This window comes from Uloborus diversus, chromosome 9 (genome assembly GCF_026930045.1).
Source record: "Uloborus diversus isolate 005 chromosome 9, Udiv.v.3.1, whole genome shotgun sequence".
Classification (NCBI taxonomy): domain Eukaryota; kingdom Metazoa; phylum Arthropoda; class Arachnida; order Araneae; family Uloboridae; genus Uloborus; species Uloborus diversus.
The window spans coordinates 59,748,341-59,878,232 of record NC_072739.1 but is presented as its reverse complement, the minus strand read 5'-3'; the positions used below and the strand labels follow the sequence as shown (position 1 = coordinate 59,878,232).

The following is a 129,892-nucleotide window of genomic DNA, read 5'->3' as shown; positions in this document are numbered from 1 at the left end:
AAGGAAAGCCCCAACCCGGTGGTTTTCAGCATTATTATTAAAGATATCTAAAATTTTGTTTTTGAAGATAAAATATCATAAAGCGACTGGGAAGAATTCCTAAATCTCATCCTTTCCTTTCAAGAACAAAAGGACAACAAACGATTGTTTTCTAAAATATACACTTTTTTTTCAAAAAATTTCCGGAAAGGGACCTCCAAACTCCCTTTCTCTTATTAACCACCAAATTGTCTAAAAATGCATTCCTAACAAAAAAAATTCGGGCAAGGGTGTGCAAACACTAGGACTCGACCGATGAATCGGCGCCGATGGTTCAACAATTTAGCCATCGGCATCGGCGGCCGATGTTAAATTGCAGGAAACATCGGCCCATCGGCCTTAAAAACATCGAAAAGCCGATGGAATTGGCCGATGTTTTTTTTTTAAAAAGAACCTTTGATGTTTTACCTTTTAATACAAAGTAAAGGTTGTTTTCATATAAAATTGTTTACTAAATTTCAGTATGAATTTCTGTTTACTGCATTCAGGTACCAAATAAGTTAATTATTGCGTTGTTTCTTGCTGTTGGATGTACGTATGTATCTCTCATAAGTCATAACTCTAAAATGGTAAACTGTAGAAGAATAAGTTTTCGCATGTTGGATATGCGTACGTTCCAGTTGTGCACTTCCCTTTTTTGTTTTCGATTGGGTGTTCTGAAAAGCCTGTTTACTCATTTTTTGTGGCTATTAATTACTTATTCAATGCAAAACTAATATAGCGTCTCAGACTGACGATCATTTGGTGATATATTGCCGCATTGGAGACCATGGAAACTAACATGAGATGGCGAAACCGGTTTTTGTGTCATTTTGTTAGATTCCTGTTGAGCCGACGGTTATTTTTAATTTTTCGATATTTGTAATATAAATCACAGTAATGCAGTCTTTTCTGTATCGCTTCGGCGGAGTTACAAGTTTAGGGCCGTCGAAATACATTTTGGGGCCCTATTTCTTTATCCCAGAAGTTGTAAAACATTTATCATAAGCATTTTTGTAACTCCTACGGTGCCTCTATGGTTATGGGACCTCTCGCGGAATTGCAAAATTTGCTATATTTTAAATCCGCCACTGCACGTGAAAACAAACTCGGGTGCAAGTTTTGAAAAGGTTTTTCTGCTCAATGTTTATGATTATTTTGAACTCTATTTTTTACGACTATTTTTTGAATTTCCGAGAACACTTGCGTGCCCCTCCTCCCACTCCCTTAATTTCTGAAATTAAACTCTAGTTGTACTTCTGAGTTGTTTAAAACTAACACCATTCATAATATTATGAGAATTTTTTTTCAGACTTTATCTATTGTTTAGAAAGAAATTAGAGCATTAATGTAAGAAATTGATTAAAGACGTTTTGAATAGTGACATAATTCAGAAATGGAAGGGACTTCTGAATTTTTTCTTCCTAAGTACTTAAATAGATTCAGAAACTCTTCCGAGGCGTTGGTTTTAGCGGTTCTGTACTAAAAAAAATAGGCCGAGGTTGGGGCCGAAGTGTGAGTTACTGCAAAATCAGAGGGTACCCCCCCCCCCCATTTGGTAATGCGCCATCTTTTTTGTATCATTAATTGCGATCGATTTTTTTTTAAATTGTAACTAACTATTTTATGTATTTATATAAAATCAATGAATAAGTTATTTTCGTTTTTTATAGAAAAGTTTCAAGCATTTTCTATTATGCAATTTTTTAAATTTCAGAAAATCATTTTTAAATTGAAGAATTTAATTTAAACTTGTTTGTAAACCTTCATAAAAGATTAAACAATGAAATTGTTCAATATTATGTGTGCAAACATCAGATCAAGTAGTATATGTGTATTCATTTATTAACTTGGTGTAAGTATTGAGTTTGTTTATTGTACCTGCATTTTAAGAACGTCGTTCTTTTCACGGCTATTTTTTTTCCAGCAAAATTTATGTCACTGTTTTAGTTTTTTGAAAAATGCAAAATTTTCTATTCATAAATTTTAAATAAGTATAAAAATATTCCTATTTTGATTTAGTATTGTAATTTATCCGTTTCCTTTTTTGTTTAATTTGATGACTAAAAAATGTCTACGTGCAATCTTTTCACTTTAATTGCATAATTTTTGTTGACGGTTTCATAGTTTTATTTTTTTGAATGATTTAACAACACAATTTAATGTTTTTTAACTATGTTTAGTGTACCTAAATCCATACATCATTACAATATTACTGAAATCTTAATTATATGTTCAATAATAATAATAAAAAAAATCAATTGGTTATTAAACAGTCTCTTTGTTTTTCTTCCATTTTCTTTCTTTCTTTCTTTATTTTGGCTGTTGTTCTTTCTCTTTCATCATACAGCAGTCAAAAAAGGAGAAGCATAACTACACCCTATACAGATTGTACGTAGTACGATCCAAAAGTTCGGGGACAAGATGTATAAAACCTTACCCAGAACAGTTCACATTACAGAAGCACATCCACCTTCAAAAGGTTACCTTGAGGTACTTCTGCCAGTGTTCATATAACTTTTGGAAACACTCATGGAAGCCATTTTTCGCTACCTTCTATGATGCAGCTTTATCTTCTCCTGACGGGAGAAAGCGGCGTCCGTGCAAATGTTTTCTTTTTTGCTGGGAACAGGTAAAAGTCACACGGAGCTAAGTTCGACGAAACGTTATGTTATTTGTTTGTCATATCAGAGTATTGACCAATCGAACAGTGCATCCTCAATATGTATGTCACCTTGTTCCCCACGATGAAGTTTAAGCAGTAGCGCAAGAGGCCTTACAGGAGGTTGCGAAAAATGTCTTCCAGGAGCGCTTCTAAAAGCTATACAAACGTTGGCAGAAGTGCATAGTCGTTCAAGGTGACTATTTTGTAGATAGATGTGCTTCGGTAATGTGAACTATTGAGGGTAAGGTTTTATACAACTTGTCCTCTAACTTTTAGATCATACTACGTACGTATAAGTTTTCAACTTACTATTTCATAACGTTTTTGAGTGACGTAAGTTCACGCGCGTGAAGACATCAGAAGAGAATTTGCGATAATTAACTGAGGAGGCGTTCAAAATGGATATTTCGGTCATCTACATGTTCTTAGGTGCATATGCATGTGCAGATGTGCCGAAAAAACTTGTGAAGTTTAAATTGGGTGATCGTACAATAGATATTTAGGTCAAAATCAGATTTTTTTTTGTGATTACAATTCCTTATTCGTAGAAGGGAAGTAAAGTGAAATGAATCAATGATCCTTTAAATCCCTGACAATTTTATCAATTTATTTCTGTTTGATTTTTTTTTTCTTTTTGGCATCGGCCAACGCCATCGGCCGTTTGGAGGAAAACAATCGGCCAACAATCGGCATCGGCCCATCGGCCAAAAAATGCCATCGGTCGAGCCCTAGCAAACACTCCTACTTATGCACGAATATTAAACAACTCAATCGACAAACAAATCCATAACTATCTTCAAATTTTATTTACAAATTCAATTTTAGTATTTCATTATGTTTGGTATGGGAACTGGTAAAAAGAGATGGCATCTTAACTGCAACCTTTCTTCTATAAGGAAAAAGTACAATTGAGGACCTGAATAGCTACTGATAAAACTTCACGAGTCCGCAAACGAATAAAAAGTTGAAGGGTTTAATTTAAATAATAAATCCGGAATATTAGTAGAAAACAGGGTTAGGTTTTTTGCTGGCAAAAAGGTATTTTTGCCGGGACAGTGGAAAAAACCATGGCAAAATTAGAAAAAACCATGGGCGGATTTATGGGGGGGCAATGCCCCCCAGTTTTGGGAGGACTTTATGTAGACTTTGAAACACATTTTCAATTTTTTTTTTTTAAATCATTATTTTTTTCTTCTTTGACTAATTCAGAAGGGCATGGGTGAATTTATAGAAAGGGGGCATAGGGGGCAATGCCCCCCAGTTTTGGGAGAACTTAAAATAGTAACAACACATCTTCCGAAATCTTGAAACAAAAAAATCATTATTTTTTTCTTTTTTGAATAGTTCAATGAAAATGAAGAGAATAGGAGGGAGAAGAGAAAAAAAACATTAAATACAAATAGTAAAGCTTTCACTGGGGGGTGCTGAAAATATGCCTATATTCACTATTTTGAACTGAAAACCATTTGGGCAAGTATATAAATGAAAATATAGGCTAAACGAGCTATGCATTCATCTGCAACACTTATAATAATTGATGATTATTTTTAAATTAGAACCTAAAACAAAGGGAACCCTCCTCCCCATTTGCGCTAATAGAATGTTATGATTTGTTTTCTTTCTTTTCAGAATATTTACTTTCAATTTGCGTGATTTCAAAAATTAGATATTTTGTGTTGTTACAGACGAAAGATTTTGAAGAATCTTCTGGTATTCACACGTTCTTATTGGTAAAATTGTAAAAATATTTTAACCGTAAAAACTGACGAATTTTCGTAAAAATTACAAAAATCTGCAGGTAAGAGTGAATTACATATAGGGCCGGATTTGCCTATAAGATAAACAAGCTATAGCTTCGGGCTACTGCTTTGAAGTGGGTACGTAACTCGCAAAAAAACTGCATGATTTGTTCCTTGAAAAATGGTAAGTGCTTGAAAAACCTAATTTTATTTTCAACTGCTTGAAAACCTTGAATATTTGGAAACGTGTGGCTACAAACCTCAAATTTTTAAAATTTCTAACAAATGCTAGGGGGATGAATGCCAAAATATGTTAAATTCAGCTCCTTGCTACATCCTGCATCAAAAGTGTAAAAATCATGGTTCTTTAGTTTGTAACATATTACTTGAAATAAATTTTGGTGACTCACATGTTTCATCTTGCTATTTATTTAATCCCAAATGCAGTATTTTGGAAATTCTTCTGTATTGATTGCTTTTATCTTGCTTCTACTGCATATTGTTAATCTGTTTAACCCAGAAAAAATGATACACTACTTCTATTTCTTTTCGTTTTCTGCACTGCTTATAATTTAAAAAAAGGTTGTTGTAATGAGAGAATTCCTTTGTTTATTTTTTCTTTTAAACTTAAAATAGCTGTTTATATATATATATATATATATATATATATATATATATATATATATATATATATATATATATATATATATATATAGTGTTCACTCTAGGAAAAAAAAGGGCAGGGTGCTGGTCTTTGAAAGGGGCACTATATATTATGAAAAGGGCACTATTTCAACGTGGTCTTCCCCCATCCAAGACCAATGATGCACCTCTCAAAAAGTACTGAGCCCCCCCCCCCAAAAAAATCAAAGAAAAATAACATCTTAAAACACCTTGCGAAAATTTCATCCATTCCTCTGTACCATGAGCACACACCCCCGCAGGGGCGTGCACAGTGGGGAGGGGGAGAAGGGACACCTGTTGGTCGGGGCCTGATCCTCAAGGGGGTCCAATATTTTTTAAACGGGGTGAAATATCGAGGCAAACATGGAGGGGGACACGGAAAAGTCATTTGTGATGGGCCCCAAAATTTCTGTGCACACCCCTGCCCCTCACCCCCCCTCCTGATTGCCACCATTGACTTCAGTATTGAATATCATTCCTTCCAGAAAATGCACTTGTCTTTAGGGTTAGATTGAAACCCCCCCCCCCTCCCCAAATGCCAACTAAGCATTATCCAAACTCCGTAGGAACATTTAGCTAATGCTGAATCATTGCTTTGGGTGTGTTTCCACACGTTTCAGGCCATAATTATGACTACTTTTCCTATAAGAATAAAAAATTCTAGTCACTTCAAAGTCCTTTGAATATCAATGTAAGATGAACAGTATTTAATTACGGATCCCCACTTCCTATCTAAAAATTGCCTAGTAATCTGCATTATGCCATTAAGTATTTTAGTAGACATCGAAATCATGATGAATGTAAATTTAACTTTTTTAAAAATATTATACTTCAAACTGAATAATTATTAAAATACTGTGTGCAGTGCTTCAAAAATACAGTCGTAGCAAGGTGCAAAACAAAAAAGGCTTTATTTGAATGCCTAGTGTTAGACTTGACACAACTTCATGACACAAATGTATTTGCAGATGTATGCGCTACCCAACCAGCCGGGCCAATCCAAGATTTTAATTTCACTGATAATTTTTATGAAAATTTAATACATCAGCATTTTATTTTTGTGATTTTTTTAAAGCAATATTATAGTTTTTTCCATATAAAAAAAAGAAACAGTGAAAGATCATTAGTTGGAAAAAGCACTAGTATGTCCATTTCAAACGTTCTTTTTTTTTGGGGGGGGGGGGGGGCTAAAAATTCAAGATAACAGAAAAATACCCTTGTATTTTGGCTCAGTAGGCTTTGTACAGTGTACTACTTAGAAAACAATTAGAAAGTTCACCAATCAGAAACAGATGCGAAAAGATTGCTTCACAATCACTAGCAATGCGCCAAAATTAACTAAGCCTAATTTCCACGTGCAAACGAAAAACGGACACAAAGGGCTGAAACTCTAAGAAAATGGCCTATTCATACGATGTTTATTGCTCAATTCAACATTCTATTTCAAAAATTTTTTTCATTTTGGTGAAGGTGCCGTTTTTGTTACATTATTTTCGTTAATCTTCCGATTTTGCAAGTGCGATTTCGGGGAAGGGATAGTTATAAATGGGGTAAAAAATCGACCTGTATTGGACCTTAAATTGTTAACTAGAACAGTAAATTAGTTTTGAAACGATAAATTCGCAAACTTTATTTCATTTTTTTTCCCTTTTTTTTCAGAATTTTCGCGGTTAATTCAACAGCCTTCGCGGGTCACGTTTGACCCGCGGTCCATAGGTTGTGCATTCCTTAGACTCTAAGGAATTCAAGCACTATGTTAGCTTTCAAAACTTTATCAATCACTTTAAAATAAACGCTTTTTCCAAACCCTTTACAAGGATTATCAAGAGCATACGAACCCTCCGCTTCTGTTCTCTTTTGCAGGAAAAAAACCGTGTATTTTCAAATCAAGAACCGTTTGCGTTTGCACTCGAACTTTTCGGATAAGAAATGGAGCATTTCATCAGCATCTGTTCTTGTCTGACAAGTAGTACCCCTTCCACTTTTCCTGGAACTGGAGCCCCCCTGGTCCTACAGATGAAAATAATATAGAAAGACTACTGGACTAATAAAATTGCCCCGATATCGCTGCGGGTCCAAACGATGCTTGAGGAATCTTTTTAAAAACACAGGGCGCATTGTTATTTTTGAAAAGGGCGGGGCGCATTTTGCGATCTAAAAGAAGGGCAGGGCGCATTCTGCCGATGTGGAAAAGGGCAGGGCGCTGCGCCCTTCAAAAACGGCCTAGCGGGAACACTATATATATATATATATAAAGTTTGAATAATACTGTACAACTGTATAACCTAGTACTCAATTTCAGAGACTGGAAAGTGCAAATGAGGTGCCTTAAATTATTAAATCTTCTAAAAATCTTGAAAAGAATTGGCGAAGTATAGCCTTCTACGGCTCTTGTGCCAAAATACCCAATCTAACCAACCAAACCTTGAAAATAATTAGACAAGTCTTTGAAACTCCTAAGCAAAGTGTGCTTCTATTTTATTTCTTATCAAGTGTATAAATTATGAATTGTTCTAATAAGTAGTATGTTACTCTCATGTTACATGTTTTCTAAATCTGTACAGCATTTCTTTTAAAATATTAACTTACATCACAAAGCACATTTAAATCATGAAACTTTAAAAAAAAAAATATTTGTCTATTTTTTCCGCGAGATTTTTGTCTGTCCAATTAACCCTTATAAGGCTTCAAAATGCAGAATTTTGTATCCATTTTACAAAATTTCCTCCGGGAGAGACCCCCTGGACCCCCTAAAATTGAAGATATTCTATATTCCACTTAAAAGGGAGCCCTGCGTCGTTCTCTTGATACCAGTCACCTCTCTTAAGGTTAATTAAAAAAGGACAGCATGAAAACACACCATTAATGAAAACCATACAGGAAAAAGGTAAAGCATGGCCTTATGCATCACAGGAGACAAACTAAAACATGGGGGAGGGGGGCAAATTAAAATGCTGCTCACAAAAAGGAAAAAAAAAATCCTGCCCCCCAAGAACTCAGTTCTAAATCCGCCTATGGAAAAAACCGGCAAAAATGGAAAAAAACCTAATTGCAAATAAAGTTGCATTGTATTGTTAATCAAGAAATAGTGACAATATAATATAAATAATGCACTTTAATATTTTAGTTATGTCTCTCCATGTTACTTCTAATTTATAAGGTGAAAAATAAATTAAAAACAAATGTTGGGATTGCAAAACTTAAGATTTTAAATGTTTGCTAAAACAATTTTTTCAGAATGAGCCAACTTTTATTTCTTTTATTTTATAGTTGCATCTTGATTAAGTATACTTTATATAGATATTTAGTATTCTGTAAAAATGCTATAATAAACAAGCTAATTACATTTTCATTGTAAGTTAATTATTTGTCTTAGATGTTAATAACTGAAATGTTATGTTAATGTTTAAAAATTTAAAAGTAAAAATGTTCCATAACTTTAAAAGTAAGTTAAACCTTAAATTTTTTTTTAAACAATAAAAATAATTGAATCAAAATTTTATCAAAATCTTTTCATGCTTTTACTTTTACATAAAAAGGAAAAAGACTGTCCGTAAGTTGTTAACACAAAATCTATTTTTGCCACTTTGGCAAAAACTGGCAAAAACCTATTTTTGCCAGGCGGTAAAAACCGTGGTTTTTTCCGCCACCGGCAAAAACTTGCCAACCCTGGTAGAAAATCTTTTTTTTTTTTTTTTTTTTTCAATTTTTTATTCTTGTGTGTGTGTGTGTATGATACTTAACATACTTATAACTTTCAGTCAAACTCTTTAAACAATCCACATTGTTCAAAAAAATAAAAAAGTAAACGTGCTTCAGTTCTTAAACTTAAACTAAAATTTATCTTAATCTCTCCCCCCCCTCCCTCCAATTTTGCATTACTCAATCGCCCCTTCCAACAGGATCGTCTAGATCTGCCACTGATCTAAATGATTGCCACTTTGTTACCGCCAAACTGTAAGGCCTACCAATTGCGTTGCTATTTCCATTTCTAAATATGCTGAAAAGTAACTTTTCATAGTGTAAATTTGGTATTACTAAATCAAAGGCAAAAAATATTCAACTAAAAAAAAAATAGAAACAATTATATCAAACATAGATAGCAACCGCAGCAAATAGCAAACGCAGGTTTGAAAATTTAAAAATGTGTTTTTAAAAAAACCCTATTTAATTTTAAGTCTTGAAACATAAATCTGAAGTAGTTCATTTTTCCCAAAAAACTTTTTTATGGTGCTGTTTCTCAATTTTTTAGTAATAAAATGCCCTGGGTAAAGGAGCTGATTGCAGTTCCATGTAGGGAAGATGAAACTGAGAAATGATCCTTCTCTCCAGCCCGGATTTATAAATTTTGTGTACCTGCCTCCTGCAGAAATCCAGCAGGGATGCCACTAACAGCTGCCAGCCCATTTAGTTGTCCCCCCCCCCTCCTGGATTGTGTGGTCTTAAAAGTCAAAACTATATTTAATTTTAAAAATATTCTTGATTCTCTTTTTATTGTTGTCTTTAAGGTCTTTAGTTGCTAAGATATTGTGGGCAGACTTAGATAAAATGAAAAGCTTTCTGCAAACACAAATCCTAACTGCAAATAATTATTTTGCCTACCTCACCCTTGAATAAAGAATTAAATTTGTATTCAAATATGAAAGAGACAAAAAAAAGTGCTTTTAATCATATAATTTTTTTTTACAATAACATAAAGTTTGTGCTTATTTTTCACCAATGAAATCTGCCAAAACCATTATTTTTTTCACACATGTGCTTTAAAAGGCTTTTGGAGAAATACTTCAACAGAAATAAAGTGAGATTTTTTGTAAAATTCCCTTAAAAAGAAAAGAAAAATAATTAAATTAACGTTAGCAGTTTGAAAAAAATTCTGCAGAGCCAAAAAATTTTCTGCAAACACGGTTCGCGCATTCGTGTATGATGCAAGACTGATTGTGAGAGCTGTTCTTTATTATCTCCAATTTATTTTTTTCCCATGATGACTCAAACCAGTACTTAATATTTTTGATTGAAGCATTTTATTTCAGGAAGAAAAGGTACAGTATTTAAGCTACTCCAGATTAGTAGGATTTGACTGTATTTCATTTTAGTATTTTACTATTTCGTGTTTTAAACACTTATGTACATTTCTAATGAGAACTTTTAGACACATTGCAAAAGTGTCTAGAGCAGGGCTGCCCTTTGCTTTCTTACTGCCTCATATGAAGCAGTGAGAAGCAAAGGAATGTAAATTAACATTTTCAAGTTTCGAGGAAAACACATTTAAAAATAAGGTTTTCGGTAGGCTTTCATTCAAATTTTTTTTCCTAAATCACGCTGTGTAACAGTACCTACCTGGGTTACTAGGTCTATCTCTTGTCCCAAGATAGAGATTCACCTACCATTTGTATTGATCATCTTCAAATTTTTTATTTTGCCTCTTACATCCCTTTGCTTCTCACTGACTCATATGTTAACCATCTTCTTTTTTTACTTTGCATTTAACATTGTGTCTGAGTGAATTTTGCCACAACTATTTTTAATGCTTAATTTTTCAGCCATGTCACAAGGAGGATATGGGGGTGGCGGAAATCGTGGTGGCGGTGGAGGATATGGAGGCCGAGGTGGTGGTGGATTTAGAGGAGGTCGAGGTGGCGGCTTTGGTGGAGGCGGAAGAGGACGTGGAGGTTTTGGAGGAGGTCGTGGTGGAGGATTTGGACGAGGAAGAGGAGGTGGTGGTTTCAGAGGAGGTTATGATACTGGACCGCCCGAAGAAGTAAAAGGTTTGATATTTTATCATTTTTTAATTTTTATTTATCGGTATTTAACTTCATACAATGGACTGCCAAAAAGGAAATGATTTGAAAATTTATTGTTTTTTTCATTTACATTCATCTGTATTTAACTTTATAGAATGAAACTTTTATTTACCTTAGATAAGAAATTCTGTTATTAAAATAGGTTGTCTTTGCAATAGTTACATACTATAATATTATTTTTAAAAAAAATCTGTATATTTTGGATTTGAGCAAATTAATGAGAATGTTTAGACAGTTTTTTTGACCTGAAAAAAATATTTTGGTCCCCTCAGTTTTGAGATAAATGTTTTTCACTGTATTGTTATCAATGTTTGATTACATAGTATTTCTGCTATACAATTTACCTATTTTCATAAAAATAATTTTTCCAGAAAGAAAATTTTTGATGATTAAGGCATATTTTAAAATCTCCTTCAAACTTATTTTAAAATTAACAGAAGTGTCCTGATTTTTTTCTCACTTGATACAAAGAAAATAGGTTCCATCACATGACCCCAACATCTGCCCAAACAAAAGGAATTTAAGGAAAAAATTTAAGTTGTTTTGGAAAAAAGAAAAAAAATGTACGAATTTTTAATTAAATTAAGATAAAAAGTCATAAATTTTGAAAGTCAATGCAGTCAGCATAAGCATGCTTTCCATTTAATCTTACTACTATTGTATATGCGAAAGTTTGTCTGTATGGATGTGTGAATGTTTGTTACTCTTTCACGCAAAAACTACTGAATGGATTTTGATTAAACTTTACAATAATATAGCTTATGCATCAGAATAACACATAGGGTAGTTTTCGTCCCATTATGGGGGGCAAAACACCCTTAGGGGGGCAATAAAACACAATTTTTGTATAAATTCTCTAATATGGGGATGAAAAAATACTTGCACATATTAACATTATATGTCCATCGAAAGCTCTGATTTTTCTGCTGAAAATGGCACCTGTTCGAAATTTTTAAGTAGAATAAAAAACGAGTTATGAGCTTTTTAGTTCCATGTTTGAAGGCTTTCCTTAACTCAATACAATATTTAGTGTATCATCTCAACTCCCTGTCGATAACGACTATTGTTGTATTGTTGACTATCTTTGCTTTTCGTGACTGTTCAAGGCTTTTCTCAAGTCAAATCTTGAAGTAAGATTTTTGCACAAGATTGGCAAATAATACATGGATTTGGCTGATTTTTTTTTCCATTTTAATGCAACTTTGAGGCACTTCATGGTTTTTTTTTATTTATTTGTATTGACTGGGTATTTAATCGATCAGCTGGAATCTAGCCAAACTTTTTTTGTGGAATCATTTCAATAGCTAAGGCATTTGGCATTTTTTTCATCTGTCGCTGTTTTTGAAGCTAAAGACTACGCAATACTGTTTCTCGGTTTTCACCATGTAACCAAATATCGCCATTTCTTTAATATTTCTTTCTTTAAATTTGTTAACACGTAAAATAATTCGCCAACTAATTCGCAAATTCATAAACAGCGCAAAAACTTCCATTACTTTGTCTTTGCACACAATTTCAAACAATTACCAAATTTTTACTGTTTATTGGAAACATTTCGGGTAGCATCATTGTTGACTCTATTTTGGGACGATTTCTACGGTAAGAAGTTACACATTATACAATAATTTAGATTGCCGGTGTAGCGCTGGATATTATGTATTTGATGGAGATCGGGATTATAAGGGAACTGTTTCACTTTATTTAAGAATAGTTGACCTCACTCAAATTGGATTTTTTGGGAATTACCCAAACTGACTTCTTTACTCCTGAACGTTTTCGTGATTTATTTTTTGTGATTTTTGGGTTTCTTCTCAGTTTTGCCAACATTTCATTTACTCCCTTTCCCCCTATTTTTCAGTTTTAATCATACCTTTTTATACATTTAAGGGGGCAAGTAATTTGAAATGTCGGCGAAACTAGAGACAAACAATGTTTTGGTAACAATTTGACCTCTGCCTGTAATGACCACTAACTTGAATCAATTGAAAAAAAACTACATCAACGTGAGCGAAGCCGCGGGCAAAAGCTAGTGTTTTATAATAGCACAACTGACTATTTAATTTCGGTGATTTGACAGGGAATGATTCTCTACTTAGAAATGAATTTTCGCAGTTCTGTGTACTACACTGTAGACAGTTTTTATAAAAGGATCGTAGAGTTTTTGGTTAGCAATGATTTTTTTTTCTTAACAATATAGGGGATGATAAGTGCTTTGTAATCATCATGTCAAGAAAAGAGTGATTTTGTTGTGTGCTGAGAATCACTTAAAAAGTATTGAAAAATCATAGAAATTTCAACCTATGGCTTTATGAAAATCAAAGAAATGTGTGTTTAGAATTTTGTGAAAAATCTTAAAATATGAATTGTTAAAAAGTTTACAAAATGAAAAGAAAAATGTTTTCCTTTACTATTGAGCATTGGAATAGAATTTTGCATATAATTTAGATATATTTGATATTTGATTCCATAGTTAATTAGCTAAATTCAATTTATAATTGCATCCATTAAATGGGAATAATTTTCAATGAAAATGCTTCTTATGGAAACCTTTTATGCAACTTTGTTGAGAAGGAAATTAAATTTCCATACTTAAAAACCAAATGTATAACATTGACTTATAGAAAAAGTTTCTACCTGCACAATGTAAATAAAGTCATTAAACAGAGGAAGAAATTACATGTTTGGAAATTTAGTATTGCTCCCTCCTGAAAGAATAGATCCTATCCAAACATAAACCTTGGAGTTAACGATCTCCCAACACAACATTAAAGTTTCAGTCCCTGCTTGTGACCCCCCCCCCCTTTCCGATAGTGATACAATGTAGAGATCAACTTGTTAATAATTCATTTTAAATGTTCTTGTTCTATGTACATTAGGGTGTCCCAAGATATAATGGTGAAAAAATAATTTGAGAAATCGAATACGCATACCCTCCAAATTTTTTCCATTTCACCCCAGAAACATGAGAAAAAAGTTTTATTGCTATAAACAGGGTGGCGACAGATCAGGGAGATCAGGGAAAAGTCAGGGAACTTTATTAATCAGGGAAAAATCAGGGAAATATCAGGGAATTTTGAAAAAATAACAAAAAATCAGGGAAAATTGATTTTATGAAGAAAAAAAATTTTTTTTTGCTTTACAAAATTAAGTACTCTAATTCTCTACGCGTTTTCCGCCAATTATCTGTTCAAAAAAAAAAAAAAAAAAGTAAAATTAATGAGGTGCGATTATACACTGCCGCATATTTTTGTGTACCTTTTTTCCTCAACGTCAAAGTATTGAATCTTACTTATTCCCCACAGGATGAACTTCCTAAGATTGCTTCTGTGTTTGTTATGTTGTTTATTTTACCTAGTTTGAAATTGTCTTTTACGCTTTCAATGCTACGTAAAATAAACAACCATACAGGCAAAGAGGAAGCCTTCATTAATGCCTTAGCTCCTTTGCCTTTATTCCGTTGTCTTGAAGTAATTAGCATACTGTAATCACAATTTCAAGAAGAAATCTTAGGTTTTTGAAATAATACTATAAAAGCTTAAAAGTTATTACTTCTTCGCGTTTTTAATTTAATTGCTAAAATTGAACTTTCAATAAAAAAAAAAACTTTGTTTTTTGCCGTTATACTATTTTTTGTCACCGCAGATTATAAAGATTTTCTTTTCTTCAGACGTAAGTGATTCTTTTACTTTCTTTTCCAACTTGTATTCTTCTTTTATATATTTTGAAGTTAAGTAATTGCTTTTATATTTCTTTTATTTTTCTTGCATATCAAAGTTGTTTGTTACAAAAGAAATCTAAGATTTTTTTCCGTTACATACTGAAATCATTTGAAATAAAGTTAACTTGTGTACTTAAATAAATATCTTTATTTTTTATTGTTAAAATGCTGTATTCATTCATTAAAATCTATGTTCTTGATTAGAGAAAAGCTCCCTATGAATGAATGTCAAATGATTTCATCTTTTTTGCATAAATATGTCAATTAGTTATATAAGAATAACTACATTACTTCTATTCTTTCACTATTACTCAGGGTTGGCAAGTTTCTGCCGAGGTGATTAAAACCACTGGTAGAAACCGGTTAAAACCGGCATGGCAAAAACCACTTTCTGCCACTTTGTGGCAGAAACTGGCAAAAACTCACAAAATGAAAAATTAATTCTTTATATACAACAGAAAATGTATGGAAAAAATAATTAATTGTTAAAAAAGTTAAACTTTCATCTATTGTATAAATGGTCCACCATGTAGCAACTGGGGTAGTGGTAAAATTTTGACTGGAAAAATAAGTTTTGAGAAATGGGGTCAGTTTGTTTTGCAAAGCTGTGACATTAGGTACAAAATTTAGGCAAGTAAAATTCTGGCACTTTCTTCTTCAAGCACATGACATGATAATTTTAATCACAAACAATTTAGAGGAAGCATATAAGTGAGCAAATTACAATCAGTAATACCTGTTTAATTCTGTATGTCACTCCTATTTCCTAAGCACCCTTGTATGATTTTTTATCCTTTGTTAAATTAATACAAATACTACGAGCCTTTGTAATTGGAAAATTCCCTTTCTGAACTAAATCAAGGGCACTAGCATGGGATTTTATTTTTTAAATGATGAAATAATGTTTATTTTTTTAGTTTACTTAAACAAATATCATTTACTAATTATTTGAGTTATTAAAGACTTTTTTAAATTTTTGCCAGTTTCTGCCGGTTTTTACCGGTTATAACCAGTTTCTGCTACTGTCACGGCAAAAACTAGTTTCTGCCGGCAGAAAGCCAACCCTGCTATTACTTCTTATTCTTGCAACAATTATTATACTGTTTGAAAATTTAGTTCAAAATAATTTCAATTACTTTTTAGTTCTATCATAAATACGCATATGTTTTTAAGAGTGATTTTAATGGTTTCTTAAAATTCTTATGCTAAGTGGTTTCTGGCAGTGAAGTATTTTTTTTTTAATTTTCTACAGTCTTTCCATGTAGAAAAATTTAATATACTATTTTGTAGATTAAAAAAATGACCCCCAAAAAATGACTTTATATGTTTTTTTTAACCATTTTATTAAAAAAGTAGCATCTTTTAAAAATATATCATTAGTTCAACAACTTTACACAACTTAAAACGTTTAAAATACTGCATTTTATACAAACATACAATGGATTTCAAGTAGAGCAAAGAACGAAAACCATTATCATTGGTAACGTAAATCAGGGAAATTTGGTGCACTTAATCAGGGAAATCAGGGAAAAGTCAGGGAACTTTTTTTCACAGTTCCTGTCGCCACCCTGTATAAAATAACGGGAACCCGTGCCGACTTGAGGTCAAAGTTGGACCTGAAATCCTGTACAGCGACTACAGTGGAAAGATTGCTAACTGTATCATTCCTTACTACACACGACATCAATTTATTTAAAGCAGATATTTACAACAATATTAGACTACTAGAAACATTACTGCACATATTTTTATTTCAATTTTTGCGTTTTGAAGTCAGGATAGAGCTTCCGGTGCTCTTGAACGCAACGTAACACAAATTGTTTTTGTTCCTCATCAGCTGTTAGCAAACCATGAAAGTCCTGCATAATTTTTACCGCTCTTTCAGCTGCATCGTTTACTGCTCTAAGCATTGAGACAGTCTTTTTCACATCAAGGAATGAAATATTATTGACCATACCATAAAAGCTGGATGAATTTTTGTAGAGCAGTTTTAGATTGGGTTAGCAGATTGGGTCCAAATTTTCGTACTTTTTTGAAAAAGCACAAATCTTTTTTGTGTGCTTTGACTGCCAAAATGCATTGAAGTCATGGTTTCACGCATATTGTCACTAAAAACAAGCAGACATCAAACAATGCTTCATTTTCCTTCGTATCTAATTTAGGTTATGAACTAAACAGTAATAGTTTAGGGAGTAAATCGCTCAAACCATCCATCGAGCTTGGTGAATGGCTCCCGGTGGTCTTATTTTAAATTCATTTTCTGTATCTCCAGCTAAAAATATGATAGGCAGTTCTATCAACTCTTCATAGTCATCCCTGACCGTAATGTTAGTAAGTTCAGCACGGTAAAAGTCCAGTAAATTTTCTAAGTTAGTGTACAGTTCGGAACAACTCCGCAGCTCCTCCATAGCACTGTATTTTAGTGGGATAGATCAGTTCATATATATGATGGCGGCAAGCAAATGAAAGCATTTCTCTCTATCTTTTTTTTTTTTGCTCAAGAATAGCGCAAGAACCACTTAAAGGACCTGTTTTGGAAGCTGTAGTATCACAACAGAGAGTTTTAACTTTGTCTTCGAGATTCCAATCTAAAACTGCCTTTCAAACACAGCCCGTGGTTGTTCTTTTCCTGTAGAATTATCCAGTTTAGACTCAACAATGAGTTGTTCGTCACATCCATATGAAATAACTATAGATAAGCGATCTTCTTTTGATTTTTGAGCAGCCAAAGTAGGCAACAGTTTCATATCCCAAGGTAAATTCACTACATATGGTACCTCGTACTGAAAACCAATTTTTATTCTTTCCTCGTGCTCCTTCCGCTTTTCGGTTTGAATTCTTTGAATTGAAGATTTACATATAGGAAATTTATCAATGTTACACCCAAGTACGTCAATAGTAGCTTCAAGAATAAATACATAATCTCGTATACTTGAACACCTGTCCAATGAAACAACTGACTTTAGAGTAGTAAAATCGCTCCTCATTACATATTTACTTCTTCCAGGTTCTGATAATACTTATTCCAGGTTCTGGAATACTTGTTCCAGGTTTTGATATACTTGCTCCAGGTTCTAATATACTTGTTCCAGATACTGATTTATATGTTTCAGGGAAATCTTCTGAATTAATATTTTCACTAGAGCTCGAAGAGGAGTCTTCTTGTACAGGTTCATTCAATTCCGAGGATGTTGAAGCCGGAATCGTATTTAATGCCCCTGTTTTCTTCTTTGACAGCTCAAAGTCGAGCCCTTTCCTCTCTGTCGGCCAGTTTTTTATTCGCTTCACCTAAAGTGACCACGTCGGCCGGACTCTCTTTGGAGTTGCAAGAAAATCCCATCTTTCTCTATTTTGATTAATCGAAGTGCATCAGCATGTGCAATATTGAATAAATTGTTTAAATTACTCTCAAATTCTTGTTGGCGCTGCCTGAATACTTCTTGCAGTTTTTTTGCATTTTTTTGTAAGTTTCTCCAAATTTGATACAGGTTTTTAAGTTTATTCACACAATTTGGCAACGATTTGATGGGAATGCGTGCCTCTTCCCAAAAGATGATGCATTCCCGAATAGCGAGATTTGCACTTTCACTGATAGTTAAATTTACTTCTCGAATGTCATAAAACAAAACAGACAGAACTTGTCCGTTAGAGGGAAGTTTCAAGCCCGTAATTTGGTGTTTTACGTTTAGGTGTACTCCTATTAAAAATATCACTTTTTTCGCGAACTTTGCAATTCCACTACCATGTTTCGCTCCCTATGGAAGGACTATACTGCGCTCGCTGACCAGAATGTATTCGTACTGACAAGTTTGACGTTTTTAAAATTTCCACCGGATAAGCCCTACCCCCCCCCCCCTCCGACATATGTTTTTCTGTTTTCATTTGTTTTCTGTGCACTGTTTACAGCTGCTTTGAGCTTCGCAAATTATCGCGTCGCCAGCGTTCCCTTGCTTTTAAATACACGTGCTATTTACACGTTAAGGCCTTTAGGTGCAAGTCGGCATGGGTTACCGTGCTTCAAATTGCATGACATTTTTTTTACAACGGTTTTGATATAAAAGGAAAAAATTAAGAGGGTATGCGTTTTAAAAAACGACTTTCATTTTTTTGGGACACCCTAATGTACATAGAATTAATTTCAAAATTTGCCTCTGAAAGTATTAATTTTTCTGGAAGTTATACTTTATTAATTTTTGTTTTTCTATTTACAGAGTTTGGTTTTTTTACTCATCCTTGTGAAGATGACCTTGTTTGTAAATCGATTCTGGATGATGTTCCATTTTTTAATGCTCCTATATACTTAGAAAACAAGCAACAAATCGGAAAAGTAGATGAAATTTTTGGACCGATACGTGATTATGTATCCTTTTTATTGATCTGTTCTTAATTATAGGGCACTTTTTTTTTTTTGAAGTTAGATTTGTAAATGAACTAGTGACAAAGTACTTCACTTAGAAACATCTAAGTGAAGAAGGTGTTTGGTAATAAGATGTGTGAAATTCTAAACTGTCTTAAATCCCTAAGCACAAACTGTTATCAAAAGAAAATAAACAATCCATGAATTCACTAAAAGTAGCAAATGATCCTTTGCAGTTGTTTTCATTGAACAAATAACTAAAAATTTACTATAATGATTTCTAAACAACTGAAGTTATAAATCAGGGTACCTAAATGAAAACCTTGAAATTGGGGATTTATTGATTGGGGAAAATACAAGGGAATTTTGAAAAATAAAAAACATTCAGGAAAAATTGTTTAAATGTAGAAAAAAATATATATATACATTTTTTGGTTTGCAAAACTTTTTACACACACACACACACACACACACACACACACACACACATATATATATATATATATATATATATATATATATATATATATATAGACTTTTTCTTTGCCTATAGAACTGTTTATTTTACACAGCCTGAATTTTCCTTTCACATGATTTAGGCTACATAAAATAAACTACTCTACAGGCAAAAAAAAAAAAAAAAAAAAAAAAAAGCAGGTATTTATTTATAGTGAAAGTGAGTATTTATTTAAAGCAAATTCTGAGCTGAATTTTCTCTGATCACAATACTTTTGTAATTTTGCAATTTGTAATATGCTTGGAAAACTTGATTGGAAAAAAAAAAAAGAAAGAAAGCAGCTCCACAAATTGCACAATTTCAACTTTTGGCAGAAAAACTTTTTTTTTTGTTCTTAAGCTGTATGGTAAAGACTACATGTTTTCTGCAATTGTTAACATAAATTTGGTGAAACCAGGAACTGAATAGGTTTCTCATGTGTTGAAGATGCTCTTTATATCTGGTCACTTGATTTTTCAAAGCCTGCCCAAAAGGTTTTCAAAAATAATGAGTCTTCTTGCCAATAATGTTAAAAACCCTTTATGGACTATGGTACATATGTGTCCCCTAAGTTTAAAATATACTTTATAAATTTAAACAGAAATAACTTGAAAAATAAAATATTTTGAATTTGTTTGTGACATCTAAATCTCAATATTTACAAAGTGCTTAATTGCTCTTTACAAAATACACTAATTTTATTTTAAAAACCGCTGAAAATCAATACCTTTCTCATTTAACCCGACAGTATAATTATTATAAATGCAATGTAAACATCACATTTATCATGTTTCTGCTTTAATTCAATTTAACTGTTTTTAATTAAAGATTTAATGTAAGTAACATTGTTGATTATCCAAATATTTCTGAATTGAATGGTAACGTAACTTAACCTAATATTAGAATTGCTGTAGTTTTTTTTTCTTTAATATGAGCCGCGTAGACACAGTTCCATCCACAAAATATGTTCCATACACAAAATCTACTGAATCTATTTTCACAAAACATATACATGTTATTTACATTACCATTCAGGAGTTTCATGGATAAAAAGAAGTTCCATACTCAATCGCACAGACCATGGATCCTAAAAGATTAAGGTTTTTAATATTTTCTTGAATGTGTAGAGTAATGTAATATGTTACCTTCATTCGAATATGCACCTTTCATTTACCACACAAATTACAAATTCTATTTTTTATTCTGAATATATATAAGATGAGATAAATAAATACCTTTGTGCTGAACAGTAAAGTAAGAAAAACAACATTAACAAGCTCATTACTTTTTGCATTGAAAAAGGCGTTCCCTGTAACACCAAAACACGTGTCTGCTGTAATTGGCAAATTTGTGCTTTTTTTAACTTTGTCTTTCTTACTTTACTATATATAAGATGAGACTTTTTGTTGAGTTCTTGACCGATTTCAGGAAATATTTTCATTATTAGTTGATGACCTTAACTCTTATGCAGTATGTTTCTATCAAATTAGCGGAAGATGTCAAAGCAAATTCTTTTGTGAAAGATCAAAAGGTATTACAGAGTTCACTTTTGAATTTTTTAAACTATGAGTAGAAATTTTAAAACCTCTTTCAAAGTTTAGTTTCAAATATTCAGTAATCATCAATTCGCTTTTTAAAGCATAGTGAAAAAGAAAGAATCTAAGATTTATTGTTTCCATAATTTTCATTATGCAGTTGATCTCTCTTAATACAAAATCATGGCTAAAATGAACATCTTGTTCCTTAAGTTTGGTTTGCTTTCTAATTACATTAAAAAGTTCACTCATAATGCGTATATTAAATTAAAAATTTCGGCTAAGACGAACAAAAATTTCTGAAATCTTTACTTAAAATGTTTGTGGTTAAATACTGTACTTTTCTTCTTTGGAAATTATTGATAAATTTGTTAGGTAGTAAAAGTCCTGTGTCAAGAAGAAAATTTAAAATCTTTTGCATATAAAATGAAGCCCATGCATTTATTTGCCTTTGGACATTTCAATTTACTTGGAAAGAAAACTGTCCATCTTCCATCGTAGATTACAACCTACTCTGTACAATTGTCGACTATCATCTTCCTTTTTCAATACTTTCTAAAAACATTCATTTACAAGAAATAAGTTTTTTTTTTCTGAACATACTAATAGTTAGATTATATTGTGTGTATTAGTAAAAATATTTTTTTTATCTATGTAAGCATTTCTTTGTTTTTTTATTCGTTATTGTTGTGAATAACGGCTAATATCAACAAATTTAGGGATTCTTGACATTTTGTATTAACCGAATTCAACTGTATCTATATTCTAAGGTGTGCATTAATAGATTTTAAATATATTGTAAATTTATCCTGTAATATAACTTTCATCAAAGTTTCAAAAGTAAAAAATAAATTTGAATAAATGGATTTTTAAATGTGCAACAAATTTATCCAGTAATAGTTTTTGTCAAGGTTTCGAAAAAAGTATAATAACCAAAATATTCTTGGTTTCTATTTTTTTGTGTTTTTTTTCCTTTTCAATATTTTTTGTCCTCCATAGTTATCATTTTAATTTTCATGTGTTCAGGCCTACGGGATTCACATAAGAACAAGGTGCAGTTGGCGAGCAAAAACAGTTGTACCCTAGTGCAGGGTTCGTTGATTTAAATCAAATTATTTAAAAAAAAAAAAAATCATTGATTTAAATCGATTTGAATTAAGTGATTTTTAAATAAAATCATTAATTAAATCAGTTGATTTTACTTTTATAGATTAATTTTGCATTTTTAGCATTGCTCTAAATTTAACTACACTGCATTATACTATCTTTACTTCAACAGGCAAAACTACATAGATCCCTCTTTCTGTGTGTGTAACAGATTTTCACTCTATTGCTTTTACTCCAAAATTACAATTTAGAACAAAATAAAAATTTGGAGTTTTTCTTATGCACCATGACTAATACAGTTCAGAAAAGTAATTGTTCAACATATTATTTTACACTAAAAATGTACATGATAATGGAAACCTTATCTTTAAGCAAAGCATAAAACAAAATCACATCTTATCTAACCATTTTAACGTATTTATAAATCTTAAAATATTATTGAATAGGTAAAAAACTTATCTTAATTTTAAAAATTAGTTGAATGGATTCATCTATTGTATGAGATATATTGTGTTTATAAATGTAAAGTAATTAATATCTACAAATTTTTGAACATTAAAAAAAAATCTGATTTAAATCAAAAATATCTGACTTTTTCAAAAAAAAAAAATTTTTTAAAAATCACAAACCCTGCCCCAGTGTTATAGAGGTTTGAATGCATACCCAAAACTGACACCCCCCCCCCCTTATTTTTATTTGCATTATACTTATTCTCTTTGAGCAAAATTTTACTCTTAATTTGAAAAATATATTAGCATAGTTGAATAAAAGGCTATGTGTAAGAATGAGGATAAAGGAGTATGGGAGTATGTATGTAAATAGTAAAGGGGAATGGGACTTTAAATGTAAAAGTTTACACTGCAAAAATATCAAAACCGTAAAATAATATTGCTACCTGTACTACCTATCAAAACTGCACCCTTCACTATTGGAGGTAAGTCTCCTCTCTGTCTCAAAATTTGAATAGCTTCTTGATTTATAAATTTCTTCCAAATTAAAAAGATTCAGTTTTCTAAATACAGTGGAAGCCGCTTAATCGGATCAGCCCCTTAATCCAACCAAATTTTAAAGAACTAAATCAAATAACATTATATAAGTCTAATATTATTCCCTTATTGGGACAAAATATCTAGTATAAGGAACCCCAGAGCCAGATAAATACTATGAATCACCCACTTAAATCAGGTTTAAAATGAGTCTGCAAAATTAAAAATTAATAAGGGTTCCTGTAACTTTCTTTGCAACCCAACAATATTTACAGAAATAACAAAACTCTCACAGTATGGCTGCATTGTTCAAACAAAATGCAGACTTCAGTGAAATTTCAAACTTATTCAGTTCACAGGGATGAGATTTTTCCGGCTTTTACCGGAATTCCGGCTTTTCCTGTTGGTTTTTAAAACCTTTCCTCCTTTGTTTTGCCTCTTTCAGGCTTTATTTTTCTCAAAAATCGGGAAAAAAAAATACGATTTTTTGAAATTTTCGGTCTCCGATTTCTTATTTGTTCTATTTTTTCCCTTTGAATCTTCATCCTCCTCGATATCTGCCAAAAACGTACGTTTTGGAATCATGCCAACGACATCAAACACGTGCTGCGCCGAAAGATGCATGCCTCGTTTGAGATCTCAATCTTTTTGCATCCTGAAAGTATTTCAATTGTTTTTAATATTGGGTGGTTTTTTACTATGTACTACCTTATATCTGCTTATTTTAATCGTCATTTCAATAATATTTTCATTTCTTTAATTTATTTTAGAAAAAAATGCAAAACTCAATCAAAAAATGTGGCTTAGCACCCACAGCCTCGATTTTTTTTGTAACTTGGCATGGTTACATTTTTTGTGTATTTAAGAAAGGGTAAAAAAATGTTTATGGTGAATCTCAAATGGTTTAGGCTTTACAACCTGTTAAAAGTTTTGAAATTTCATGATTAAATGAGGCAGCTGCAAGTTGTTCTTTTTATTCCAAAATTGTATTAGGAAGTTTTCAAAAACAAATTTTGGGTTCCAATGCAAGAAAAAAGATAACCAATTGTTTATACACATATATATTTATTTATTTTCAATTCTTACTATGAAAAGTGTTCTACCACATAAAGAAATTTTAGATTTTTCTCTCTGTTGTAAATTTTTACTTTACAAACAGATCAAATTTTAAAATTTATGTTCTCACTCGTTTAACACTATAAACTCAAAGGTTTTAGATGAAAAAAATGTATTTTTCTCTAAAAAATATGAAAAGTTGACACGATTGTGTGATGCAGCCAAGATTGACCTCTGGCTCCCCCAACCCTTTGTTCAAGGATTCAGGGGTTAGAAATTGTTGCCTCTTTTTCAAAATTTAGATTTATTTAGGAATAAACACTCTTGCAAAGAAATGGTACAATGCAGCAAATTGTACAAAATTATCACTTATACTTAACTAAATACGTATTACCTTTGAAACTGGTAAATTAGCCATTTTTTGTTGATTTTCTGAATATCAAGGCTTTCAGGTTCTATTTTGATGCAGTTTCGGATATATTCCCTTTCACGAAATTTTTTTTTGGATGTCATCCCTATTACCAAATTTTTTTGGATTTTTCCTTCTTTTTTCTCTCTGACCACTCTCATCCCTGACTTCAGTGAGGACGCATAATAAAATCATTGATGTGTTGTTCAGTGAATAAAACTGCATCTGTCTGAACATGTGTTAAACAAGTGTAAAAAAGGCTTCATTGCTTTATTTTAACTTACAATGCACAAATTTTTGTGTAGAGCAATATTTCTTTTTTGCATGCTCGCCATACATTTGTATGCCTCACAATAATCATAGCATTTTAATGTATTATGCATAGCATGTTCGATCATGCAACACAGGTTGTGTGCGTTTAATTGGACCAGCCAGTTATCAAGATCTAAATAATCTCGTCCTGATGTGGTCCCATTAACAAGAATCAACTTAGGTTCCAAATGTAGTTCCAATTTTCCCTATTGTCAGAATTAACTGTAGTTCCCATGTGCCCATCGGGCAAAAAGGGGCTATGTCATAACCCCAATCTTTAGTGACCTAATATAGATTTTGGGGGCTTATACATCTATAAATTTACCACAAATCCCCTATTTGGGTCCTTAAATTGCTCCCCCCCCCCCATTACGACATCCTCCAAAACCAGAAGCTGACCTAAGTGTCCATTGTCTATATTTAGTTGCTATGTTAAAAGTTAAAATTTCTTAAAATCCTTTACATTGACAGATTTTTTTTTCCTTCTCTTAAGTCTACTATAAATTCTAAAGTGTCAAATTCCAGGAAATAAAATTATATTTTTCATTCCCATGTTAATGAAGTCAAATTTAGCAATAGAATTTGAATGTTAGGTATCAACAATTGAGGCACTGAGAAGCAAAATGATGAAAGTGCCGAAATTAAAAATTTGGAGATAAACCAGTACAATTGGTAGGTGAACCTCTTCTCTGTCTTGCGCTCTTGGGGCAAAAAATTGTACTAGTAATCCTGGTAGGTGCTACTACACAGCATGATTTAGAAAACAATTTCACTGAAGGCCTACCTAGGATCTGAACTTCAAATGCTCGTCTGACTTGGAACGCAACTTAAAATGCGTTTAACTGAAAACTTAAAAGTGTCCACTTACATCCCTTTGCTTCTCGCTGCCTCAATTGATAAGAACCTTTACAGGAACAGTAAAAATGATGTTAGCATAATCAAAGTAAAATTCTATAACAATATTTTTTTGCAGTGTTTTATTGTTATATTTTTATTAATGCAAATCAATAATTATGTTGTCATCAACTAAGCAATTTTTCTGCTGTATTATTTTTTATCTCTAGCTATACATTGATCCTGCAAAGTTATTGCCACTGACTCGATTTCTACCAAGACCTCCAGGAACTCCTGCTCCTAGAGGGGGAAGAGGAGGCAGAGGTAATTTTTAATGTTCTCAAATTTATTTGAAATTAAAAATTTATTAAAATCATTAAAATTAACTAAATTGCTTTAGAGCTAAGAACATATGAAAGATTTTTGATCCTTGTTATTTTGTGAGAAAAATGCAAAAAGTGAAACTCTTACTACCCTTTAAGTTATATTTTGTTATTTGAATTCATTAATTATAGAAGTTCAAATGTTGAAAATATATACATAACATTGGCGTCGTCAGACAAAATTTATTGGGGTGAACCAACTTTAACACTGCTAATTTCAAGTTGCTTCAAAGAAAAAAAGAAAAAAACTATATTTTTGTATACATAGTAAGAATTGATTATCATTTAATACATAATCTTAAAAAATGAAACATCTTGATCATCATATTTCACACAAAATAAAAAAACTTTTCCTAGCCGGCACATGTAATAAAAATACTGTTTATTTTCCTCTGTGGGATTTTTGTCTAATGAAGTTGAACACAAGACAACAGGATTAAATCATTTTTTGTGTATTTTGAGCTTAGTTAACCTACTGAAGCATTTTTGACTGGGGGGGGGAATGGAGGGGTCCAGGGGACCCCTCATTTCTTTCTGGGAAAATTTTCAAAAGTATTGTTTCATTAACTCAGTTTTAGACTATTTTTAGTGATGCTTGAGAGAAGAGATTCGGGGGCCGTCTCCAGAATTTTTTCAAAATCGAAGTTTTAATAACACGATTGTAGGCCATGTTTAAGAACAAACAGTTTTATAAAGTTGAAGCTCCAAAAAAGTTGAATTTATATGACTTTCGATAGTGTAGGGAAAAGGAATTTAAAGGCTTCTTTCCAAACTTTTTTCGAAAGTGGAGGCCTAAATACGACGAAAAAGGTTTTAGACGCTTTGGTTGGGAGGGAAGTTTCGGGGATCTTTGGAATATTTTCACAGTTGGAGCTCTGAAGACATAAGTTAAGACAATCTTTGATAGTGTGGAGAGGGTGTTTTTCCACGATTACGGTGAGGGCCCTCTCCTGGTAGTTTTTCGACATTAAAATTGTAAATATGCAATTGTTGGCTATCATTACTGACGTTAGGGGAAGAAATGGGATTTGGAAAAAAAAAACACCTTGCTTTCTTTTCCCTGCTGCGAGGTAGTTTAGGCTCCTGATTATAATGAGCAATTAGCAACACTTCATTGCAGACAGTTGCTTTCCTTTTGTGCAAAGTTCAATTTGACTCATTTATGTAATAATTAAACATTTCACAACTGTATTTCTTGGAATAAATTATGTGTTATGTAACTGTGCATTATTGTCCTTTTTTGGAACTAAAACAGTAATAAGTTCCCCCAAAATAATGGATTTTATCTTTCCCCAATTCAAAAATGGATTTTTTCTTACCCCCCCCCCCCCCTCCGAGCCGCAACAGCCATTATACATGAGATATTTTCCTTCAAATAAATGTTATAAAAATGGAAGGGTTTTTCTTCAATTCTATGCATATTTGTGGAATCTTACCTGTTTATCGTAATCAATCAATAAGTAAAAACCAAAATATTGCCGTTTGGTATTGTACTCACCAAAGGGGAATCAGTTTTATTCAATCCATGTTAGGAAATTATTTTTCAGGTTCATTAATTATATTCTTGCATAACTGCTGCTAACAGTCATTGATAAATTCAAAGCACATTATATGCAGTGAATCCCATTTTTCTTTTGTTTATTAATTCGGGAGCGATTTTACATTGTGGTTTGTTCCTGAAAACTCGTAATGTGTATCAATATACATGAAGCTCTGACCAAGGTTAGACATTTTGCCGGCAAAAAGGTATTTTTGCTGGGACAGTGGAAAAAACCATGGGGGAAAATTGAATTGAATTCTGTTAATGTATAGGAATGATATAAATACATAGTAAAAAAATTACTTTAGTAATCGATTTTATAATAAAATCGTATACTAAAGTAATGATGGTAATAATATCCTGGAAAAAAATTTCCCTGATTTTACAGTCGTGGCTTTCTAACATTATCTAAAAGATAGAATCACATTAATATGCATTCCTGCCGTTTTTGCAAGAAACAGAAGTAATAGAAGTATCAGAAAGATTAATATTCAACTATTGTAAGACTAAGCTTTTTTTAATTATATTAGGGTCAGTCAAATAACGAAGTAGAGGCTATAAAGCAGATTTTATTCAACATTCTTCCAAAATACTGACCGAGATTGTTTAAGCACTTATCCCTCTGGGAAATTAGTCACATAATTCCATGCTCATAAATGTCTTTTGGCTGCTGCTGGAACCAATTACGCACACACTCCTTTTCATCGTCTGAATGAAATCATTGTCCACAAAGTGCCTTCTTGAGTTCCCCAAAGATCTGGCATCATATTGAAATAGATCTGGACTATAATGAGGGTGGTTTAAGACTTCCCACGTAAATTTCCACAAAAGTTCCTTTTTTGCTTGGACTGTGTGTGGTTCCAGTAAACTTTCACAAGCTGTCATCCTGTTACACGATAACGCTAGACCAAATAGCCAATGCAAAAAACAAACTTATGCGTAATCAATTTAATTGTGATTGGAGTTATTTAACTGTTCAGAGCACTGGAGTGATATCTGAAACTAAATCCCTGTGCAGCCCAAAATCCAAATTGACTGAAATTTCCCCCCTTCTTCTTAATTAATTTACTTCAACTTTTCCAATCTTTTGCCATTACCCTTTGCATAAACCGAAATCGCCAATAGTGAGACAGGCATTTCTGCACCTTTAAGTCGGTGGGGGGTCCTCGTTTGCAAACACAAAGCTGTCTTTCTTATGCGCAGCCAGTTATGTGAATTATGCTAAATATGTGCACATATACTTGCAACACTGTCTAAAACTTTTGAGTACATTATGCGATAAAAAAATTTGATGTTACATCAGGCTATTCAACGATCCAAAGCAGTGACAAATTTTGGTGGTCCTGAACTTGATAGTGGTATTGCTCACTGGTAATAAGGAGAGTTGTGGCGAGGCTTTCAATGTCGGCATAAAAGAATATTAGAAGCAAAAGATTTAGTGGCATTTCCTTGTAAAGGAAGTATGCAGTTAAGTCTCTAGCTTCTGTTACGAAAGTAGTTACTATCTGTAAAGATGTGTAAATACAAAACATCTTTTACACCAAAAGGTATGTACAGTAAGGATGGAATAACAAATAGCTAAAAATTTCCAGTAAGAGTTTTGCACTGATCTTCCATCAGTGCTGTAGCTTTTGGAGGAGGGTGTGCCATCGTTCTTCGAGGATGGACACACTTGATTTCTAACTTTAACTTTGCATGAAATAATATTTACACTTGAAATGTATGGAGGGAGGTTCGGAGGTACTGCTTCGCTTTACGAGGAGAGAGGGGCTCTTTAGTGTTGGAGGGTTTTGTCATCCCTCTTGGGGGGAGGGGGTAAACACCTTTAATGTAATGGTTTTTTATTTAGTATGATATAATATTCCTACTTGAAATGCACTCTTAAAATTCCAAAAAAATACCCAAAATAGCAATTTTTAGGTGCTCCCCATTCTAAAACCAGATGTACAATGGGGTGGGACTTTTTACCTGTACTTTTTGGGAGGGTAAAAAACAATTTGCTACTGGTTCGAACTTTTTTTTTTTTTTTTTTGATGTTTGGGACCAACCCCTATTTTTACTGTACTAAGATGCAAAAGTATCTAGATCATCAGTTGTCAGATTTTTTGTTGGGTTCAATCTCAAGGCGTTGTTGGTTGGTAGCAGTTAATTTTAGAATGTTTAACAAGTTTCATTTGAAAAAAAAAAACGTTTTGTTTCTAAATGAAAAGAAATTTCAGGGAGAAGAACTTAAAAATTTTAATTTTCTCTGATATTTCAAGAAATTTTTAAAATATCCCAATTTTTTTCCCAGAAATTAAAATTTCCTTGAGAATTCCCTGATTTCCAAGTTGTGTTACCACTCTGTAAAAAACATAACATAACTGATATTGGCCAGTATGTCTGGGTATTGGCTTATATATTCAGGTGCCTTGTAAAAATCACATAAAATCATCTCAGTATCAAATACAGTATAACTTCCGATTTAATGATACCTGATTAAACAGTTTCCTCAATTTAATGATACATTTCAATTGTCCAGATTTGACTGTATTAACTGTCTATGCTCCTCTATTTAATGATATCCTTGATTTAATTATGATTTTTCAGGCATTGACAGTTGTTAAAACGAGGTTGTACTGTTCATAAATACAATATTAAAACGTTTAATAGTTAACGAAAACCATATTTTTATGTAATGTTTACATGTGTTTTAGGAGTAATATTTAACTTTTATTTTAATTGAGTGACTTAAGTATTAGCTGCTTTTCTCATTTTTCTTTGGTTGGTTGTAATTGGTTTTATGGCGCAAGAGCCATAATAAGCTGTGCTACGTCAAAGCATCCTTTTTTTAAAGCTATTTATACAATTCAGAATCCAAAAATATGCATGTCAGTGCACATATATGACACTTTAACTAGGTATTTTTAATCCATATTACATTATTTATGTTACATTACTAATACTTAAGAATATTTTTTTACATTATATTAATGATAAATTGTTACATAAATATAGTACATTGCCTTTTGATTAGTTTTATAAATAAATAAATTTTTCTATTGCAAATGTCGTACAAAAAATACTGAAAATTTTAAAATAATATCCGTTATATATCGGCGAACTCAGCTTCCCAGGCATAGATATATTATCTTGTCAAAAAATATTTATTTCTGCAAAAATCTTCACTAAAACTATTATGAATTTTATCAGTGTCATATTGTTTAGAATCTGACAATTTATATTGATAATTCACTGAACTGCACTGGAATTAAAATTTTACCTGATGCCTTTCTTGAAAAAACAGGTGGCAGAGGAGGACGAGGTGGTGGATTTGGACGTGGTGGTGGCGGAGGACGAGGTGGTTTTGGTGGCAGAGGAGGTGGCTTTGGAGGTAGAGGTGGAAGAGGAGGATTTGATCGAGGAGGAAGAGGAGGATTCGACAGAGGAAGAGGTGGATTTGATCGAGGAAGAGGAGGATTTCAAGGAGGGAATAAACGTTCATTTGACGGTGGAAATTTTACCCAAAACAAGAGACAGAAATTTGATTAAGATTTATTCACATGTATTTATGTACAAAACTATATTCATTCATCAAAATAAATGTGTTTGTTTTTCATCTCTTCTAATTTTGTTGCCTTGTTAATAATCTGTAAAAAAGAAGGATGTTAGTGTATAAATAAAAAAGTATATAATTGTAATTTTCATGAATGAAATTTACTTAAATGTTTTACAAAGATATAGTAACTAAGAATTTCCTTATTTTTTTTTAACATTCTAGGTTGGTTATAATACATATTTTAATATGTTTAAAAAAAGTAAATGAAAAAAAAAAAAAAAAAACAGTGCAGACACTGCAAGTAGTTGAGTATGCAAAATATGAGAGCCAGCAACTATGAAGTAGGGTTGGGGTTCAACCAACCCAAGCACTGTGCCCAGAGGTCTTGTATTAGGACAGGCAAATATGTTTGAATTCTTATACCTGGCATTCCAAATAATGAAAAACCACTTTGCCAGCGGTGGTCCTTTTTAGTCCTTTCCCTACTCCCTATGTGTTGCCCATTGATACGCATAGTGTGTGGTACCATTCAGTTTGTTCATGCATCAATTTTTTTTGTCATATGCCAGACATGTGACCCAAACATGTTGAATTTAGCTTCCTATGCCCCCCTTTTTCTTTCTACTAACAGTATTTTGCTCTCTCCAAAAATACTGATTCAGTAAAAATACTGAAAAATCACGTCTGATATGCATGTAATATAATTTGGATTTCCTCTTGTTGAGTATTTATTTAAGGCATGTTTCACTCTGAATCGAAAGAAATGTCATTAGATGTAGTAAATTAAAAAGAAAAAAAAATATGGTGCTTATTTTGTGATAAAACATAATTTAGCTAAAGAACCAAAATCAGCCATGCTGCTCATTAAAGAGCAGCAGATAGGAGAAAATACAATATTATTAAGAAGTTTGAAACTCGATAATTCACAGGAGGGGGGAGGGGGTAACATGAAAATGAAACAGAAAAGCTTGAGGTATGTTGGGTCAGTTATGTGATTCAATGAAAGTTAGATCTCTACTCCAACCATCACTTTGAGGTCACATCACAATTTTGTCATTATATTCTCTTATGGAGCGTTATTCCTTTGTTCTCCAGTGTGGCTTGAGTAGTGTAATATGGCTGCTTTACATTTCAGTTGTTGGTACTTTGCGAAGAGGGAATTGGGGAAAAAAAATGTGACCGACAAGGTCCATTGTCAATCTTTGAGCTTCTCTCAACGTCCATTGGCAAATTTCAGTCCTCAGATTTTGCATACTCGCTTCCCTCTAGTGCCTGGTCTATAAGCCAAGAAGCAAACAGGGTTGGTTAAAAAAAAAAAATTAAAATTTTTTTTTATTTCTTAAAATTTAAACCGGGGTTGCTTTATTTTTGAAAATCATGAAGATTTTATGAATTAATTGTTGATAAATGTTCACATTTATGCCCAATTTCTTGATAATTAATTAAATAACTAAGGGTAAAGTCTAGTAATTTCATTTCGTCATAAATAGAACTTTCTATATAGAGAAAATAATGTTTAAAATCTACAAACTACTAAAACTAAAAAAATTATTTTAATAAACCTTGACGTATATAAATAAATCGGAGCAATAATTTACAGTAAAAGTTAAAACATGATTAACTATAAATTACCTGACATAAAAACTTGTAAATTAATTTCTTCATAATTATAGCTTTCTACAATAAGTAAAAGTTACACAAAAATCATGTATTCTTAAAACATCGAAAGAATTTTGCAGTACAGTAGACCCTCGTTTTACGCGGGGGTTACATTTCACAGAAATACCGCATTAAGACCCAATATTAGTCTTAAAATATAGGCTAGATTCCGCAGATAAAAAATACTTCATTCTAATGATTACTAAATGTATAAGTTTAATGTTTACTTACATCAACTTCAATGCACAACATGCATAAAGAAAACAAACATTAATTTTGCTTTCTGTTTATGGAAAGGAGCTGGCTATGATAGCCTTTTGACAGTCATTAAGAATTTTTTTTCTATAGTTCTTTGCAGAGTATTCACGCATCCATGATCACTTGCATCATTTCCATGATAGAATCTTCCTTCACCAACAAATCAGAAAAATCATTTCTATTGCCTAGGAATGGCTCAAAATTTTCAATATGAATGTTTTTGGTTCTGTGTCACCGATGTTGGCATAGTCGTTGGTATTTGACCTTTGTCACTCCTAAAAGCTCTTCTTACAGTGAGTTCTGAACCGTGTGAGTTTAATAACTTTTCTTCTGGGAAGAGCTCAGGAACCAATCACATAAAATATCTCCAGAGTGGCCCAAGCTCAATTAGCACTCCTAAATGCAGTTTATGACGTGTAAACTGCAATCTTTAGGAGTTTGGATTTTGAAAGAGGGGAAAATTGTATGTGTTTGCATTGCCGCATCTGTGTAAAACCGAAACTCATCTGTGTAAAATAAAACAAAGGTTTCAAATCTTAAACCGCGTATAACGAGGGTCTACTATATCTGCAAATGCCGGTGGTTCCTAATCTGGTTTAGTCGCTTGACAGGCACAGCGGGCCCTCGGAGAATGATGTGTCTACAAATGAATCACAAGTTCAATGTACATTGCACAACGTAAAAGATCACCTTATATTTTGTTTTAAGATTTAAAAAAAAGTTACAGATCATGTGATAATTTACCAAATGAATCAGTAAGAGCACTTATATAAATAGGCTTTAAGACAATCAGTATGTTTTCAATTGTTCTTCTGGCTTAATGCATTTAGGAATAAAATTTCCTTATTAAAAAAACCCTGTTTTTTTTCGGCATTTAAATATTCTAGAGTTAAGATTTAAATACACTACAGATTGTTTCAATGATATATGATTTATCGCTATAGATCTCAATTAAGTTAATTAGGTCATAGAATAAAGTTTTGGCTGAAATATGCCTTTTGGGCTATTTTGAAATGTGAAAGAGAAATGAAAGGAAATAAATAGAGATGAACTACTTGGATTATTTCTTCCTGTAATTTTCAAAAAACTTAGTTGGTCTGTCTTGTACATTTATGTACTAATAGGAACAGCTGCATTGATTAAATATGTTGCATCATTTTTTTTTAATGAATGAAAAGAAATATGGAGTACATAAAATAATAGGGTTTGAAAATTTATTAATCTGTAATTTATTTCTAAAGCTTGCTGGGTACTTTGCATTAATTGGATTTTACATTTTCCAAAAATAAAAATTGATGAAAATATTTGGGGGGGGAAACACTTCAGTTTTTCAAAAAAAAAAAAAGACCCCATGGAGTCGGCCCCACTGAACTATACAATGATTTAGAAGTGTTTATCGTTTACTTTTATACCAACAAAAACAATATAACTATTAAAATATGAATGGAAAAGTTTAAAATAAGAGAAATTGTGGCTCAAAGTGACCATGAATGACTTATGCTTTTGGAAAGGAGCTATTTGCCTACCTTATCTCTTCCTCTTTTCTTGCGTATCACAGGATTGCTTAGCTTAACTTTTCTGTCGTTTTCAATTTTTTCCCAGTATTTCGATTCATCTAAATCTACAAAATGAAGTTATTATTTTAAAAAATGCAGATTGCAGAAACACAATTATTTAAGAAGGTCATTTTATTAAATAGTATTAGTCTGTCACTATTGATGATAGATTACATTGGTGAAACACGTTCATAATTAAAAAAAAAGGATGTTAGTTTTAAGAGTATATTTATTTAAACATCCTTAAGAGTAGATGTAGGGGAATGTGGGGCAAAGTGAAACAAAGATGACTGAGTTTTTCAAACTAAACAAATTCGAAATTTGTTTTGAAAGTTACAGTATGTAAAGAAAGAACATTATATTTTGTAATAAGACTTGCATTGAAATAATTTTTAAAAAAATTTCAGGAAATTTGCGCCTTCAAAAAAGAAAGAAAAAAAAGAGGGTCACTTCTTTTTCATGGGTCAAAGTGAAAAATGAAATATTTTATATTCGATATAAAAAATATTTTTATAAAATTAATGAGTAAATAAAAGGCTGAACGAATAAGTGAAATAAAATGAAGCAATAAATAAATAATTACATTAATTAAATAATGTATAAAGAAAAATAAATGAGTGAATAAAAGAGTGAATGAATAAAAAAATAAAGTGAATCACTAAAAAAATTCATTTTTCTCTATTCACACCTTATAAAAACTCATAACAAAGCATATGAATGGTTTTCTCAACATCTGGAATTTCGCAAGCGGTATGAAATAAGTATATATATATTTTTTTTTTTTTTTTTTTTTTCAATCCTACAATGCATTTAAAATAAATGATTAGAAAAAAAAAGGAGAAAATATTTTAATACCGATTTTACACGATTAAAAGTACATGAAAAAAATGTAATTCTTGTCCTCAGACTTAAAAATTTATTTAAACTTTTTCTTTCAATTAATAAAAGAAAAGTAAGCATAGAGCAATGTGACAAAAAATTTAAATATTTTTTCCAGCATTTTGGAAAAATACAAGGAATATTACAAAACGATAGTTTAGGCCTAAATGCTAAATACTTTGCTTTAGTTATTCATATTCTTTTTAGTGGGTGGTTTTAACTGAGCTTCCCACAGGTTTTTTAGTTTCCTAGGGAGAAAAGGTATCAAAATTCTAAATGTTTCAATATGCCTTGTTCCTCTAGCTGTTGTGCACCACTTGTTTCAAAATTAACAAATTATTGTGGTGGGGGGTGTGAACAACACATTCCAATTTTGTTGGGAACAAAATACAAAGGCATAAAAGAGGTTACAGGAAAATTTTAAAATGAAACTTTAATTTTTAAGTAGGGTAACTATCAAAATTTTCCTTCAAAATAGTTGCTTTAGTAGCATGAAATGTAAAAAAAAAGTCTCCTCAGAGTAACATCTGAGTTGAGTTCTGTATCCAGGGAAGTATTTTTCTCGAAGCATGTGTTGAGCATATCGAACCTATACTAAGAAAATAAGATTGATCAACAAGATTCAAGCTTTCTTCCTACCCATAGGGCAGCTTTCTTCCTGCCATGGAAGGGGGTTCCATGTTTGCATGCGTCCTTTGTCGCACAACGTGTTTAATGCGGGGGAATGCTATTGGCAGAAAAATACATGATGAGATCTTTGTGATGTCACTGAATGCAACTGATAAGCACAAAATCGTCGTTCTAATTTTTTCACCAATGAATATTACAATGTATGAAAAAATAAATGCCTAAAGTTGTAAAAAGTTGCCAATTAAAAAAAAATACTTGCTTTTGCGCCTTTTTTGATCAAAAAAGTCGCCCTAGTCACTATAGTCAGAAATAATTGCAAAAATCGGTTTTTAGTCGCCAGAGGCAACCCTACAAAAGTAAAAGAGATTTGAGTTTGAAAATTGTCTTTCAGGGACTTGAAATTAAAAGGAAGGCTTCTAGGGGGGGGGGACTAGTTAAGAACTAAAAATGTGATTTTCAACTACCAGCAATATGTTGGAAAATACTTGGAGGTACAGTAGTTACATTTAATAAAATCATGCACTGCATTTCAAAGATTAAATTATCTTCTCAGAAACTAGAAAAATTGATTTAGCAATTAAATTTTATAATAATTTAAAAAATAACTGGAGACACTTGCAACATGTTGTCGACAATTAAACACGTAAAATAATTGAAAATTTTGAATTACACAATGGCTTATTGTAAATAGTCACACTATATTATGATAAATGCTTTTATCTCTTTTGCACTTTTATAATGCTGTAAAGTTGAGAAAAAGTTGGTCAAAGACAAGAAACTAATGACCCACATTTTAAAATTGATTTCTATTACCGCTTTTGAGTTAAAATACTTTTGTGAAAGACATAAGAAAAGAAATTGAAATTCAAAACATTGAGAAAATAACCCATATATTATTCCTTGTGCAACTGCAATTATTGCTAAAAATTGTTTGCTAAAATTCTTACTTTCAAGTAATTCTACATTGCCCAATTGGTTGAGTTTCCCTTCGCTAAGGATGGCTTGAGCTTCTTCAGAATTATGACAACGAACAAAAATTTCAGGTTCATCAATAGGAGCATCGACATAAGCAACTATTGCATTTGCTTTCACCTGATCCTAAAAAATACAATCAGGCATAGATGAATATAAGATAAAAAAATACTAGCATAAGCTCAACTGAAATATTAAAATCACCTCTTTTGTTATGAGTTTGATTAGTTCCAGATAATTACTATAGATAATTTTTAGTAAATTTCATAGTCCCAATTTAGCTTTTGGAATAACTAAATATAAAGTTCACCATATCAGTATTTATGCAGAATAACTACCAAACATTTCAAACTAGAAGAACAAGAGTCAATATTTTCTGTTCTTGAATTTAAAACAAAAAAAATAGTTAACATTTCGGTGCATGATAAGATTACATAAACTATTACAATGCATACAGTATACCTGAGATTAAAAGATATACCTTAATATCAGATGAATTTTTCACAGGTTCACCTAATTTAATTTTAAGTATAACTCCTGGCTGAAAATGTAGCCCTTTTTTCTGGCCTTCTGCTGAGGTATCATTTGATTTGGACATCGTGTCTTGTTCTTTCAATTCCTGTGTTTGAAGCATAACTGTTTTTTTCAGGTATGACATGGTTGATCTTTGCAAGTCAAGATATTTGTTTCGATAAGCCTTCCACTCAGCTCTGAAACAAAATTATGACAAACAAAAAGGATTTTCAAAGCATGGATTTAATACACAAAAATAAAATAACATTATTAAAAACTTTACGCAAGAGTATGTGGTAGAAACTATTTGTAGAACCAAAATGCTAGAAGTTATAAATTGCACACATGTGTTTAGATGTTAAGAGGACAACTTTATCAGGCAAACGGGACTGCAACGCAAGTAGTACTGCCGCCCCATGCAAAGTTAACAAGAGTTGCCTATCCACTTGAAAAATTAATAACAATAATGGCACATAGTCCTCACATAATACTGCTATTAGAGCTGGGGGGGGGGGAACCTGAAGCTTTGGCATAAATTTAAGTTGAAAATTTAAACAGGACACAACATTCTCTAAGACAGTAACTGCTTTAAGGTTGATATTTTGAGATGAAAATATTAAAACAACAGACAATTAAAAAAACAATGCATTTTTTGTAACGAGTTCTAGTTTTGTCAACCAGTTTTGACTATGCAAATGTTTAAAAGTTATTTTCCAATTAAATTTTTCAGATCCACACACCTTTTAAATTAAAAAAAAAAAATCCTTTTAAAGACGTAATGGCATATTTCATCAGAGACAAATCTTCAATTCTTCTGAGGCGCGGCTAAGATTTGAAATTGCCCGCCTTGCCTATCTCAGTTCAAGTTTCCATATCAAGTTTTAATTTGAATAAATAAAGAAGCAGAGTGAGGAGCGTCAGGAAAGTTTAATATTGAGATATTGGGTATAATTTATTGTTTCAAAAGAAAGAAATGTGAAGAGAGTCTGGGGGGTGGGCTCGACCTTGTCCAGGAACAATTCTCAACATGGACATCAGAAATCACCATCAATTTTCGGTAATATCAGGAGAAAGTTGGGTTTTGGTTTCTCCTCCAATTTCTTTTTTAAATTGAAGTCCATTTAGGCTATCGTTAGTGAAGTTAAATGGTCAAATTCTTTCGGATTATTTTCGAAAATTTGCCCTAAAACCTGCCGCCTAAGATGGTGGCACAGGTCACCTGCACTACGAACGAGGCCTGCAGACAAAGTTGTAATGAACTATTCTTGGTGAAAAATTTATCAATGTTTAAACAAATTATTTAAAACCTCCAAGTTCATCATATTCTGATTCAATGTTAAACAATATGCAGAAATTTCGGTTGATAAATCAAATTAAAAATATTTCGAAAACAACATGAGAAAATAAATTGCTTATCTAAATCCAGGGAAACAGAACACAGAATACACAAACTGGTTACTAATGCAGATTATTAAATTAATTAATGATCTGTATTTTATCTTGAGCAATTAAAAACACATATGGAGTTTGGTGCTGCATTAAAATGTGATGCTTCATTTATAGTTCAGGTCTGACTACTTTGATCAATTTGTTACTTTGAATTTTAATACATCAAATGATAAATATATTACAGTATGTATATATTGCCATTTTTAGCAACTACCATCTCTGAAGATAAATGAGTAATATTACTAAGATTAATAACTATAATTCTTTGACTGCAAATATTGTAATTGAAAAAATAAATAAAAATAATGTCATATATCATAACATTCTCAAAATAACTATTGGGTATAAATCCTGATATTTATCATGATATACATCAATTTGAATACATATCAGCTAACCCTGATAAGTATTAATTATAAACAGAGCAAATAAGTTAAATTACACGAAATAAAAAAAAACTTACTTTGACATTACTCTTAAATTTGGCCTGTCATTCCTACTTTTCTTAGAATTCTTTCTCTTTCTTTTATTTTTGGCGACATCGGTATTGTCTGTAATATTTTCAGAACCCTATTTTGAAAAAAAAAGCAGAAGGATGCGAAACTGTTTCAATGTAGAAAAATAACATAGCTGAATATTTTTTCAGCTATTAATTGATACCAGAGCTCATTAAAGATATTAAGCTAACTTTTAGTTCAGAGTTTAAGAAGAAATTAAGACATAAAGAAGATAAAATTACGGACTTGATTCAACGCTATCCTCAAATTAACTATACATTTAGCTCGCCTTAATTTCATTCAATTCTTATTTCTTCCAACTTATCAAAAATTACAAAAAGAACTTAAAAATATATATTTTTAAAAATTTTCTACTAAAAAGCATGTGATAATATTCATAAACCACCACAGTTAAAATTTGGCGAAAATTAATGCCGATTGTTACATTTTAAGCTTGAATGCAACTGGACTAAAATTTTCAAGTGAGCATGACAAAATAAAATGAATTGTTTCTTTTACAGATGATAATATAATATTAGAAGAGTTAAAAATAATGGTAAGCACAAAATGATTTTTATCCAAGGGATAGAATTGCAGAATAAATGAAAATGAGCAAGTTTTGCTGAAGTGGATTCAATTGCATGTTGAGAAGTGTAAAAAATCAGGGATTTACATGTAAATGGTTAACATATGTTAATTTTAGGCCTTTTGTATAATGTTCGTTGGTATGCTACTACGGTTTTAGTCATGTTTACATAATAAAATTACATTGATTATAATGTTAATACACAAAATCTGAAAAAAAGAAAACACTAGTTCTCTAGGTCTTCAAATGTGCTCTTGACATAACATAAATACTGTAAAGAGTATTTGCCTAATAATCTCCAAATTCAGGAAATTTTTATCTTATTAAGTTTTATTAAAGTTTGAAGAACATATGCTGGCAAACCAACAAGTTGCCAAATAAAGGGTTTTTATAAATTGATACTGAGCATGGGTGCAAGACCTTCCGTCTCATGACAGAACGGGAAGAAAATTTGATTATGTAAATTAACGAAATACATAATTGGGTTTCTATTAATGCATTTATCATTTTTTGGCCTCAAACCATATTTGCATAGGGGATAAAAAAAAAATTTCCTACTCCTCACGCTCTTAACGAATTGCAAGGTCGCAACTCTAGGAAAATCATGCAATTTTGCGAAAAATTCAGGCTTTCTTCCTTTTTTTCATTATTAGTTTAGAGGTTAGATATCAGCTAGTATTGAGGCAACTTTTGTTTAAATGTTAATGCTATCTTTAATATCTCCTATTTATTATGAAAAAATTCTTTTTCAGATGAAGAAATATTTGAGAAAATAGTGCCAGCTTTTTTTTTAAAATCAAAATTTCATGTTTTTATGAGGGAATTAAAATGTTTTACAAAAAATTTATTTCAATAATATTTTAGGGGGGGGGGAGGGGGGGCGGGTGAGTGAAACACTAAATACTAACATCACGATTTTTTTCCTGGATGTTTTCACTTTTCTCCATAGACAATTCCATACTGTTTTCATTGCTTGTGCTGCTTGATTGTTTCTTGATAGAGTCTTCACTCTTACTTCCTTTATCTTCATTTCGCTTAAATTTTTTCGGTGCTGTAATTTCTTCACTTTCATTGAGCTTTCTTTTATGAGTTATGGGTGTTGAATGCATGTTCTCTTTTCTCTCATCTGAAAAAAAGGGGGTATAACTTAAAAATATTGTGTAGTAATAAAAAAACATAAAATATTCTTGTTATTGAGAATGAAAGAACTAAACCTCTTCCATGCAATTAATTAAAAGGTAGAAAAATGTAACTGATGAGTAGAATAATAAAATAAACACTTAAGGATAAAATGAAGGGTGAAGAAGATGATGAAGAACGAGATGAAGAAACATATGTAAAAAAACTTGGAAAGAATTATTTAGAGTAGAGATGCGAAATAAGCAAATGGTCCAATTAATGATCACGATGATTATTTTTATTACTACCCATTTGTCCATCATATTCTTCTCTTATAATTTCGACTTTAGAAACTAACAGTTTATTTCTGAGAGACAATTTATTTTTCTCCATTTTCCTTATTTTCCAATAATGATTTCAAAATTTCATCCAAATTCTTTGAGCCAACTTTCATATTATTATTAATAAAATCAAATTATGTTAACAAGACATGAACATTAGAAAATATTAGGCGGTAGCCTGTGGTCAGTAAGCTAATTTAGAAGCACTTTTAATTTAAATTTATTTTAATTGTTAATAGTTATTTAATTCAAGAGTTTTATTCTATGTAAAAAAAATGAGGCTATTTAAAAGCACTATATTAACCCATTAGGGACAAAGGACGCAAATCTGCATCAGCGACAGCTGCTCCTCCTATCTCACAGTGTTTTGATTAGTACAAGCTAGGTGGACAAAAGTCATGTTCAAAATTCTAAACTTTGTTATTGGGATACAATAACAAAGTTTAGAATTTTGAACATGACTAAGCAAACAATAAACCAAACATGATACTTAGTTATTTGTTTATGTCTAACTCCCTTCCATCACATGAGTAATAAGGTTCAAAGGTACGTATCCGTTTGTAATTGAATAAATTAGTTTAGTTCCAGACATTATTTCATCACACAAAATTCAAGTGTTCCTAATTTGATATGATTTTATTGTTCAAGATGAATATTTTTTTTACTGGTAAGTGCTTTTTTCCCCTAATTTAATTAATCAATCTGATAGTCCGATAATATAAAAAATTTTTTTAGAGATGAACAAAGGATTTTTTGCCTGTATCAAAACTTTCGAGAGATGGCAATGACTTGAACCCATTTGTACCCGGGCTAAATTTTCTGTATATAATAGCTGTAGCTTTCCCATTAATAATAAGACATATTATTATCAGCACACTAGAGTACAACATATTTTGTTTTACCCAAAGCATTGAGTGCTTCAATAATTCTTCAAAAAAATCCCTACTCGAAAGAAAGCACTCTAGAGAAAAAAAATATGTTGTACTAGAGTATGCTGATTACAATATGCCTTATTAATAATAGAAAAAGTGCAGCTGTTATTACAGAAAATTTGGCTTGGGTACAAATGGTTAAAATCATGCCATCACTTGAAAGGTATTAAACGAGCAAAAACTCCTTCGTTTACCTTCAAAAAATTTTAAATATTGTTTAATTATCAGATAGTGTAATTAAATTAGGAAAAAAAAGCACTTATATACCAGTATAAATAATATCCATTTTGAACAATTAAATCATGTGAATTTAGGAACACTTTATTTTTGTGTGATGATATGATGAATTCTAAACTTGACTTTTGTCCACCTAGCTTGTATTAATCGAAACACTGTGCATCTGAAAGATGCTTCTCTGTGTTACGGCAAATGCTACTCGAAAATCGGAACGACGCTTGTGCGTATTTTGGTTTCTGAACTAAATGTTTACTATCAGATGGCGTTACTTATACACTTATACATGTTCCGGTCAAATGATTGGCCTTGAACATTAGTATTTCTCTATCTAATGTCAGAATGGGGTCTGTAAAGTGTCTGATTTAATGGATTTCATGAAAAAAAAAATATAAACATGTGCTAGCAAGTGAAAAAGGAAACGCATACTCATTTTGAAGTGTTTTTTCTAGTTTCGATTTCATTTTAAAATAGGATTTCATGGGAGATATTCTAGCAATGGGTTTTACTTTTAGATTCATTTGTGGTGAACACGTCTTTCCGAGAACGAAATATCTACATTTATGACTGATCCATCTATGGATCTTTCGGGCAACAGTGAAACAACTATAAATTATTGGATTTCTTCATACAGTAGTTACTTTCCAAAATCATACTCTGAAAAAGAAGGCAAGGAACTTAGATGGAGATGTGTAGTTTGCTCAAAGCACAATAAAAGACGCAACACTACCTATGAGTGTAAAATGCTCAATGCGCATTGATCTGTGGTTTGAAATTTTTCATGCGGCTTCAAAATATTAAGCACAAATATTTTTCCTGTTTTGTACAAAATATATTGTTTAATTTTGGTACTTTTAGTTGGAGTAAAAAACAATATATTTTGTATTTTTATTGTTAAATATCAATTATTTTCATCATTTTTTTTGTTATGATCGAAATTATGATATATTTTATCATATATTAAAAAATGGTTTCATTTCTGCGTAAAGCGTACATTTTTATCCTTATTATGTAGTGCCTACTTTCTAAAATTGCGTATTAGGCTTAGCGGGAAAAACTGCCTCAGCCTGTATGCACCGTCTGCATGCAACAGTTGCCGCCCTGAGGAAGCTCTTATCTTCTATGGGCTGATATCCCAAACGGGTAAAAGGAGAAGAGTTTCGACACATGAAAAAAGTTGCCACTTTGTATACATGCGTATATTTATTCACAACAGAAAATATAAATTAAAACATGGCATCACTTCAACTATCAGTTTGTAAAAAAGAATAATAATAAAGTACGTACATAATTTTTCTTAACCGAATGATACTTAATTTATTATTTTTTTTTGAATCAATAATTAATATTTTAAAGAATAAGTTGTAAAATGTGAGTTGTAATCATATGTATAGTTAGAAAAGACAAAATAACTACAAAATAAATAAATAATAATAATAATAATGTTGTGTCATTAAAAGCTGGGGTAAGGGTATCATAACAAACTTAGGAAATGTCTCTTTAATATTTCACTCAGTTTTACATACTTTCTACACAATTTCTTCTTTTTTTTACGCTTTACACTTTCATACTACATGTTACAATAACGTTAGCAGAATATTACATTTATTTATTGCTAACAGATGTATTCATTATAGTCTGCTTAAAGGTATGCTTAAAAAGAATATATTTTGGAAAATATTTTTTCCACCACAAAGTTTTGCAATTATAACTAATTGGCAAAGAGGCTGATTATAGTTTATTAAATGGGTGCATCCCTAATTTAGAGCATTAAAAACAATTTTTCAACTTTCAAAATTTAGCATGTTTGATCACACATTCAGGAGGTTTTCAGTTCAAAATAACATCCAATCCCCCCCCCCCCCAAGGTGGAGATTCCATATTAATTTTAAAACAAGGAGGTTTACTATTTTCAAAAAAAAAAAAAAAAAAAATTGAAAATAATTAAATGAAATATCAAAAATTTACCATGAAAGAGTTGTAATATTAATTCTTGTAAATTGAACAAATATGAATTATACACATCAAATATAAGGAATTTAAAAATACTAAAAACAAATTTTCTCTAAAAAATGAAATTTAAGTAGAAAAAGAAAATAAATGTTTATATAAATACTAGTAAATACTAAAACATTTACAAAATCCATATATATATTTTTTTACAATCCATTCTAGACTGAATTTTAAAACACTGAAATAAAATGTTTATGAACTCTCAGCAGGTCACAAGTTCAGCTGTGGCAGACCAAATTCATCCTAAAGTCTACAGATTGTTTGGCTCTACACTAGACTAATCAAAGAAAATTTCATAACTTGGACAAAAAATTTCTAAAATTTATGAAAACTTTTTATGTACCTATATTGAATGAATTATTGTTACTAGAAGTACTTTGGTTAGGCACATCCGTCTCTGCAATTGCATTCTAGAAGAAAATGATACAATAAATTTAAAATCCTTAAGAACTAGGAACATGAATCATAAATAAGAAAATAAATAAGCAATAAATATCTTTTTCCATTGAGCACAAAACTACTGTATGATTTTATCAGATATTTTGATACATCATTAATTTCACTTCTAAGCAAATATACAGTGCGAAAAAACGACATATTGTTTAACATTATTTTCTTTTAATAAATAAAAATACTTTCAAGAACACTAAAAAACCTTGAAATTTTAAATAAAACACTACGAAGAATAAAAGATCAATGAACTAAATTGTTTCACAAGATATACCATGCTAATCTGGGGCGTGTGCACGGAAGTCACAAGGAAAACCATGGTACCTCCATCAGCTCAAAAAAAAAAAAAAAAAAGATGAGAATAAAAGTCAAGAGCACCATAATGTTTTTTTGAGAGAGTTATAAATATTTGTAATGAGACCGCAACTGCTTGAACTTCAAACAAATAAAAATATCAGTCTGGAAAGCATTCAAATGGTTTTGAAAAAAAAAACTCGGGAATTAGGATCCACAATATTTTTCATCAACAATTAAAAACAGAAAAAAAAAGATAGGGACATAGCAAAGAAAGGGAAGTCTCGAAATGTATCCCTTCACTTTACGTTGATGGCCTAGAAGAGCCTTTTTGAAACTTTGATTTGAAAGAATTCTGTGGGAGGGTTCTCAAACCCTATCCTTTCCACTATCTTTATCAGAAATAGCTTACAATTACGTATTGAGGAAACATCAATTCCGAACAGTTTCAAGGATAGTGCTCCCACTCAAACTCCGAAAAAGGTACCATATTCATCATTAATGATTGCCTAAAAATTCGTTTTTAGGACCACAAATTGTAAGTCTTTCCGGATATCCTAAAACGACATCTCAACTTAAAATAATCAAAAACCATAGGCGAACGTTCCCACCTACTAACATTACCAAAGATCTCCCTTTCGCCAACATCGTTGAAGATCGCCATCGTTGAAGAAGGGCTCAAGGCAAAAATCTCGAGAAACTCCGAACCCCCAATTTTTGCGTGAATCTTATGCTTCTTGATTAGGTTCATATTTTTAATACTTAGATCCAGTTTTGACATTTAAAACCACATAGCTAAATCCTCTCTCTGTGCTTTTTGAAAAAAATAAGATGATCTTGATTTCATACAGTCATCTAATTTTTTGACCTTGCCTCGGTCCTGCACCCCTTTTTGGGTAGTTATCTAAACCTTCAGGCTATCCGATATAGTGGTACCTTCATTACTGAAGCTCTATGCATGCCCCTGATGCTAATATGAGCCTTACTAAAATAAGGCTAAAATTATGAAGTACAGTAGTTACGTACAGAAGTTATGTTTTGCCTCATGCAAAGGAAAGTCAGAGGGGACATGATTTAGTTGTTAAAGTTATTCAAAAAGAACGATGTCAATGGGCTAAATTTTTGCATGGGAAGCAAGACAAGGGGTGATCTGGAAATTAGGAAAAATTACTATTACTTTAGTAGGGTTGTGGGCACTTGGAACAGCTTACCAGAAGAAGTTGTATGTAATGAACAAGGGGGTAGATGGTTTTAAAAAGCCATTGATCATCAATGGGGACTAATACATTGGCTATGGCCATCCTAGTTTGGCCCAGAGCCAGTTGCTGGTCACCACATTTATATTTGTATACATTTATACAAGTAAAAGTGACAGCATTTGTCAGAAAAAGCTTTTAAAAAACTGAAAAATTGCATGTTAGTCTGATGTTAATGCAAATAAATTTTCAAAATTGCTTACAATATTCAGTTCACCAACTTATAACACATTACTATTGCCACAGATTATACATCATTAGATTATTTGATGCATATCAAGCATCAAATTTATATCATTCCATCACGAGTAATATATTGTAAGTATCTAATTATTTCTCCATTACATATATATATATATATATATATATATATATACAAAGTTGGGACATACCTAATTTTATCAGGATTTATCTTTGGTTTAGTTCAATGGCTCCCAACCTTTGTGTCCATGGCCCCCTTTCAGAGGTTCACTGACACTTATCTTCTTATCCTCCCCCCCCCTTCTTCCTTGAAAATCGGCACTAGTGAACATCGATATTATTAAAAATATAAATGCCTAATTCTAATTTGAAGTAATATATAAACAATTTAATCCAATCACTCTTGAACTGAAAAAAAAGGAAAAGTACCTTTGAGTTTTTTTTCCTTCTCCAAAATAAACTGTTAAGCATTTGAAGGGAAATAATTAACTAATAATAATAATAAGACAAACAAATGAACAATCAAGTGAAACCAATCAGGATTGATGAAAAAGTTGCTTCATGAAACCAAATATATATATACTGTATGCTTACAGAGAAGGCATTGCGTAGAAATGTAGCTCACAGTTCTGTTCAGCGATGAGAAAAAAAAAGTTGAGTACTCATCATATATCGTATTCATATAGTTTTTAAAATGAACATGAATAAATTCTTATTCAAAGGTGTAAAGACCCCAATAATTCAAGTCATTCAACTTTAACTGTTCAACTATTTTTCAGTAACTTCAAAAAGACAATTTTTATAAAAAATGTTTAATAACTATGCATGCCATTAAGCATAAAAGTAAAATTTAATTTTATCCAAATAATTTATTTCATCTGTCAATGAAGTTCTGTATAATTGAATGCAATGTCTACCCCAAAATGATTTTATCGCCAGACAAATCCTGTGATTATTTTAAATTATTTATAGTGGCTCCTATCAGAACAAATCAATTGCATTAAAAACTTGTAACCTTTTGCAAAATGTAACAATTTCTTTTGAAAAAAAAAACAACCTAAAAACGTTAGTTTAATCATCATGTATACTGCGTTTTCTTTGATTTTTTTGAAATGAAAAAATAAGTGTGTACCTTGACTTATGGTTGTATGATTTTGACCAGAAAAAACTAAAACTAAATGTGAACAGGAAAATGAAGGATAATGTAAAAATTATACTATGCATGCCTTAAATTGGAGGGAAAACTAACGATACCAGAATAAACTATTTATATTTACTTAACAGCTACTTACCTTTTCCGCAGAATGAGCAGCCCATCTATTTTCATTCTTTTTCTGTTTCTTATCTATGAAATCCTCATTCAATTTCTTTTTACCTATTTGAAAACTGGTTTAATGTGAGTAGTATGAAGCAAAAAAAAGTAATAAACTGAAGTATTTTATATGTTCATGAGTCCGGTAGCAAAATCAACTCGATACTGCAACCTATGTTGCAGGTTCTTGCAAAAGGATGCAGACTATTTCTTAGTAGGGGCAAGAAGAAACAAAAATTTTAAAGAAAAAAATCTTAAATTGTAGCTAATGAAGATTTGTTTTCATTCCTGGGCTTTAGGAATAATCCACAGTTAGCATGTACTTGTAGTTATAGTGTTCAGAATCTTGTTTCTATGCATTTTACGATTAATTTAAAGTTGGATTATCTTGCAAACCAGTTTGGGGGGTTTGATCTGCATTGCAGACTATTTAAAAAAATTCTGCTCCAGAGTTCATGAGGAGTAATTTCAGAACTTCTTTAAAATGCAGAAATCCACTAAACGATAGACAATTTTAACCCAGGAATCACATTCCCTTACAATATTTTTTCAATTTTTTATGTAGTCATTTTAAGCATGAGCACACTCAACTGAACTGAGATTGCAGGAGCCTTAATTTACATCTGCTCAAAATATTTACTTGTTAATAGATTCATTGAATTTTTAACACCAATTGTACTTGTTACAAATACAGTTAAGCACTGTTTTATGTTTTTGAAGAGACAGTATGAAAAAAGCATATAAATGAAAAAAAAAAAAAAAAAAACGTAAAATAGGTATACGTGAATATGTATTAAACTCTGCAGGGACCAATTTTACAAATGTTTAAATGATTAAAACATATAAACGGTGCTACTCAGTAGATAGTTCTCTTTTCTCAAGTAAGCATGTCATAACATTCTTCATTTCATAAGTGAATAATTTAAACAAGTACATTTAACTAGTTTCATCAAACAAAATTCAATAACAAAGTGATAATGATTTCAAAATATATATACAGTTGATATCTCACTGAACAAACCTCAAATTTGCAAACGGTCACAAATTTATGCACAGCTTACCAGGCCCAAAGCAGTTTTATAGAAACAATGCTGTTTGAATGAACATTTTCTTGCTCCCCAAAAGTTCACAAAATTGATTGTCAACTGTACAAACAATTTCTTCCAAAATTATCTACATTTTGCTGTCTACTTGTTTACTATGATTTCACTTTAGGAACTTCAGTTCAAAATAAAATATTGAACATTCTTAAAAAATAAAATAATAAAATAAAGTTTTTTTTTTTTTTGCATCGACTCAAATATATATAATCGACTCAATAAATTAAAAGAATGATATATATTTTTCATATATACATTGTTTTTCATATATATATATACACACACATTTTTCATTATATAAATACATTTTTTTTTCTTACCAGATTTAAAATCTTTCAATTCATCTTCACTTGCACTTTCTTTTCCACTGCAAGCTTTATAAAACTAAAATTGAAATAGAAATTTTAAAACTTAGACGGCATAACATAAACAAACTGTTTCATTTTTAGTTCATGGTATTTGGCAATAAACATAGGTCAATACAACTGAAATAATTTAGCAGGGCTGCAAAAAATAGTTTTTACTGCCAACATTTCCATCAGTCTATATGAAAATTGCCCCAAAATTTTACAATATGTTTTACATTTCAAAGAGATTTTTTTTCAGATAAAAATTCATTCCTATTACTATAGGTATATATAATTTTAAAAAAAAATTGCATCCTTAAAATTAATACAATGAACTGGTAACTTGTAGAACTTAAGTATCTAAAAAGTAAATACATGTAAGGTTTAATTAAAATCTCCAATCTATTATTTATTAATTAATGTAAATTATCATCCAACAAAGAGTTAATGAAAATATAAACAGCAGTGATGCAAAAGAAAATGCACTTGCAAAAGACACTTGCGAAATTAATTGTCATTGAATTCAAATCCTTTATTTTCGAAGGCTTTCCTCCATTCAAATCATTATTCAGTACTTCATCTCAACTTTTGGTCGATAGCAAACTATAAATTTGATATTGTTTTTGTTTCTCACGTGGTTCTTCGAGGCTTTTCTCAAGTCAAATCATAATGTTTCTGTCTATTGCTTACATTTTTTCAAAACTAGAAACGAAGTTTTTAAAAACATCATCACAGACGGACTATCCTTTTGAATTTAGAAGAGTGCAGTTTCCTGTTAAAGTTTGCTTTGCAATAACCATTAATAAGTCACAAGGACAGACATTAAAAGTAGCAGGGATCGATTTAAGAGAAGACTTTTTTTCACACGGCCAATGTTATGTAGCTTGCTCCAAAGTCAGTTCATCAAGCAGCTTAATAATTTTAGCACCAGAAAAAAAAAAAAAAAACTAAAAATGTTGTATACAAAGAAGTTCTTGCTTAAACATAGGTATATCAATAAAATGTGGATGGCCTGTGTTTGCAAAAATAATCAATACTTTAAAAGGATCGTTAATAACAGTTAAAGATCGGTTAAGGACAAGGGCATATATATAAGGAGTCCAGGGGCCCCGGGATCCTCCCCAAATTAGAAAAAGTTATAAGTAATAAGTAATTATTATAGGGGATTTTCGAAACTAGGTGCACCAAGCACTGTTAACCCCTGCTAATTCCATTACCCGAGCAATGCCGGGTACGGGAATGCTAGTATATATATAAAAGTGGAGTCTGCAAAACTTCCCCAGATGGTTCGAATTTCCCCCGATCCGGCATCGCTGGATAGGACATATACGGCACCTGCAGGGGTAGAAGTAGTCCTATATATCCTATATTTTCAAAAAAAGTATCAAAAGTGTCCTATATTTCCTATATTTTTGCCAATTGTCCTATATTCCCAGAGTTCGTTATAAAAATTTATAGAAATTGACTATTGAAAAGCCTTGAGGTCACTTTATTTGCACTTTCTTCCACAACTTGACAAAAGATAATTGAAGACTGCTTAAAAACGAGATACATAAGTATTTAAAAAAATATTTTTTTTCGGATGACTGCCGGCACCTGTCTGTTTAAATTTTGTTATAAGTGTAGAGTATTTTTGACAAAATTTAAAAATTGATTTAAAAGAAAGCTTCAGTGATCCATATTTTATGACAAGCTCTCCAAACTATTGATAAAGCATTTTGTCAATGAATCTTCACTAACAACAAAATGTGCTGAAGATTCAGCCGTTATTAATACAAAAAAAAGGTCTATTTAAAATATTTAAATGTATGTAATTATGCAAAAAAGGATTAATCTTAAAATTTTTTAAGAATGGGGATTTGATGTTAATTGGAAGTCAATTAATTGATTTTGGAAAAATGCTATGCAATAATAAATATTGATCAGCTTTCTAGTTGCAAATGCTTAGGATTTTTAGTAGTAAAACTCATTTTGGCACCTTTCACAAGATGTAGCATCAGTTGAAAGAGGTTTGCCTTGCAAACGGAAAGACACTGACATAAGAAAGATCATCTTAAAACAGTGACCCTATAATAAGACAAAGGTTAGGCAAAAGCTATTCCAAAATATAAATAATCAGTGTTTGTAAATAGTTGTATTAAATGTAAATAGATGTCAGATTACTTAAATTTGTTCTAAAATATTTTTTGTGCATAAGTAAACTTTTTTTCTTATCACATTATTCTTTCAGGAACAGGAAACTCATTCTAAGTATAACTTTTATTTGGGTTTTTAAATTGTAAGCATTATGATTCATTGAAATCATTGATAATTGGTGCAAAAATAATTAGAATACATAAACTATATATGTATTGTTTATTTTTTCACATCAAAATTATTTATAAAACATGTCCTATATTTGTCCTATATTTTTCTTGGACAATGTCCTATATATTACAAGCTGACCACTTCTACCCCTGCACCTGTGTAACTTATTAGATTAGAAACAAGGAGCACTATTACATAAGACATATATTTAAGCACACATGCAGTGGTATATTGCATTCCACTTCCCTCCATCAATTTTATTAAGTAAAAAAAATGTTATTAGAGAATTTTTCAAACTTTTAAAACATGACTTTAAATTTTCCTTCAGAAGCATAAAATTGCAGAAAAATTTCCGTAGGTTATAAAGAACCAGGGTTCAAAATTCAGATACAAAGAGTAGGTGTCACTGGCACCTTGCTTTTTTGTTTTAGTTCGGAAAATATTCTGCTTAGCCATGAAATTAAAATACAGTAAAACCTCCTTTGTCCAAAACTCTTAACAAAAAACTTGTTCAACTGAATTTGTTTTCTTTCTTTCTTTTCTTTTTCCTCTTTGTTTATGGAGATAAACGATAGCACTTTAAGATGCTTCAGGTACCTAGTTATTAGTGCATTTCTATCATTCCGATTTTTATTCGAAATGCAAAAAATCGTTCGGCTTTGAATACCCACGGCAAAACTAAATCCCTAGTGCAGTTTCGCATCAAAGAGAGTCCTGGTGCTTCCTTCTGGTTGGAACTGGGCGTCAAAGTTCTCTGTGGCATTGACATCCATGCCTTAATGGTGGCATGTAAAAGACTAGATGCTGTGGGGGAGGGGGGGGGGAGATCACATTGACCTAGTGTGATGAAGGGATCACATTAGGTCTGCAAAAGAAATCAGGGGGCCTAATGCAGCCCCATTACAAATAAAACCTAATAATTAAAATATTTACTTAGGGGATGGCTCTTCATGCATGATGTCACATTTTCTTCCAACAAATTTGATTCCCCACCTCAGTCATATAGCATTACATTTCACTTTTACCCCCTTTTCACCCTTTGTCACATGTCAGCTGTTTTTCATAAGCATATTGTTATTAAAAAAATGTGAAGTCACACTTCTTGTGACTTCCTCCCCCTTTGTCAAAATTTCGTGCTCCCCCTCAAAGTGTAACAGCATTTGTGAAAGCCCCTGACCAAAATTCCTTAATAAGAGGTACTTTTGTAAATAATGAAATAAAAAAATACTTACATCACAGGCTCTCTGAACACTTTCAGAGTCTTGAAATTCCACAAAAGCAAAGCCTTTGATTTTGTGAGAAATTTTGTACTGAGGAACATTTACGTAATCTACATGTCCAAAGTGTTCAAAAACATCTTTCACCCATTTCTGATCAGCATATGATGGTAACCTCTCAACATATATTGTGCATGCATCAAAATCCTTTGAAGGTGATATGGAAGTTACACGTTTAATTTTCTTTTGGTCTTCACTAAGCTGAAAAAAAAAAAACCTAGTTAAAGAACCCTTGAGGTTAACAATAAATAGGAAAGTCATCATAATTAAAGCAAATTTTAAATATTGCATACAATGAATCAATTATCCAACGTTTTGATGCACAAAAATTTGATGCAATTTTTGTGCATGTAAATGTTGGATAATCGATTCATTTAATTTTCAAGAACAAAGTTATTTCTTTGTTATTGCATGCAATACAAGTATTTTTGTCATTACAAGGATCAGTTTATTATTTCACATATTTGTACATAAAGGTGCAACATCAATCGGTGCAATATTTTATGTTTCAAAAAAAAAAAAAAAAAATATCCATTTTTTTAAAAACATTTACATTTGATTGCCTTTAAATTGATTTTTTTATTCTATAAATTATTCAAAAATTTTAGTTTAAAATTAATGAACATCATCATTGTCTCAAATTGAACTCTATACCTAAGTTTTAGGCAATTAATACAATTATACATTTTTCAAAAATTGATGTTTTGTATTGTTGTAGAATTTTTTTGTGATCACACAATTGATGTTTATAATACTTGAATCGATTTTAGAAAATGCTTAAGTTGTACTAGTAAACTTTTCAGGATTCAATAAAAAGTGTTAATTTCATTCATTAATGAATTAAATTCTACAGGAAGTTTTAGTTCTAAACTAGCCATAAGTAGGATGATTATTAAAAGAATGAGCCTTAAACTTTTTCTTGATGTTTTGCAGAATATTTAAATATTGTGAGTGTTGAGTACTGAAAAATAAAAATTTTCATCCTGTAGAAACGTTTTTTAAATGCTGTATTTGAAAAATGCCATGTTAAAGAATGCAGGCACTAGTCTTAGGTTTCATTGGTTTCAACAGATTTGGCGTCAAATTTTGATGTAGTTTCATTCATAATAGATGCAGGTTCACAAGGTGAACATTCCTTTCAGTGTGTCTAGAAATCTTGTCACAAAAGATAAATGAAAGCTCTCTCAGAGGAAAGTAAAGCACAATCTTGTTCAATTTCCCCTGCATTGTTAACTCTAGAAAAATTCTCACTACAGTGTAGTCTTACTTTGAGGAGTAGATGCGTCACTGAGAGAGTATAATTCTTTGAGAGTGTCTAGAATGATGTTCATAAATCCATGAGAAATGCGGAAATTTCATTCCATTACTTCTTTTCTTTACCTCTACCATAGTACTGCTAGAGTGAAGGCGTTGCTTGTTTTTACTTTATTAGGCCAAAACAGCCCTTATTAGTTCTATGATCATGTAATATTTACAGCGCGTTTTACTATTCATTGATTCGCATTAAAAACAGAACATTTCTGTACTAGCACTGATTGTGCCCCTCTAAAGTAAGTGCTTTGCTGTACAATGATTCAATTCCCTTTATACTAGTTGATTTCTCTACAAAAAAAAAAGGGTTGAAACACCATTATTTCAATTTCAGAAAAACTGTGACTTATGCCCTTTTTGAAATAATCGATTCACTTGAGTTCTAGAGATGGTAAAATAGTAATCCCCCCCCCCCCCCCCCAATGAGTTATAAGACTAAAAAAAATCTCTCTAATTCAATAACAATAATTTGTGAGTATTTTGAAACTAGACTGTAAAAAAATATTTTCATATGAATTTTAAGGATGAACAAGAACACACTTAACATATACTTTGTATACATATTACAAAGTCACAATCAAACGATTCAAGTACTAAAAATCAAATTTAAAATATATGCTAAATTTAAATTACTTGTAACATATCTGATCTTGACACAGCTGAGGTAATGAGAGTAATATCATCTGTTAGCGCTTTAATCTTGTTGAAATTTCTAAACAAATCCAATTCAACATCTGAAAGAGAAAAAAATCCTTTGAGATATATCATATAACCTATCATGCATGATAGTAAAAATAAAATCATTTCCAAAATTTTCATTTCACTTTTTGTAAAACATTGTTTCTATCCAAATTATTCCTTTTTTACAAAAATAATTTTCTCAATAACAGTAGTACAAATTTAAGTGTTTCAAATCGACTAACTGGTGATCTCAAGTTAGTTGAGAGACTGAAGAGGCACAAAGACTGTTGGAAAACTTACAGCCCAACTGTCCAAAGGCTGAAGTCACAACCTAGATTTTTAGATAATAAATTTATAGTGATTGCTATTGACACTCCTACTCATAGACAGCCATTACATGTAACATCCAATTTTCAACATGAAATCAATTCTAGTCTAATAAAGGAAAAGAACTGGGGTTGTGTTGCTTATTGGATAATACAATTCCAAGTAAATGGCCCAAATTGGTAGGTGTGCAAATTTTATAATTAAAACAGGACATGACTATCTAAGAAAACTCTACATAGAGTTGGACTGACAGACTTTCGAACTTGCCCATAATGCTTAGTTAATTCAGACATGAGTAAGGACCACTTAAGCCCTATCTCTTAGACAACATGACATAGCAGTTTAAAATACTGCTAATGATTTTAATAGTTTTAAATGTTTTTCAGAACTATATAGGGCTTACAGTCAAAGAATGTTGACAGTCATGCCTAGGTCTGGCATAGGTTAAAAAAAGAGAAAACCTTAAAAGTATTAGATTTAAATTTTATAAATCATAAGTTTCTACTTACAACCATTTGGATCTTGGCTAATAAGTTCTTGAAGAAATTTATCTCTCACTAAATTAGAATCAGAAAAGTAAAATTCCATCTATAAATATAAAAGTAAAGTTGTTATAAAATAATTCAAACCATGTATCATTAACTAAAATGATACTAAATTTCATCAAGGCTTTTAAGATATAAAATTAATATATCTAAATGCAAATAGCAGGCATTGTATACAGTCAAACTTCATTTACTTCAATCATAATTTAGTTTTAAAATTCAGTTGCCAGATTATTTGCATCAAACTTTTTATGTTATTTAATTGTTTTTTTTTTTTTTTTTTTTTGTTACTTGGCGGATAATTTTATATTTTAATAGGTTACTTTAATTATTTGTAGGACTTTTTTCTCATTTCCATGAAATTTTAGTCTTGTTTGAAAGTCTTTTAAAAAGATAAAATAATGTAAGATATCTCCAAACAAGTATTTATGAACAGTTGAACCTGTCGATCACAAAATTTCTTATTTTTTCCTGCATTTGCAGCCAAAATTCAATGTATTTTCCACATGCTTATCTCAAAACAAAAAAAAAAATCCGGAATACCTCTATGTCTCGAATTCCAGCAATGCTGCCATTTTCGGATTTGAAGCCCAATAATCTTCAAAACAAATAACAACAACTTTCCTTAACCCCCTTGCGGTTGGATAGTTCCAGAATTACATGTTAAATGGACGAGATATCTCGTCAAGAACTGCGAGGTGGTTAAACACAGAAACAGTAGCATTGTCCTCAAGGTGAGAGACGGCAGTGGAAAAAAGGGAGAAATGAGTCAAGAGGTTGGTTTTCTAGGAAGACTAACGAAAAGACAGGACTTTCTCAGAAGCTGAACAGAGGGCAGAGAGAGAATGGGACACTGAGGTGAGGGGTGGACTTGATAGATTTGACATGTGGGATGAGTTTTCAAATTTGTGATTAAAGGTCATTCAAATTAAAAGTCGTTTCACTCTGTTATCTGGTTTAGGTACTGTTCTGTGGTTGCTCTCTTGCTTGAAGTTGTGATTGCTTAAAAAACCCAAGATGATATGCTTGAAATGAAAGTTGAAGATTCTTTCAAATGATGAAAAAATGAAAATTCTAAATGAAAACAAATGAAATTGCCAATAAGTTTAGAGCATGCTTTCAACGAAAATTAAAAACAGAATGCCCGTGGAGCAAAAGTTTCAGTCAAATGAAAAAAAAAATCGAAAATGTGCTTTTCCTTATGTAGACGCTTGTCTTTTAAAATGGTTCACTCAATGCAAGGCCCAAGGTTTTCCAGTAAGTGGATTAGTGCTACTAAGAAAAGCGGAAGATTTTTCCTAATAACTTATTCATGGCAAAACATTCCAAGGCAGCAATGGATGGCTGGAAAGTTTCAAAAATAGACATGATATTGTTTTTGGAAAACTATGTGGTGAAAGTGCCTCTGTACCAGAAAATATTTGTGCAGACTGGATAAAAGAAATTCCTTCTCATGTAAAGGATTTTAAGCCAATAAATGTGTTTAATGCTGATGAAACGGGACTTTTTTTCCAATGTCTGCCCGATAAAAAGCTACATTTAAGAACAAGGAATGTAGAGGGGGTAAGCAAAGCAAAGTTTGAGCAACAGTAGTTTTGGCTGCTAATGAAGATGGTTTTGAGAAACTTCCTCCTCTGATGATTGGCCGTTCTGGGAAACCTAGGTGTTTCGCGAAAATCAAGTCATTTCCTTTTCCAGACAAATCTAATAAAAAAGCATGGATGGCAAGCAAAATATTTATTGACTAGCTGATCTCCCTCTACAAGTCTATGCGGTTGAAAACACGCAAAATTCTCCTTTTAGTGAACAATTTCAGTGCACATTTCGATCTCCTAACTTTGAGAAATGTCACTGTAAAATTTTTGCCTCCTACTACTTCTTCAAAGCTACAGCCTATAGATCAGGGCATAATTCATAGTTTCAAAGCTGGATATAGAAGGGAGATAGTACGCAAACTTCTAGATGCAATTGACGAAGAAGATACTCTTCCAAAAATCAACGGATGGATACTATGAGGATGGTGGATTATGCGTGGAGAGATGTCACTCAGAATACAATTCAAAATTGCTTCATTCAAGCTGGCTTCAAAAGTAAATGCAAAGAGCAAAAGAACAGTGAAAATGATACAAAATGTGTTGAAGAGGAAGAAAAGGAAGTATCTGTCGGCACAATAACTGTAGAGAATGCAGTAAGTTTCCAAGACTGGAAAGACATCAAGAATGGAATGAACGTTGATATTCTTTTTAAAGAATTTTTAGATGTAGATAATTCTTTCCACACATTCTCTAGTCACATGTGGAACTTTAACTTATGCGGAGATCATGGATAACTTAACAGATTTGGAAGAAGAGGAAGAGATCATCCAGGAAGATGCATCTAAAGTGACTATAAAAGACGCAGAAAAGGCTCTTACAACATTAACAACTTTTCTCGAATTCCAAGAAAGGATTGGCCAAGATGGATTTTCAGCCATTGCCAACCTCAAGAGGATAGTTGAATCCAAAAAACTCAGACACCAAAAAATAATAAAAGACTTTTGCTTGAAAAAGGTATGCTTAAAATTTAATTACTGTTAAAATGATTCCTTAAACTTGCAATAAAGTGCTTAGTATAAAATAGTAGAATAAATACCTAACAAAACTAATACGAAAGAATTTTAATCTTTTGCATGCTTGTATGTCTTAAGTATTAATTCAAATTTTCATCATCAGATTCCTAATTTCAATAAATTTCTCAAAACCTCCGTACCTCGAAACCTTTTACAGTACTTTCATATTTTTAGAAGCATGCTCGCTAACGCTGAAGAGAAAATTTTGTGTACCTGAGTTCTGATTTTCGAATAAAGTTTTTTGAGCTTTCTTTTACTAATAGTTTCCTTTTCACGTTTGCTTTCATCCATTATGACTTGTATCGAAACAGAACAGACATTAAAAGCTAGTTCGAAACTCTGTGAATGAAAGCAACAAATTGTAAACAATAGCTCGTTGCCAGTATGCCAGAGCTTAAAACAAGTTAAAAAGTCGAAAAAGTGCATTAATGAAAACGTCCCCTCCGTATTTACTTCCTTCCTTTCCAAAGACTGTTGAATTGCGATGGCAACAAGAAGGAAAAAGAGGAGCGCGAAGAAAGTTTCGAAAACTCGAAAGAGCAAAATAATGTTTTTAGTGGAGTTTTAGAGGGCTTTTGGAATTTACCTTAACATTTCGATATTATTTTCATGAAAATTTGCTTTTATTTTATCAATTGAAAAAGATTATGGAAGCATCGAACAAAGAGTGGATTACTGCTATTACTTTCGAACATTCCTGTAAAAATAATCTTGATTCAGTTGTTCGAAGTAAGTTTCTGTGCCGTTTTCCTTACTTTGACATTGATAAATGATGTTTGACGAAATTATTTTGAAGCCTCTTTTTTATTCATTTTTGAAACGCATTTTGAATAGAAATTGTAATAAAGTTCATTACTTTAGCGGCCGATTAGACCGTAAAAGCCCTGTCGGGATCCGCGCTATCAGTCGCCCTGCTCTATAGAATTTTTTTTTTCCGCTTGAACGAAAAATAATAATGCAATAAAAAATTCATATGTAGCATTTAACTGATATTTAATCTGGGATTATGGAGCAACTTTCCATTGATTAATATAGTAATTTAGGTTCCTGAAGCTTTTAGCACCTCTATTAAAGTTCGAAAAATATATTTCCATAACTAAGGTGTAAACACCGGTAGTGGCCAGTGTTTCAGAGGTTTATATTTGAAAAATAGGATTCCAGGTTTCCCATTGGATTCAAATGTGCAGGAGGTACATGCATGCACTTTTGAATCCATTGGGAGACCCGGAATACTATTTTTCAAATATAAACCTTAAAGTGGTCACTACTGAAGCACTGGCCACTACCGGTGTCTTCACCTTACTTGTCTCAAAAGTCATTTCTGCCACAAAAAATCAAAATTATATGTCCAGTGATACTGCATAAACCTTTAAAAATCCATATCCAGTGCCCACAACCTTGTAACCTCTGGTCAAGAGAATGAACTAGGAATGGGGCTCCAATGTACCTTTTTTTTTCATAATTACTGTCAATTAATACGGTGGACAATAACATAAGGGTCAAGGGGGTTAATTTAAGGTGTTTAGATTTTGTTCAAAGATTGCAGAAATGCATACGAATCTTTTACATATAAGTACAGTGTAGTGCTACAAATGTGCCAACATCAAAAATCTGGGTCGATTAAAAAAAAAAAAAAACGGCCCTGCAAATTTGTTTTTAATTTTTATTTTATTTCAGGCTATAATAATCCAAATTACAATTATTTGAATGTTACAGGAGTGCCAGCTGTGAGAATTAATTTTAATCAGATGCACATTTTGTGTTTTTGTCTTTATTTTAGGCTCTATACACTTTCATGCTAGGTTTTTTTGTGGTTTCTTGTTCAAAGAAAACTTAAAAGTTTTAAAATTATTAGAATGTGTGTAAAAGATTTTTTTTTTGCCGAATATTTGGCGAAATTTGGTCGATCATGAATAATTAACAATGCTGGCAATTATGGCCAATTTCGGATTACTGCTGAGAAATCCCTAGTGAAAATGGTTAAGGTTCTGAAAAAATAACTGAAGAATTTTTATTAAGCTTATCTTTTTCATGCTATTGTCTATATTAAGCTTTAAAAACATGATTATTTTTGCAAAGTTAAAAAATAGAAGAACATAAATTTTATAAAACTCAGTGCACACCATAATTATTTTGCAATAAAAGTTCCTATGGTTTAAACTTCCTTTCTGCAAACAACATTGTTAGGTACAGAATCTGAAAAAAGCCCACCCAGGATGGACTTGGGGGGGGGGGGGGGGGGAACCCAGATTTTTTCAAATCGTAGAGGATCAAATAATGATCTATGCTATCCACTTGTTTCTAAAACCTATAGAGTATTTCATTTTTGTCCATTTTCATTTATTATATCTTGTAGTCATTTTACTTTTTGTATGTTTTGTAGGTATAATGCAAAAGGAGAATGATTTCACACCTAAGTTATCAAAGTTTTGCATCAGTAATGGTGCAAGTATTCCAGAAAAACCACAAGTTAAGCCAATATTCTTTTTCATTGTCTTGCTGAGGAAATTTCATCAATCATTAACATATTTGAAGATGAACAGTTCAACTTCGTACTCTGAGTTGCTACCAGAAATAGTTAAACTAATGGAATCGACCTTTCAACAATATAATTTTATGTCCGTGAAGAAATTTTTGCATTTTATTTCCGAACTGAAACTGCTAGTAAGTATTTTTCTGTACATTTTCTGCATGTTTATACAAGTTGGTAATTTTTAACCCTTCAAGCGGCCGTGACGTAAAATTCCTTCACCCAGCGATTTATCGAAGAGTGGCCATGTCGAAAAATTTCGCCATGAATATTCTTCCATAGAATTTTACGCCGCAGCCGTTCTCGAAGCAGAATATTCAAGGTCAAATTTTTCGACACGGCCGCTCTTCAATACATCGCTGGGTGAAGGAATTTTACGTCACGGCCGCTTGAAGGGTTAAAACATGAGGAAGTTGCCAGAATCACCTATGTGACATTTGAATACAAACTCATAAATATTGCTAAACTTAACAGCATTTGTATAAAAATAATCAAACTTTTTTTTATGTAACTTCATTCTGGGTTTCATAACAAACAATTCTTGAATAGTTTTATTTAAAAAATTAATTTCAAATTTCTTTTGAGGGTCATTCCACAGTATTCACATGTTACGTACGGGACATTTCACAGCAAAAGTTTAAGATAATAGTAGTTTTTTCATTGACAATTAAAGTAGGTACTTTGTAACTATTTTTTATGCATTATATACAACTTCAACTAGGTGTCTGTAAAATATCTTTTTATTTTAGCTATTTGTTATCTATACATATAATAAAATAAGATGTTTGTGTGTGTGTGTGTGTGGCGCGCACACCGAGAAAACGGTAAGGCCTAGAAAGATGAAATTTGATATACAGGTGCAGTTTTTGCTGCAGATATGCACCTCGGGCTTCGATTTTTGATATTTTTATTAGAAAAAAAGTTATTCAATGTTTTATGTGTTTTTTTGCACTTTTTACCTCACAGACCCCGAACCAATCGCACCACACAAATATTTTTTGCACTATAAGGTAGGAGATTTATTTTTAAATATGGTGAATGAAAAAAAATTGAAGATAGAGCAATTTTTGTATTTTTAATGAATTTTTCAAAAAAACTTTAATTTGCATTTTTCCTGGGTTTTTTTTTTTTTTTAAATATCATCCTGCGAGAAGTATCAAAGCCCCATTTCTAAAATTTAAGTTGGTAATAGTAAAACCATTTCGCCCTCTTCAGAAGAAAAAAGTTTTTAAAAATACGCAATAGTTTTTTTTAAACAATTTGTTAATGCTGAACACATTATGTCTTTCCACGCATCGGTTGAAAAAAGCGTTCTTCAATCTTTTATGCCTTTGATGTCACTACTTGGATTTCGATTCGGTATTTACGATGGAATCTTAATCGCAAACAACGTTTATCTTTTGTGTTTACTATACAGCTTACTTCTACATTTTATGACGTAATGACCGCCTGTTTTCCGACAGAGCTTGCTTTTTTTCTTTCCTTTTTTTGTTTTATTTAGGGATTGCATTTATTTCTTTTTCCGTCCCCCTCCCCCCCAAAAGCTGCAACGTTTTGCTGATTCTATATTACGTTACATTTCATAGTTATGCACATTTAATTCAATAATAACAGCGATTTTTTTTTCTTTGTCAAATGCTACTTTTTGCACAGTATGGGGAATTTTGAAGATAACTTTTTTTTTTTTTTTTGCTCTACTTAAATAAAAAAAAGGTGTTTTTTTTTTTTTTTTTTGAGTGATCTTTGTTTTTATCAGGAAATGGGCGGGGAGGTTAAAATAAATAGAGATGGATAAGAAAATTTAGAGATAGATCGTAAAGGTAGATAGCCGCCGAAGGCGGCAATCTTGGCTTAAAAATGTGAATGACACAACAAAAGATAGAGATATATTGATTAATACTGCTGCCAAGTTTATTTAAACAGCTGCCGAAGTCGGTAAACTTGAAGTAAAAATTTAAATGACAAGTTAGCCAAACAGCCGCCGGAGGTGGCTGCTTGCATAGAAAGGCGAATGGCGTAAGAAAGCGGACCGGCTGGTCTCCGCAGGCGGCTAGTCTATATATAAAAAAATGAATGTTTGTCTGTATGTCATCCATGAACTCAAAAACTACCCGGCAGATTTGGCTGAAACTTTCACCGTTTGTTATTTTTGGTACTGGGAATGTTTATAGACCAGTTCAAAAAAAATCCGATCGATAGTTCCTTTTTTATTCCAATTTAAGTCACAATCCATTAGATAAATACGAATAAAATTATCGGCTGCAGAAATTAATTCGCTTGAAAGATCTCATTGATAAGAAGTTAGCTGTTGCCATTTTTCTTGAGTTTGAACAAATAAATTCTTTCTTTCTTGTTTTATGACTTTTCATGCAACGGGGGGATTTAAAACTTTTTCTATTTGATATTTTTAGCGATTGATTGATCTTGCAAACTGCGTGAGTACAAAATTTGAGTATATACACACGGCTTCACTTGATACCTGGACTGATTATTGTGAAAATTGCTATATATATGTATTTTTCCACGGAGAAGGTGCATAATATGCTCATTGAAGCCACTCGCCACCAGGTGGCACTGCAGAGTAGCAACTTCTGCCCCGTTCAACCGATTATCATGAAAATCAGTATAATGATGTATTTTTTTGTTGGTGTAGCAACGCGCGTCAGGTACAGCTAGTTTTTTAAAAATAATAATAAAGTTTTGTTGCATACGGGACATCACAATTTTTTTTTTTTTTTTAAGTACCTTCAGTCAATTGGACTTTGCTCTGAATTTATCAAATATTTTTAGAAATAAATATAGTGAGTGAAAGCAGAAATATACCTGCTAACAATTACCTCTTTAGTTATTTCTGAAAAATGTCTCATTAATTAATAAAAACTAATTATTTTTGTTACGTACGGGACAAGACTGTTTGTTACGTACGGGACATATGAATTGAGATCTCAGTTCTATGAAGAATTTTTATCTAAAATGAGCATAACTCTTGTGAACGTATTAAATTTATTATTTAACTAGTTTAAATAAAAATAAATAAAATTTTCTTGAATATTTTAATTGTTTTTCTGTTTAAATCAATAAATTCTAGTCTACATTTGAAAAAGAAGAAACATTAAAAAATAAACCAGTACATTTACACAGTATAAATTACTGCAGATCTGAAACATTTTTTTATATTAGTCCTAAGACATTAATAATGTGTTCAATCTTTTTGACCTCTTCTACTGGTAATGAAAAATATCCGCAGCTATTAATTGGACTAGGTGCATTGCTAAGTTTTGCCAAAATATTTTTTTTAAAGATTCTATCCTTTTCTAGAACTTGCGGCCAGAAAAATTTGTTGTGTCCCGCAGATTTCATGAAGGATACATACAAATACTGGTTGTCTATATATTCTACCACCCCTGGCCACCAATTATCATCATATAAGACTGACACCCAGTCTGACTTTTCAATTAACACAGAAACGCTCTGTGCAACTGATCTAAATTCTACCGTAACCAAAATTTTGATTTCTTCATCAGGATTTTTTTTATGGGAAAAAGAAGAATTTATTCAAATGCCAAGAGTGTCTGAGCGTGGTTGGGCGAAATGAATCCGGTGAATTCCAGATCTTGAGGTGGCCATTTCCCACTTTTCACGTAAACCATTCTTTACAATGCACCTTTGAATATCATCTTCACTTATTTATTTGATATTTATATGGGGTGTCTCCTTTTTGGCAGCTTCAAAAAATTCCATTGCTGTATTTATTATATATTGCTTCCGTAATATGCCGAGCCAAATGTTCCTTTTTACCACTGCCCCTAAACCATCCACTGCACCTTTTCCACGTGCAGTTCCAAAAAAGTTCCAGTCTGCTGAAACACCATAATAATGCATGTGAAGCATTAAATTTTGCATATTATATCTGTTTTTAAATCGCGCCCCACAGCCATCAAACCAGAAATGAATACTAAATGTCAGGGTCCATTATATATCTTCAATTATTGTATAATTGAAAGCAAATACTGCATCCTTAGTGTGGTTTAAGTCATCAGAAACAACAACATAGTTTTTATGTTCCAGCTCCAGAGTTTCGCTGTTTTTATAGTATATAATACACATAAATATAGTCACTTGGGATGAGTTCCAATGAGCTGCCATAATCTTTCCTTGTTGCTTGAAAGTGAAATTTTCAGCGAAGTGTTCATGAATAATTATATTTTGAGCTTTAAGATTTTCTTTTAGATATTTGAATTCGGCAAGCTGCTTTTGGGCGGTATAAACATGCATGGCAAAAGTTTTTAAAAGGCTAACCAGTTCTTCTTTTGCCTGGAGTAAGTCACAAACAACTAGTTCTTTTTTCATTTTTCCTTCAATTCGCTTCCATTGATAAAATTGGATATCCATTTCTTCGTTCAAGTTATCACAATTTATTGTCTTGCTTGTCCAAGAGTCCACACCACATTCTTTGCAATTTCTGCTGCAACAATTTAATGATTTGCTGTCATTTAAGTTGAAGCAGCATATTGTTTCTTTTACTGCAGTTTCTGCTTTAGTTGGTAATTTTATTGAGACCTTCTAACAGCATCTCAACATTTTCATGTTGCATGCACATACAAACTTCGTGATCTCTCTGGGATACTGGAAATACTTCAGCAGGACGAAGTTCCGCAAATGTACTAAACCCCATGGATAAATTGGCTTCTTCTTTAAACAGTTGATGTGCTTCTTTTAGTTTCATTATTAATATTCGTTTTTCATACTTGGTTCTTTTGCCTGAAACTAGGTCTTTTACAGAAACATATTCTTTTTTTCCCGGCAAGATTCTACTTACGGAATATTGTCTGTAAAAATCTATCACTTCCTGTTTTTGGTTTTCGATAAGTGCATCTGTCCTTTTTTTCTAACATCCTTCTCTTTATTAACTCCCTCAAGACGTTTAATGTTAATTTCCTTTGAAAGTACCTTAATTTTTCCTGGTGACCAATTTTTTATAACATTTTTAAGAATTGGTATTTGTTTGGTTGGTGTTGATGGTAATACACTTTTGACACCCTTTAAAGCTTTACCTAAAACTTGTGGTGTTATCATCATAGAATTTGAAGGTTTTTCTTCATGTACAGTCATATTTTGACATCTCTTGCTTTCAATTTCTTTTTTCTGAGCTCTTTGTGCTTTTTCTAAGTTAAATAACTGATCAGTTATGATTCCTAAGTTTCTTTGGTACAGATGTGGTATACACCCCCCCCCCCCCCCCCATTTAGCGACATCTGATTTTCTGCACAAAATTGAAATATTTTTCTCGCCAATGAGGCGATAAATTTTTAAGCATGGAATTCCAGGCGAAACTAACCTTTGTTTGGTAACCCGGAGGGAATCTTAGATCTGTTCAAACTTGTTTACTTGGGTTGTTTACTCGGTTTCACGCAGGAGAGATACATGTTGTTTCGTGCAATATACCTTACAGGAAAGCTTACTTTGTGTTAGTTTAAATTCAGTAGTTGTGTTTTGAAGTAAAAACGTTAGAAAATGCCAGTGTCTTCAAACTTGAACGTTAATTAAAAGTTAACTCCAACGTGGTGTGTATCTGTAACTTGCCATTGTCATATGATGCATTGTTTTAGACTGAGTGTGAGGATTTATACCATAAAAAGGTAAGTTCTTTATTTTAGAATTCAAAAAAAAAACTCTCACTTCCGAAATTCTTTGTTTTTACAAATCCTTGAGGGTTTCTTATAGTTTTTAACTTCATTTTTACTGTATATAAATTAATTTTACAAAAATAGTACGTTTATTTTGTTCTAAAAGTTAATTCTTATCGATGTCACGAATTATTTAGACATTCTATTAACATGCCTCCTTTAGGTACTGAATTTCTGAAAATAAGTTGACACCAGCATTTTATAAAAATATAAAGGTGTTATTTTATGTAAAATATAATAGGTATTTTGAAAGCATGTCTGAATAGCAAATAAATGTATGGTATTTTTGTATTTATGTTCAGGATGTTCTGTTGAGACATTTCTACTTTTCATACGTCGAAATTTGAGTAACTAAGCGCTTTTTTGGCTGAAATAGTTATTGATGTTTTCCGCTTTAAACATCGCAATTCGAATCGCTTTGCTCTTTTTTAGCAGAATATGAGAAAAGTTTTTGTTTGATGAAATGCATGTTGGAAAATAGCTTTTATTTCTATTGGTACATATTTCATTGGTGAGCTGTTTTGTCAATTTAAGCATTTTAAATACTTTCTAGTCATTGTTCTTTGTGTACAAAAACTTTCTAGTTTCTGGTATTTTTGAAGCGTATATTCGTGATGTTTTTTGTTGTGGTTTTATGTTATTTTTATATATATTGTGTTCTGAAGTGCTCTGATCATGTTTTTTTATATGATTTTTTCCTGTTGGCGCTAAAAAAAGCATCGCTAAGAACGATGTATGACATATGCCGTCATACATTGTTTTCTTGGTACCATCATGAAAAAGTCGCCAAGGGTGAGGTATATCCATTGAGAAGGAATAGATGGAGAGAGTGCAACCCTACTATCGCGAAACAGCAACCATACCATGTGACCTGGGGAGCAATTTCTAGTTGACCGTAACCGCTGAAGAAGTTTTCATTAGCTGAAGCCATGAATGATAAAAACATTTAACTGTAGAAGGGAAAAATTAGATTTATAGCAATAGTGCAGTATTGTATCATTATAAACTGTGAAGAAAAAGCCATACCAGGAAATCCAGTAACTTTTCTTAGGTATGTACAAATGTTTTTTACTTCTAAATAAAGAAAAAAATAACATATATGTGCATTCAACGAGTACATTTCCCACAGTTGCCTATAATTTTTTAATTTTTTTACTGATTTTACCTATAAATGTAATAAAACATTGTATATCATGAGTGCAAATAACATTTTAGTTCCATAAGAACACTTTTTACTTAACTAGTAATTATTTTAACGGCTCTCGAGTAATTTGTGTACGTTTGCTTTGTTGGCGAGTAGTTTCTCGCCAAGCTCCTGTGAACAGCAGATGCGTTTAGAACAAGTTTTAGATTTGAAAATAAATATTTGTTACTTTTATGCTTTAATTTAAATACTAGTGTGCCTGCGCATGAAATAATTTCAAAACAATGATTACAAGACACAAGAATCCATAAATTTTCAGTCAATGAGAGAACTCTTTAAACATATATTTGTACATGACCGTCATTACAAGGAATAAAAATCAAAATACATGAAAAATGCAGTTACATCATATTTTAAAATCCGGGTAGAAGTGGGGAGGGGGAGTTTGAATGACAGGCCTGGTATCCGTTATTTATTAAAAACTGGCAAAAGGTTAGCAGCGTTGCCTTTGCTAGTAACAACAATCAGTAACGATACCTTTTAGAACTGATCTTTCAACATTGCTCAAAACTCTGTTAATCTTCTAATAACAATCATAGAGAAAGTTTCAATACTATTTTTCAAAAAGCAAACACACACATGCTCAATTTAACTATACCGATGCACAACATAAAAACTTATCCCAATAATTCAGGCTGAAAACTTTCGCTTACTCACAACACACTTGGTTGATCTAATATTCTCAGAAAAAATAACAACTCTTAATTGTTTCCAAAATATCATAAAAATAAATTTACGCAGACGATAAATTAAAAAATAGGACGGTTGAATTATCCTACTTTGTTTTCTTCTTACTTGGCTTGGCTTTAATCTTCTGTTTTAATAATATTGTTTTTCGAAAGCAGACGATATTTTTTCGGAATACATATTCATTTGAATTGAACAGAGATGGACAGACTTTACCAAAAAAAAGGGATGCTTTTAATTTTCACGAATTGTCTCGATCTACCATAAATGTGTGCAAAAATTATACATAAATTAGTAATGTTAATAACTGTCGAATAGTTATTTACGTAGATAGTTAAAACAGGAAGAAAGACCTTCATTCTAAAAACCTTCTGGTAAACAATCAATGTTTAAGAGGTGAAATTCAAAATAATAATATCAACAAATCAAATAAATATTTACATTATGTGCTGAAACAATTCAAAATCTAATTCATTTGAAATCAATCCTTATTAAAAGATTTGTACTGTATGTTATCTGCTACTTTTGTAAGCTTGGTGTATAATTACTGATTGCTAATTTTGAGAGTTCGGAATCAGAGTCTTAGGCTCTAAAATTCCCGGAGTCGGAGGCTGCTTTTTTTCTCCCGACTTTGCAACCCTAAATTGTTGCAAGGTTGCAGAGTCGGAGTTGGAGTAGGACTGATTTTGAAGCAAAATGGTCAGAGTCGGAGTTCGAAGGTTTTGAAACTCCGAGTCAAAATCGGAGTCCGACTGCTTTTGGGGTAAAAAAAAGTCGGAGTAGGAGTCAAAGGCTCTAAAATTCCCTGTGAGTTGGAGTTCGTTCTTTTTCTTCCGACTCCGCAACCCAAATTTGCTGCAGTGCTGGGGAGTCGGAGCCGAACTGATTTTGAAATTCAAGAGTTGGAGTCAAAGTTCAAAGTTTTTGAAATTCCAAATCAAAATCTGACTCGGACTGCTTTAGGGATAAAGGAGTCGGAGTCGAAGACTCTAAAATTCCCTGTGTCGGAGTCGGCTATTTTCTTCCGACTCCAAAACCCTAATTTGTGGCAGGGCTGCAGAGTCGGAGTCGGACTGTTTTTTAAGTAAACTAGTCGGAGGTCGTAGGTTTTGAAACTCTGAGACGAAATCGGAGTCCGACTAATTTTGGGGTAAATGAGTCGGAGTCGAAGGCTCTAAAATTCCCCGTTTTAGAGTCGGTCATTTTTCTGACTGATTTTGGCGTAAAAGAGTCGGCATCAGGAGTCTAAGTCCTTATAAACTGCAAGAGTCGCAGTCGGACTGCGTTTCTGGGTAAAGGAGTTGGAGTCAAAGGATCTAAAATTCTCGAAGTTAGAGTCGGTCATTTTTCATCTGAATCTGCAACCCTAATTTGTAGCTGTGGAATCAGAGTCGAACTGATTTTGAAGAAAAAAAGTCGGAGTCGAATGCTCAAAAATTCTCGGAGTCGGTCATTTTACTTCCGACTCCGCAACTCTAATTTGTAGCAGGGCTGCGGAGTCGGACTCGGATCCGGACTGATTTCGATGCTAAGAGTCCGAGTCCGACAGTTTTCAAACTCCCAGTTGAAATCGGAGTCAGACTATGTTTTAGATAAAGGAGTTGGAGCCAGAGTCTGTCATTTTCGCTACAACTCTGCAGCTCTGATTTGTAGCCCCGACTTCATAATTAGTGCCGTCGTCTGAAAAATATTTAGTGCCAAAAGAGCGATTGCGTGCCAAAACACGACGACTTCCCAGCCAAACTAGTCACCTGACCTGGGAGAAATGTTTTTGAAGCTTATCTGACTGAGACATTTGCTGTCGCTCCCTCCATTAGTATTCCTTCTCAATGGGTATATCACATCAGTTCCGTTTCTTTTCCAATTTTTCAAGCATTCTATATTCCAATTAATGGTAGCTCTAGTTAACCACGTGTGTTCATTTATACACTGGTTATAGCTGGTACTGCCATCTATGAAGCAATATTCCAAAATATATCTAAAAATTATATTTTATCTAAATTTGAAATTAAGATTCTGCTTTTTGTCCCGTATGTAACACTCTTTTAATTATTATCTCCTGGTTCTAAATTAACAATTAGAACATTTTAATTGAATAGATTAAGAAGTTGGTTCAATAGTTGAAGAGAAAACAAAAAACTGTTTTGTTGTCATCAGTATTATTGGTAATAAGATTAAAAATAACCTTAAAATTGTTACATAGGGGACAAAAAGAAAAAAAATATATTGAAAATTTATAACTAAACATTTTTTAAATATGTTTCTTATTACTTCATTTAATGCTACTATTGTAGAGGTTTAATAAATTATAGAAACTTTGAATTAAAATAAAATATTTTTTGAGTTATGGTTAAAAATAAAATGTCCCGCATGTAACAGACTTTTCAACAAGTCCATAATAAAAGCTCAGTAAGTTTTTTGGGGGTACAAATAATGATATTATTTTAATAAAATTTAAATGCAGGGATTTTAAGCTTTAAAATGATGTATAACACTTCAGTAAAAGTAAAAAAAAATTTTTTGAAGCTCTGAAGCCAAATACTGCGGAATGACCCTTAAGCACTTTCAGTTTGTGTCACCCCTGTGACCTTTTTGTAATGGAAAAAACAAACAACATATAAATAGAACTCAATTTTTGTGAATTTTGACTAGAACTATAATTATTTTTTTGAAATCTATATACCAAAAGGACTAAATTAAATGAGTATTTGTGTAAAAATACTGGAATATTAATTTTGCATACAAAAAAAGTTAATTTACTTCAATCACCTGTGTTACCATCGGTATCACCTGTGTGATAGTATACAAAATTTTCAAGTAAATCGAGTAATTTAAGGACAATGAGTAGAATTTTATTCACCTATGGGCAATTCCACCTGTACATCCACCTTTTTGGACGTAATAATCAAACTTTAATCACACATAATTACAATTTGGTTTGAGTAAAATCTATAATTTTTTTTCTGGTACGTAATTTGATCATGGCTGCCACACTTCCGTCCAAGGGACGGAATTCCGTCTTTTCAAAAGTTTCGGCCATCGGATTTTTTTTCCATGTTCAAAATGATTTTTATAGATGAAACAAAGCTTTACTTTTGAATCTCTCACTCTCAGAAAAGGTCTTATTCTTCTGAGGACAAAAAACTGGCCCATCTGCTAAAAGTTAAAAAGATAAGCTGTTTTTTTTTTTTTTGTCTTTTTTCAAAAAACAACTAAATAAGTTACTCAATCTGTTGATTTCAACCTTTCTTATCTTAATCTGGAAAGTTTTTATCACAATGCATCTTGTAGCCAAGAATCTCACACCTGAATTTTTTTAGTTGCTATTTTTTGTGTGAAATATGAACTATTTATGTAACATGAACTATACAATCTGAAGCTTTTTTTCTGCAGTAGCAAATAGTAAGTTTTTTTGAATTGTATTTTATTATTAGGTTCTTTTTCTACTTTTACCTCCTAAAAATCTTGGACAATGATATGTTATTTTTTTATTTAGGTTTTAATTTTTACTTAATCTTGCAATTTGGTTTTACTATATAGTTACAGCATCAAAAATTAGCATTATATATGTCTAAAACAACAAACAAACTAAGCGCTAACATTTTGGTGTCGGAAAATGGAGCCACACGCTTTTCAGTCCTGGCCAATTTTTAGAGTGGCACCTATGAATTTGATGTTATTTATGCTATCCTAAATTTGTGTTCAAGTTTCTTAATTAGAAAAAATAATAAAAAATAAAAACTACCAGTTTCGGACGTAACTCAGAACAGCAAAAACTCTACATTGTTATACTATTGCCAATATTCCTGTGAATTATCACAAAATTTGGAAAATTTTGTTTTAAATAAATATTCTAGAGATTTCAAGCTTTCTAAAACCATAAAGTTTCTGTGAATTGTCTTTGTAGAATTTATGATAGAAATTAATGAATTCGGATGGACGTAACAAATTGGTGTTATGGACGTAACATCTCTGAAATGGCAAATCACACATAGCATTTAAAAGCATGAATATACAAAGATTTTTTTTTTAGAGCATGTAATGGTATTAATCAACACATTATTTAAACATTTCAAATATACTTTAATAGTTTTCAAAGATTTCAGTAGGTTGGTGGGGGGGGGGGGGGGGAGCAGAACTCCCTCCATATACCATCATGTAAGTTAGTATTAAATAGCTGCATCTTAAGAAATAAAATTATATGTAAGGAAAAATTAAGCAAAAGAAAAGTTTGGAAAGATTTTGTTTCAAATTTATTTTTAAATTCTTAATATAATGCATAGAGCGACATTTACACGCCTAATTCTGGGAAAGTAAGTTTTTCCCTTGAATCAGTGATAGGTTCTGGGAGAACTTTAACAATTTGAGGCGTTTCAATGATAATAACATCCTCTATCTCTGGCCAAACATATTTATTGCCAGATTTTTTAAAAAATTTTACAATTGCTTTTGATTTTGATGGGTTGTCAATAATCTGTCCAACAAATTGTAGAACACTTTGTTGGTCTGATTTAAATTCTACCAGAACCCAACTACCAAACCGAATGTCATCTTTTTTGGTGTCTGTTGTGTTGTTGATAGGTTGGTGCTAGTTGTCAATTTTGGTAGATTATATTTGAATAAAAAAATCTTTCCTTTTTCATCCGAGGTTTTTGAAAATTGTACAACATTTTGGTGTTCTGTCCAAACACTGTACGTCCTGAGTTTGCGGCAAGTGCAAAATATCTTTCCATCGTTCTTCTAATTTTGACTCCTCCTTTAAAACATCTTCTTGGGGAATACAAATGATTTTTACTTTTCCTGCAATGGAGTTGGCACACTGAAAAAAGGAGAAAGTCCTTAACAAAGGCTGTTCTGGATCTTACTCTTTGCCATACCTGATGTTTTTTCATCCCGCCAACTCTATCCACAGCTCCCTTTTTGTGTGACATAGCAAAAAAAAAAGGCCAATTGAGGTATAAATCATAATCCAAGGTTCGTACGCTCCTTCAAAACTCCTCCAATACTCCTTCATTCACGAAATTTTCCTGAAGGGCCCTTCAGACTCCTTCATTTTGGTTTTAACTCCTTCAAAACTCCTTCTTTTTTAGTTCAAGACCACATAATTTTCCTCTATGACAGTGGCTTAAAATACTTCAATTGACAACTTAACATCGTCACGAGGGCAAAGGTATACGTATTTACGATTTTTACGTAGTAATTTTGTATATTTATTTTTTTCATGAAGATGTGATTTACAAGCATAGAAGTCGTAAACGTTGAAGGTGAAAATATTATTACATGAGACTAAGACATTTCGTAAGTGAAGGAAGTAAAACATGCTTAAATGGTGCTTAGCTATTTTTTTAAGTTTTAATGAAACTCCACCACACTCTCAGCAGCAATAGTCAATTTGTCTAATTATTAGTTAAATATTTAAAAATACATAAGTAGATGTACTATATTAAGTGATTGTGTTAAAAAAAACAGTTGCTTAGGAAATCGCAGTTATCATATTGAAAAAAGGGTCATCCACAAGTGATGTCATGCCTTGAGGCGAAAACAGGTTCGTTAAACTGTGAAAATGGGAAGAGAGAGGGTGATAAAAAGTGACATCACACAGTTATTACAACAATATGTTATGACATGTGACAAGAGAAGTAAGGTGAGGTGTGACAAAGGGGAAGGGGGTCAAATACGATGAATAAAAGTGCGACATCATTCATTTAAGGACAGCCCATTAGTACTCCTTCACTATCTCATTTTACTCCTTCAAAACTCCTCCAAAAATCCTTCATTTTATTTCTGAAATTAAGTACGAACCCTGTACACCATATGTTATATCACACAAGGTGTATTTTTGCTTGAAATGCTGAGCAGCACCATCAGAAAAAATATCAATACATTTAAGTGCTGGAAGCTTTTCTTTCAAATCGTTAAATAGCTTTCCATTGAAAGCATGAACTGCAATTTTATTGTTCGGCATGTAATCTTAAATTATTGCATAGGAAAATGTTCCTAAAACAGTGTAAGCAACTGCTGTATATATTATTACTTGATCGTTAGTCCAGTGAGCATTTTGGATCTCATCTTGCTGTACAATAGAATAATTTTCACTGAAATCTACCTGTAGAATGCAAAACATCTGGATAGTTTTCAATTTTTTTTCCTCAATTCTGAACATGTGTCTTCGTGTAAAATTTTATCTAGTACTGTGTCTGTTTTTTCCCACTGTTGTCACTGGATAATTTTCATTGGATCAACATTTGTTGTGATGTTTTTGCCATCTGTGCAATTCTGGCATGTTCCATTCCAACAGTGTAAACTGCTTGCATCACATAAAATTGTGTTCCAAAATGATGAAGAATCGTAATTTATATTTAAACTTTTGAGTCTTAAAAGAAAATTTTCGTGTATTTTACACCTGCATTGATCCGACGGAGTATTTTTCATAAAGAGCACGTTTGTTGGATGTAAGTCTTTGAAAACTGTGAAGCTGATTTTCATGCTAGGATGTATACCTCAAAACTCAAATTTTGAATAGATAGCTAATGGCTACCTGAACCTCACAAAATGGTAGCCAAATCTGAAAAAATGATAGCCAAACTTTAAATTAAAAGAAAAAGGTGCATAAAATGTGAATTTTTAAAAATGCATTAAATATTAACTTTTTAACAATAAGTGAAATAAAACATCTTCTTCAAAACTCAAAGAACATGATAAAGGAACTATACCATATACAAACCTATGTGCAAATAACTCGAATATAAATACAGGTATAACACGAATAATTGTTAATACAATAAAACATTTATAAAATAGAGTAAATTAAACAAATTTAATGTATGAATCATTTACAAGTCACAAATTTTTTAGCAAAACCTTGCCTCTTACTGGAGCAACAATCTAAAGAGTGCTTCCACCACATATTCACTGCGTTATTTAAATTATACAATGATATGTGTTGGATATATTTAGATCTTATTGAGTTAGTAGCTTACAGCTAAGCTGTGAATTAGGCAACTCATTACCAACTGAATTTTGAGGAAGTGGTCTGCCCGAAGAAAATAAAACATGAATCATTTTAACATTGGAAAACATTTATTTAAACATGCATTAGTAAAAATAGTTACAACACAATAGTTTAGTCCTCAAAATGTTAGGTATGCTAAGTCAAAAAAAGTCTTACAGTAAGTCCAAGTTGAATCAAGATGAACACGCAGGATGTAAAAGTTCTATCGGCTTATTACCGTGAATTCCGCATAGGCAGAAGGACAACACAGCAAATCGTCATAATCGCTCGGTAATCAGTTCATGCCTCGGACACCAATTCACCACATCCAGGTAAGCCATGTAGATGGACTCGCTCCTTCCTTTAGCACTGAAGACTAAACAACTGGCTTAACTTGAACAATAATAACTTTTCATTGTGATGAACATCACCACAGCACGCGCTTCCAAAGTGGGGGCATCAACGAGGAAGCGATCCAAATACCCGACCTCACCAGAGAGGCCGGCAGCCAAAACGTTATCAAAACATATGGACGAACACAAACACCAAACAGCACAAGCGACAGGATGAGTGAGAGAGTGAGCTACTATCGGTCCGCATATTTATTGCCAGATCCGACCGTGCTCATAGTAATGTGACGTTACCCTCATTTGCATGTTGCAAGAGCAGCTCAACTCCGGAAACACACAGCTTGCAAATTGCTCAATCCTTATCTTATTCGATATTCGGCACCTAACACCTCAACAGGTTATCTTACGTAATTAACATGTGCTCTGTCGGAAGTTTGCCGACTTCTGTCGAATGGCGGTAACCAATCATAGCGTGCCACTAATTTTCCCGATCACTTCCGATTCAAACTTAAACATTTGAGTGTCGGTGGCAGGTGGATGGGATTCCCCGTGCAAGGTTTTTCCGGAATGGCAAAAGGTAAGTTACAAATATTTTTTTTTCTCTTTAACCCATTAAGCACCGCTATATGAACCACATTGAAATTACTTAAGTTTTCATGTGTTTTGATATTCAATACACATCTCTAATCATATGTAGCTGAAATTTCGCAAAAATATTTATTAGGTTAGGAGATTTGGTATGGTCCCAAAATGGGAGACTTGGCGTTTAATGGGGACAACATACATATCCCTGCCACTATGTTGATACTTGAATAATTTCTGGCTAAATCCAATTAGAAAGCCCTAAAATCGTTTTTATGTAATTAATATGGCTAGGTATTTGTACTTTATGTACATATTTTACATATTCAAGCTTTAAAATGTAGAACTCTTAAGTTTTCATGACACCCAAAGCTATACATTTTGGGCCCCCTTGCAACAAAAGCCGTGGAGGCCAGCCGTAGAGGCTAGCAGTGTATATTTGCAACATTAATAAGTATTAGTATGCTAGTTATTTTCAATTTCTTGAGCCGTTGGGGCCCTTAAGAACGTCTCCCCCCCCTATGCCCTTACATCACTCCGCGTCTGGTTTTCATTTGTGTTGAATTCCTTTTTCTTATACATTTTTGTACAAAATGGAACTTTTCCCACACATTTTACTACCTTTTAGCAAAAAGCCTTAGGATTTTCATACACAAAAAGAGAAGAGGTAGCTTTTTTCTATTAACCATGTAGGGGGATCGAGCAATGGTAAATGACAAGGACATGAAGCACTATATAAAATGTATCTTATAAAATGGAACTAAGATATTTTTGGGCTCCCTGATGGTGTAATTGTGTTATTATAGGCAAGGGTTTTTTTGCAGTTAACATTTCAGTTGCTTCCAAACATGTTTGATGACATGATTTATTCATTATCATAATGTTTTTAGAGATAAATGTCTAGCATGCTTCGCATTGAGGAATTATCAAAGGTCGTAGTTTCTCCGATTTCATCCAACAAATTACGATAAATGGTAAAAATATAAAGTGAGACAGTTATCGCATTATATCTGTGATCTAAACGATTTCGATTAAAGTTTTTTTCTCAACTATCTGAAAAGAATTTGGCGATTCACAAACAAGTGATCCTGCACTCATCTTCTTGTTTTAAGCTAAAATATATTATTTTAATAGTGTTTGAAGCTCGTAGCAAAGTCAAAAATTCTTACTACATTTTCGATTTCAAAAAAAAAAAAAAAAATAGTGAAGAAATTTCTCTATTGAAATTCAACCTCCCTAATTGAAGGGGGAGGGGAGCATGGAGCTGACTGAGCTATAAAATTATTTTATGGTGGGGGGAGGAATAGTTTTAAAGGGAATTTGAACTTCTTTTACGGAAATCTCTTTCGTGATCTGTAGAAATTCAGAGAGATGCGTCATCCTCCTTAGGGAGTATTGGCACCCCTGTTTCTCCAGAACTTTCTTCTAAACGAATGAAATGTTACTTGTTTTGATAAAAGCACCTGCTCTTGACCTTGAACAATAAAAGAGTGTTTACAATGAGAAACTACAAAGGGGGCTGTGGCTGCAACAGGAAAAAAAGGGAGAGTTCATTCATGCAAAATGGGTGAAGACGATTTCTACTGGGCATGACTTGCTCTACTAATCAGAACACGCCAAGTCTCCCATTTTGGGACTTCAGTAAATAAAGTCCTCTAAAACTACTTTAAATTATTTTTCTTGGGCCCTGTTTGTTGCGATTTGAAAAAAGGTCTATTGAACTTCATATTCCATGTTCCTAATTTCCTGCATTTGCATTTATTATTTTTAGGGAATTTTTTCCCTGTGTAATGCAAAAACAAGAATTTTTTGCAAAATTTAAAAATTTTTCAAAAAAGAATTTACATTCCAAACCGTTTTGAAAAAATTACCAGTGAAGTTTGGTTCTCTATCATTCATTTTAAAAAATTTCAAAATGATATCTTAATTACTTGATGAAGAAAAAAATCTTAATTGAAGGTTCCCAAAATGGGAGACTTGGCGCTTAATGGGTTAACAATATTGATGTAATCCTTCAACAAACAAAAATAAAGGCATTTAGCCCAACAGGTTCCCCCCTCTTGAAGGAATTTCATCAAAAACCACATTATATACACTAAAAACACTTAACTACATTCACATCATATTTACAAAAATACATTTGAAAAACAGTTCAAAAATTTGATACGCCCCCCTTTCTCTTAAATTAATCCCAATTAAATATAATTTTACAAAGCTAAGAATTGTTTAAACAATTCTTAGATAGGGGTTTAGTGAAAATGTCCGCGATGTTTACATTTGTCCTCACATATTTAATCAAAAAAATCTTTTGCTCAATTAAATTTCTTAAAAAATGGTAACTTACATCAATGTGTTTTGTACGGGAATTCTCAATGGGAGACTTAGAAAAATCAATTGTTGCAGTGTTATCACAATAAATGACTAACCCTAAGCTTGAGGTTTTCAATATTTAATTCACTTATTTCTGCAATTATCCTCTTCAGCCAGACCATTTTTTTTTGCAGTTTCACCAAGTGAAATATATTCTGCTTCCATTGTAGATAACACAACACATTTATGTTTAAATGTTCTCCAATTAATTGGGACCCGATCAATACACAAAATTGATCCCCCCCCCCCCCATTGAGACTCGATTCTCTCGATTAGCGGCGTAATCAGAGTCGGAAAACCCCCGTAGGTCTACACTACCGTATTTTCCGGCCTATAATTTGCATTCACTGTATAATCCGCAGCGCGATATTTTTGTCAAAACGAAAAATTTCGGCAGATAATACGCGGGCGGCGTATAGTACGCACCCGTTCGGTAGATTTCTTACAACACATACTACCATACGAAAATCATTTTGCACTCAATTATAAACGATGTTTCGTCCAACTTCTCTAAATTATGAAATTAGAGTATGACACTTGCATATTTATATTAACATATATTTTTTGCTGACACTCATGAAAATGACTACTTAAAAACTAATTCCGTTAACAAATTTTAAATAAAATAAACCAAGCTGTATTATTCAGATTACTTAATGGGAAAATATATTATAAATTCAGATACTAATGCTAAAACAGTATAATATAAAAATATATTCACCTACCCTTTACTTCTAGCAACTGTAAAAAATATCTAAATAAGACAAATATCGCAAGAAATGATCTTTATTTTAATCAAACCCATCAAAGCTAGATGTATCAGATTCCGAGTCAAACAACATTAACAAATCTTCAGAAATGACCGGCTGCACATTAATTTCAGATTCGTCAGAGTCACTTTCTTCACTAGCAATGAGTCCCGCTTTACGAAACGAATTTCGAATCGTTGATGGCGTAACAGCATTCCAGGCAGAGTTCACCCATTCCGCAATTTCAGCATATGAAGCTCTTTTCATGTTGCCGCTAGGAGTAAACTGATGGTCCTTCGAAGAAATCCACCGCTCCCAATGGCCACGGACTTTGCTCTTGAACGAGCGGTTCACCCCGAGGTCCAACGGTTGCAGCTTCTTCGTCAGACCTCCGGGGATAATTACTGGTTTTGCTGACACCACCTTCATCGCACTTTTCACTTCCTCCTTTAGATGTGCTCGCAGTAAATCCATAATTAAGAGAGCAGTTGGACGAAAAAAAGCGCCAGCTCTGCGACGCCACACGCTCTGTAACCACGATATCATAAGATCAGAGTTCATCCAACCCTTTTCGTTTGCTCGCACTTCCACGCCTTTCGGAAAATTTTCCTTTGGAAGGGTTTTTCGTTTGAAAATTAACATTGGCGGGAATTTGGTCCCATCAGCGGCACAGGAAAGCACAACGGTGAAATTACTCTTCTCATGTCCTGTCGTCGTGACGTGCACAGTAGAAACACCGCGTGAGTCAACAGTTCTGTTTGGTGGGCACTCGAATGAGAGTGGAACTTCGTCCATATTTATGACTTGGGATAGTTGGAAATTATTTTCCGCAATTGTCGTTGCGCAGAATTTCCGGAAGTTTTCGGACTTCAGTTCCCAGTCGTTGGGGAGGCTCTGGCCAACAGTCGTCGTGTGGCGCATGGACAAATTATATCGCTTCATGAAACGAAAACACCAGGTCGCTCCACCGTTGAAATTAGCCAAGTCCATTTCCTTAGCGATGCTGCGGGCCTTAAGTCGAATTTTAACTGTAGACACAGGATGGCCTTGCTCCCGTTCATCCATCATGTAGCGATTCAAGCGCTCCTCTAGCATAGGCCATGCGGGTTTCCCATGCCGGTCAGATCTCCGCTTCTTGTTGGACGAAAGAAACTTGTCCTTATTTTTTCTCCAAAGTCTCACGGTTGCTTCATTGATGTTGAATAAACGAGCGGCATTCCTATTACCAACTTCTTCCGCCTTTTCAATTGCTTGTAGCTTGAATTCGGCTGTATAGCTAACACGTTTCATCTTCGCCATTTTTCTCGAACGTACAACAATCGTAATTTCGAAGCATATACCTACTGCGCACCGCTTTTCTCTCCCTCCGCTTCAGCTGCATGCGCATTAGCGATGACTCAGATAAGTTGCGGTTTATGTTTAGACTCATGCTGCCATCTGTGATTTCTCGATTGAAGCTTTACCACCGCGCGTAAAAGAAAAAAAAACCTCATATAATACGCACCGGCCTATAATACGCACCACGAAAAATTTCACTTTTTTAACAGATTATCCGCGGATTATAGGCCGGAAAATACGGTACTGATTGAGCTTAAATTTAGTTTGTATGATATTGTGTACTTTAAATATCCTAGTAATCTTAATAGAAAATCCCATTGCTTCTTTCTGGGATTTGCTTGAAATTGCGAAAAAATGTTCTCCGCATAAGAGATGTCAGGCCGGGTCTTTCCCGCTATGTATGCCAAACAACCCAACAAATTTCTGTATGGGAGCTTTTCTACTTCCCTTTTTTCCTCCTCAGTTTTCGGGCAGTCGTCTTTTGACAAAACTGTACCCTTTGAGATTGGGAGGGTTGAATTTGGCACATAGTAATCTGAGAATAACCCCAAGACCTTCGAAATGTAAGAGCTTTGGTGAATAAAAAGATTATTTTTATCTTCCACAAATTCAATCCCCAGTAGCTTTCTGGTTTTCCCCATTTCTTTTATATCATACATACTTTTAATTTCATTAATTACCTTTTTAATTAAATTTTCATTTTTTGCTAGAATTATTATGTCATCTACATAAATAAGAAGAAAAGTCTCTTTGTCTCTGTGATATACACAATTACATCCTTTTAATTTTTGAAAACCAAAACCACGAAGAACACTGTCTATTTCAAAAAACCAGTTTCTTCCGGACTGGTGTAGTCCATAGAGAGACTTCTTCAATTTACAGACAAAATTAGGGTGACTTTTACTGACGAAACCCTCTGGTTGTCTCATGAAGATTTGTTCCTCTAAATCAGCATATAGGTAAGCATTTTTTACATCAATTTGTGAGTGAAACCATTTTAAAAGACATATTAAAATAGAAAAGAAAACTCTCACAGGCGAAAACTCAATTACCGAGCTAAAAACTTCGGAATATGATTCAATTGACTGACGGTCCCCCCTCACAACCAACCTGGCCTTGTATCTAACAATTTCACCCCTGTCATTTACCTTGAGGTCGTAGACCCACCTATTTCCCAAAATTGGTTTCCCCTCTGGTGGAGGTACGAGTTCCCACACATCTCTTTGCTGAATGACATCTAATTCAGATTCCATGGCCAGTTTCAAGTTGTCCACCTCGGGGGTGTCGATACATTGCCTATACGAATTCGGTATAGAAATTTCCACTAAACTTGCTTCAGGGGCTTCTTCACCTTCTTCCGAATTTTCACTCTTGTCACAGATTTCCCCTACTATTGGATTTTTAGTTGAAAAGTCAAAAAGTTTTGGTTTATATTCTATTTTATTTTCACTACAATATTTTAAAACCTGTTTTAGGGAATTTAATCTTGCTTTATTTTTACCGGCAATTGTATAATAAATATCAGTCCTATCCCCTGTCTTTCTCTTTTTGGCTTCCCTAACCCATTTAATTTTCTCACAGGGTGTCTCCTCAATGCTCTCCTGGATTTCCTGTTCAAGTTGAACTTCACCATAGGCCTGATAAAGTTAAATTTTCTCTCATTTTTATTTTGGACTTTTAATTTCCCCCATTTTTCATTTTCATTGGAATTTACATTAATAGTCTCTGTGACTGTTCTGGTTTCAGGATCCCAGATTCTGTACCCTTTGGTACGTAAGGCGTATCCGACCATGATCCCCTTAGTAGCCCTCATATCTAACTTTTTTAGTTTAGACTTAGGCTGACCTACATAGGCAGTACACCCAAAAATACGTAGGTGTCTAACTGAAGGTTTACGACCAGAAAACAGTTCAAAAAGGATTTTGTCCATATTTCCTATTACTGTCCGATTCCTTACATAATTAAAACAAAGAGCGGCTTCAACCCAAAACTCATCCCCCAATCCAGAATCATTGAGCATAGACCTCACACCATTCATTATGGTTAAATTATATCTTTCTACAACCCCGTTCATTTGTGGGGTGTAGGGGTTGGTCCGCTCTATCTTTATTCCCTGATTGGTGAGATAGTCCTCAAAATCTTTGTTAACAAATTCTTTTCCGTTATCGGAACGGATAGCCAAATTTTTTGAGTTCAGGAATCTTTCAGTTCTTTTTTGAAAATTGACAAAAACATTAAAAGCCTCACTTTTTGCTTTTAAAAAGAAAACATATGATTTTCTTGAGAAATCATCTATAATTATAAAAATATATTTCTTCCCCCCCAAGGACTCGGTCTGAAGGGGTCCCATGAGAGCCATGTAGAGCAACTGAAGTGCAGAATTAGTATGCCTTTCTGGCATAGATTTAAAAGAGCACTTCCTCATTTTTCCCAATTGACAAGGATCACAATTGGGTTTTTTCCCCTTTTTAATTTCTAGTCCCTGGACTGCACCGAGTTTACTTGTTTCAGTGATACTCTCCATATTTATATGGCAAAACCTTCTATGCCATTTCTCGATGTCAACACTGACCATGTTGGCCCCTTCAGACGGGCCCTTGGTCTTAAAAACTTTTATATAATTAACATTTTCACAATCAATATAAAAATTTGGTTTGACATGATAAAGTTTATTTATTAAATTTGCTGTAAATAGTTTAACATTCTCTTGATTAAAAATGCAGATCTTTCCAGGCAACCATTTAAGCTTATAGCCCTGTCTGTCTATACACAAACCAGAAATTAGGTTGCGTCGCAGTGTTGGAGCATAGAAAACATTATTGAGGGTGATGGTAACTAATTTTCCATCTGATTCAATTTTAAAAATTACTTTCCCAATGCCCTCTACCTGACTCTTCACGTTTCCTACAGCTACCTCCATTTGTGTGTTTTGAACAGGCTCTAATTTTGCAAACAATGACTTATCTCGACAAAAATGAGATGTACTGCCACTGTCCAATAGCCATGTATCCTCACATTTTGGGTAGGTAGTATTTGCAGAAATTTCGTTTTCATTTACAGAACAAAACATTCCTGCCTGAGGGTCTTCTTTGGTTTTGAATTTAAAACTCTTATCCTGTTTTACTTTGTTTCGGCTCCAACACCTCGACGCAATATGCCCTTTCTTTTTACAAATGTAACAAACTTTATTCTTAAAAAGGAATTTACTCCTACAACTTGCTATTCCGGAGTTTCCGGGTTTTGAAAACATTGCCGAATTTTCTACATTAGGCTCTTTGGCCAAATACCTAATCCTGCCTTCCTCAGCCAGTAGTTCGTCTTTCACTTTAGAGAAAGTAAATCTCTCTTCTTCCCATCTGTAGATGGCTTGAGCAATACTGCTGAAATTTGAAGGTAAATGTATCAATTGGAAGGTTCTGATTTTTTCTTCCATGATATATCCATTTTCGACTAATTGGTTAATAATTCCCCCCAACCATGCAGCGAATAATCCCACCGTTTCACTTTCTTGCATTTTGCAAGAGAAGTAGGATTCCCATAGCACGGCCACTCTGGCCAAAGATGGGGGTTCAAAATTTGTCTTAAGGGCTTTCCAAGCTTCACTAGGATCTTCCAAATCATCAATTAGCCTTTTTAGGTCTTTTTCTAAATTTAAATAGATGATGGCTAAAGCTTGGCCACATCTTTTTCTGTCAGCACTAGTTAATTCCCCTTCTTGTTTCTTTTGGGTTCCCATAAATCCCTTTCTATGAGCACCATTTTTATGTCTTTTGACCAGGTAGCCCAATTATGGGAGCCCAACTTCTCGACATTTCGATAATCCTTCTCCATAATAAAAAATGATTCAATTTTCTCCGGGCAGATCAACCACTACCACCTGTTGGATATATTTAGATCTTATTGAGTTAGTAGCCTACAGCTAGATGAGAATTAGGCAACTCATTACCAACTGAATTTTGAGGAAGTAGTCTGCCCGAAGAAAATAAAACATGAATCATTTTAACATTGGAAAACATTTAATTAAACATGCATTAGTAAAAATAGTTACAACACAATAGTTTAGTCCTCAAAAATGTTAGGTATGCTAAGTCAAAAAAAGTCTTATTCTAAAGTCTTCACTCCATACCCTTTCAACTTCAGCAATACTTGCAGGTATGCAAAGCAGAATTTTAACAATTTTTTTCATTTCACTTAAATGTTGTACTGAATCACTGCACAAAATCTTGTACAAGTGGAGGAAATTTGTTGTGCCTTTAAAGTTAGATAGAATTATTAAAGACTTTAGTTATTTCCACTGTAGAACTGACAAGCTTCCATCTAACACGAATATTTCAGCCACTTCTTTAATTTCATTACTCCCATAATTTTTAAACTTGCTTTCTTCCAAATTTGGAATGAAGGCTGCATCCATAACTTGGAATACCCTGAGTAGTGTGGAACTAGTGGGGACTCTTTTACTATAAACTTCAGAAAATTTCCCATAGAAATCAACTGTGGTGTCCCATGGCTCTACTTCCGTGTGACTATTACGTTTGTTGGCATGCTTTGTTAGGATCTGCCCTTGAAATCTATACTTGGAATGGTCAATGACTTCACACTCATTGGCGAATCCAACCAATTGTGGACACTCTTCTATACTATTTTTCATTCTGTTGACATCATTCATACTCTTTTTCATTTTGGAATATGCCATGTTAAATAAAATGTCTTTTGACTCCAGAACTTGGGACACTTTTGACATTATGTCAGTGAAATCAGCAACGGAAAAGACGATATGAATAATATTATAGTCTCTCAATTTATTTAAAATTCCGTATGCTGTAGCTTTCACCTCTGAGGTATGTTTAATTTCGGAATGTGGCGAAATCACTTGTTCTAGATGAAAAGTAATTGCAACATAGTTGCGAATTAAAGGTTCAATTGATGCTTGCAACGAGTCTGCCCATCTTGTGTTACAAATTGGTTTGAAGGTTAAAAAGTCAATAGCAAATGCTTCAGCAATTTTCTTCAACTCCCTCATCAGTTTCGGACTTGTTCTGTAAAAAGAGTTGAGAGATTTGACAAGTGAAATCACAGCAACTGCAGCATTGGATAATTTAATGGTGTCCTTTACACACAAATAAAAAACATGATTGTAGCATGTAATAAAGGTAGGAGTACCTATTTTTGAAACAAGGCCCCCTTTTAGTCCTACATTAACGTTAGTGCCATCCATAGGCGTGCGCAGAGCTTCAGTAATGGGGGTACCACTGCATCCATGCCCGTTCTTTACGGGGTTCAGGGGGAGAGCATCCCCCCCATCTTTGTAAAATTAAGAATTGGATACAAATGGCCGTAATTTTCATCGTTTTCTAATAAATCTTGAGTTGAGCTTTGCCCTCCTCCCCCCCATACACACTGGAAAAGTACATGACTTACCTGAAAGTACATAACTTACCTCACACTCTTTTTAAATCGCTAATGGAAGATGTTTGGTCATCTTAGCTTTGAACAAAAAGCTCCTTTCGTTTGTCCAATTCATGTACAGACACCTGCATAATTTTGTGTCAGAACGTACTAGAGTGCAAACAATCTTACGGAAAATAAAAAACCGATAAAAACACATCCTATAACAGAGCTCTAAGATTTACAAGAACAATACGTACGTCTTTAAAACTTAAGAAAACGACGAATGAAAGTGTAAACAATTAAAATAATCCTGTTTTGAAATGCTTGAAACTTTTAATGCTATTAAATATTTTTAAGCAAATGTACAGGTTTTAGTATTATTTTACAAAATATAATTTAAATAATATGCGATGACTCTATAGCTACTACAGAAGCATTCTCCTTTTATGAGGAACCATCATTTTAAATTCCTCAATAATATCACTATCTCTTGCTGCCACGGAAAGATCCTGTTCAACGTATGGCAGGAGGAGATTTTCCAATCAATCTTGTGCCATTGTAGACCAGAGCTTCGTCTTCACTATAGAGAGCTTAGAAAATGCGCGTTCACAAGAGCAACTGGTGACTGGCACTAAAACTTGCAAACCTTTGCAGTGCCACAAGAAATTTGTCATATCTTGCTCCCCTTTGTGATTGTGCGAGCCAGGAAATCTATTCTCTAACACTTTTTGGTGGATAACTTTCTTCCTTGCGTGATTTTAGTATCCGCAATTCAGCGCTAAGTGCATTAGGATCTATATCAAAGTGATAAGCAAGAGTGTCTAAGTCAGTGCTGGTCCACTTATTTGGGCCAAGATTTAATTGAACAATTCTTCCTATAGCTCGAATTACATTTTTTGTTTCTTGAGAAAAGCGGTCATTTAGTCCTTGAATTAAGGCATCAAGGACAGGATAATATGTAAAATATTTGAGCTCTTCTTTTTTTGTACTTGCAAAAAATTCGTTATCTTGAGCTGATGCAGCGTCGTTCAAAAGAACAGACACTCTTCTTTTCCTTGGCACTGGCACGTCTACGTCCATCTCTAAGCACAACTCTTCTGTCTTCCTGTAAATTTCCTCAAATAAAGCATCATCATTTCTCATGTCGACTAAAGCTGAAGCTACGCTTTCCACTTCTTCTACAGCCTCACAAAGATCCAAATCTGGACTTTGAAGAGTCTTACTGCTTTTTAGAATAACTTGAAGTATTGGATCCATAATGTGCAAACAGGCAATGAAGTTGACGCTTTTAGTTTGATGCAAAATTCCTTTTCCTGTGGCCCTCGCTTTTACATCAAACGTGTCGTCAATTATTTCTTCAATTGCTTTTACAATATTTTCAAATTGTGCTGCAACTGCAGAAACAGCTTCTGACCGACAAGCCCATCTCGTATCGGAAAGCGACTTCAGAGTCTGCAACTTCGAGTTTGTACTTTTCGTTATGTCTTCAAAAACTGCACGTCTTTTCGGACTTCCTTCGATGAAACTGTACAACAATTGTACTACACCGAAAAACTCCGTTATTAACGGATTGGACTTGTGGCTGGTACAAGCACTGACTAAAGCCAAATTTAGACAGTGCGCATAGCAATGGACATACAATATGGAAGGATTTACGTCCTTACACTTTGCTTGGACTCCATTAAATTGACCAGCCATCGCTGACGCTCCGTCAAAGCATGCCGATAAAACTTTTTCCCATTTGACTCCGAGTTCTAACAAGGTTTCACCTAAGGATGTGAAAATCGTTTCATTGTCTGTCTTCTTCAACCTCTTTAAACCAACAAATCTCTCTACTGGGAAATCTTCTCCAAGAGGAACGTATCGGATAACCACCACCATTTGCTCATGGTGACTGACTTCTGACGTTTCATCTGCGATCACTGAAACTGTTTGATCTTTTACTTCTTTTATAATTTGCTTCAATATTACATTTTTATTTGCTTGCAATATATCATTTTGAATTCTGTTACTGAGATAAGTTGCGTTCTTTCCGACATTTTCGTGGTATAACTTGAAAAAGGGATCATACTTCAAAAGTAACCCAACTATCTCTAAAAATAGACATCTTTCAACGCTTTCTTCGGTTTTGTTGTGTCCCCGAAGAGGCTTACCACCTTTGGTCAAAGTGCGGACAACATCAATAAGCCGAGTCATGTATTCTCTATTCTTCATACGGGCCGTTTCCTTTTCTTTCAACTCACTTCTTTTTGCTTCCTCAAGTTGCAAATCAATTGATTGGTTACAATCAAAACTATTCCATCCAACAATGCTTGAAATGTGGCACTTGCTAGTTTCATGTTTCTTAAATCTGTTCACAGCTTTTCTCCAGTACGAAAATCCAGCTTTCACAAACGTATCTTCGGCCGCCCTCGTTACGGAGCAGTCATTAATTAAAAAACATCGGCAAGGAAAACAAAAAGCAGCATCTTTTTCAGTACTGTACTCTAGCCACTTAAACATTTCAAACCAGTTAGCGTTGAAGGATGTTACTCTCTCATTCTTTCCTGACCCAAAGAAGTTTGCTGGGATAGCTTGCAAGTCGGGACTGATAGGGTCCTCTAATAATCCTAGCCGATTTATCTACCCTATCACTTGGAAGACTATGACATGGGTCGTCGCTATGGATTAAGAGCTTCCTTGTATTCGTCATTGGATTTGTCGCAATAGTCATTGTCTGGGAAAATTCCAATGTGCCCGAACATTGAGCTTGATCCATAACATCGGTTTTTTCCCTAGTTTCACTTCCCGACTTCATGCAATCATCCAGAGCAGATGTATCTTGTCCGATATTTTGCCCAAGCACAGGTTCATTTTCATTCTGGTCTATCTGACTTGTTCCTGGTTTATCATTTGTAGAAGATTCTGAAAAAACAAAATTTCACGATAGTCCTACATTTTAAAATCTCATAAACTTAGTCCTGTCGTAACTGCGCAGTTAAACTTGTACAGCTACGGCCGTTAACAGTTCACTGCACTTTTCAAATAACACTAAGCGGCAAAATTTTATTCTATTCTTTTTTTTTTACTCATTTTTTGCGCGAAAGACAAAACAACCCGGGAATCAAGGTTTCTCAAACTAAGAATCTCTTTTTTTTCTCACAGATCATCAACTAACATTCCCCGGGCACTGACAAATATGGTGCCCCTCTCCCCCACACACAAAAAAATATGAAGGTAAGTGTGTTGGATATTATTTTGATAAAAAGAAAACTTTAAAATATCAATTTTATATGAAAAAAGTTAGTAAAAATTAAATACCAAAAGTTTTTATAACTAATTACAATCACAATGTAATATCAAATAAACCATAAAAATTAAAAAGGAAAAATATCTTCCAAAAGGAATACTTTTCCGTCATCAGTTGTATCAAATTTCGAGCTACTATTAATGAAAAGATATTTTTTTGTGAAATGCGCTTCGTCTTACACATTTTTAATCATGTAATTTTTCTTCAAAATTGCCCATATTTTCATTTAATTATAACAGTAATTATTAAGAAATATACAATGGAAATGAAAAGTAATTTTCTTCGTTAACACTTACCAAATCCATCAATAATCTCACTGAAGTAAGATATTTTGCACAGAAATCATTTAATATAAGTCTGAAATAAATTTATGGTTTTCATGTTGGAAATTTGGTGCCCCCTTTCCTTTGGTGCCCCTGGCCCAGACCCCGAATGCCCTGCAGTAAATCAGTCCCTGATTAAAATGCATGTCAAACTTCAAAGCACTGTAAATATGATTTTTACTCTCATACTAAAAAGTAAAAAGTAATAAATTTCATGAATTCGACAAAATCCTAGTTTTAGTTAAAATAAATTTTCTTTTTATAAAAGAAGTAGAAAGACTAAAAAATAAAAAATAAATTAATAGTTAAAAAAACTAAAAAGACACGCTCCCAAAAAGTAAAAAATAATGTTTTCATGTGAAGTTTGTTCAGCAGCAAGAAGAATGACCAAAAAATAACTTCAATAAAAAAAAAAAGCGTGGAGGAAGGGAGCTTCATATTGAATGGGGTCCGGAGATATGATCCAAAACCAAAAGGTTCATGAAGAGAAAATCCACGTCCAAAAATTCCGAGGGATAGAAGATCCCGCACACATAAGGTCCAACGGACATAAGATCCATAGAGAAGGGGAGGGGTCCAGGGATAGAAGATCTGAATTTTTGGACAGATATGACTGGAGGTCCGGTTTTCGGAGTAGGCTGGACATAAAAGGTCCAGATTTAAATGTCTTAAATTTTTCATCGTTAGCAGTTTGCAATGGTGCAGAGTCCTTACCAAAGAATAAAAAGAGAGCTCCTCATACACCTTTTTTTTTACATCAAAGTTATTTGTTTAGTTTGTTGTTTGCTACAACTGTGTGTCTGTTTAGTTTTTAAACTATTAATTTATTCATTTATTGTTTTCTTACCTTTCTCATTGGACACTACTTGTTTCTTCGCAAAGTATTTCAGTATCGTTGTGCTTTGACGCTTCATTTTTAAAGCAAAAAAATAAACACTTATATACTAATATAAAATATCTACGCAATAACTAATAACTACGCAGCCTTATACAAGAAAACCACTGATTATCATGCCCATATAAAAACTTAAGATGCCCAGACGAGCGTCTACGTTAGAGTGGAACCTCTCTGAAAATCATTACCTTGTTCAAAAGTATTCACTGATAACATTAAACATATGTGTTGGGAAAATGATAAAAATACAAAAGAGGGAATAGAGCGTGGAACAGGACCTTATGGTATTGATTAGTTTATTGACTATTTTCTCAAAAAGTAGTAAGATGTCACTGATTTATTACTCTATCCATCCCGGGTACCACACAATAAGAGAAAGGGGAGCCCCTCAGCTCCGAAGGTTTGGAAGGTGCTGTGGGCAACATGTTATCAATCCTCCTAGGGGAATTACTTAGAACATGTCAATTCTCATTTGGATGGTGAAGCGATCAGCGGCGTTGTTGAAGTGTTAAGTGAGCCAGAGCATTTTTCTCATGAAAAATGTTCTTCCAGAAACAGCGTGGGATTTCGGCAACTGCCTGAAGGAAGAAGCATAGCCGAAAGCGCTTCTGCAAATACATGTATTCTTAGTTAGGTCTGGTGACCCGCGGATGCTTTTTGTCTCTCTCAGACTCAGACTATGCAAGAAGTTTCCTGAGAAAAGTATCACTGTTTTCTGAAAAAAGGAAAACATATCACTACATGGAAAGGCTATTTTCGTATAGTTGGACCTGGTTGGAAAAGATTTCAAACGACGGAAGATTTTAAATTTTTCCTGGCTGAGAAAAATACAAATAAAAAATGAATTCGTTGCCAAAAAAAGGCAGACTATTTCTATGGTTGCTTAATACAGGGCAAGTTAGATTAAGGGGGGGGGGGTCTGCACTGAAAATTGGGCAGTTTTGTTCAGATCAAAGTGGTGGACACGTCTCATGTCTGATTTATACTCCATGTTTTTCAATAATTTAGCAACGATCGGTACGTTATTGCAAAATATTCCTTTGCGGTTCTCTGTACGTTTTAACAGTAGTGTTTCTAACAGTGGCTTGTTACCGGGGAAGGGGGGAAAATTTGAGGTGTACCCTCCCCTCCCCCTACCTTTAAGATAAAAATGTTTTAAAAAGTAAGTAATCTTTCTTTGATGGATTAAATCTGAATTTAGATGCAGTAGGAAAAATTCTCAAAATTGATGTGTTTTACTTTTTTTATAAACTCTGAAATCCATTTTAGATGTCACGCGGAGTGGTGCCCCCTCTCCCTTGTAATGACGTTCCTGAATCTCGTCTCTTTTTCGTTTCTTTTTCTTTCTTTTTTTCTTCTCTTCTTTTCTCTCTCTTTCTCGATTTTTTTTTTTTTTTGAGCCAGTGGGGGTACTGCGGTACCCCTGGTGACCCCCGTGTGCACGCCTATGCTGCCATCCACAGTGGTGCAGATTAATTTTTCCTTCCCGTTTTGTATTCCAACCGCATCTAGAATACTTGAAGCCTTTAGTAGTCCATCAGCATCTGCACTTACATCAAATTCCCCAAGCCCAATAAACTTGAATTTTATTTGTGGTTTTTCTTCAAGTGCAACATACCGGATACAAACTGCTTCATATTCGTTGACCGATCTGCTCGTTGAAAAATCTGTCAATATTGCAAATACTTCAGCATTATTTATTTCACTTATCAAACTCATTGTAATGTCTTTATCAATGAATTTTAAAAAGGTTTTGAAAGACATATCATTTCAATATGTTTGGCCCAATTGTATGCCATTTAAATCATGCAAAGTGCACTCTAAGGGAAATCTAGAGACCGCTCAGTTTTCTATGATCATAGCATAGACAATTGGAAACAATTTTGCCATCTTTTCTTGTAATTTGGGGTTAAGTTTTGTTATTTCTGTGTAGACACGAGATGCAGATGGTGGGTTTTTGATGGATTGGGATTTAGAGGTTTGATGTGCTTTACAAGAAAAATGTTTATTAACTGTGTTTCTTTTTCTGTCTGGTGGTTTGAAATTAACATCACCTTTGACAAAACATGATAACACTCCAAGCAATTGGGCAAACTCGGTACAGCATTTGCACCACATGCCCCACTCTGAATGTCCTTCCAGTATCAGATTTTCCTGCCTGTCCAATGTAGCTTTTACATCACCTGAAACAGTCTTCCATTCCTCTTGCACATTTCTCTTGTGTTTTTTCATCACTGGGGTAGAGCTTAATCTGGCATTTTCATCACTTTTCATTTATAGCTTGAGATTCCAGGTCACTTCTCAGTTCTGGACCAGCTGTAAAAACATTTTCTTCTTGTACTATAGTAGAATTCAAAATGATCCCTACTTTCATTGGCTCAGGGATATCTACAGTTTCAGATTCCAGGTCACTTCTCGGTTCTGGACCAACTATTGAAACACTTTCTTATACTATAGTAGAATTCAAACTAAAACCTGCTTTCATTGGCTCAGGGATATCTACAGTTTCGGATTCCACGTCACTTCTCTGTTCTGGACCAGCTGTAGAAGCACTTTCTTCTTGTACTAGAGTAGAATTTGGACTGAAATCTGTTTCCAATGGCTCACGGCTATCTACCGAATTTAAGATCAAACGAGCTGATGTGTACATCACATGATTTCCTTTTACTCCAATTTAATGTCATTTTCTCATTTTTGGCAGTTTTAATATGATTCAATATTTTACTCTCTAAATATCACCAACACTGGCCAAATTAAAACCAGATTTAAAAATAAAAAAGTTTAAAAAAAACGGCAAATTAGTTGGCGACAAAACTTGGCGACCAAAAGACTGGCGATATATCGCCGAGTGTCCGTCAAATTATAACACCACTTGAGTTTCACATCGAAATTAACAATGATTTCCCCTCAAAAAGGGACAAAAGACACCCTTTGGAGCATCCGAATGCAACCAGAAAGGAAGGTGCACAACTAAACCCCACTAGGAGTCTACCTACCAAATTTCAACTTTCTAGGACATTCCGTTCTTGAATTATGCGACATACATGCACACATACACACGTACATACAGACGTCATGAGAAAACTCGTTGTAATTAACTCGGGGATCGTCAAAATGGATATTTCGGGTGTCTGTACGTTCCTATGGACATATCCACGTGTGGTCGGGTTGAAACAAAAACTCAACATTCATTCGGGGGTGAGCAAAATGGGAATTAAGGCCGATTTTTGGGTAAAAAGTTTTTTGCGAATGAATACTTCCTTTTTTGTAAAAAGAAGTAAAAAGCATAATTTACTAAATTAGTGTATGAAATTTGTCTATTTTTACGATAATGTGTAAAGAAAGCCGAGTTTTCGAAATAGCAAGTTTTGTAACAAATTTGCCATCGTGATTGTGATTTTTGTTTCTATTGAGAACAAGAACACATAGCACAATTAGCTACAATTGCATATAAATATAATAATATTTAAAATACATCAAATTTCTTACTTGCATTTCGTGGTAAAATAATTCTTAATACTGGATGTAGAGACATCAGAAAAAAGTTTTCTCCCTTTGCCTCCTCCACAGGAATTCATTTTAGTCGAAAATCTTGTCAAAGCAAAATGATTTGTTTCCTGAACAGATAACTTCAGCTTCAGAGTAGCAAATGTGTGGTGTCGTTAACAATACATCCCCTCCATCCTCCTCCCCTATGCGATGGCCGAAAGTTTAGTGGATAAGAAGACAATACATACTTCCCCCCTCCTTCATCCCCGGCGATCCGATAGCCGAACTTTTAGTGTACAAAAGAATTTGGGGAAAGGTCACATGTCAAGACTATAGGTCAGGGAAGCTTGCATTGGCGAATAGTAGCCACATTGGTCGCCAAAATTTGAAAATTGGTCGCATTTGGCAACTGGCAACCACGAGTTTTGAGCTTTAGCAAAGAGAGAAATATCTAAATATTAGAACATTGAAGAATTATCTATTGAATAATTGCCGTTTAGATATCAATTTGTTGTTGTAATTTGAAAACATTTTATCCAAAATGTTAGCAATATAACAGATAATCATGTTCAAAATGTTGCAGAGTTATGAACTGCTGCCGTTTTGTTTACTTAAATGCGTTTGTTACAATCGAAATTTGTGTTTCTACTGTTATTTATGTAATGTTCAATGCGTAATGTATTAATTGTGCAAAATATCAAAGGATTAAAGAAATTAACATTGTAATAGCCTTTTTTTATTAAGGTTATTAGACAGAAAATCATTTGTAATAATGAAAAAATGGACAGAATTATTGGCATCTAGATTGTAACGCAGTTTGGACATCTCACATATATGTTTTAGAAAAATGATTTTGTTTCAAAGATACTGCATAAAAATATATGAAAACACTTTAAAATAATAAAAAATTGATTTTGAGGATCGAAAAACACCTTTAACACATATAAATCATACATTTAGTTCTCAAATAATAGCATTGTCTAGATCGTAACTTTTGGACATTCATCAAACTTCTAACTTCCTTTTTTCTAAAATTGTTTACAAAATAAATAATATTTCTTTCACTTTTTTAATTTGGAAAATTATCAAAAAAAATTTCTGTTTGAGATTTATTCCCTTAATTTTTTTTTTTTTTTTTTTGAAGCGTATGGAAAAAACTAAAAAGAAATTTTTTTATGGTACATTCGCTCAGTTAACATTTTGAATGTCCAAAATTGTGGCTTTTAGCAAAGAATGTATTTTTTTAAGGGTATTAGAAGAGAATTTTTTCCATAATTTATGTCAATTCTTGTCTCTATACAGTGTATTATAATTTAACTCAAAAATTTTTGAATTAATTAAAATGAAAGTTATATGGTGTTAAAGCTTCAAAGTTGAGGTCTGTGTTTGCTCCCACCTTTTGAGAACTGCCGATATACCAAATGAGGTCCACACTCCACATCAAAAATGAACAAATTTTTAAATGATTATCAATTTTAAAATGAATTCATTCACTCTCAAAGCATTTTAATATCATTAATTGGCACAATCACAATACGAAAATTTTTGTTGAGTCATTCAGCAAATCAAAGTCAAATATAAAAATTGGTTAGCTATTGAAATTTAATTTCAAATTGCCCATTCAAGAGCATAGCCGAAAACAGCCTATTCAGCTTGCTGAGTAACCAAGAAATGGTAACTTAAAAAATAGGAAAGTAAATTATCTGCGGAACCATTATATAAATGCCTCACTTGCCAAAGCCAAATCGACTTAACTCCAGAAAACAAAAAGTAGAGAATAGTTATGAAGAAGACAGTGATATCTATAGGAGTAAATAGGCATTTTCTGCTATCATATGGTCAGAAATGTACTGGACCAAAACTTTAATATAAATTCACATGCTAAACATTGATAAAGCACTATTAAAGCAGAAATGAAGATTTTTTTTTAAAGTGGAGGTAATCGATTTGGCAATTGAGGCATCCATATATAGCCAGGTGTATTTGCATATCATTCAAGACTGCATACCATGATCGCATGGCACGAAGCACATAGAAATGCATTACAATCATGGAATAAACATTCGTGACTTGGCAAGATAAATACGGGAATTTACAAAAACTAAAAATTATGAAACGAATTTTCTTATGTGAAAATAGGATTTAAAAACTCATAATATAATTTGGAAATCGAAACATCTGTCCCTTCTTTGGCTGTATTATTTCTATATTATTTTGACAATGACAGCTCATCTGTTCCTTGATTTTTCTTTCCAGTAGTAGGACAGAGCCCGACATTGAATTGTTGAAAGACCAAAGCCCACCTCATTAACTTAGGGCTACGTGAAGTTGTTGCAATCAATATCCGAATTTCAGACCAAAAACCAGGGTTTAAGTTACAGTTCAAATCACACTCCATATAGGTTTCTTTACTAAGAGCCACCAATTTTCCTGAGTTTAAATAACTTTTGGTTTGTGAACCCATTCGTAAAAAAAAAGCCATCTTTGTGTTGTTAGATTAAACAAGTCTTCAAAACACAATCCAAAACATCAGTATGAATTTGAAATGGTTTTTGAAAACTAGGAGTTACAAGGAGGCTTTGCATGACCTAGCCTTTGATTCTTTGAACACCCTCTTGGCTTCTTCACTCCATGGTATTTGTATCAAAATATTTGTTTTAATTAGCTCTGTGAATGGTTTAGCTACTTGTCCATAATCCTTAACATATGACCAATAGAATCCCATTAATCCTGACATAGATGATATATCTTTTTTTGGTTTTTGGCCTTTTTAGTTTCTTGATTGTCTTTTGTTTTCCTGGATCCAGGTCCGTGTCACTGCAATTTACGTCTGCAATTGTTGTTTGTAATTTTTCTCTCATTGTCATATAAAGATAGTGATGTAAAATACCTGGGTATTTATTTTTAGGGGTAAATACCCAGGGTATATACCCGGGTAAATACCCAAAATGGGTAAATACCCGGGTATTTATTCCAAAAATTTATATTCAACTAAAATACTTTTCTGTATGTATTCCATTATGTATATATACAACCAATCATATACAAAACAATAAATTTTTGCCCAAAAATTGTATTTTGATCACATATTTAAAGAATTATTGTGTGAAACAGCTTAGCAATCTAATATGATATTCACATTAAATGTGTTGGATATGCCTAATAGCCAAATTTCAGATATAAAAAGCCATTCTACAAAAAGAAAAAAAGCTTAACTGGTTACAAAAAGAAAGCAAACATCAATTTTTTAAGGTCCTAGTCTTTTATAACCCAGTAATATGTCCCTGCATGACATCAAAATGTAACGAAATGTCGCTCAATTTATTATTACTATTTATTTACCTATATCTTATGCAGAAATTTCCTCCAAACTTAGTTCAATTGTTCAGGTGTATTCTGTATCACACACACACACATATATATATATATATATATATATATATATATATATATATATATATATATATATATATATATATATATATATATATAATATACATAAACATAACATTTAAAATTCATTTAAAATTTTTAATATTTTATTTGGGTTTATGTTTAAAAAAGAAAATAGTCACCTTTTAATACCACCTAAAATTTTTTTTCAAAATGCGCAATTACTAGGGGATTTACCCTGCCTTCCGATAAATACCCAAAAAAATATTTACCTTCCCAACCTACAGGGGAACAAATGCAAATGAGCAAGGCAACAGAAAAGAAAATTTTGCTTTTTTTTTTTGCTTATTAATGTGAAAACTGTTTCTATATTTTCCATGTTATCACTTAAATATCAATAAAAAAAATAACACCATAGTGTCTTAATAACTTCTCAGTTTATTCTTCCAAACATCCCTCATGCTTCCTTTTTTTCATTTTGGATATGACTAACCTAGATTGTAATTTTGAAATCCTGAAGTTCATAATGAATTGCTTATACTTCTCCAATTATGACATTGAAAAGAAAGATTCTTTGGTTCACGATATGTTTCTTTCATGATTTCATCAAGTCTTTCAATAAAAAATATTATAAACTGTGTAATATATATGTATATATCAGTTTTACCAATTATTTCATATTTAGATTTTTAAAAAAAATTCTCATTCACTTTTTTGCATTTTTTATAAAATACCCAGTTTTTGGGTATTTACCCAGGCCTTGGGTAAATACCCAAAAAATATTTACCTACCCGCTGGGTATTTACCCGATCCACATCACTATATAAAGATGAAAACATTGGTGGCATGAAGAGTTGTTAAGTATGTTAGGGGTGCTTAAATATGAATGTTTAACTGTTAGTTAAAGCCAGCATCATTTTCATGTCCAAGTAGGTGCTGAAAAAAAAAGAGCATGTTATAGTATTTATATAATAGTTGAAGTGCATTACATGAAAAAAAAGTAGCAATTTTATCTATAAATTGCATTGCTGAAAAATGTGTGTAAAATTTTGGTTTTGGCAAGTCTTGGAGTGTTTGAAAGCTTTTACACTTATCGTACCTATAAGATACCTTTTATTAAATAAAGTGTTATGAATAGACTATATTGAGTGTAATTCCAAATCAATATTTTTTATCACAATTTTCAAAAAACATGCAATATTTGATCAGTAAGATATTGTCACCAATAGTTGTTGTTCTTTTACAATTTAAAAAAAATAATAATTACATAAGTGTTGATTTGGTTCTGAAATTATTTAATATATTGAATCTTTAGGATCTGATGAATTTGCTAACCATGAATGTGGAATCTAGTGAAATAATTGCAAAACTTAATGAACATTATCCTCGATGGAGTCCTCAGTACAAGAGCAATTTACAAAAGGAATTTAATATTGAAGTAAGTAGTTTACTAGCATTTCTCCTTTTCTAGAAATGTATGTCAATTTGAGATTGTTTAAGAAAACTGGTGCTTAAAACCTTTTTAAGTGCAGTAAACCCTCGTTTTACGGAGAGGGTTGCGTTCCACAAAAATGCTGTGTAAATCAAAACCGGGTAAAACTAAGACTTAAACGTAATGTTAAAATAGGAGTTAGGTTCCATATATAAAGAAATACTTCATTCTAGTGATGAGTAATGATATAATAAGTTTATTGTGTACTTATATCTATACATATGTACAACGTGCATACAGAACACATAAATTTATTTAGTGTTCATAAAAAGGAGATGGTTATGATAGTCTTTTGGCAGTCATTAGGAACTTTTCATTGTAGTTCTTTGCTGCACATTAACCGAAGGTCTGGCCAATGGAAATGTAGGTCCATTTAAGGACTCTTCACAAAAATCTAATTCATTAAAAAAGGACCCTTCACAAAATTATAATTAGTTAAAAAGGACCTTTCACGAAATTCTGATTAACCAAAAGGACCCTTTACAAAATCCCGATTGAACAAATCAGACATTCCATGGACTCATTTTTTAATAAACGAGTACACAAATCAGAAATCTAATCTGTATTGATAGATAACTTTTGGTTTGCATTTTGAAATTTCACAAAAAGATTTTATTTTTCGCAATATTTTTTTTAATTCACGAAAATAGGACCCTGTGAAAATCCTGGATAAACCCCTGTTAAAGCATTTATGGTCACTTTTTATGGGGAAATAATCTTTTACTAACAAATCAGAAATATCATTTGCTATTGTCAAGGAATGTCTCAAATTTTCAATGTGAACATTTATGGTTGTATGTCATTGATATCGGTATCTTTGTTGGTTTCATCCTCCTTTGTCATGCCTAAAAGCTCTTCTTCCAATTAGTTCTGAATTGTACGAGTTTAATAACTTTACTTCTGGAAAGAGCACTGGAACCAATCTCATAAAATAATTCCCATGGCCCAAGCTCAATTATTAGCACTCCAAAATGCAGTTTATCACATGTAATCTGCAATCTCAGGAATTTGGATTTTGAAAGAGGGTGAAATTTTATCTGTTTACATTGCTGCATCCGCGTGAAACCAAAACTCATCCGCGTAAAATAAAATAATGGTGTCAAATCTTAAACCGCGTAAAATAAACCCGCATAAAACGAGGGTCTACTGTAATTTTACAAGATAGACAGAGGAAAAACTTTTTTCCAGTGCATGAAAAGGATGAGATGTTAATAACTTTTTAACTGTTCTGCGTATTGTCAGTTTATTTATTCACTAAAAATATATTTCTTATACAAAATCCAAAGTACATTTTGAAGGTTTCAAAGTCATGGGAAAAAAATCAGCAAATTTCAGACCTGGAAAAGTCATGGAAAATTAATATTTTTATTAAAAGTCATTAAAGTTTATTTAATGTCATGGAAAAAATTGTTAGCAGGAAGAAGTAACAGTAGCTAAAAGACCGTTAGAAACTTACAGTGATTTATAATTATTGCTTGTAAAAGATATTAATACAGTAGAACCTCAATTATCCGAGTTAATTGGGAACGCTAGTGCCTCAGATATTGGAAATCTCGGTTAATAGAAACTTTGTATAAAAACTTGTCAGGATTGCAAATTTTTAAACTGTATTAATTCGAATTAAAATTGAATATTTTTGAAAAATGAAAATGGATACGTAAAAAGTAACGTTTTACAGTTAAAAAACTAAAATGTGAAAAAAACTTGTGGTAAGATTTAAAAATTCAATTGAATTTTCTTATGACAATTGAAAAATGCATGAAAAAAAACATTAATTTACAGAAGATATTTTTATTTTCAAATTAAAAATTAACCTTTTTTTGTAATTTACATTATTTTTTGGAAAAGTCTGTTGCCTTTCTTTGTGTAAAAGTCCTGAATTTCTGTCTACAGCTGCTCGATCACGCAAATTTTTAACCAACAAAATTTCTATTGATGTAGTATTCCTTCTCTGCTCTAAATATTTTAGAGCAGTAGTTAGAGCTTGGACACCTTCGGTGTGACTTATAGTCTTAGAATCCTCAGAGTCCTGATTCTCATTCTCATCATCACTAACATTCGATGAAGGATCGACTGCTTGTAGGATTTCTTCATCATTAAGAATTTGAAAACTTGGATTCTGGTTTTCAACGTCCAGCCACTCAAAAATGTTCTCTTCTTCAACTTCTTCACACCTTTCAATGTTATTCATCATGCTCAGAAGTTCTCCGTCTGTCGGTGAGTTTTCGCTGAGCTGGGAATCCTCTTCTCTCTTTTTTTGAACAATTATCTTGTTGAAAACCTTTCTGATCGTAGTTGGATTTACTAATTCCCATGTTTGGGCAATCATGTAAATTATGTCCTTCATAGATATTTTTTTAGAGTTTCATTCAGGTTGTCTTCACATTCAAGAATATGATTGATTAGTTCTTTTTTCGTAATGTCTTTTTAAGGCTTCAGTCACTCCTTGATCCATTGGTTGTAACAAAGATGTTACATTTGGCGGAAGAAAAATCGCTTTTATTTCTACTAAAGTTAGAATTTCTTCTTCTGGGTGGCAGGGAGCGTTATTGATTAGCAGAACTGCTTTAGGGGGTAGAAGATTGTCCTGCATCAAATGTTCCTTTACATGCGGTACAAAATCATCTCGAAACCATTTTTCAAAAATTTCAGAGTTCATCCAAGCAGATCTCTGATTTCTGTACTTCACTGGCAGGGAATTAACATTAATGTTTTTAAATGCTCTCGGTTTTTTGGATTTTCCTATTAGAAGCAGCGGTAGCTTGCATTTCCGCAAACAAGAAGCGATACTCAGTCTTTGCTTTTTTTATTACCTGGGGCACTTGCTTCTTCTTTGGATGTCAAAGTTTTCGCTGGCATCATTCTCTAAAACAAGCCGGTTTCATCTCGTTATAAATTTGATCTAATGTCAAATTTTCTTTTTCTATCATTTCTTCAAATTTTTCAACAAAGTCTTGAGCACTGTCTTTATTGGCAGACAGCTTTTCTCCTGCAATTATCAGTTGTTGAATCCTGTGTCTTTTTTTAAATTTATCAAGCCATCCTTGATTTGCAAAGAAACTTTCATTTCTATTTAACTTTTGACTGAGAAGAAAGGCTTTCTCTTTTACAATGTTCCCCGAAATCGGAATGCCTTGTGCGCATTGTTGCTTTGAACCAAAGATAAACGGCCTCATCAAATGTTTCAGTTTTGGCTTTTTTTAATGTTGACTGTTCCTCTAAAGCCTTCGACGAATCAATCTTTGAGCAAAAAGCTTCTATTTAAGCCTTGTTCCGTTTCCAGTTCCCTACTGTTGTTTCTCCAACTCCAAATTCCTGTGAAATTTTTTTTAAACTCTCACCGTTATTAATTCTTTTAACAGCATCAAGCTTTTTACCCATCGAAACAACAACTCTTTTCATTTTTTTGGCTCGACATTTTAAAAATGAATGACTTACTAGCGAGATGGTCAGAAGTGAAATGATTAAAGCAAAGATTCAGAACAAAATAGGAGAATCGTAAAATAGAAACCTCTCATCCAACTCAAATCCATTGGAAGGATTTTCTCTCCTCTCATTCACTCCGATCAAGTTGGAGGAATGCCAATGTTTGATAACACACTGCATCTGGTGTTTTCTGGTCTTTCTTGTGTTTCTTGGAAGTAAGAACTGTCGACTCTTTTTGTCCTGGGAGCAGCCATTTTTAATACACTGATAATACAAGCCACATGCCCGAGTGCCTTGTTCTATGCTCCCCCCCCCCCCCGTCCTCCCTCATAGTGCACTGCTGAGTTGCCACATCCGACCCTTTTCTTGTGCTCATCAAACAGTGACAGCTATTCTTCCTCTTCCACGTGCCCCTGAAAATCTAAGTGGAAGTGAAACTGCAGTCTGACAGTCTATGCATTTCCTCAATGTTCCTCGTATCACCTGTCGCTTCCTAATTCTGAGCACATGTCGAGTTCATATTTGTTTAGCTCTGTTCTCAATGGTCTAAGGCTCAGTTAGCTGTAAATGGGATGGAAACCTTCCAGGCTACCTTGGATTATTACGGGAGCATTTGACTGCGTACGGCTATTCTGGGAGAATGAGAGTTTGAGGCAGAATAGCATGCAGCACAGGCAGAGAAATAAAGCAGCTTGCCTTTTCCAGATACCATTTTACAAAAAAAAAAAGTGAAATACCGGCTCGGTTAATAGAAACCTCGGTTAATCGAGGTTCTACTGTACTGGAAAATTGAATAATCCCAAAAATACATTTGAGTTTTGGAATCCTGTTGCATCTGCTTCTGTAACAGCCTCCCACCTTTTTTTTTTTGTAATGAGATTTTACTACTTAGGACATGACTAATTTTGAATTCACCATTATTTTCAGCACTTATGTTTTATATTCTGTAGTGGTGGAATTGTATGTTTCTCGATTTTGGCCTCTCCCACTTAAAAAGTAATTCAATTGCATCTGAGTTCATTTCAACCAATTGTAAAAAAAATACTCAGTATAAAATTTATCAGAGCTTATCTTAATTTGTTGAAAGCTTTAGAAAATCCATACTTTAATCAGGGGATAGAACATTAAAATAGGAGAATTCTAATACTCTAAAACAGTGTTGCCCAACATATGACTCGCAAAACTGATTCATGTGGCCAGCTGAAATATCTGGTTCAGATAAATGAATTTACTAAAAAACGTGGCTTTATTTTAGAGAACGAAAATACTGTCAAGTTACATGGATGGTTAGATGCACTGCTGACACCTAAAGGCCCTATTTGTGTAAAGTAAATTTATTATTCGAAACTTTAATGACTCATGCAAACGTTGTCCTATTCATTATCGTTCTGTCCTATTTAAGCATTAATAATTTGCATTTTCTACATTTTTACTTCACTTAAATTTATATGTTAAAGACAAATAAGAACAGTGTTCATAATTAGTTTCTATGGTGTGCACTGACATTTTTTCAATCACAAGTAAGCTCTTCGATGAGGTAGTGGCATTCACTTAAAAGTTTGGCTAAACGCTTATTTCTGAAAATTGGAGAGTTTGACATTAAATAGTACTACTCTCTTCGTGTAACAAGGTCATGAAAGTTTTTATAAAGTCTTGGAAAAGTCATGGAATTTTTTCATACAAATAGAGTATGAACCCTGGATATTTCTTCTCAATTTTAGTGGTGCTATCAATTCTTTGAAAAGGTCCTCTAATAAGTGACTACCTCTTTTAATGACTGATTTTCAAAGGTACGTAAGGCGTGTTGCTTTATAAAGGCTTTACTGTATTTTCTTTGAACACAAAAACTGTACAAGCTGAATAGTTTCAAATTTTTTACAAACTTGTTTTTTTTTCCCCCTAAATGTATCTTTATTTCTTTAATGAATATTTTAAATTACATTATAGAATCCAAAAGTTCTAAATTATATTGAAGCTAGTCATACGCAGTGCCGTCGACTTGTCCTCAAGCTAGCAATAGATCAAGCTTATAAATCAACATATATGACTGATCAATACTCAAGTGATGTGCAACAGATTATCGAGGAATCTAGGAAATATATAAATGAAGTCATTGCTGCCTTAGAAGAAATTTCTGGAACATCAGTTATTGAAAAGGTACTTCTGAAAATTACTTAAATCATAAAGATTGATGAATGCAATGTAGGACATTTTAAATCTCATAATAGCATGCTCAATTTTCAAATTTTACCTGTGTCTAAATCTGATAAATATGTGTACAAGTTAGGATGGATTAAAATAGAAATGGTAATAATTTTGGCTAAGGTACTGTAGTAGCTTATTGTATAATTATATATATATATATATATATATATATATATATATATATATATATATATATATATATATATATATATATATATGAGCCGCTCAGATGCCGATGCGGTTAAGTCCAAAACACAAAAATTGAGAAAATTAATGTTTTTTGATACATTAGTTTTTAAAATTTCTTGGTTTATTAATTTAATTAGAAAAGTGTATAAAGTCTTTTTTCAAGGTGTAAACTCTGCAAAAAACAAGATATATACAGGATGTGTAAATAAAAACTTAAGTATTTATTGAAATAATGACAGCATCTTAAAAATTTTAGGACTTATACCTTTTGGCAGCTGAAAAAGGTAAGAAATTTATGTAAAAATAATAAAATAACATTTATTGTCATAAGTTTTATGTTTATTCATCATAACAAACATCATCTTCTTCCGAGTTATTTAAATGTAAATCTTGATCTCCACGTGTTGTCTTTAATGTCTTGTTAAAGTCGTGTTTAATTGGAGGTATATACTTTAATAAACATATGATGTCTTTTTTGTTTCTCTTGAAATTGTTCTGCTATTGGGATATAATATAAGTTGAGTTATATTTTTTAAATTTACTGACCTACCTATTTTTATTTTTATTTTTATATCAATTACATGAAAGGTATCCTCGTCAAAATTATGTTTGAACTTAATGCTGCTTGGGTATGATCTTCCCAATTTTATCCATCTCATATTAAGCCAATTGACTGTTAGTCCACTTGTTGATTTTTTTCTGTTGGTAACAGCTTCTTCCAATGGTTTTGTGGAAAGAAATTATTGTGGATTCATCCCCCCCCCCCCCACAACTCTGAAAGGGTTCTTTCTTTTACTATTTTGTATTATATGATACCAGTCACTAGGTTTATAAATATACAGAATTTTTTTTGCATAAGCTTCTATAACTGCAAAATGAGCATCATTGGGCAAATAACTGTTCCCACTTAATAAAAATTTAAGCTCAATTGATTCAGCTTTTATATCTTCACTCTGAACCAATTTCAGTAAACTTAACATGGTTTTTACATTTTGATTCTGTCCTGAACATAAATCTGAATACATTATAATTTTTTGAAAATCCTTTGAGTACAATTTAATGTGTTTAGTTGAACACGATGACAGTTCTTGTGAACCATGGGATGTTTGGGTTATACGCCAAACATACATGTAGCCCTCGTTAGTCTTTAAATCATGGCAACCAAGATTGTATACATATAAGTTTCTCTTGTAATAAGCCACTGATGTGGATAGTTTTGGAAATGGTAATGCTTCTTCTAAATCAAAACTAAACACGTATATTTGGTCTGAAGCTCTTAGTCAATCATGAGCCATACTATTATGGGCAATTTCTGCATTTCGCAAGTGTTTGTCATGTTCAACTTCAACTGCATTTTTTTCTTCATCTATTGTAGATTGTTTTTTTATTACTAAATAATCACATTTTGCACAAGTATCTTTTGAAGGTTGCTTAAAATGTAAGTTAAAGTTTGTCGAAAATATATGGTAATTAAACTTTTTCTTTACTGGTACAATTTGCTCTTCATTACATTGTTCGACATACAGGTTATACATTTTTGCAATAGAAAGATCTGAAGTATCTGCGTCTGGGATTATGACTTCTTGTATAATGGCTTGAAATAGTAGGAAAGGAACTTATATGTTTTCTTACATGGGAATAATCTATTTTGTTACCTGGAATATATTGCCTCCGGTGGTCCTTCAGATCTTCCTTTGAACAGCAATTATATAGTCGCCCGTTACTTATTTGATTTGTTTCTATAAAATACTTCTGCAAACACCAACATCTTGTCTGCTAAGTCTAATAAAATATTCCAAAGACTGAGATCTTGGTTCTTTGGTGTTATTCCTGGATCGTTATCTTTTGATAGCATGAACTCTAATTAACCCACTTAAAAAAATATTTTGCTTATGATGATCATTAAGCTTGTAAAAAATTTTCATTGCCTGTTTTTCTTTGATAAAAGGTTATCTTGCGATAACAAAATCGTAAACAGTTACAAATTTTATTATCAAATTTCTTTAAAGGAATTATTCTTTCATTTCTATTTTGATATTGTTTACCTTGTACCCTTTTTTGTTTCTCAACATTTCTCTACCATTTCCCAGGATTCCTGCTGCGTTTTCTACCAACTTTTCCATTATTTTGATTATTTTCTATACCTTCGTTATTTGACGATGTATCAGAATCAATATGGTTAACTCTCTTTGAATTAGAATGAAATATCGTATCACTTTCACTGTGTTCTATTTCCTTTAACATTTTTAGTTTTTATACCCTTACAATATTTTTTTATTATTATTTGAAAAAGTCAGAGTTTCTACAGTTATTAAAGAAAATTTATTTAATGTTTTTGATAACACAATAACTTTCGCAAACACTTCAACATATCAACTTTCAATATTTTTGTGTTCTGACGCACATGCATAAAACTCAAACAATTCTAATTAGAAGGTAATGGTTACAGTTACTATGAATGTCTTGTTTTTCATTGTTGCCAACAAATATCGGAAGAAGAAGAATTTTTATTTCAAAGTTTATGTATAAAAAAATATTGATAAAAGGTGAACTTATTCACAATAGCTTCTGAAATTATTATTCAATATATTCAGAAGCTATTAAAAAAAGGACTGTCTAACCTAGAAAAAAGTAACCAACGAGTAAATCCTTTAATAACTAAGAAGATTATTATTTATTTCATCAAAATTTCTAAAAATTAGAAAATATCAAAAAATGGACTTAACTACATTGGCTTCTGAGTGGCTCATATATAATTAGTTAAAATTTTACAAATGCATAATTTTTCATCTAATTTCCCAATTATCAACATTTAAGATAATTTCTTGCATTTTCATATCTGTGTAGCTTGGAAAAAGAAATACACCTGAATTGTGATTTACAAGCATAATTTTTTTTCCTAGTCTTATGCGAAACTATGGTTCGTTTATTTTTAAAAAACCTTAGAAACTGCTTGAATAAAATGTTTAATTTTGAAATACTTGAATTTCGTGATTTATTCGAGTAAATATATTGAAAAAAGTAATCAAACTTTTTTGTGACTCTTTTGTAAGAAGTTTCTCTGAATTTATTTGTGTACTCTAAAATTTTTTTGAGCAATCACGATTGCTTATTGTTCTCACTTGACAGTTTTGAATTCCTATAATTTTATTCCCCCCCCCCCTCCCCGCCACCCTCTGCAGCTTCACCGTTGACTGGCTCCTCACGATGCTGCTCCTATAGCGAAAACCATCTCCAGATTGCATCCATATGCTACACACATGCACATACATACACAACTACACACACAAATACATACATACACAACTACACACACAAATACATACATACACAAACACATACACACACACACACACATACACAAACACATACACATACTCAAACACTTACATACACACACGAGCATACATACAGACACCTACACATATACACAAACACATTCACACACAAACACATACACACACATATACACACACAACTACCCACACATTCATGCCTGCACACAGACACAAACACATATGACTACAAACAGATACACATACCCCCTACACACAAACACATCCCCCCCGCCCACACACAAACACACACGCCTACATACACACTTGTGATTGCGAAAAACATAATTTACATTCAAGATGTCAAAATTCAAATTAATTTTATTTTTATTTTTATTTTTTTCAATTAAAGTCTGATTATTTTGGGATTTTTTTTTTCTTTTCAAAATTTCAGAAGGCAAATTTAACATATTGAAGGAATTATTTGTGACTTCCATTGAACTCAATTTTTAAGTAACTCAGGGTGCCAACAGATCAGGGAAAAGTCGGGCATTAAATGGAATATCACATATCAATATATCATGTAGTATCCTTTGAAGTTTTTAATTGCACAAAACTTCCCCTACCCTTCCTCCTTGCTTTGAAAAAATATTTTTTTTTTTTTACATCTGCAACTCATGAGATAGCTGTCATTTTATTACTTGTCCAATGATCCAATGCTTATTTGCTACAATATTATAATATATTTAATAATATACAAAAATATAAATGAAAATAAACTTTAATATAAGATATATAGAGACTTTGCAAATATAATAAATCACTACGTCTCAGCAAATGACCAGGGGATTATATTATTTCCCTAGTTTTTACAACGGTTTTTATCTGTAAAAACCTATTTTTTCCCATGTCTTGGTAAAAACCAGTTTTTCCCAGTTTTCCCCTTGCTCATTAAGCCTACCTCCATTTTTTTAGTTTCTGCCCTCAATCCCAAGAAATAACAATTGAGCTATATTTATTTTTTGATTCAATTGTCCTTTTTATTAAAATATTTGTTTTTCTCTTTTAGTTATTAAGTGGAGAAGAGAAGTTGAATACTGCTAACTTAAGTCATCATCTGCTTTTAGAGTCTTTGGAACCAAATATGACAGAGTCTGATTTGTTGCAATTCTTAGAAGATTTTGACAGAGAGGACTCAACGCAACAAACAAGTAGTCTGGCATCTTGTTTACTTCCTTTTGGTGCTATCTTAAGTGACGACTCTGAATCGGAGGGTGAATCTGATAGCTGGTAAGAAAGTTGTTTTTTTTCTATAAAAACTAGCTATATGTTCCCTATTTTAAATTTCAGGGAACTAAAGAATTCCCCCCCCCCCTCCCTATTCAGTTTAGAAATTTTTTTGGAAACAAGCAAAAAGTTAGATTTTGATTTCGAAAAAATTTCAGACGGTGGGAGAGGGTTCCCTCTACATCTCCTCTCCCTTGAAACACTCAAAGATAACTTAAAACAACATTTTTATTACTTCAGTTCGGAAAATGTTTTGAGGAAGACCAGTTGATTCCCTTTCCATTAAATCCCCTAAAGATAGTTTAAAATATGTTTTTAATGTTTTCATTTTCAAAAAATTTCAAGGGAGAATTCCAAAACTCCTCCCTCCTGTAGGTTAACTAAAAATTGTAAGACATTAATATAAATTTTTGTTCGGGAGGGGGGGCTTTTTAATCTGTTTATTACTTAAGCTTTGAAAATTTTATGGGTTAGAACAGGCAAACCTCTTCCCTTAATAATTTGCAGATGTTCAGCACAATGTTTTCAAATTGGGAAAAATCTTAATTTAATGCAAATGAAGCTTATTTGACTGAAAACTCTGCATTTTTGCACTAAAAAATTATCTGATGGTTCTACAAAATTGCTAATAACACTGTGGTGAAAAATAGTTATAAAATGCTTCTGGCATAATTGTTGCCAATTCTTATGTAAAATGAACCCTTGAATCCAAATATGACCACCATTTCCCCCTTACACATCTCACTTTTTTGGAAAATGTCTTTTTTTTCCCCCGACAGTTTCATAGCCATTATTTTTATTTGAAGGGGAAGGGAGCGTGATATTCTTTTGACTTCTGCGAAACAGTAAAGCTTTGGTATTACTTTGCAGAATGGTGTTATTTCTGGGTGTTTTATTAACGTCTTTCCTTGCATTTTTTCTCCCAAACTGCAAAAATCTTTCTGCACAAGCTGACATTATTGTTTAATTTTGATCTGTTTGTAAAAATTTGTTTTTATCGCAAAACTGTAAATGCAGAATATTTTCTTACAAAGCAGATATGCACTTGCTGCTAATGCAAAGGCATAGCTCCCTGAGTATATAATATTACAGTATGGTTAGTTTTTTTATGAGTTTTGTAAAAGTGAATTTGTAGAATTCTTTATAATAATTTTGTTTCTCTTTTTAGCTCTGGCACTTCCGGTACTGATTCTGAAAGTTAAAGTTGTCTCTTGATTGTGATTTTTATGTATTTTAAAAAAATAGAACTGTAAATAAAACAACATTCAATTTTTTTATTTTGTTGATTGTCATTTAATTCCTTACAAAAATGCCTCAGCATGATTTTATAGAAGCAGTTTCTTGGGCTTTAAAAATATTTTATTACATTTCATAGCTGCATAACATAATTTATAAAACTTATGTACACAGAACGTAAAATTGATATTTTATTTATTTCAAGCAACATTTTTATCGCCTGAAAGTGTGCTGTATTATAGTCTACATTTTACTAACGCCTGCTTTGTTTCAAGCCATATAGAATTTGAAAAATTTCTATATGATATAGAAAAAGTATATTATGTACTTTTTCTGCAACGTAGACATCGCCTGATTAATTTTAAGAAAGGCTTAAGTCTTGGTACTAAGTTGAGGCTCTGTTTTAGTTTCAAACTTTAAACATTGCAAGTTATAACAGCAATTTTTATTTGTTTTACATTACAGTTGAATATGTAATGCATACTAAACTAATCTAATAATTGTTTTAAAAACTCGTTTTTTTCTTGTTGTCGAATAAAAATGTATTCCTTGTCATGATCATTAACAAATCACAGAGTTATGTCATAGGAGGGGGAATAATCAAAAATGTTTCATCACTTAGCAAAATTCAGTTTAAGCAAAAAAATGCTTCTCCAATTTGCAACATTAATCTAATGCCCTAATGAAATGTTTCCTTATTAATTTTTGTGACAGTAATTTTTCTTTAGTCTTTGAGTTCAGTTCTTAAGAAGTTGCATTTCTGATTTATTTCTTCATAGGATGATGAACAGCTGATGAAGGGTTGATTTAGTCTTTCTTCAGCTGTACAATTTCTTTACCACTCTTAGGCCCGAACGATCTGTGTAAAATGTCGGTAGCTGTCAAAAAGAGAACTGATTTATTCCCTCCCAGAGAACACCTTCAGCTGTGCAAGGCCTTCAAGATCCTTAGGCCAGAGTGATCTTTATTTTATTTTTTTTGTCTCGTCTTCCATCTATATTAGTGACGCAATAAGTATTCGGCTGAGGCCGAACACCTAGCTTACTATTTAGCCTTGTCTGAATACTGTACAAAAAATGTATTTCATTATCAGACATTAAAAGTTTTAAGCATTTTTATTTATGCTTATGTTTAATTGACAATTTAAGTGAAATCTTTTCATAATATTCTGCAATGTCACTTTTTTCACTCAGTGGAGACGCTAAAAATGATTGTACTCTACAAATATAAAAAAAATTTTGGTTAAAGCCAAAAAACAAAACATTTTTTCTGAGATATTAAGTAGGTAGATACTTATTGTATATGTAAAAAATAATTCTAATTCATAAATATTTTAAGCAGATAAAATACAACCATAAGTCAGGCATGAACCAAAGGTTAGTTTTTTCTCTCAAAAAAATACATATAAAAATGTAACAGTATGATATAAAGGTTCTTTTCCATTCTTTTAATTTTTCTTATTATATATATGTGACAATTTAGACTATAAATTGTTAAAATTTTGGTTTCCTACATGGTATTTGCAAAAACATTCTTTGTAATTTTTACAGTTGTGTAGTTCATACAAGAGTTCTGTACAAACACAGTTTATTATAGTAGAAAGAAATTGTAGAGCATTTTTAGTCGATACTCTTTTCCCTCTTTTTTTTCTCCTTCCATAAAAAGTTGTAAAAAGTTTTCTCCTTCCAGGTTTTGAGAATAAGTGTTCATTACATTTGGTACACATATTGAACCATTGGTTCTGAAAGGTACTTTCTGTACGATAGGGATAGGTTAGGGATTTTTTTCATCACTTTATTTATCATTTAAATTCATATATATTTAAAGACTGTTTTGTTCTTTTAAATAGTGATTCTAGGAAAAATAACAGTTGATTTATCTTATTTCGCTTTCAGCAGAGATTTCTGTTGAGGCTTCACTTTGTGGTTGGTTTTCAATTTCGTTAACAAATAATGTTTTGTGCTTTACTTTATTGTTGTGTCCTTCGCTTGAATTTTGTTGAAGAGCAATTTGAATCTGGTATCAAAAACAGTTGCAATGTAATATAGTGCTCATGGTCTTTGATTGGTAAAAATTACATCTCTAAATTTTGTTCAAGAAGGCTTTTCATGGGCCATGCACCAATATTGTCTGCAGATTTATCTGAATACAGTTGTATTTTTTCTATTAGAATGACTTCAGAAATTAAAATTTTCTAATTTAGAAATTTGGTTCGTATCTGCTGATTTTGGTAAATTTATATAAAGATAGAAATTTATTAGGTGCAATTCCATGCTAAATCACTTCAGTTTATGTAAATTCTTTTTATTTTATTGAGAAGTTTTATGAGATAATGCCTAATAATAGAAAATTATTGCTGTTTTAAGCTTAAATATAGAATTGTGACCTTTAAGAACGTTGCTACGGAAATATCTTCCTGCTTTTGATAATTTTTGGTGGAATATGGCCGAGTATTTTTTAAATTTAAACTAAAAAGAGTAATTTTTAAAAATTTGCTCCAAATAGATTTTTTTAACCTTTCATAATGCATAGGGAACTTATAACCATACAAAACTGGACATTAAATGCAACCTGTGTTCTTTTCAACAAAAAGATTTAACTATTCAGCGGCCAAACAGCCAAATATTCGGCTTTAATTGTGGCCTAATATTCGGTGTTAGGTATTCGGCCAAATCACTATTCAATTCATCACTAAGCTATATATTCTAGAAGAACTTTTGACAAAATTTTTTTTAAAAATCTGATTTATTTCCTTCACGGGGTACACCTTCTTCAGGTGTACAAGGGCTTCACGACCCTTGGGCCCGAGTGATCTTTCCTTCTTTTGTTTCTTCTCACTTTGCATCTATATATTCTACAAGGACTCCTTACAATGTGTTATTTTATTCAGAAATAATCTCATACCTGTTGTCCTCCTGTTACTCTCTATTGTAAAAATATATCTTTGTTGTGATCTTATCTTGCAACCAGCCTATCATTTCAAAATTTTTTAGAGGGATGGGGTCAAAGTGTTTATATATATATATATATATACAAAATATGCAAGCCAAATACCAAATATTAAACAAATTATATAAAAATAATGATGATAAAAAGGAAAATTTCAAATAGCTATTTAATAGGAGAAGAAAGTATGAATCCAGAGCTCATCAGCTGTGGAGGATTCATTAAATATGGTCAAAAGACTAATCATGAAAACAAGTTCCGAGTAATTAGCCATCCATGGTACAGTACCTGTCAATAATTAAAATTATCTTACCTTGAGATCCATTTATAACAAAACCAATCCGATATTCAACTTGACAAAATTCATTCCAGTTATCAACGTAAAATCTAAAAAAAAATAAGTCCATATCCAAAGAGAATAATCCAGAAACATGCCAGTCATCCGTTTCCCACGTGCAAAATCCATCCACACCAGCGATCCAAAAAAAAAAATGGTTTCTCACTGTTGTATCACACATTTACACATTTAAACGATTTCAAGAGAAGCGAAATGTTCATCGAAGGCTATACTTAAGCAAATGTTTTCAACCAGATTTTTAGGAAAGTTGTTATTGAAAAATAGATTTTTGAGTACAGAAATTTCTTGATTAAAAGCAGAAATGGTATTACAAATTTTTTTTATTCTGATAGCTTGTGAAACTGATGCCAATAAAAACCTTTTTACTTAAGCAGGATTAAAAATCTTGTAAGCTGTCAACTTTGAAAATAAATTCACACCTTTTATCATAGATTGTAGTGTAACAATTTGAATCAATTTGTATGTTAATATCCAGTAAATGGAAGTTATTTTGAGAAAAACTAGTCTTTTTGAGCGTTAATAAAATATGATATAGTTTTGCTAAGTTCAGAAAAATTCGGGAAATTTATATATATCATGTCATTGATGTATCTACAACAAAGAGGTGCAGAAGTAGGATTTTCAATTGAAAATTTCCTCTCATATAAAAGAAAAAGGTTGGCTAATGTAGAGCTAAATTTAGCTCCCATTGCAATGCCATTAATCTGAAGGAAACATGAATTACCATTTTTGAAAAAGTTATTAAATATATAAAATTTAAAAAGACCAAGAAAGAACTTTTCATTAAAATCAAGGGAGTCCTTAACCAAATTAAAAAGCTCTGAAACAGAGGAAAGAAGTTCATTGAGTGGGATATTGGTGAAATGGTTTTCAAAATCAAAGTTTTCCAAGTAATTTATATCAAGCATATTCAGTAAATTGATCACTTCAGCACTGTTATTAATAACAATCCAAAACTAATTCTTTTGTTGAAGTTGAAGTTATTCCAGAATTTTTTTGAGTAATTGTTCAAGTTTTACATTCAGATTTTTTACAATAGTGTTGATAGCAGAACATATAAAACGAAAACCAACAGGTTTTTTAATGAAATTTTGGAATTGCATACAAGTAAGGTAAGTTAACAGAATCAGGAGGTGGCAGTTTAAAAAATTTGTAAGCAGCAACAAATTTTTTGATGATAGAAGATTCATCAAGTTTGGAGAAAATATAATTGGTGGTTTTTTCAGAAAATTTTTCAAAATATTAGCATATAATTTTTTGCAGCAGAGTAATTAGAACTGGCTTTTCCACAACTGTAAAGACAAAGGCTTTTTTAAACTCATTAATGGCATTATTTTCATCAGCAGAGAGATGGAAGTATGAAGATTCTGTGTTGACAATATCACATAAACGTGATTTCAATTCAATTAAAAAGTGGTGTCTATATTCAAGAAATGCATTAAGTGGAACATTAAAACTATGGGAGATTTTTCTTAAAAAATATTCAAGTTCAAATGTAAGCTTATTATATGCTTTCAGGAAATTAATACGAAAATTAGGCCGATATTTAGTACTCAAACTAAAAAGTTTAATGAGTTTTTTGTTTTGTAAAAAATTTAAATCACCAGTCAGAATATGACCAAGAGCAGAGTTGAAGAAGATGGAATTAGAGAAATTAGCACAATTGCAATCGAAATCCAAATATTTATCAAAGTTTTTAGCAACCTCTTGATAGTTTAGAATTTTTTTCGAGAAAGGAGGATTGAATTTGTAGCTGAAGACAATTTGTAGATCCTTGATGGGAAAAAAATCCAAAAGTTTACTGTGTAGTTTTGAAAAGTTTAAATAGTCGAAGGATTTTTGCAAAAAACTAAAAGTACAGTAGTAGGTTTGATGTTGTTGAGTAGAACCAACTTTGTAGATCAGAAGATCATAACAAAGAAATTCAAAGTGTGTATTTTTAAAAAGGTAATTTGGAAGGAAATTTTTAAGTTTTTCAGAAATTTAAGTTTTAGACTGAAAAGAAATTTCCTTACTTTTTCTGTGTTATAACAATGACAAAAAGAATTTTCTAGCTTATTTCGAGTTTCAATGGGCGAAAAAATGCAGAAACGAGGAGGGAATTTTCCTGATCCTCTTTTAAAATGAGAAGTACTGGTATAATTTCCAAATCTAAACAGTGAGTAAATACCAAGATTTTTAGATGAATTATGGTATGTTGAATAAAATATATTATCTAGGGAAGAATTTAACCCATAAGGGAAAATAGATTTGAATTGCTGAATAAAATGAGATTCTAGTGAAAATCTCTTCTCCTGAGAGTGTTCAAAACCTAGAATTGAAATAGAAATATTGTCAAAACTATGAATTTGAAAAGGCTGAAGTTCTTTGTCTTCTTTGTTTTTGAACGAAAATATATCTATGATTGTTGATACGAATATTTAGTGAATTCCTAGTTAGTCCAATATAACAGATTTCAGGAAATACATTTAATAAGATAAACAAGATGATTTTGCTTTCAAAAGTTACCCTCAAAGTAAACACTAGCTTCAGTGTCAGCCAAAGATCAAATTTTACAACGAATCTTTGTACATAAACCCATAATAAAGAAAGAAGGTGCCGTAAGATAATTCATATAGAAACAAGACAAGTACACCGTAGAACCGACAAAACCCGAATGTTAAAAGAACAAAAAGTAGAGCAAACACACAGTATGCAAATTAGAAGGCTTAAAGGAGCACAAAATTAATTACATACAAGATAATAATTATAGTTAAAGTGAAAAATATTGAAAAGACCACACCAAAAGCACATAGATGTGCAGCGCAGCAAAACTAAAAAGCCAAGTAAATATAAAAAATATGCAATCCAAATACCGAATATTGAACAATTTATAAAAAATAATGATTAAAAAAAAGGAAAATTGCAAGCAGCTATTCAATAGGAAAAGACGAAGTATGAATCCGGAGCTCATCAGCCGTAGAAGATTCAATAAATATGGTCAAAAGAACAAAAAATTCAACTATAAACTAAAAGAGTGTCTAAGCTCCAGTATATGCAATATAGAGTAACATTGGGCAAAACGCAACACATGTTAAACAATAAACAAGAGCTTAAACCTAAAAATAAAAGGGGGTTTCGCCTCGACTAATTAGGAAAACAAGTTCAAATTTGCATACTTTTGCAAGTTCTTTTGTTTCACTAACTAAACTATTAAAGCTAATTCGAAAGTTTTGAAGACATGATGCGTTCTTCTGTAGAAGGCATCATTAAATGAAGCAATTCATTTAATGATACTTCATGATTTTGAACTGTTTTCGAAGTTCAATTTTGTTGATGGTATCAGAAGTTGTGTTAGAGAAATTTCATTGACATCAATAGAAAGTTTTTCAGGGTCTTCTATAGATAGTACCTTGCTTCGAGTCCAGGGATCAAACTGAATTTGAATGAAGACACTTGTTTCTGTAAGGAAATCGCTCTTGCAAATTCCTTACTTTTAGTTGAATTTAAAATTATGTACGACAGGCAGATCAACACTCTGAGCAAGTTAACTTTCACTGCATCTGAAAAATCATATCTAGAAGATCCTCTGGTAGAGTATAATTTACTTGAACGTTCTTTTAATAAGGTCTCGTAAATTTCAATGACATTAAGAATTTCTATTTGGATTGCCTTAACAACTATCGGCAGCGGGACCTGAATGGAGAAACGCAAAATAAATTTTACTCCATCTAGCCTTCAATGAAAATCTTTCAATCATCAAACCAGAAGAGAAAAAGTTGTATAGCCCATCTTCGCGTTGGTCACGCAAGATTTGCTCACCAACATCTCTTTTGCTGCAAAGCGCGAACCCGCTCCAATATGCAACACGCAATGTCAGTCGGACATTGTTGCACATCCTCTCTGTTAGTCTAATTTCAATCATGTTCGTTTCTAATTTTAGTTATAATTTTTTAATCATGTTCATCCCTCTTTGAAGGAATTCTTAGGAGACTCGCTCCATCCGAAATTGCGCCCTGCTAACGGCACAAACCTTCAGGAGATAGGTTTTACGTCCATAATTTAGTGCTCGTCCTTATGTCCTTGTTTACGTTTTGTCTTTGCTTTGTCATCCACGTTTTTTATGTTACTCAAAATTATTTCTCGTTTTCTTTTGGTTTTTAGTTCAAGATTTAAAACTGTATTGTGCTTATTTCGGCAACCCTTTTCAGAATTCTTGAAGTTATATGTTCTTTACTTACTAAACTCTTTCATTCTTTTGGCACTTTTTTCTACTAGACGTTCGTTTGGCGCAGAATAGCCCATCAATGCTCTTGCTCCAAAAAAACCTAGTAGAACCAACCAATTTTTTAATATGTTGTTTTGGTCTGTTAGGTTAGGATACTGTAAATACATGTTTGCTGTTTTCAAAAACCTTTGCTCACAGCGTAATTCGCGAAAAACTGCGAAATTTTCGGACTTTTTTTTTAGTTTTTCCTTTTTTACTCTCAAACAATCGAATTTTCGATACTTTGAAAAATTAAAACTCAAGTGGTGCTCTGCAGGACTAATAGTTTAGGAGATATCGTGCTTCAAAAATTGGCCATTTTTTACGAAAAATGAGATATATAATGCTTCGATCACATTTTGGGCCAGATGTCAACTTAAATTACCACTCTATAAGACCCCCCTCCCCCCGGAAATTATGCTACCGTAAATTTAATAAGATTCCAATTAAGCCCAAAATGAAGTCTGTAGGTCAGGAGAATCGCTAAAGAACAAATAGTCGGAACATTTGATTTGTGGAGACAAAGCACTTCTGAAGAAAATATGAGAGCCCTTTTTTGTGGCAAAGGGAAGAGTAGTAAAAAGTCTTGAAAATGTGTTTATATAAGTTAGTCGCATTAGGAAAACACGCTGGATATGCAAAAAAAAAAAAGTTTATAGTTGACAGCCCTGTGTAGGAAATGTTTATCCTCGTTAGTACCTTTCACGCAGATGAATTTTCGGCCGTATTTGGTTTTTCTAATTGAAAGTTACCAATCAAGTTTATATATATATATATATTTATTTATTTTGAAGCTCCGTAGTAGTGTGATATTGTCTGTGGGATACTGTTGACGTGATCAATTACGCTTTGAAGTTTGACATTACTTATTTTATTCACCTGATTTGAATGATTTCTCTATTCCCCAGGAGTAACAAAACCATACTCATTTTTCAGCTTTAATACTGTATTAATAGCAGTTTCAAATGTTCAGGGTTGCTTTGATAAATAATTTATCCATTCATATTTTCTGATCTTGTGTGCTCAAAACGTATGCATACGCAAACGCCTTCTTTCTGTTGAATTTTTCGCATTTATTCGGAATTTTTTTCTTTATGTATCTAGCTAAATATTCTCTCTAAACAGTTTTAACTCTCATAATATTTTTGGGACACCCTCGCTCGCTAATTTTTGTTTATTCCAACGGATCAATTTTACATTTTTCTAAATGGGCTTGTAGTAACTGTTTTGCTTTGTGCTTCTCCTGGGATTAACAAAAAAAAAAAAAAGAACTAAAATTTGTTCCAAATGAGTTGAAAAAGAAATGTGCATTAAAAAAATATTCTCAGAGTCTTGACTAACACTTCTTGGGGTGTCGATACAGAATCTCTGTTAAGAATTTACAAGAAAATGAACTAACTTTTGAATTGGAACTAAATATCCTGAAAGTCTTAGCAAACACATCTTGGGGTGTGGTACAGAATCTCTGTTGAAATTTTACAGGGCTTATACGCTCAAAACTTGATTATGGATGTCAAATTTATGGCTCTGCAGCAAAAAGCTATCTGCTTTCAAACACACTTTGAAGAAAATATTCCATTTTTTTTAAAGGTAAGCTGTTTTTCAAATTGAGATAAATGGGCCGAATAAGGGAAAACTAAGAATCAGGGCCTGATATCTCGCTCATTTATTGTTTAACTAGCAAAAATACACGGCGTTGCCTGGGTCCGTAATAATTATGAGAAACTTATGCTATTTTCCTTCGTTTTCTGCTTTAACTGAAAGAACTCAAAACATACCGCTTTGATGTGATTAAAAATCGAGCTTCTTCGAGATGAAAGATAAAAGATTTAACTGGAGTTAAAATCATAGAAAATACTTGTTTTATGCATCAAAATATTTGGTGAGGTTATTTAACTAATGATTTAATGGTCTTACTTAATTTTTTCAAGGGCAGCAACTTTTCAGGGTCCAGCATGTCAAGGCTTGCAATAGATCCTAATAGTTCTTTATTGTCGGAAAACCGTCTTTTTAACTTACTGATAATGATATCCAATAATTCATAATATTCTGCTTTGAAAGAATGAGATTTGTCACGATCGTGGTGTTGGGGAGAGCTTTCAAAAGCTATGAAGTCTAGCATTTTTTTCCTCTTTACTGGTCTTTTCTCAGATACTTCTTCCTCGTCTATCAAACTGACTGCTTCTTTAAGAATTAAATCATATTGCTCATCAGTTCTTAGTTTTATGATCTCTTCTTTGATGCACTGTATAATTTCAATAGCATCTTACCACCAGCAATAGGGTCACTCATCACGCTGGCCCCTTCGTACACTGACTTAAAAGTCGAGACAAATAAATATTGTTACTTTTCAATAAGTCTAAAGTAGTCTCGGTAAAGGCAGCTGCGTCCAGTTCTTTGGTTATGGTCACAGCCAGAAGTGATTCGTGAACTTTACCGTCTTTCACATATCGCATCGCTATTGCTATATTCTCCCTTTTATTCTTGTCTTTAGTTCCATCTTCCAACAACGTAAACCAGGGAACATCCGATTGCTGAATGTCAGTCACTATGTTAGCTGTAACAGCTTCAGCTATAGCACCTATTATCTGGTTTTGTATTTCTGGGGATTTATATTTCATGTGTTGAGGAATGTGGTTCACAATGTCTTTTAACATGGGGTCTTTTTTTTTAATGCGAACTCGAATAAATTTTGGAATAGTCCTCTCTCACGTTCTTCATCAAGGTCATAATTTTCCCTACGAGCAAGTTCATTCACAGCTAAAAATAGAACTATTTCTATAATTGATTTAATGTAATACCTGTGTTTTTCTAAAACATTTTCATTAAGGAGAGTTTCAACGCTACTTATGGTAGACACTCTACGATTTTTTTCTTCCCAAGCAGCCATTGCTTGAATATGTAAGGAAGATTTTTCATGTTTTGGGAAGCCACAATTTGAATCAGTAGCATTCTTCCACACCCGGAATCCAGACCTCGTATAAGAGGGTTGTCCAGTACCACGAGGCAAAAATTGTTGGCATGGGTAGCAAAATGCTGCATCTACTTCTTCAGAATATTGCAACCACTTAAACCAATCTGCGATAAAAGCCCTATTATTTTTTCTTGGATATTTTTTCAAGAAAATCTGTTTCATTGGCTGACCTATTTGAGCTATGTCGTTTGCAAGGCCGTAGCCAGGATATTTTTTCGGGGGGGGGGGAGGATATGCGTTAGAGACATATTTGGTTCCAGACATGTAGTCCGGGGGGGGGGAGAAGGTTGTTCAAAATTGCACAAATTAAACTAACAGTGATTGAAAATTGGTTGCAAATAACTATTTTAATTAGATAACAAGATCATGCGACGGGAGCTCTTTGAAAATTCTTTTACGACTTCAGCTGGGGAAACAGAAATATCTCTATATACACTTAGTAAAGTAAGTCCCGTTAACCTTTCCTCTTTTGTTGCGTTCCTTGTAGCTGTTTTCAAACGTTTCAGCGTTGAAAAAGTTATTTCTGCTGTTGCCGTGGTGATGGGCAATGTAGCCAATATAGACAATAAAGAATGCACATTTGGGTAAAACGTAGGATCGCATTCTTCAATTGCTGCAAGAGCCGTATCAGGCCTATTAACAGAATCAATCAAGTCCCACTTTGCTTTCCAAACCTCTATCTCCCCTTTCAGGTTATCTAACTCAACAAACTCTGAGTAAATTTCGAAGTTCTGAAAATCGAATTCAGTATTCACCAAGTACTTTGGTAGTACTTTGCTGAGAGTTGACAAAGTATTTTCGTGCTTCGAAAATCGTTCGTTTAATTGAGCAATAAAGTAGTCCAAAAAAAGTATGTAAATGTTCTGCCGATAGTACTGCTCTGGATCTGTATTTTGGTGGTTGGCGTTACAGCGGTGATTTTGACGAGCTGTCAATCTAGGGATTTTTATCTCCAGGTCTAACATTTCAAACATGTCACGGAGTTCACCATACAAACTTTGAAATTCATACTCAGCATTTTCTCTCTTTTTTTAATTGTGGTTTTTAAAGCATTAACGTGTTTTAAAGCTCCGTTCAAATCCAAGTGAATTTGCTGGAGTGCCTTGCTCAGTGGGAGAGTCACAGAGAAAATGTCTTTACAAATAAGCAGAGTTATATAAAATTCACTTTTAGTGATAGCAGAAATGAAGTTGTCTGCTTTAGAGGATGCAGCAGTATTTCCTGAGTCTTTTACTTATTCAAGAAGTTGAAGGATTTCGGGGTAAAGTTCTTTAAATCTAATGATTGAGTCATGGTTTTCTACCCACCTTGTCTCGCAAAAAGAGATAATTTTTTTGAATTTTTCGTTTGGCATATTGGCTTTGATGCTGTCTTGTAAAAGTTTGGTCCTTTGAGCAGATGATTTTATAAATTTTGTAATCATTTTGACTGTGCTAACACAATTTCTAACTGCTTGAACATTGCAAGAGTGGCTTATCACTAAATTCAAAGAATGAAGAACAGTGTACATATACAGCTGCTGGATACCACTTCTTTAACGGCTGCTTGAACACCGTTAAAATCCCCACGCATTGTAGATGCTCCGTCGTAGCCTTAACCGACAATTTTCGAAACATTCACTCCTAAATTTTTTAAAGATTTTAAAATGACATTAGCTATTCCTCGTCCAGATAAATCGTAAATTGGTACGAAATGCAGGAAATCTTCTCTGAGGATTGGCACATCAGCTGTGGTATCGACATACCTGGCACAAAGTGTCAATTGCTCAGTTTGAGTAATGTCCATTGTTTCATCTGCTAGAATTGCAAAACAGCGTGCTGTGTTTATTCTTTCAACAATTTTTCCTTGGATAACGCTCCCACAAATCTCTATTATCTCGTTTTGAATACTCGGACTAGTATACGTTGCATTACCAGTGGATTGGTTGATATGATTTTTTAAAGCTTCGTCCCCACATTTAACTCGCATCCTCAGTAATGCCCGGAAATTCCCATCATTTATCATGGGCTCACAACCATTTAAATTTAAAGGCCCGCTGTCGTTCGTTCCTCTCAAAGCCAACTCTTGGCACCCGCAAAATATTATAGTTTCTATAATCGGAACTAGCCTTTGTTTGTTTTCTAAAGCTTGTTTTTTAGCGCAGGAATTGATTTGGAGCTCTATGCTCTCCGTTTTCTTCTCAAAAACATTCACAAAATTTTCCGCCTTAATGGTGCTTGTTTTGTGGCATTCGGTAATGACACGGGACCTAAATATTTCATTGGCATCTTTCCATCGCCGTAAACCACTATTTGCAATAGCGGAAAATTTTTGATGGCCTCCTTTCCCACATGCAGTTGCACCAAACAAAACGCAATCTTTATACATAAAGAGCTAATCTCTGTCCGGATGTCCGGGGTAAATTTCAAAACTACTGGAGGGATTTTAACCATTTTTTTCACCATAGATAGCTACATAATCGGGTAACAACTTAGGCTATAATTTATCTCTAAAAAACTGAGTCTAAAAACGTCGTGATCGAAAACAGTAAATGTCATGTAATTTCCACATTAAAGATTAAACACATTGTTTCGAAAATTCGTTGCCTAACAACAGCAATAATAAAAGTAATCATAATGAAAATTTTGAATCAAGGCTTCTCCGGAGCAGACATGAGTTTAAAGTCGTTTAAACATTTGGAAATTCTACTTTTTGCATCCTTAAAGAAACATAGTAGCGAGCTTTTTTTTTTCTTTTGAGTGTGTACTAATTAATTAAATAAAGCGCACGGTTTTTTCAGTGCCTCATTTCTAAAATTTAAGTTGGTAATAGTAAAAACATTTCGCCCTCTTCAGAAAAAAAAAGTTCTTAAAAATACGCAATAGTTTTTTTTTTTTACATTTTTTTTTAATACTGAACACATTACGTCTTTTCACGCATCGGTCGAAAAAAGCATTCTTCAATCTTTTTTGCCTCTGACGTCACTACTTGGATTTCGATTCGATATTTACGATGGCATCTTAATCGCCACCAATGTTAATTTTTTTTTTTACTATAAAGCGAATTTCGACATTTCATGACGTGATGACCACATATTTTTCGGGCAGCGCTTGCTTTTTTTCTTTCCTTTATTTGTTTCATTTAGGGATTGCATTTACTTCTTTTTCCATTCCCCCCACCCCAAGCTGGACCTTTTGCTGGATCAATATTACGTTACATTTCATAGTTGTGCGCATTTAATTCAATAAAAACAGCGAGATTTTTTTATCTTTGTCAAACGCTACTTTTTACACACTACGGGGAATTTTGGAGATAACTTTTTTTTTTTTTTTGCTCTGCTTAAATTTAAAAAAAAAACGGTTTTTTGAGTGATCTTTGTTTTTAGGAAATGAGCGGGGAGGTTAAAATAAATAGAGATGGATAAGAAAATTTAGAGATAGATCGTAGAGGTAGATAGCTGCGGAAGGCGGCAATCTTGGCGTAAAAATGTGAATGGCATAAAAAAAAGATAGAGATGGATTGATTAATACTGCTGCCAAATTTATTTAGACAGCCGCCTAAGGCGGCAAACTTGAAGTAAAAAGGTAAATGACAAGTTAGCCAAACAGCCGCCGTAGGTGGCTGCTTGCACAGAAAGGCGAATGGCGTAAGAAAAGACTATTTACGGTTGTTTCATAATCAAATTGAAGTTCCTCTACAAAAAGTTTCAATTAGATGAAAGACCACTGTTTTGCAAGAGAAATAAAAAAAACATTATAACCAAATTTCAATTTAAATCACTTTTGTACAGATTTAAAAAAAAGTGCAAATGAGTGAAACTTACCGCAGAGCAAGAACATTGAAGGGCAAGATTTCTTGTTCACCCAAAAATTAGCAACCAGCTCTGAGTCTTCAGAACTGATGTTCTGCTACCAGACGATTTCTTACAACACTTACTTTTCCTTTCCCATTTCGTTTTGGGGGAAAAAAAAAACCTTTTAATTAATGCTATTTCAAGCTACTTGAACACTGTCGAAAAAAATCATTTTGCCTACAATGGAGTTGTTTGATGAGGATAAAAAGGCAATATTAATTCATAATTTAATGACACAAATTTCAGCTTAAAACAAATTCTCTTCTGTTTTTCTTTTTATCTATATATATAAAAGTGGAGTTTGGTAAATTTGTTCCCTAAGATCTCAGAAACTACCCGGCAGATTTGGCTGAAACTTTCACCGTTTGTTCATTTTGGTACTGGGAAGGTTTATAGACCAGTTCGAAAAAAGTCCGATTGATAGTTCCTTTTTTATTCCAAATTTAGTCCTAATTTCGCATAAATGCCCCAATATGGGGGTGGAAAAAAACGTGCACATATTAACATTATGTGTTCATCGAAAGCGCTAATTCTTCTGTTGAAGATAGCATCTGTTCGAAGTTTCTAAGTTGTATAAAAAACGAGTTATGAGCTTTTTTTGTTCCCTGTTCGAAGGCTTTCATGAATCCAATTCATTATTTAGTGTATCATCTCAACTCCCAGTCGATAGCTAGAATTGTTGTATTGTTGAATATTTTTGCGTTTCGTCTGACTTTTTGAGGCTTTTCTCAAGTCAAATCACAAAGTAACGTTTTTACACAAGATTGGCTAAAAATAAATGTATTTGACTGATCATTTTCCATTTAAACGGAACTTAAATGTAATTAACGGTTTTCTTACTATTATTTATGCGGATTGAACACTTACTCACTATCCAATCAACCAGCAGAAATATCGCCAAAATTTTTGCAGAAAGATTTCAGTAGCTGATGCATTTGGCAGTTTTTTCCACTGTCGCTGTTTTTGAGCCCAAAGACTACGTAATAATGTTTCTCAGCTTACACCATGTAAACAAAATATCGGAAATCAAAGAATCTTTAAAAAAAACTTTTTTACTGTGTAAAATAATCCAGCAACTAAATTAGGCAAATCCATAAAGAGCAAAAAAACTTTCATACATTTTTAGTTTTGCACAATTTCAAACAATCGCCAAATTTTACTACTTATTTTGGAAACATTTCGGATGAAACCGTTTAGCGCCATTTTATTTTGACCAAAAGTATCTCAGCATTTGGCGACAATATTTCTATAATAAAAATTAGTAAGAAGGGGGAGTATTATCGAAATTGTCCCAAAATGATTCTCGCAAATTTGGTAACATTTTAAACCGCACCAAGTGCTCACAATAATTGAAATTTCCCAAAATAACTAAAGCAAGTGTAAGGGGAACACGGGCGGCTACATTTTTTAAAACAGGTTCGTACATCAATAGCCATACAGAGAAGGTTTTAGATGTTAAAAAAAAGTACTAACAGATAAATCTTTTTAAACATGTCAAATTTAATTTCATATTTCGGAAATTCTTCAAATTTGTGTATGATTAAATGTCGTGCTTTCGTTTCTAAATGAATACTATTTTGTTCTTTATACTTATTGCTATTTTAGTTTTATGAGCAACGAAGAAGCTCGATTTTTAATCACGTCAAAAAGGTTTGTTTTGAATTCTTTCGCTTAAAACAGAAAGCAAGGGCAAGTAACGATTGTTTCTCAGAACTATTACTGACCCAGGCAACGCCGGGTATTTTTGCTAGTAATTGTCTAAAACCTGAATGTATGAAGTACAACTAATAGCCCAATACATATTAAGAATTCAGCAATTTAAAATCAAATCTTTATCTCGACTTTAAAAAAACTTGTCAAAATGAACAAATGTTTGATTTCAGTTACTTCAAATTACGAAATATACAAAATATTAATCCAGGGCTTGGTGTTGCAAAAAAAAAAAAAAAAAAAAAAATCTATCACAAATAGCTCTTCAATTTTTACATAATTGACAACAATACTAAACCAATACAATGAATCGGTAACTATTTATTAACATTATTTTACACATTATAATAATCATTTTACACATTACACAAATATTACATTATTTTATACATTACACAAATATCTTCATCGATCTGTTTGTTTTTTACACAATAGTTCTTGTAATTTTCAGTTTATTGACTTCTTTTCACAGTATTTTTTCTTTACTTCTATCTCGCTTTAGTCGGACCGATGAATGTTTTAACCATGATTTTATTTTAGCCTCGACTACTTCATCTGCAATCCTTAGGTTTTTCTCAATTGTATCTGGAAAATAATTAAGAGAAAAATGAGAAAACTTTCAAAAATCACAAAATAAACAGTACAATACCAATATGAAACTGAAAACAAAAACTATAACGCTTAATGCAAAAAAAAAAAAAATGTTATTGTAAAGGCTATTTTACCATTAAAATCATGGTTCTGGGTTTGACAAAATATCACATTCCCTTTCAGTCCCCATTGTGAAACAAGTTAAAGGTTTATCCCCCCTCCTTTGTAATCTATCAAAAACATAAAAGGCACCATGATCAACATTGAACTCTGTCAATTTAAAGCAAGACAATACATACCACTACAGGGGATAAAAACACGAAACATAGACATTTATAGCTTAATAGCTACTTCTTTAAAAATAAAAATTGGGTACTTTATTCAAAAACTTTTGGAGGGAACAATCCCCCCCAAAATTTTTCAAAAGTTGCTTTCATACTCTTTTTGCTGAAAAAAGTATTATTATTAATTTATTTTTTAAAAACTTATTTTGCAACTTTATTTGAAATTTTTTTTGATCATTATTGAATAAGAATACAAATTCTGTGGTATTAATTTTCACTGTATTTATTGCACACAGTTTCTTATAGAATAATTTTGAAATTTCATCATACAAAACAAAAACACCAAAATTGAAAGAGCCAAACTCTCTAACACATTTTATAAGTGTAAGAATCTATGAATTTCAAAAGTATCACTTCATTTGCACTTATCTAGGGATTGCAATACCGGTATTTCCGGCAATTTTGCAATTTCGTGATACCGGTATTTACTGAGGAAAATACCGGTAATTTTCGGTATTGGCTGAAAATAGTAGTTTCAATTCAAGAGCGTTCAATTTAACTTATTAAATATCTACTTATATTTTGAATGCACATTTATTTTCGATGATAGAGAACCGAAATCAATCTATTGATGTAAAAATTTAGCTTTAAAAGGATGAACTAATAAAATATCATTTAACAAAAGTATTTTGTGCACCATGTATTTGTTTTATCCATTTCTTTGATCGCTCATTTTCCCTTTAGGGAAAGTTAATTTTGAGTGTAATTTTGAATGCTCCTCCCCTTTGTCCGATGAACAAGTTATTCAAACCATCAATTGCAGGAATGCTTTATGATTTTTTTTTTTTTTTCGAAAATATTTGTCTCGACAGTATTAAATTTTTTACAAAAACTGTTTCTTGTTAGCATTATAAATGGCAATTTGTTGGCACCAGTATTGGTTTGTTGTGCCGTCTCGAAATTTGGCTTCATACTTAGCAAGATAATATTGAGAAATTGTACATTGGCTTGAAAATTTGCATGGAGGCAAAGCATAAATATGTTCCACGAATTCAAAGATATTTACATAATTATAATTGCAATGAAATTTGAAAAGAAAGCTAAAACGAATAAGGGAAACCAACTAGATCAAATTTAGTCGAGTTTATCGTAAATTTCAAACCAAAGAGCTAATAAAAAGTGAACACAAGCCCCTCCTGTTCAAGAGAAAATGATGTTAATATTGGAAAAATATCGTCTCTCAGGAAAGAAATTTCAACTACCTTTAAATTAAAAAAATAGAAAAACACAATACGAAAGCCCCCCCCCCCACACACAAGGGTTTATCTAAAAATTACATGAAACAGATCGAATTTTTTCGAAGATGAAATACTTTTAGGCAAATAAATTAAAGGAGGCTTATCACGCATTGTTAACAGTAAGTACCACCAACCTGCGTGAATTCAGAAAGAGTAGTTTCAACGGTAGGAAAGTTGAGCACTAAAATAAGTTCCAGGCTCAGAAACAATTCAATAGATGCATTATGTTTTTTACTAGTATTGATTTTTCGTTATGACATTTGTACCTTCATTTCATATTTGTTCACAATACGTTTTCATAACAATTTTTGTACAAAATTATGAAATGTGGCAACGAAACAATGTTTCCAAGCAATGTTTGAGAAATTTCAAATACCTGTATTACACTTTAAAAATACCGAATACCGGTACTGAATTTTTAGTCTGGTATTGCAATCCCACTTACA

General features: G+C 32.5%; 3 protein-coding genes across 3 annotated transcripts; 2 read left to right on the top strand and 1 right to left on the bottom strand.

The window, feature by feature from the left end:
• Positions 1-10,648: 10,648 nt before the first annotated feature.
• On the top strand, positions 10,649-33,206 carry LOC129229471 (H/ACA ribonucleoprotein complex subunit 1-like). Its single transcript, XM_054863785.1, has 5 exons — positions 10,649-10,871; positions 18,837-18,985; positions 20,950-21,009; positions 25,948-26,041; positions 30,927-33,206. Exons 1-5 carry the CDS (start codon positions 10,649-10,651, stop codon positions 31,169-31,171), a joined length of 771 nt encoding a protein of 256 aa, XP_054719760.1. The 3' UTR covers positions 31,172-33,206.
• Positions 31,172-59,178, bottom strand: LOC129229470 (la-related protein 7-like). The gene is made up of 13 exons (XM_054863784.1): positions 59,046-59,178; positions 56,189-56,267; positions 55,305-55,405; positions 53,316-53,561; positions 49,750-49,813; positions 48,310-48,392; positions 45,160-45,226; positions 41,086-41,303; positions 39,558-39,664; positions 37,614-37,842; positions 37,108-37,258; positions 34,622-34,716; positions 31,172-31,269 (listed from the first exon to the last, which is right to left on the bottom strand). The coding sequence occupies exons 1-13, from the start codon at positions 59,121-59,123 to the stop codon at positions 31,207-31,209; spliced, it is 1,581 nt and encodes a 526-aa protein (XP_054719759.1). The 5' UTR covers positions 59,124-59,178; the 3' UTR covers positions 31,172-31,206.
• A 157-nt stretch (positions 59,179-59,335) lies between these two features.
• LOC129230043 (uncharacterized) lies at positions 59,336-111,229 on the top strand. Its single transcript, XM_054864430.1, has 6 exons — positions 59,336-59,561; positions 61,216-61,496; positions 99,413-99,535; positions 104,963-105,172; positions 109,754-109,974; positions 111,140-111,229. The coding sequence occupies exons 1-6, from the start codon at positions 59,480-59,482 to the stop codon at positions 111,171-111,173; spliced, it is 951 nt and encodes a 316-aa protein (XP_054720405.1). The 5' UTR covers positions 59,336-59,479; the 3' UTR covers positions 111,174-111,229.
• Positions 111,230-129,892: the final 18,663 nt, after the last annotated feature.

Excerpts from the sequence above, each read along its gene's own strand:
- LOC129229471 (XM_054863785.1), top strand. The coding sequence starts at position 10,649 with ATGTCACAAGGAGGATATGGGGGTGGCGGAAATCGTGGTGGCGGTGGA. Across the intron at positions 18,986-20,949 it reads TTGGACCGATACGTGATTAT|TATGTTTCTATCAAATTAGC; the intron begins GTATCCTTTTTA and ends ACTCTTATGCAG. Across the intron at positions 21,010-25,947 it reads CTTTTGTGAAAGATCAAAAG|CTATACATTGATCCTGCAAA; the intron begins GTATTACAGAGT and ends TTTTATCTCTAG.
- LOC129230043 (XM_054864430.1), top strand. The coding sequence starts at position 59,480 with ATGGAAGCATCGAACAAAGAGTGGATTACTGCTATTACTTTCGAACAT. Across the intron at positions 99,536-104,962 it reads AAAAGGAATTTAATATTGAA|AATCCAAAAGTTCTAAATTA; the intron begins GTAAGTAGTTTA and ends ATTACATTATAG. Across the intron at positions 105,173-109,753 it reads GAACATCAGTTATTGAAAAG|TTATTAAGTGGAGAAGAGAA; the intron begins GTACTTCTGAAA and ends TTTCTCTTTTAG.
- LOC129229470 (XM_054863784.1), bottom strand. The coding sequence starts at position 59,123 with ATGGATGAAAGCAAACGTGAAAAGGAAACTATTAGTAAAAGAAAGCTC. Across the intron at positions 49,814-53,315 it reads GTGTTCAGAGAGCCTGTGAT|TTTTATAAAGCTTGCAGTGG; the intron begins GTAAGTATTTTT and ends TTTCAATTTTAG. Across the intron at positions 41,304-45,159 it reads CAATAATTCATTCAATATAG|ATGAGAGAAAAGAGAACATG; the intron begins GTACATAAAAAG and ends CCTTTTTTTCAG.